At 40.2% G+C, this 144,179-nt stretch overlaps 1 protein-coding gene across 1 annotated transcript; it reads left to right on the top strand.

The window, feature by feature from the left end:
• Positions 1 to 53,866: 53,866 nt before the first annotated feature.
• On the top strand, positions 53,867 to 143,291 carry HS3ST3A1 (heparan sulfate-glucosamine 3-sulfotransferase 3A1). The gene is made up of 2 exons (XM_054689383.1): positions 53,867 to 54,956; positions 139,729 to 143,291. Exons 1-2 carry the CDS (start codon positions 54,361 to 54,363, stop codon positions 140,348 to 140,350), a joined length of 1,218 nt encoding a protein of 405 aa, XP_054545358.1. The 5' UTR covers positions 53,867 to 54,360; the 3' UTR covers positions 140,351 to 143,291.
• Positions 143,292 to 144,179: the final 888 nt, after the last annotated feature.

The following is a 144,179-nucleotide window of genomic DNA, read 5'->3' as shown; positions in this document are numbered from 1 at the left end:
GTTAAGCACCACACTGTGAAACTATCAGCAACCTCTGCAACATGAGTTTGATCCCGTGTCGGCCAGGGAGCTACCCACATGGTACAGCAGACCTCTCCTGTCTAGCCCGCTGTTCCCCGCAGCAGTGTATTTCAGTCAATCTGCCTGTTCTGTTCCCCACTCTGTCTCTGGTGAATCTTCTCACCCCCCACACCTCAGGCCTGTGCCCCAGGCCTTGCATGCATAAATAAATAAATCTTTAAAAAGAAAGAGATATTATATTGAGTGAAAGAAAACAGACACAAAGGAGTACATATTTTATGATTCCATTTACATGAAGTTCACAAACAGACATCAGTATCTGTTGGTTTCTCACAAAGAGGAAAAGGGAAGAGGCATGAAGTTCTCTCAGAGGTGATGGAGATGTCCTGTATCTTGATTTCTATGATGCTAAGTGGATACGAACCATCAGAATTCATTGAACTACACTCAAAGTATTTTATTGTATGTAAAACAATACCCCTAATAGGGTAATTAATAAACAAATGATTCTTTATTCTTGGTCTAAATACCTTTTGTAATACTGAAGTGAACCAGCTCAGTGAGGTGAACAGGGATTTCTCAATAAGGACAGAGAGGACAGATTAAATATGGGAGACATAGAGTATCCTAGTCTCCAAATCATCCTCTACCCTGGTATTCTTGTGACAGGCAATGAGGTGATTTTTCTTTCAATTCATTCTGAAAGAAACAAACATAAGTGCATTTAACATTGTTAGCACAGAATATTAACATTAATTAAGAACTAGATAAAATAGCAGGAAAGAGGAAATAAATGAGATAATAGAGGAAAGGAATAATCATCTCCCAGATTAATGAGGCACCAAAGAAAGGGAAAGAGGAACATGTTCTCTCCATTCTTAAAGTAATAAGATGCTTCTAAACAACATGAACTCTTTATTTTGTTGTAGCAAGTGGACTTCCACATCTCACTGGCATTAGTAGAAGCTCAGAAATTTTGCTCATTGTATAAATGATTTTGACATATCATTTTGACTCACTGAGTCTCAGTTCCGTAAAACTAGAATAGAAATTGCTAACTCAAGAATGACTACATGGATAACTTATGTGTATGTTATATATTATACAAACCGATATATGTAAACAATCCAAGCCAACCCTTTTCCCCAAGTCTTTGGAATTTGCATCAAATACAGGGAAATAAGTCATCATACTTCCACTTTTATGCTTGCAGAGATAATTGGAGGTGATATTTGGTCTACAAATCTGACTGGATTCAGAAGAAAGAAAACTGTTTTTCAAAGCTTCTTCCTAGCATTTGTTTCTTGCAGGCAGCTAGTTGATATTAATGACCGTGGTTTGAAGAAATGGAAAATAAACACTATTTTGCACACACCCATCTTTTCAGGGTATGATCGAAAGGAGAGCTGAATAATATATAGTAACTTATAAAGAATAACGTAAAACATTGTTCCTGTTGTGGGCCGAGGAATCTCTGTAGATTACATTGCATTTAAAAGCAAAGGTGTTTCATATTTTCCATTTAGAACACGTGTTCTATAAAAAAACACTGTTTGCTTGTGTTTGAGAGATATGTTTAAACCTTTGGTCTTATAGCTAAGAAAGTCATAGGAAGAATGGCAAAGGCATATCTAGACCTCACATGAAAAAGCATTGAATGGGATTTAAATAGGATTGAACCTGAAGTGTCAAAGCTCACTGTGATCTTATCTAGTATATTTCAGAGACTCACAAGTGAATTGATCTGATGAAACAACCTGTGATGTTAACCTTGACTTAGTAACTCAGATTTTTGGAAAATATAACACTATAGTTTGGTGTGGCCTACAATTTGCCCTGGAGAAGGAAGATGATGAAATCTAACCTGAGCTCAACCCTTGTAGATTGCAGACATGGTTTTCTGAAAGATAAGTTGAGATTTGAAATAAGAATGAAAGAATGTACCTCTCTCAGAAGAAGGACGAGAGACCTTGGAGACAGAGAATGAGGGTATGAAAGCTGCTTCCTAAATGGTATGGTAAAGAGCTTTACCTCATCAACAATTCATCCATCTGTGTCCTTTTTATTCATCGCCTTTTATTTTGGGTTCTGGACACAATCATATATCACATCCAGTTTTAAGTTATTATTCCCTCTGTTGCATAGGAAGAGTTTCCCCTGTTACAAATGCAAAGATGAATGTAGTGGGGTTGGAGGAATTAAGAGCTCTAAGGGGGAATCTTGTATCTTTTAATCTCCACATTTTCCTGTCTCTTGATGCCAGCAGGGCAGAAGCTTCAAGGAGGAGCACAATCTCAAAGTCTTAGATAAGGTTTGGCAGCACAGGGAGCTTGGTCCAAGAGGCTGCCAAGAGCAACTGAGAGGAGTTTGCCACCCAGGGAAACCGCGGCGGGTGGGAACAAGACACAGATTTTTTTTTTTTTTTTTTTTTTTTTTTTTTTTTTTTTTTTTTTTTTTTTTTTTTTTTTTTTTTTTTTTATTAAATTTTATTTTTATATTCCCCCATACAATTGCAAACGCCCCATTCTGACCCCAATCCTTCCCCTCCCGCCCCCCACCCCCCAAAAAGTGTCTCTGGTTCATAGTTTTTTGTTGATTTTGATTTTCACTTTCTTATATTCATTTTACTGGTCCCTTATTTAAGTTTTCTAGATTCCTGCTATGAGTGAGACCATCCGGTATTTTTCTTTTTCTTTTTGGCTTATTTCGCTGAGCATGATCCCTTCCAGTGCCATCCATGTTGCTGCAAATTGCATGTGTTTATCTTTTTTGAATGCTGAGTAATATTCCATGGTATATATGTACCACATCTTCTTGATCCAGTCATCTATTTTTGGGCATTTGGGTTGTTTCCAAAGCTTAGCTATTGTAAACAGTGCTGCTATAAACATAGGAGTGCAGGTGCTCTTTGGAATTGATGTTTCTGTGTCCTTTGGGTAAATACCTAGGAGTGGAATTGCTGGATCATATGGAAGCTCTATGTTTAGTAGGTCCAGAAATCTCCACACAGCTCTCCATAGTGGTTGGACCAGTTTGCACTCCCACCAACAGTGCACAAGAGTTCCTTTTTCTCCACATCCTCGCCAACATTTGTTGTTGCTAGTTTTTTTAATATGTGCCATTCTCACTGGTGTGAGATGGTATCTCATGGTAGTTTTGATTTGCATTTCCCTGATGACAAGTGATGTTGAACATTTTTTCATATGTCTGTTGGCCATTTGCATTTCCTCTTCAGAGAAGTTTCTTTTTAGCTCTTCTGCCCATTTTTTGACTGGATTATTTTCTTTGTTGTTGCTGAGTCTCATCAGCTCTTTGCAGATTTTTGTGATCAGTCCTTTATCATTAGTGTTGGGTGCAAAAATGTTCTCCCAGTTGGTGGGGTTTCTCTTTGTTTTTGTTATTGTCTCTTTTGCTGTGCAGAAGCTCTTTAATTTGATGTAGTCCCAGCTGTTTATCTTTCTCTTCACTATCACTGCTTTGGGTGATGTGTCTGTAAAGATGTCTTTGATGTGCAAATCACGTAGTGTTTCGCCTATATTTCCTTCTATGTATTTTATGGTTTCAGGTCTTATGTCTAGTTCTTTAATCCATTTTGAGTTGATTTTTGTGTATGGTGTGAGGTAGTGGTCAAGCTTCATTCTTTTGCATGTAGCGACCCAGTTTTCCCAGCACCATTTATTGAACAAACTTTCTTTGCTCCAATGCATAGTCTTTGCTCCTTTGTCAAAGATTAGTTGACCATAAATCCATGGGTTTATTTCTGGATTTTCTATTCGATTCCATTGGTCTGTATGTCTGTTCTTGTTCCAATACCATGCAGTTTTGATGATTATGGCTTTGTAGTATAGTTTGAAGTCTGGGAGTGTGATGCCTCCATTTCCTTCTTTTTTTTTCAGTAGAGCTTTGGCTATTCGGGGTTTTTGGTGATTCCATATGAATTTCATCAATAATTGTTCTATTTCTTTGAAGAATGCCATTGAGATTTTGATTGGAATAGCATTGAATCTGTATATTGCTTTTGGTAGGATGGCCATTTTAATAATGTTTATTCTTCCAATCCATGAGCAGGGGATGTCTTTCCATTTCTTTGTGTCTTCTTCTATTTCTTTTAACAGTGTTTTATAGTTTTCTTTGTATAGGTCCTTTACCTCTTTTGTTAGATTTATTCCCAAATATTTGATTTTTTTTGTTTCGATAATAAAAGGGGTGGTTTTTTGATTTCTTCTTCTTCAGATTTATTGTTTGTGTATAGGAAGGCTACTGACTTTTGCATGTTGATTTTGTATCCTGCCACTTTACTGAATTGATTGATGAGTTGAATTAGTTTTTCTGTGGAGATTTTGGGGTTCTCTATGTATATTATCATATCATCTGCAAATAGTGATAGTTTGACTTCTTCTTTTCCTATTTGGATTCCTTGGATGTCTTTCTCTTGTCTTATTGCTCTGGCTAGGACTTCCAGTATTATATTGAAAAGCAGTGGTGAGAGTGGACATCCTTGTCTTGTTCCAGATCTTAATGGAATTGCTTTCAGCTTTTCACCATTGAGAATGATACTGGCTGTTGGCTTGTCATAGATGGCCTTTATGATGTTGAGGTATGTTCCTTGTATCCCAAGAATTTCAAGGGCTTTTATCATGAATGGGTGTTGCACTTTGTCGAAAGCTTTCTCAGCATCTATTGATATTATCATATGGTTTTTATATTTCTTTTTGTTGATGTGTTGGATAACGTTGATTGATTTTCGGATGTTAAACCATCCTTGTGCCCCTGGAATGAATCCAACTTGGTCGTGGTGAATTATCTTATGGATACATTGTTGGATTCTGATAGCTAAAATTTTATTGAGGATTTTTGCATCAGTGTTCATTAGGGAGATTGGCCTATAGTTTTCCTTTTTTGTGTTGTCCTTATTCGGTTTTGGTATTAGTGTAATATTGGCTTCATAGAACGTGTTTGGTATTGTCCCTTCCTTCTCAATTTTTTGGAAGAGTTTGTGAAGGATAGGCACTAATTCGTCTCTGAATGTTTGGTAGAATTCATTTGTAAATCCATCAGGTCCTGGGCTTTTGTTTTTGGGGAGGTTTTTAATTACCATTTCAATTTCGCTGCTTGTAATTGGTCTGTTTAGGTGTTCTATTTCTTCTTTATCTAGCTTTGGGTGATTGTAGAGTTGTAGGAATTTGTCCATCTCCTCTAGATTGTTGAACTTGTTTCCATATAACTGTTCATAGTAGTTACTGATTATTCTTTTGATTTCTGCTGTGTCCGTTGTGATTTCTCCTCTTTCATTTATGATTCTGTGTATTTGTGCTTTCTCCCTTTTTTCCTTTGTGAGCCTGGCTAGGGGTTTGTCTATTTTATTTATTTTTTCAAAGAACCAGCTCTTGGTTTCATTGATCTTTTGGATTGTTTTTTTAGTTTCAATTTCATTTATTTCTGCTTTGGTTTTTATTATTTCTTTTCTTCTACTGGTTCTGGGGTTTTTTTGTTGTTCTTTTTCTAGATCTTTGAGCTTCGAGATTAGGTTGTTTCTTTGAGTTCTTTCTTGTTTTTTGATGTGAGCTTCTATTGCTATATATTTTCCTCTTATTACTGCTTTTGCTGCATCCCATACATTTAGGATATTGGTGTCCTCCTTGTCATTCAATTCAAAGAATTTTTTAATTTCTTCTTTGATCTCCTCGTTAGTCCAGTGGTCTTCCAGTAGTGTGGCTTTTAATCTCCATGAGGTAGGATAGTTCCTTGCCTTCTTTTTATGATTTATTTCTAGTTTGATGCCTTCGTGGTCAGAAAAGATGGTTGGTATGATTTCAATCTTGGTGTATCTGTTGATGTTTGTCTTGTGTCCCAGTATGTGATCGATCCTGGAGAATGATCCGTGTGCGCTTGAGAAAAATGTGTACTCCGTTTTTTTGGGGTTTAGTGTTCTATAGATGTCTGTTAAGCCCAAATGCTCTAGGTCCTTATTTAGAGCTTTAGTTTCTTTACTTATTTTTTGTCTTGTTGATCTATCCATTGTTGATAGTGGTGTGTTGAAGTCTCCCACTACATATGTGTTTTCTCTGATGTCTGTTTTCAGAGAGGACAACAGTTGTCTGATATATTTTGGTGCTCTTTCGTTTGGTGAGTATATGTTAATGAGTGTTATTTCTTCTTGAAGTATTGTCCCCTTAATCATAATGTAGTGACCACTGGGGTCTCTTTTTATTTTTTTGAGTTTGAAGTCTGTTTTATCTGATATAAGTATAGCTGTTCCTGCTTTCTTTTTTGGCCCATTTGCTTGTAGGATTGTTTTCCATCCTTTGACTTTGAGCCTATTTTTATCTTTTGTAGCTAAATGTGTTTCCTGGAGACAGCAAAAGGTTGGGTTTTGTTTCTTAATCCAGGCTGCAACTCTGTGTCTTTTTATTGAAGAGTTTAGTCCATTTACATTTAGAGTTAATATTGATATGTTAGCATCTGTATTTGCCATTATGTTTGTCTTTCCTTTGATTTTATTTATTTATTCTTTTAATAACTTTTTTTTTTTTTTGGTCTTCTTTCGTTGTTATTCGTCCCTCTGAGGTTCTGGCTTTAGGATTCCTTGTAGTATTTTTTGGAGTGGGGGTTTAGTCGCAATGAAATTCCGGAGTTTCTCTTTGTCTGGGAAGGTCCATATTCTTTCTTCATGGAGGAAAGAGAGCTTTGCGGGATAGAGTATTCTTGGTTGGCATCTGTTTTCTTGGAGTCTGTTGACTATGTCCCTCCACTCTCTCCTTGCCCGTAGTGTTTCTTCGGAGAAGTCTGATGTCAGCCTGATTGGTTTTCCTTTGAATGTTATCTGTTTCTTCCCTCTTGTCAGCTTCATTATTTTTTCCTTGTCCTGGATTCTTGGGAGCTTTACTATTATGTGTCTTGCTGTGTTTTTCCTTTCGTCGTGGAAGTTTGGTGTTCTTCTTGCTTCTTGTATATCAATTTTCAGCTCCTTCTTCTCATTTGGGAAGTTCTCTTCAATTATATCCATGAATATTTTCTCTGTTCCTACATCTCTCTCCTCTCCTTCTGGAATTCCTATAACTCTTATATTTCCTTTCCTCATGGAGTCAGATAGTTCCCGAAGTCTTTCTTCATTCTTTTTCCTTCGTACTTCTCTTTCCTTTTCTGTTTTGGTTCTTTTTATTTCTGTGTCTTCAAGATTACTTATTCGTTCTTCCATTTCATCTATTCTGCTTTCATTGCTTTTCCCAGAGTTCTTTAGTTCCTCCATTAATTCTTTGATCTCCTGCATTTCTCTTACTTCCCTCTTTAGGGACTCAATTTCCTTCTTCTGATCTATCACTTTTTTAATCATGGCAATTTTAAATTCTCTTTCTGGAAGGCTCAGAAGTTCTTCCAAGTTGCTGTCGTTGCAATCTGGGGAGTGGTTTTCTTTTTGTGGTGTGCTTCTTTCCTGAGGAGTTTTTAGGTTGCGTGTGGTTCTTCTACTCCCTACTGTCTGTTTTCTAATTTGTCGTATGCGTTGGGACACTGTGTTGCTCGGACTGACTGACATCTTGGGTGAACTTCTCCGCTCCCCTCTGGCTCTTCCAGGAGCCATCTCTGTCTTCTGGGGGAGCTTTCTGCTGGTTTTAGGCAGTTTTTACTGAAGAAATGTCCCTGTTCTCAAATGGCGAAGCGGGATGCAGTCCCTGCGCCTCCGGTTTCAGGCACACTCTTCTGCGCCCCCGGTCTGCCCCGGACGTGGGTGCCTGCTCCCTCTGTGGGCTCAGACTGCTGGTCGGAAGGGGCCTGGCGTGGAATAACTTCCCGGCTGGCCACTGGGTCCTCCAGAAACCTTCTGCCCTTTTCAAGCAGTCTTAAGAAATGTCCTGTTTTATAGGGTGTTAGTGACTTTTTTTTTCCTGGTCGCTAGGTGGCGCCAGAGATCTCTCCTATTGTCCTTGGGGGGCTGTTTTTCGCCTCCCCCCACCCCGTGGGACAGAGAACAGAGCGGGAATGGTAGGGTACACCTCAACAGCTTTGGGGTGCTGTGTCTGCCTTGTGCCCCACCGTCGTGGAGAACCCACGCCCCGAATTTTCATGCCCCGGGTCTCAGTTCAAAGCCCTCAGTTCCAGGACACGGGCTGTAGCCCAGTTCAGTGGCGCGGGAATGGCGCCTTTTGAATCCCGCTCCCCTGCCTGGGCGCCTGGTTCCTGCTCACTCAGGGAGGGACCTTCACCTCAGTGAGGACCTCCGTGCGTCTCCCCGCAAGCCTAGGTCGTCTCCCCGCAAGCCTAGGTCGCAGGCGCGGGGACCTGGGCAGCCACGATCCAGGTCTGCACTTGCTTTTCAAGCTCCCCTAGCGCGCCAGCTTACCGGCAGCCCGGGCTGTGTGCGCGTCTCCCGGGGTCTTTGTTCTTCTCTATTGGCGCCCGGAGCCGTTCGCTCACCGCCACGGCGGATCCTGCAGGGTTCGCCTCAACTCCCGTTCACGGGGTGTGGTGGCTGCAATAGTTCCTTTCCACTCACAGTCCCGCTTGCTGCGTCGTTTGTTCTTGTGGGCCGTTTTGGTTTGTTGTTTCCTCCTCTCTGCCGGTGGGAGAGTGCCGCCTCTGTGGGCGGGGGAGGGGAGCAGGGTTCTGCGCTTCCCTCCCTTCTAGTCCTCTTTTATGGCCACTTTCTTCTTCGGGCAGTTCGCTGGCGTCACCCGTTTATCTTCCGTGTCCCACTTCTCACTGGGACCTGCCGCTTTTCCTCCCTATTAACTTTTTTTAATGGGAGATCTTACTCGCAGCGTCTCCTCGCTGCCATGTTGCTCCGCCCCCCCCCACAAGACACAGATTTAAGACAAACTTCCCTTTCCCAAAATATGGAGGAAGGTAAGCCTAGTGTTTGGGCTACATATGGATTATGTCAGATAATATATATTCTGCACATAGTAAGCACTGGTTATATGGTAGCTATTAGAATAATAATAAATCTAAACAAATTCCACCTGGAACTATTTATCTGTGGAGGAATATGGGAGAGGTATGGCAGATCAGGGCCCCTACGGGGATGAAGTAATATTATTTAAAACATCAACAAATATTGAAAACATAGAAGCATTGAATGCTAGAGCTGGGAAATCTCAAGAGTTATTTTAGTTCAACACTCTCATTTTACAAATGGATAGACTGTGTCCCCAAGAGGTGAAATGACTGGCTCAAAACTCACCCCACACGTGTAGAAGCTGAATACACTGAGTTCCCTTTTCTAAGAAAGCCACCCTAGCTGCTACCCATACAGGAGTGTAAGAAAGTTTAAATAATGCTTGTCACAAAATATCCTAGCGAGGAAGTTATTTGCAGACTTTTTCCCAGATAAATGGGACAATTTGGGGGAAAGAAATGGTGTTAGGTTTTCAGTAACAGCCTCAGTTCTTAAGGGAGTGAAAATTCTTTCACAAAGAATATTGTAAAGGATGTTAGATTTTATGAGTGACCTGAAATCTTGCCTTTCTGTTTTTCATGTTTGAGGTAACAATGATCTCTAAACCTCCACCCTTAAAGGTGGAGCCCTGGGTGTTAATGCAAAGGGCTTGCAACCATGGATGAGGTGGGAGCTCAAATCAAGTGCATTCTGACAGAGGTGGGAGCTCAAATCAAGTGCATTCTGATATCAACTTGGTGCAGAGAAGCTGACTTGCAGTGCTAATCACACTCCTTTATGTGGAATCTTTCAGCCATGACTGTTTTTTGTCAATATATGCTCATCCTTGAGCACGTAATTCTCTCCTGGTAGAGAAATCCTGTGGCTGTGGGGAAGTGATTGACTTCAATTTTTAGAACCAGGCCTAGAACCTAAGATTTTACTCCTGGACGTTTTCTGGAACATCGAGATGTTATTCAGCTGTTTCAACTACCAGTTAATAAGGTGTGCAATGCTCCAGGTGATTGTTATTTGGGAGTCCCATGGCTTTGCCCTCAGGTCTGATTCACTAAATGGATTCTCCCTATTGTGGCAGAGCTGTTTTAACATCTGTTGCCTTACTAGTCCAAATCCTGGTCAACTTATTGAAGGATTGACCCAAACTGACTTATCTCCTAAAGCTTAGCATCCTGATCTACATGGTTCCTTTGAGATTGTATATTTTTGAGTTTATCCAGCCCTTCCTCCCCCAGAGCTTCCCGAAGATCCTCCACATGCAAGTCTTATCTCCGCTGATCTCCTAGGTTTTCTCTCTGTCAACCATCTTCCCAGGTTAGACCTTTACAGGAATCCTTACTTCAGAGGCTTCCCAGAGACAACTTTAAAGTGCCCTGCGTTTTATCCTCAAGACATGGAAAGTCCATATTCCAGCTACAAATGAAAAAGTTAAAAACAAAATATGACTAAAAAGTTGATGTTAAAATGGCAATAAGACTAGAGAAGAAGGAAAAAATTTGACAATTAAACACTTCTTTTTGCCAATACTGGGAGAATTTAACTATAAGCAACTTAAAAACATGTATATATATGTATACAAATACACAAACATGACATTTATGCATATAAACGTGTGCCTATATTGTACATCATGCAACTCAAATAGATCAGATTCAGAATCCTCATTCAGTAGTTTACGTGGCCTACAATTCCTGTCAGAGAGCAGAGAGACTTGTTCTGGTCTGCAAGGCAAAGCAAGGCATTCTGAGAACTCTACCACTTGTCCCTAGATGAGTAACTGCATCAGACCTGGCCCTCCTGTCTTTACACATAGTTCAAACAAAATAATTTCCAAGGTTTTTGACTTCCCAAGTCATTATCACTGCCTTTGCTTCCCTCCTAGAGTTTATTGTCTCCATCAGAATTTTCCAGAGTTCAGAGAAATCCCCAAAGCTTTGTCTGTTACTCTTTACCTTCTTAAGTCATAATTCTAGAACTGTTCACTGTGCCATCAAAGGGCCGGCCATCTCATGAGTATACTGCTATATATCTCCTCCTCCCTCAACTTCCCCAGCCAGCTGCTCTTACAGTGTCAGAATTTGGATTATATCAATTCTTTTGACATTGCCTCTTTGGATCCTTGTATCCCCAAGGGAAGCCTAGTTTAATTGAGTGTGGATATTAGTATTGTGTTATCAGCAGCCAGATGGTCCAGAGACTGGAAGAGGTTGATACATGTGGTCTCTGTCCTTCAGAAGGAAATGATTACCGCTCATGTGCCCTGATGTGCCATAGATATTGGCAATGTTAACAGCAGCTTCATAGTACAGCAGTGACATGACACGCAATGGAGAATGGTCTCATTCTGAGATGTATGCCAGAAGAGCTATGAGAAAAGAGTTCTGGAGCTACAATGGGTCATCTGGTCCTAGTTCAAATCCCTTTGGGTTGCAGATGAGTAAACTGAGGCCTAGATAAGAACCTTTTCCAAGAACATAAGTTACAGTAGCCCCCTTATATGTGGGAGATGTACCCTAAGACTCCCTGTAGATGCATGAAACTGCAGCTAGTACCAAATCCTATATGTGCAATGTTTTTTTTCCTGCAAGTTTAATGTTACAAATTAGACACAATAAAAGATTAGCTACAATAAGTAATAATACAAAAGAACAGTTATAACATCATGCTATCATAAAAGTATGTATGCAAATATGCTCTCTCTCTGTCTCTCTCTCTCACAATATTATATATAATATTTTTGTACCAGAGTTGATGGTGAGTAACTGAAATGGCAGATGGTGAAACAATGGATGAAGGGGAACTTCTGGAATGGCAGACACAGAATTAGGACATTCATCTGAAGGGTATGTTCTATATCTCCACCTCTTACACATTGTTGTAAATCAATGTTACATAAAATAATGATAATAATAATAATAATAAAAGATAGAGAACCAAACTAAGTGTCTAACAACAGATGAGTGGATAAAGGAGATTTGGTATGCATAAATGGAATACTCAGTTATTAAAAAAAAGATGAAAACTTGCCATTATGACAATATGAATGGAACCGGAGGGGATTATGCTAAGCAAAATAAGTGAGAAGGACAGAGATAAATACCATATGATTTCACTCCTATGTAGACTGTAAAAAAAAAAAAGAACAGACAAAACTAAATCAAAACAATTCCTAGAAATTTGATGATAGAATTGAGATTAGCAGGAGGGGAGAGTGAGGGAGGAGGTCCAGTGGGCTATGGTGGATGACTATGGGTGATTTCATGGTGGGTGCTGGGTGGTAACACAGTGAAGAGGTGTGATTTTATAACTCTAAATCATACACAATGTTGTAAACTAATGTTACCTCAATAAAAAAATAAAATAAAGTATATATAAATAAGTAAATAATGCTGAGAAAAGTGTACAATCACATATGCAAGAATAAAACTAGACCGCTATTTATACCATATACAACAACTAACTCAAAAGCGATTAAAGATTTGAATGTAAGAGCTGAAATTATAAAAGTTCTAGAAGAAAATATAGGCAGTAAGCTCCTTGACATCAGCTTTGGTGATGATTTTTTTTTGGATCTGACTCCAAAGAGCAACAAAGTCAAAAACAAACAAGTGAAACTTAGAAAATTAAAAAGCTTCTTCGCAGCAAAGGAAATCAACAAAATGAAAAGGCAACCCACTAAATGGGAGAAAATATTTGCAAATCATGTATCAGACAAGGGATTAATATTCAAAATATGTAAAGAATTCATGCAATACAATAGCAAAAAACACAACGAAAAAGACCCAAATAGTACAATTTGGGACAGAAGGTCAGAACAGATAATTTTCTTTTTTTTTTTTTTTTTTTTGTTTAAAGATTTACTTATTCATGCATACAAGAACCGGGGTACAGGCTAGATGTGTGGGAAGGTGAGAGGATTTACCAGAGACAGCGGGGAACAAAACAGGCAGACTGACGGAAACACACTGCTGAGGGGAGCAGTGGGCGAAACAGGAGAGATCTGCTGCACCATGTGGGTATCTCTCTGGCCGGCTGGGGATCTAACTCATGCGGCAGAGGCTGAAGATAGCTTCATAGTGTTTTGCTTAACCCCTTGCACCATGAGGGAGGCCCAGAACAGATAACTTTACAAGGGAAATATACAAATACAAACAGGTACATGAAATGATGTTCAACATCGCAAATTATCAGGGAAATTAAAATAAACACATGAGTTATGTATCACATCTGTTAGAATGTTATCAAAAAGATAAATAAGTATTGGCAAAGGTGTAGAGAAAAGGAAATGTAAATTGGTGTAACTACTATGGAAAACATTAGGCAGTTCCTCAGAAAATTAAAAATAGAACTACCATATGATCCACATTTCTACTTCTGGGTATTTTTCCAAAGAAAATAAAAATACAAACTTGAAAAGATATATACACACCCATGTTCATTTCAGCATTATTTATAGTAGCCAAGATACAAAAACTACTTAAGTGGCCATCAATAGATGAATGGATGAAGATGTGATAGGTACATATGTATGTGTGTGATGTATATAGCATATTTACTTTATTCATCTGTTGATGGTCCTTTAGGTTGTTTCCTAATATATATGACACACATATAATGCTTATATTATAATGTACACATGATGTGTGTATATATGGATATGACATATTATGCATAGTATCTATACAGACAGATTTCTATATGTAGGTATGGTATATGTGCACAAATTGTATAAATATAAGTCAGCCACAAAAAAATGAAATCTTGCCATGTGTAACAACATGGATGGCCTTGAGGGCATTATGCTAAGTGAAATAAGTCAGATAGAAAGGCAAATATTGTATGATCTCACTTATCTGTGAGATCTAAAAACCAAACAAATAATACAAAACAAAACATGTTCATGGACAGGAAAAATTGGTGGTTGCCAGAGCTGGGGTGTAGGAATAAAATGGGTGAGGATGGTCAAAAGGTAAAAAACCTTCAGGTACAAAATGAATAAATCATGAGGATGTAATATACATAGTGACTATAATTAATAATGCTGTAGTGCATATTTGAAAGTTGCTAGAGATAATAGATCTTAATAGCTCTAATCAGAAGAAAAACATGTATAACTATGGTAATAGGATATTATTAAGCTTTTATTTATATTATGGTTTTATTCTATTTTATTGTTTATGTGGTTCTTTTTATTAAGGCAATGTTGATTTACAGCACTGAATGATTTAGGAGTATAGGTTCACACCTCTTCAAATGTATGTTACCACATCCACAACCATCCACAATTCTCCACCACAGTCCATTAGGCTTCTATCCCTCTTTGCTCCCCATGCCCCACTTACCCTTCAGTCTTCAATTTTCAGGTTTCTTTTGGTTTTAATTAGACTACTCTGAATATATGCAAACATCAAATCATATGGACTACTCAAAGTATTTATGAAGAAGGATCTAGACTAATGAAATATTTTGTGAGAAGATTTATGTTACAGAACTAAAGAGTTTGGTTCCAATTACATGTGTAGATATTCAGTATTGTGTAACCTTTTAGTGCTTTTTCCACACTTAACTATGGAGAATTGAGTTCATATTGTTGGTGATGGACAGAATATATGGTGAAGGGATTTTCACATTTTCTGTCAGTTTTCTTTCTTTTTGTTCTTCAAATTGGATAAGTTCACTCATTTCTATGAATGTTAAGCCTATTCAATAAAAATTTTTATGGATATTAAATTTTTAATTCTATAATTTCCACTTATTTTTAATATATGAGATTTCCTATTTTTAAAATTCACTATGAGTAAATTTGTCCCCGAGCACAGTTAAAACTCTGACTTTTAAAGGTTTTTTTTTTTAAGGATTTATTTATTTATTTATTTTATACAAGAACTGGGGTACAGGTCAGAAGTGTGGGAGGGTGAGAGCATTCACCAGAGCCAGATCCCGGAGCAGAATAGGCAGCCAGAGCGAAGATACTGTTGAGGGGAGCAGCAGGTGAGGCAGGAGAGTCTGCCACACCATGTGGGGTTTGCCCTGGCCAGCGGGGAATTGAACTGGCGCTGCAGAGGCTGCAGACAGCTTCACAGCACTCAACTGCTGCGCCACCGGGGAGGCCCTTTTAAAGGTTTTTTTTAATTGAAGTAATATTGATAAGATTACATGTTTCAGGTGTACAGCATTATATCAACACCAAAAGTTCAAATTATTGTGTGATAACCTTGACATCCAGCTGTCTGAGAGTCATTCTCTGTTGATTTTCTTTTGAAAATGGATTGTATTTCTTGTTTATTCATATGTTTAGTAATTTTGGGTTATATATTGAACATTTTGAATGGTATGGTATAGGGTCTCTGGATCCTGTTATATTCCTTTGAAGAGTTTTGATTTCATTTTAAATCAAGCAATTAATTTGGCTAAATTTAAACCGCAAACTCTCTCTCCCCTATAATGGTCAGCTGTTGAAATGATTCCATTCTTTCCATCTTAGCTGAGCTTCTTGGACTCTAGTCTGTATATATCTGGTTTTCAGTAGTCAGTCTAAGATTGGTGCGTGCACTTGGAATCTGGGGATTTCTCTCTCCAGTACTTTCATTTCCCACATTTCCACCCTACTTTCTAGTGACTGTATTATTTTGTATATGAAACTTCTACCCTCTAATTACTACTATTAACGTTTTGCTTTATTTTCTTCTGGCCTTCCTGCATGTATCCTTCCCTCTACAAATGAAGTGATGTATTTTCATTAAAGTTGGATTCATATTACAGATATGTGCTTTGTGTCTTCTTTCAATTAATATTGTATTTTGAACATTTTCTCATATCATTTTATTTCAATGTAGAGATTTAAATAATTTGAGTTCAGTTGTTTAAAATTACACTAATACAAATGCAGCATAATCAATTTCATACACTTGAAAATCTGTTCCCATATGTGGCTATTACACTAGTTCATATTCCTAGAGGTGGAATTACCCAATATTGGATTAACTAGTTTACCCCACGTTCTGGGTGACTTCCTTATATGGAAACTTCTGTATTCACTGTCCTCAAGAAGAGGAATTGCTAATATGAATGGTCAAATTGTAGGACATTTATTGGGCCATGATTGCTAGGAGGTAGGTCCCAGAGTGTTAAAATATTGCATATAAATCTCAGTTCTCTCTTTAGAAGTTTTTCATATCCTGTAAATAGATTTATTCCTGTCCCACAATTTTATTCAGTTCTCCTCTCTCCTTTGCATGCATTCCTAATTTTACTTGTCTTTGCTTGGAATTCCTGAACCATATGGATTGCCTGAGGGTGGTAAGATCTTAATATCTGTAAATATAGACTTAAGGGACTAAGAGGTTTCTATTAAGCATTGAATCTGAGCTATAAGCACTAATCCAGCATTTGGAGGGTTTCATAGGTGGTTCCAGCCTCCCTCCTAATAATAAAATGATCTACAACATATTTGACCAAGGAACTTTGAACTTGTGAACTTTCAGGAATAGCAGCACAACCACATTCCAGGGGAAATGTATCAACTTGCCTTTCACCAACAGATCACAGTGTCTTGTCATGAACTTGTTGTCTCAATTGTACCCATGGAACTTTACTTTGTAGAGGTGACTACTGACAACACGAAGAAGCTAATGCCACTGGAAGAATTTATTACTTACATTTTCATGCCACACCAGGCCACAGGAGAAGCACCAGGTTAAGAGGCAGAAAGGAGTGAGGGGAAGCCCAGGTCAGAAACTTACCACTGTAACATGGAGAAGTTGTTAGTAGGGTCATCCTGTATTATAAATAGATTCCAAATAGGTGTGTACAGGACATAAGAAAACACAGAACATTTGTTACTAACAAAAAGAAAACAGCTCAAAGAGACTTATAGACTTGTATGTCCTAATATCACACATGTAATTCAATCCCACTTAATATAGGAGATAAGAAAAATTTTAATGTTGATTAAAAATCTGTACACTAATGTTTATTCGCAGATAGCCAAAATGTGGAAACAACCCAAATGAGCAAAGAAACGATAAACAAAATATGGCATAAAATTATAATGGAATACTATTTAGTCAAAAAAAGGAAGGCAATGCTGACATATGCTACAATACAGATGAACTTTGAAAATATTATTAAGTGAAATGAGTGAATCACAAAAGGATACACTGTGTGACTTCATGTTCATGAAATACCTAGAATAGTCAAATTTATAGAAATAACTTAATAAAAATTCTCAGGTACTGTGAGAGAGAATAGGGACTTATTGTTTAATGTCTACTTTGTAATGTTTCTGTCTGGGATGATCAAAAACGTTCTGGGAATGGATAATGGTAATAGTTGAACAATATGAAATGTCACTGAATTGTACACTTACAATGTACTAAAATGGTACACTTGATATTATGTAAATTTTATCACAATAAAAAAATGACTGACACAATTCAGTACCTGGCTCCTAGATATTTTACCCCTTTGCCTTCTTCCAGTCATAAGAAAAATCTGAAAAGAACTAAAGAGACAGGGCGATGATTGTTGCACAGAATAAGTTGCAAATGCATAACCCCTGCAACAGTCCCTGCTATCACCTCATCTCACTGCATTACTTTCCCTTCCATTTTACTGAAGGAAACTTTCTCTTTCTCTAGCTATGCTTTTAAATTTTCCTTTATTGTATTTGTTTACCAGAAGAAGTATTGATGACACAAACTTCAATCTTGTGCTGTTTTAAATAAAGTATTATTTACAGAGTCTCAAAAACTTATTTACCATCAGTTGGGAACAAAACCCTCAATAGCCAGTTCCTTAAGATGTCATATCTATAGACACAAAAACACTTTTAAATAACTCTAGAATATTCCTTTCCATCTGCCTCAGTGCATTTGTTTATATCATATTTAATTTGATTTAAAATGACATTAATTTGATGGAAGTAAGAATAATTTCATTCAAAAATGCAATTTTAAGAAAAAATATATCATTGTTCATATTTTTGAATAACCATCATGCAAACATTCACCATGGAGCAGAGATTGCTACAGAATGCCTGCAGATTAGTCCTTTATAAACTTTTCATACTCAGGGCCTCCCTGGTGGGGCAAGTGGTTAAGCATCAGCACTATGAAACTATGTGCAACTACAGCAGCACGAGTTCTATCCCCGGCCAGGGAGCAACCCACATGGCACAGCAGACCTCTCCTGTCTTGCCTGCTGCTCCCCTCAGCAGTGCATTTCAGTCAACCCACCTGTTTTGCTCCCCACTCTGTCTCTGGTGAATCCTCTCACACCTTCCCCCACCCTCGCACCTCTGGTCTGTACTCCAGCGCTTGTATGCATAAATAAATAAATCTTTAAAAAAATAAACTTTTCATACTCAGCTCATTTATTATTACAAAACACTATGGACAGCACTGCCTCCTTCCACCCAAAATCATATGTGGAAGTCTACCTTCCAATGTAACTATATTTGGAGATAGGGCCTTTTGGGGAACTAATTAATATGAAATAAAATCACATGAGTAGGATTCCAATCCGATAAGTTTTGAGTCTTTTTAAGAAGTGATTCCAGAACTCTCCACAAACACCCACACACCAAGTCCAAACCAGAACATACCAGGGCACAACATGAAGATGGTGTCTGTAAAACAAGAAGGAAGTTCTCTCCAGACACTGAATCATGCTGGCACGTTGACCTCGGACTTCCAGCCTCCAGAACTGTGAGAAAAAACTTCTGCTGTTTATGCCATGTGGTCTCCAGTACTTTGTTACAGCAGCCCGAGCTGACTAAGACAGATGGCATTTCAATAAATAAGAATTTCCAGTTTAAGAATAGCCAAAATAGTCATAATGATTCTGAAAACTATGCCTGCTGCATAGGGCCTGTAAGTCCCAGTATATCTATTTCCTTTCACATTCTTTTTTATGAATGGAGCATAAGAAAATAGTCTTTCACATGTAGGAAATATGGAACCTTTTTTTAAAAATAAGGAATCATTTGTATAACTAAGTAATCAGGTTCCATAGGTTGATCTTGGAATCATGGTTCTTTTTGGGAAAATCCTTTCATTTTGTGGTTTCTGCATCACTTATCGGACCAAATCTCTTGAGTGCCATCTTAAGAGCTCTCTGTAATATAAATCATGCCAAATGGGCAGTAAAAAATGATGGAAGGTAATAGGCTGATTTGCACCATTCTTCTTTCTGACATTTCACTGTGATGTCTGGACGGTGATAGTCATAAGTCACAAGCCCTGGTCTACGTCAGTGCTCTTTGCAGACCCCTCCAGATGAACTAAAGGCAGATCAAGATGTACAGAAAGTAGAGGAACCACAAGATGGAGGGGACTATGGTTGGGGTGTGATGCATGAATAGAGCTCAGTTCCTCTCCACATGAGTCCCTCCGCAAAACTGTTTGAGCATCTTCAAGACTCAGCAACTAGTTTCCCACAGAGAGAACACTTCAGGAGAGCCGAGCAGAGGTTGCAATGCTTTTTATGGAATACTTTGGTAGTTACGTTGTCACTGCCACTACCTCTGCTACTTATCCTATTGGAGATTTGTGGCATCTCTGATTCAGAGTAGGAGGCTTTATGCGAGAGTATGAATGCCAGGAAGCTTGGGTCATTAAGCACCAGCTAGGATCCTGGCTCCCACTCATGGAGCAACCTCTCACCAGGTCCTCTCTGGACTGTTGCCTGAGCTGTCCTCTGCTTCTCCCCTTCTCATGCCTCCTGTGTGGTGGACTCTCCATTTAGGCTCCTGCAGAGCATGTAGGGAAGGCCTACGTTTCCTTTTTGTAACCAACACAAATATCCACTGTCCTTGAATTCTTTCTCTTACTTACTCATAACTACTTTAAATCCCCATAAGGCATTGGTTTTCAACACTAGCTCTTAATTAGAGTTACCTGAGGAGAGGGTGTATGTATGTATATGTAAACATACATTCCAACAGCATTTCTACTTTATCAGAAATTAGTGCTACAATCCCAGTCCATTTTCCATAGGTTCTGATTAAATTGATTTAGAGAGGATCCAGCCAACATTTTTAAGAGTGTCCCTGAATAATTCTAATGTGTGGGTTAAAGACCACTTCTTATGCTTTTCAAACACAAAAGCCAGAGAGGCTAACCAGGTGAAGCACCAAATATTAATTATAGAGCTAAATGAATTTTTACATATGTCTGCAACCATATAGTCCCCATTTGGATAATATAGTGCATTGACAGTACCTGAGAAGGCCCTGGTACCTCTCATAGTTAATAACCGCTCTCAAAGGTTGCCACTCTTCTGAGACCCGTGAATATAGATTGACTTGTTCTTGGACATCATTTTTCTTTTTTTAGTCCGGTTTAAGTAACATTGCATTATAGCATATAAGTATCAGGTGTGAATAATTAAAAAATCAGTATGTGTTTATACTGTAGTAATTTTACCAGTATCCTTCACCATATAATTGGCCGATTATCTGAGATTTGCCCAAACCCACCCATTCCTTGATCATCATTTAAGTGGAATGATATAGTATGAACTCTTGGCTTTTTCTTTCACATTCATGGTTTGTAAGATTCATCCATGTGTGGCTGCTTATACTGCTAGTAGCTTTTCTTTTTCAGTGCTCTATTGAATAAGCTACAATTTAGCCACTAAATTATTTCCTTTGGCTAATGAGTAAAGTTGCCATGATCAGCTTTGTGCTTGTCTTCATGTGGCCATAGGTTCTCACTTGTACGTAATGTAGTAAGATTACATTAGGGATAGAACTATAGGAATAAAACTTCTGAGTGGTAGATTTGATGTGTTCCTTTTCAGAAGGCCAAAGTCTTTTCCAGGGTGGTTGTACCAAATTATACTCTTACCCATAATGTGTCAGAGTTGTGATTGCTACACAGTTTGTCAACACTTGGTGGTTTTGATCTTCTTAATTATCTCCCTTCAGGTGGGCAGGTAGTAATATCTCAATGTGATTTTAATTGCATCTCCCTAATGACCATGATGTTGAACACATTTTTTAAACAGTTACTCACCATTTGGCCATTTGGACAGTTTCTTTTGTGAAGTGCACATTCAAAGCACCTGTTCACTTTTTTTTTTTTTAAGATTGACTTTTTATTTATATAAGAACTGGGATATAGGCCAGAGGCGTGGGATGGTGAGAGGATTCACCAGAGACAGAGCAGGGAGCAGAACAGGCAGACGGACCAAAGACACTGCTGAGGGGAGCAGTGGGAGAGACAGGAGAGGTTTGCTGAGCCATGTGGGAATCTCCCTGGCCAGCCGGGAATCGAGCTCACACTGCAGAGGTTGTGGACAGCTTCATACCACTGTGTTCAACCCGCTGCACCACCGGGGAGGCCTCCTGTTCACTTTTTAACTGGATTTTCTTCTTCTTTTTTTTTTAACTGTGTTTTTAGGAACTGCTCATGTATTATGGATCCCAGTCCTTGGTTATTTATGTGTATTGCAAATATTTTCTCCCACTCTGTGACTTCTCTTTTATTCTCTTTATAATATATTTTTATGAATAGAGACACTTCAATATAATTGAGTTCAATTGATCAATATCTTTTTTTGACTAGTGTTTTTTTCATAATTTATTTAAAAAGACTGCTGTGAGGATATTTTTATAGATTCTTTTTCTGCAGTGCCCTTTTGAATCCTTTTCTCTTTCTTTAGTAATAATAAAGACAGGACAAGCTCCTTACTTCATTTGAAGGCAGGAAAAAAAGAAAGGAAAGAAGAATGTGTGAGAACAAGGAATAACACCTCAAATCATGTATCACTATGTTATTTGTTAGCATGTGGGCTTTCACTTAGCTTTATCTTACTCATGTTTGCAACTACTACAATGCCAAGTTCACTGCCTAGTGCATGCCATACATATCTTTAAAAAGTTGTATTTATTTGCTACTCAAGTTCATCTTCTGCCCTCTAGCCAAAGAAGAGAAAAGAGAAGCAGAGTAAATATCACAGATGACCACAACTGGCAGAAGCCTTCGACATCATAGCCCGAGCTAAGTATTCATATCAGACTTACCTGGATCACACATGTTGTTAGCAGCTGGGCCAAGATTTGAGCCCAGGACTCCTGCTTTCCTGTCCATGAATCTTTCCCACATCTCAAATTCTCCTGAAAAACCCAAGGGCTATTTTTAAGGAATCCACATGAGTTTCAGCTGTTAAGTTGCTTCAGTGATGATTCAACATGTAAACAAAAGAGTTCTGCAGTTATTATTTCTCTGTGTTGAATTACTAAGAGCCAACCAGCAAGAAATTAAAATATCATAAACTTGCTGGGAGGGTTGGAGAACAAAGAGGAATAGAAAAAAATGTTGACCTTGCATAACATTGTCTTCACTTAAAGATTTGCATGTTTAAAATCAATTTTGAAAATGATTTTTGATTTCTTCCGGCAACTCATATTAGTTCACACTTGTTTCCTCTGCTTCTACTTATTTCAGACATAGATATTCTATGAATATCAGTGATTATTGAAGCAATTGCTTTATCTTTTCTTAAGGCAAAAGTATTTATTTAAACCAGAGGTTTCAAATGGAAAGCCACTGGTCTGAATAAAACCCATAAAGGCGGTCATATGAATATGTAACAAGTAAGCCATTTTTTAAAGGTTCATATTTAAAATAAAAACACAAAACTTCTAGATACTCTTGAAGAATCAACATAAATGACAAAACTGAATTAGCATGTTGACTTGGCCACAACATACTCTGAGATGAGTTTGACCTCTCCCATCCACAGCTTTGCTCGATCACGTCACTGAAGTCACTTGTGTGAGCAATTGATTCAGGTGTCCTTTCCAGACAATGGTATAATAGATAATATTATTTTATGCTTACAAGCACAACATGTCCTGAAATTAAAAAAAAAACCTTTATGTGATAGATAGATAGATGATAGATAGATAGATAGATAGATAGATAGATTTGCATCTATAGAGCATACACATAAGCAACTGCAGATGCACACATATGCTCACACTACTGCAAGATCCTTGAAGTGCACTTGGATGTCACTGCCCCTGGTGCTCTTCAGCTTCTATTTGGTTGCTGGTTGGAATATAGGATTTAAATACTTCATTGCCATCTTCCTGCAACTTGTTTTGAAGACTGGAAACCTTCAAAGAGATTTAAATATGTTGGCATAACCATGTCTGTAATGGAGCCAGTGACTTCTTGAGTGCAACTCCCAGCATCTATTTGAATCCAGATTTTAGCTTTGACTTTCACTACCAATTCCCCAAAGTGACTAAAAAGACTCCTACAGGGGAAATGTGTGACAGCGCATCTCCACTTCAGTTGTCATCAATTCCCTCTCTGTGCTGTGACCTTCACACATTGCTTTATAGTATTTTATTAGAAAGCTTCTGAAACGCCATTATTTAAAAACTAACAAAAACATTTTTATTTTAAGAGAAAACAGCAGTCATCTGATGGTTTTATATTCATTCTCACCCTGGAGGGAAATATATTATTTGAAAGTTTTTACTTTTTTGAGCTCTTTCCAGGGATGCCACGAACAAGGCTCAATTTTGCAGCTATATTTCATGACGTGTCATTATCCTTCTGCCAGAGCAAACTAATGGATGGCTGGGAGGAAGGATACAATTTGGAGGCAATTAATTCTGCTTCAAGTCCCAATTCACCGATGCTAAATAGCACTTGAATCTCGATTCAAGATTTAGAGTCCAAGGGCTGTGGAAGTCGGCCTGGGCTGCTCTTCTTCTTGGCTCCATTCTTCAAGGGGTCTGCCTTTTGTCCCACTTCCTCTTGACGCTGTGCTTATGGGCAATTAGATCAGATGGGGCTGCCCCACGTTCAGCTTACTGGGGCCTCAGGCTGCTTTATGCCCTGATTTACGGCGTGAAGGGAGCCTCTAGTAAGCTGCTGCTCAGTACTTGCTCAATTTGTCCCAACCGCAGCAGGACACATGCTGCCATCTGCTTGCCAAGCTGTAACAAAAATGCACAAGGAAAGAGCCTGTGCTCGCCTCCCTCAGCGATGCTGCTTGGAATACTCGGGGCTGGAAAAATCAGCCAAAGAGGCTGCATGCTCACTAGACTCCTTCTAAGCAGAAGGCGGAGCCAGCAGATGTCACTGCCGGGATTACAAGAACATTTGAACTACAAGGGAAAATGGTTGTTAAGCAATGGATGTTGAGAGATCAGTCTGAAGTCCACCACATTCCCTTCTCTGGAGGCGGCTGCAACAACCTCTGGGAGTCACAGAGTTCGAAGGCTAAGAAATCAAGTCTACTTCGATTCCATCAGTCCTTCAGTGGCTTCCAAACAACAAACCCCTGCTTGTTTTATCTTCCTGGTCTCACACCAGCCTTGAGCACTTACTTGCCACCAGAGGGGATTTAACATTTCTGTGCCTCTCTTTTCTCAGCCTCATTCTACGGCTATTGTGTTAAATGCAATGATTTCAAGCAGCACCTGGCACATAGCTAAATCTATTCAAATCGGTAAAGAGATAAAATCCATTCCGATATGCAAGGAGCCCTAAGTACAGGCTATCAATTTCCATGTCTAGATCACAATTCTATGAGATTGTTACTACTTTTATCATTCTCCTCATTTCACATATAAATTGACTAAGCTACATAGACATTAACTCCCCAAGTCACAGCTATTCTTCTGATGCTGAAGACTAATTCTGAGTGCTCTTAACAATGCCACCATCTGCCACTCAGAAGTATGAAAAAATTCTGTCCTAGGACTAGAGAGAGTCTGCTCTTTAATTTACTTTCTAGAGCTCCTACATGGTACTCCATCATATTGCAGAGGAGGGAACTGAGGATGAAGTGAAGTTTTGGATGAGGCAGTGGAGTAGGACAGCCTGAAATCAAAGAGAATTTACTGGGGGTCCTAACAGTGCCCCACACCAGGTAAGTGACCCACACAGCCCAGTTAGCTTTTCTAAGTTGCCTCTTAGCATGATCCCACAGTCCAGAGTCCCACAGAGGCCTCTCAAGGCAGCCAGGAGGATCACCTGGGATGATAAGCTCAGCATAGCACGTTCTTGGCACATCCAGAGTGGCAGCCATTCTTATACAATTTTCTGCAACTAAGTGATAGAACCTGGAGGTTCTACCTGGCTCAAAGACACTCTTCAATTCTAGGATTCATTGCATTCCGCCTGCTTTCTGAACTGCAGAAACACAGAAAAGCAAAACCAGAGGACTGCTGAAGTCTAAACTTGACTCTGTCCTTCACAAAATCACACACAGGTGGTACCGCTGTGGTATGTTGAGCAGACTAGACTGAGAGTCAGCCAGGGGGATCTAAACCTATCTCCTCTTCTGTTAGGCTGACCAACTTGCCCCAGTTCACCCTGGGGTGAAACTTCAGAAAGTCCAGAAATGCCTACACCCTGGGAATCACCCCCTTCACCCCCGTCTTGGATAAATGAGGATAGTTAGTTACTCTCTCATTGGGATGAGAATTAAAAAAAAAAAAAAGATATGGAAGCAAAATCAGTAAAATCACTTTAAAACTGAAAAAGCACTCATTGGGAGGTGGAATCTAAGTCCAAGCCCCACCCCATCGAATCTGGACTCTGAGGACTGAGAAATCAGTGGACTTGGAGGCTTTCAAAGACCACCTTTTCCAGATCCAGCACTCAGGCTAAATGGGTCCTGTAATTACCAGATGTCCACTAAATCTCTGTTCATCTCAGTTCATTGCCCGATGATGTGCTAGAGGAACACAGATGAATGCAGGGAACTCAGAGTCTGGGAAGCCCAGGAGCACACAATAGTCATACCGCAGACGGAGGGAGAAGTTCAAACGCAGTGGTATGGGGTTCAGAGAAGGGTGTGGTTAACACAGTTTGGGGAAGGGGAATGACATCCAGTAAATTGTTGAGCACTTCATGTATGTAATCTCCTTTAATCCTTAAACTATTCTCAAAAACATAAGTACAGTTAAACAAATTTCACAGATGGACTTTAAATGATCAAAAGCATATATCTAAAGGGTCAGAGTTAGAAGGGGAACCTGAGAATGTATTGAAGCAAAAATCCAAACCCTTGCCACTCTACGACATTGCTTCCCAGCGCTTATGGCATACCTACCATGTGCAAGTACACTGCCAGCATCGTGAATACATGATCTTATTTATTCCTAAATCTCTCTTTTGAAATAGATGGGACTAGTCCTGATTTCTGTGAAAGGAGGCTTATGTAACTTCCCCAAGGACATATTATAATAAAGAGGCAAAATTTGAACCCAACTTTGTCTATACTCTTTTTGCTTCACCTTAATTTTCCCTTTCTCTTTTTTCTAAAACGTTTAAAATAAAACATCCTCTAATTTCATCAGGCGATTAATAGTAGATTGCCATCTATGCAAAAAAAATTGCATATTCCTCATGATCAAAGCTTTTCTTCTTATCTTAAAGACCAAATACTACCTCTCTAACCCTGCAAAGCTGGCAGACAAGTCACTTCCTGTGATATAAGTTTTCTCGATCAAATAACTTGGGCTATGCTGTGCCTTTTGTATACCTTTTCCCATAAATAAAACTCCAGTCCAAAATGAAACCAAGACTCCCACCACCTATTGATCTGCATCTGTTGTAGATCCACTTTGCTTCCAGATACCTGACATTCAAAGGCAACACTTCCCTTACCACATATATTCCAAGAACTCCCCCAAAACTCTCTCTCTGGCTAAAATCTTCCTTTTAAACTCAGGACCCATTATGACATAACTTCCTACAGAGAAGCAGAGGAGATAAATCATACAAAATAGTAAAGCAGCCTAACTGCAATAGGTAGAATGCATAGTCACAGGATAAAGAATTAAAATGTTCTAATGATTTTCTTCTGAGAGATTATAGAAGTCACCAAAGAATGTCCTTCTCATTTTGAGTCTAGAAAACAGTTTCCGAGTCTTTTCACTAAAGGCAGTATAAAATACCTGGAGGTGCTTTTCATTTAAAATCCATAGTTTTTTTTTTTTTTTCCAGTTTGTTATTTAAGTTTATTAATAAAATTTCTGTGATTAAAATTCTCACCTTCGACAATCTCTTTAATCTCTTTGCCTTTCTGCTCTCAACTCATAGTTGGGGAAGGTATGAGATCCTCAGCCCAGGAGGACCTAAACCCGTCCTGCTCCTCTGTTAGGGTGACCAACTTGTCCCAGGTCACCCTGGGGAATTTTTCAGAAAATTTTCCAGAAACTCCTGCATCCTGGGAAACCCTACAATCAGACAAATGAGGATTGTTGGTCACTCACTGGGATGAAAATAAAGTATCTGGAAGTTAAATCAGTTACAAAACTAAAAAGCATTTACATTTTCTTTGGAATCAGAAAACCACCTATAGGCCAGAACCTCCTGGAGGCTATGTTACACACAGATCCCTGGGGGCACTTTAGAGTTCCTGAATCAGGGGTCAGGGTGGAGCGAAGAGATTGATTGCATTTGTAAACAAGTTCCCAGATGCTGCTGCTGCTGCTGTTGCTGCAGGAACCAGCATTGAGAACCACTTCCGTACGATTTATGGACCTTCCCTGTGGAAAGCGCAGAATTCCTCTGACCAGGGCTCCATCGGAACCATCTTGCCACTAAGCCTGACCTTGTGCATGCCCATTGAGCCATTTTATCCTCTCTAAAGTCTTTATTGTTCAGAAAGAGAGTGAATGCTAGACCAGCAACGTGGCCACCATTGATTAATGAGCCCCCTGCTGCCCTTGTGCCTTTGGGAGACTCTAGCATGCAGCTTTTGCCCTCGGAGCCCTGCACTGGGAGGAAAGAAATGAGAGGTCTCTTTTGAAAGCCTCGAAGGACGAAGGCTGGAGGGGTTGGGCAAGGCTACAGATCACTGGAGAAATACCAACCTGACCCTCTCCAAACCCACAACAAAACCTTTTCTTGAGTGATTAGCCCCGGAGAAAGGTGATTTGTTAAAGCCCTGGGTTCACTGCTTTTGTGTCCTGGGCCTAGGACATCTGGCAGGAGCCAGAGAGCTCTCTGATACTGGGCCTGAGCCCCCATTCTCATCCACTGGACTGTGCATCATTGAAACACTGGCTACTCATTCTCATGCTAATCTGTGAACTCAGAGAGCAGATGTGAAACATTTGGTTCTGTTCTTGCTCACTTGTAAAGAACTAATGCAACTTTTTTAAAGGGAAGGGCAGAGTTGGGCTGAGAGAGGGTGAAGGTGAAGGGGGAGAGAGAAATGGAGGGGAGCAGGGTGAATTCCAGAAAGAAATAAAAGGACACTTGAATGACTTCCCTTCTTGGTGGGCAAAGCGCTACAGTTTATGTGAACTTCAGCCAAATCAATACAAGACAGAAACACCAATTAATATTAGGATGGTGGGATACCTCCTACTTGCAATGCAGGTGACATTTATAGAATGTGGAGGCAGAAAGGCCAAGAACTGCAGTGAGCAACCATGTGTCTCTTTCCCTCTACCTTACGGAAAAATGCCTCATCTTCTGGGGAACTTTATACCAGTTCCCAAAGATTTGCTGGGCAAGCTTATGGCCCACTTTAATTATTTTATATTTAGAATGTCATTAGAAATTTGAGATAAGTTTAAGGGGAAGCTGGTTATTGGAATATATCTATAATTCTATATGTATTTCCTTTTTTCTATTGATAGAAACATATAGATATAGATTTATAGAGAGAGGAACAGATAAATAAATTCTAAAACTGCCAGGCATTTAATATTCTTACTCCTATGTGGTTCATTTGACTAAAGTGCCTATATTATTGATTAAATTATAAATCTGTTAATGGCAACATTGATTCAGTGGAATATCTAGATTTGTTTCCTACACTGTCATCAGGAAAATTCTTAGGGAGAAAGACTTATGATACATTTGCTGATGGCAGACTGTCCCTCTTGCTCAGGATTTGTGGCCTATTTAATGCCTGCCACAGATACAGGCTGACATCTGCAAAACATGCCAACTCAAAATTGTTTACAACTCTCACCCAAATGTCCTCTGTGTTCCAGCAGCCAGCATCACTCACTCTAACAGTTCTGCTGTGTCAATAGCTCCTACATGCTAAGTGACCAAACCTCAAACTTCCACACTTGCCGCTTTCTAGAGGTCTCTTAATCAGGGCTGCCCAGCTGCCCCAGTGTTGGAAAGAACCTGGAGTGCTAGAGAGTCTATGGTGACACCCAGGCTCAGTGAAAATTCTAGCTCACTCCAGCAATCGCCTTCCCCTTTCTTTCTGGGGATCACATTCCCCAGATACTCACCACCTGCCTTGTCTCAATTTGGGTTATTTGTATAGATTACATTTCCAACATAATTTTGCTTAGAAAAGACCATGTTGCATTTCTTTCTGAGCTGCCAACGTTTCAAAAATGTATTTCAATTTTCTGTTTTAAAAATTTGCTAACACACATCAATTTCTCTCTCTCTCTCTCTCTCTCTCTCTCTTTCTTTCCCTCAGAACTCCATGGCTTTACTAGATTTCCCAGATACATGACTTCTCTAGTACATGAATTTGCTCTTTTGTTAAGTGGCCTTTGTATTAATAAGAAATATCTTTTTCGTCCAAACAAATATGAAAATGTTAAACAACAGAAAGATGTTTAAATTTCAAACTCATTTATTAAAACAAAGAACTTGTCCAGTCTGGCAACGTTATCATTTCTTCCCATCTTTCCCCTTTCTCCTTTGAGGAAGGACTCACACAAGTAAATCGAAGGACAATACCAGGAAGGAGGAAAGACAGAGAAAAGAGAACTTGCTCACCAGCCTAAGTCACATCAACATTAATGGTTATTTCCACTCTGCAGACTTCTGGATGGGAGAACAATCTCATGTAGCGTTTAGGGTCATGAACACCAGAGCCAGTTTTGGGATTCAAATCCTGACTACCCCCTATACCTCTTAATCTTCAGTTTCCTAATCTTAAAATGAGAATGGTCATTTATTTCATAGAGTGTGTAAGGACTCTAAAACAGTACTATATAAATGTTCACTACTCTTTCAACCCTCACCTCCTCAACTGTCAAGTAGGAATGTTAGATTCTGATATTTCCCACTTTGTTTCCACAATGCACATTGATCAGAAATTAATCTGTGTCTCCATTTCAAGATTTTTTAAATGATAACTTCACTCAGTTAAGAGTGTCTGCACTTGTGGTTGAGTAGATATTACTCACACATGATTCAAATGTACACAAAGGTATAAGTTACATCTATTTTCCTTCTGTCAGCAACCCTTCATCGTTTCTGTTTGGTGATGTAAATTTAATGGAGTTAAACTTCAGCAGCTTGAAATTGATATTGCACTTAGATTATAATTGCTACCTGATTCTACTATGCTAGAGTCACACCTGGCAAAGGTAGTTCTCCAACAGGGGTGGCAGATTAGTAACAAATGCTGACTGCCCTGTGAAATCACATCTACTAGCCAACTTGATAAACATTTGATTAAAAAAAAAAATTTGAGCATCCCTTCAGCACTCAGACCACTGTTAAGTACAATAGAGTAGAAAGAGGAAAGACATCACAATGCACCCAAACTTACACCTTCTAGCTTTCTGAATCTAGTCCACTATTTCTAAGATCCCAGGGGAGAACTGTAAGGTTTAGCATTGATGAGATAAAACATCTAGCATAAAGCTAAATACCAGCTCCACATTCGGTAAAAAATAAACAATTTGTGTTAAAACTAATGTGCAATAGTGAATAATAATAACAACAAAAATCAGGCCTCATGCTGTCTTGAGATTTAAGGTATCCAGCTGTCCCATTTTCTAGGTGGGGGATTTGGACAAGTTACTTTAAATATATACTCTAGGTTTAGAGTAATGTGCCTGGATCTCACAGGTGCTGGATAGTAGTGCTCAGATTTGAACACTGGTGAGTCCATAGGTATATGTGTTTCTGCAGTGGTTCGCAAACTGCGGTCTTTAACCAGCAGCCCTAGATAAAACTGGTTAGGGATGAACATTCTCCTACTCAGCTTAAGCCTACTGAATTAGAAACTCAGGCTGAGACCAGCAATCGATATTTTAACAAGTCTTCCATGTGATTCTAAACCAGACTGATGTTTGAGAACCACATTTTTATTTTCTTCTCTTTTGAATCTATATAATAAAAATTTGTCTTTGCTATTTATCCACCAATATGGCTTGAATTTGTTTACTATCTTCCCAAATCTGTGTCCATCTTTGGATAAAACCTAATCCAGCTTATGTAAATCACTGAGATAATCATGCTAAAAATAAAGCATTCCAATATCCATTGCAAAAATATTCATATGAAGAAAAGTAATAGTTCCAGGAGTTAGAGGTAGTTGGGCTTTCAAAAAAAGAATTCTTAGAAAGCTTTTGGAGTTGGAAATACATGGGTTTAAATTGTAGACTTCAGGCAATTTAACTGTCATAGTAGAAGGCAGGTCTTTAAACCTTCATTTAAGTTTGCCAACAGACAAAGATGCAATCAAACAGATTTCAAATTTGACTTACATAGTCTAAGCAGAAGAGCAGCTTATTTGTGTTATTTGTGTTATAATATTTTCACGGGGAGAAAAGGATGTTGACATCTGTTTAAAATAGAAAATAAATGAATGTGATGATTAATTTTATATGTCCACTTGACTGGTCAAACATTTTAGATATTTCTGTGAGAGTGGCTTTGGATGAAATTAGCATTTAAATCTGTGCACTTTGAGTAAAACAAATTATCTTCCTTAATGTGGGTGGACCGCATCCTATCAGTTAATGGCCTGAATGGAACAAAAAACTGACCTTCTTTGAACAAGAGGGAATTCCACCAGCACATGGATCTTTAGTCTTGAATTGCAACATTGGCCTTCCCCTGGGTCTTTTGCTTGCTGACCTACTGCATATTTTGGATTGTCACACAGTCCTGTGAGCCAATTCCAGAAAATAAATTTCTCTCTCTCTCTCTCTCCCTCTTTCTGTCTCTATACACACACACAAACACACATGTGTGTATATAGCTAGATATAAATATATACAAATAGATAATATAAAAACAAATATATATAATATATAGACATATATATATATCTGGAGAAAACTGACTAATACAATGAATAAACCAGAAATCACTGTATTAATCCACAATTTACTCCCAGATACTTACCTAGAGAAACAAAATCATGTGTCTACAGGAAGTCATGCATTTGAATGCTCATTTCAATTTTTTTTATAGCAACCCAAATCTGTAAACAACCTAAATGTCCATAGTAGGTGAATGGATAAGCAGATTGTGTTGTATTCATGCCATGGATTCATATTCAGCAATAAAAAGAAACAACTGAAACAACAGCATAGGTGAATCTACAATAATGCTGAAAGAGCAGATGCCTGTGGACATGGTTGCTAGTGGGGTGGAGAAGTGTGGGAAGCGGGTAATGGATATGTTCATTATCTTGATTGCAATGATGGTGCCATGGACGCGTGTGTGTGTGTGTGTGCGTGTGTGTGTGTCTGAAGCTATCAAATTGTACACTTAAAGCAAGTGTAGTTTATTGTATGTCAATTATACTTCAATAAAGCCTGTAAATCTTTTCATTTAAAGAGCCACATGTGAGGACTCCCTGATGGCACAGGGGTTAAAGTCTCAGTGCTAGCAAGCTATCACCAGCCACTGCTGCATGGGTTCAATCCCCAGCCAGGGAGCAAAGCCACATGGCACAGCAGACCTCTCCTGTCTCTTACCCGCTGTTCCCCTCAGCAGTGTATTTCAGTATATCCACCTGTTCTTCTCCCTACTCTGTCTCTGCTGAATCTTCTTAGGCCCTGCTTCTTTGACCTACACTCCATTTCTTGTATACATAAAATAATCTTTAAAAAAATTAAAAACAGAGTTACATGTGGATAGTGGCTACTGACCTAGATAGAAAAATGATAGCTCATCTTCATTTGTTTTGGTTTCAGTATCATGTAGGCAACCATCTCAAACCTAGATTCTCCCTTCGTTTTGACTCCTCATTCCTATGAACTCTTTCATTCATCTCACCTCCGCCACTCGTACCTACAGTCAGACCTTAAACTGATGTTTTACAAACTATAAGCCATAACCCATTAATAAACCTTGCATTTATTTTAGTAGGTTGCAGCCTGCAATTTTTAATAAAATAGAACAGACTAGAAGATACCAGCCTATCCCTGGTATCTTCATCCATGTCATTAGTATGGAGCAGCACTATTTTTGTCAATTCTCATGTACAGAGACACAGGTAAGCTTATGTGTGTTAAGTTGCAATATAAGATATATTTTTTGCTCTAGGTCATGGTGAGAAAAGTTTTAAAAGTACTACTCAGATCATTACCAATAATTGAGCCATCTCCAAAAGCCCTCTAACCAAGACATCCTAATTTTCTAATTACTCATCTTCATCTCAAATCCATTGATGCACCGTTGACACTGTTTTATACCCTCTCATTCCTTGTTTTTTCTTCCGCTCAGCTTTGGTTCCATGGCTTTTCATCCCATTCCCCATCCTCATCTATCCCCTATTAACTCCTTTTTCTTTGACTTCACAGTAGTTGTTTAACAAATTCCACTTTGGTTGGTCCAAAACTTGGTCCATGTCAGCCTGCACCCAGGAAACTGAATGTGGCTCAAGAAAATGCAACTGTGCCAATTCATTATATTTTAAGTTTATGAACACAAAAGCCAAGTGGCCATCTGTACGATGTGCCCCAGTGAGCTTACTCTTCTGCTCTTAAAGAACACAACTTCATAGCTTCTCTCCTGTCTTCAAGTTTCTGCCATCAACCCCTCATTCTACCATGAGAAAATAGAAATAAGCAGTGAAAATTGATAAAAGAACAATGCATTGGTGATTTTGATGAGAAAAGAGAAGGACTGAAATGAAATTACTTGAGTATGAACTACAGAAAGTGTTGGTGGAGGCCTCCCCTGGTGGCGCAGTGGTTGAGCGCTGGACTGTGAAGCTGCCCACAGCCTCTGCAGCACTGGTTCAACCCCTGGCATACCTCTTCTGCCGCACCCGCTGCTCCCCTCAGCAGTGTATTTCGTCAGTCTGCCTGTTCTGTTCCCCGCTCTGGCTCTGGTGAATTCTCTCTCCCTCCTGCCCTTCTGACTGTACCCAGTGCTTGTATAAATAAATAAATAAATCCTTAAAAAAAAAGAAAGTGTTGGTGATCGAAATATGAGATACTTGGAAGAGTGTTCTGCTTCACTCTTTCACCACTGAATAATTGATCCACCTGAGCTGTACCCATACACTTTGCCTTAACTTCTGCTTCTGTCCAAGGTTACTTCTTCTAATTGGGAATCAAATCCTCTCACTTCTCATTCAGGACTTAGTATCAATAATTACCTCACTTTCCAAAGGCCTAAGTAACATAAAATGTATCTCTCCAAAAATTTTCCCCACATTTCTCTTAGTTCACAGACCATTTCTCTGGTCCGCTTTGTCTGTCAAGCCACTTTCAAAGATTATCTGTGTCTCTCCTCTGTATAGATGAAATTCATCAAGAAATATACTTTATAAAATTTCCCACCTAAAAAAGGTGAACCCATACCATACCTAGAGCTCCAGCAATCTAATGAAATCAATCTTGTCAAGCTCACGAATAAATTATATTTTGTCAAACTCAGGACAATTCCTACTCCTAATTCTAGTTGATCAATAGGAAGAGTCCATCCAGTTGACACAATGTATCTTTAAACAAATTCTTCCTTCACTTCATCAGGTTAAATTCCTCTAATTGGCTATTGCTTCTTACATTTCTTTTCTGACTCCTTTACTCCTTTCTCTTTTCTTTTTTTTTTTTTTTTTAAAGATTTATTTATTTATTTATACAAGTACTGGGTATGGTCAGAAGCATGGGAGGGTGAGTGAATTCATCAGAGACAGAGCAGGGAGCAGAACAGGCAGACTGATGAAGCACACTGCTGAGGGGAGCAGCGGGCGGCAGGAGAGGTCTGCACACCATGTGGGACCCTCGCCCGGGGCCGGGGATCAAACCTCGCTGCAGAGGCTACGGGCAGCTTCGCAACCCAGCGCTCAACCGCTGCGCCACCGGGGAGGCCCTCCTTTCTCTTTTGTTAGTCTTTGCATGTAGAACAATGCAGGTCTGAGCTTGGTATTTTTCATTTTTCTGTTTATGCTCTTTCCTTGGGCTGTGATCTAATCTATTTTCATGATTTTAAATACATTCAAAAGATGGCAGCTCCTATATAGACATCTTTAGCCCAATGTCTTCACAGGGTTCCAGATTTGTATCTATTAAATACAAATGTGCCCCCCCCCCTTTCCCCGTGGCGCAGCAGGTTGAGCACAGTGGTGTGAAGCTGTCTGCAGCCTCTGCAGCGCCAGGGAGATTCACACATGGCACGGCAGACCTCTCCTGTCGCTCCCGCTGTTCTCCTCAGCAGTGTATTTCGGTTCATCTGTCTGTTCTGCTCCCCACTCTGTCTCTGGTGAGTCATCTCACCCTCCCACGCCTCTGACCTGTACCCCAGCTCTTGTATAAAAAGAAATAAATCTTTAAAAATAAATGAATAAATACAAATGTATCTATTAATATCCATCTCCACTTGGATGTCTAATATGCACCCCAAATCCAACAACCAAAACTGTACTTGTGATTCCTGTTTCTGGGTCATAATCTAATCTGTGATTTCCCTAAACATCATCCATTTATGTATCAATAGATGACATATTTATTCTCCATCAGCAAGCAGCAATTCTTGATTCCTCTTTCCCTTATAGCACACATTGAGTCTAGCAGCAGATACCATTGACTCAACCTCAAAAATACATTTCAAATATCCTTTGTTATTATTATCTTCATAAATAACATTCTACTTCAAGAGAGTATGCTTTCTTTACTGAAAAACTTCAATGGTCTCCTCATTTGCATGCCTGCTCCTTCTCTGGCCCACCTCGGTCATTGTCCATGCATCACTAGATCTTTTAAATATGTATATCATATCACTTATCTTTTTTCAATGTTCTTCAGTGGTTTCTCTCTCACAACTAGAAAAATCTCTATATTCCTTTCTCTCTTTAAAAGACTAAATTATCTAGCCCAAATCTCTTCAATGTCATGTGTGTTCAATGAATAAATGCATGAATAAATAACAGCAAGAGTTTGTGGTTATGAGCAGGCACTCTGGTATTAGATTACCTGTGGTTATATTTTGGATTCAATGAGTAATACTTATTGGATCTGGGGGATTTAACTCTCTAAGGACTGTTTTGATTCTAAGTGATACAAAGTCATCTCAAGTAACAAAAATCAAAATTCCTTGACTCATTTAACCAGGAAATTCATTGGGGTGATTTGGGCCTCAGATATAGTTGACTGTAAATGTTCAGATGATATTATTAGGAATTTGTTTCATTTCCTTCACAAATCATCAGAATATCCTAGGGTTTGTCTCCAACTTCAGACAAACTCTCCGCAATGGGGAAAAGAGATCTGTGTTGTTTTTTTTTAACTTTTTTTTTAAAGATTTATTCATTTATTTATATAAGCATTGGGTACAGTCAGAAGCGCTGAAGGGTGAGAGAATTCACCAGAGCCAGAGTGGGGAGCAGAACAGGCAGAAGGACCGAAGTACACTGCTGAGGGGAGCAGTGGACACGGCAGGAGAGGTCTGCGCATCATGTGGGACCCTGCCGGGGATGGAACCCGCACTGCAGAGGCTGTGGGCAGCTTCACAGCCCAGCGCTCAACCGCTGCGCTACCAGGGGAGACCCGAAAAGAGATCTGTTTTAATTGTGTTATATAACTAAAGATTTCATGGAAGAGATTATTTTTTGAGAATTTTAGCAAAAGTCTGAGAAGAACACTAATTGGGCTTGGGTCATTTGCCTGAAACCAAGCACAGTAGCCAAGTCCTGGCTCATGTGCCCACCCTTCTAAGTTAGACTGGATCCATGCTTCCCAAACCACATGGACTAAGAATGGGGAAATGCCAGTTCCCCAAAGAGATATGTTGGGACCCTCCATGTAAAATAAGACAACACATAGTTAAAACAAACAACACATAGAAAACCTTTAGGATGTGGACAAAATTCTACTCAGATAAAAATTTATAATGCTAAAAACATCATTACCATACAAGAAAAAATGAAAATGAAGAAAAACTGAAAATAAAATGACCTCTGTTCTTTCTCAAGATTCTATAACAGCACAATAAAATGCAGCCAAGGAAAGAAAGAAGGAAATAATAAACTTATAAACAAAAACCAATGAATCAGAAAATAGAAAATGGTAGTTTTACTTATCCATTGCTTTTTCAAGCAAAATAAGTAAATGCACACAACTGCGAAACGCTTAATAAAAAAGGTGGGCTGAATCTCAGGTATTATAAATAAGAATTAGAACTATGATGTAAAGGTATAATATTGTTTAATTGCAATTGAAGCCAAGCAAGTTGAATGACTTGATGAGTAGCAGGATTTTAGCACATTTTTGATGTGTATTAAGCAAATATAACACAAATGAAACATGACTGTATTTTTAAAAAGAAATCAATAATTAAGTAGAGCAAAACAGAACACTCTCATACTTGTATCCATTTTCTTGCACTGTCCTTTTCTTCTTAGAAACAACCACTGACAGGAGTTAGGGAATTACTTCGTTTTCCTCATTGACACATTTGTGTGTGTGTGTGTGTGTGTGTACTATGTCGTGGGAAAATCTACCTTAGAGATAATATTATCTATCCTGCTCTAGGGTTTTTTTGCTTAAGCAAATGAGTTAATTATAAATCATGTTGACATATAGATCTAGCTCATCCAATTTTAAAGTCTCAGAGTGCTCCTTAGGAAGTTTGCCTCTTTAATTATTTAGCCGCTTCTCTATTGATGGACATTTAGAATTTTAGCAATTTCGCTATTACAAAATTATGCAAATCAAACATATCTTTAACTATATCTTTGGGCAAGTATTTTTGCATAATAAATTCCTAGAAGTATTTATCACTTCTATTTTGGTAATGACAATTTGTCTTCCTAAAAGTCAACACCAAAATACTTTGCACATTAATTCTTTTAGATTCTTGTTCCTTTTTGTGTGCGTGTGCGCATTTAAAAAACAAAACAAAAACATTTTTGGCAACATTGTTTTTATTCTGCCAATTTGATAAGGACATTGCCATCCAGTAATTCATTTCATGCATTTCACAACTCCCCAGCAGTAATCTCTATCACTAATTGATCAGAATAGTCAAAAGATAAAGGTACTCCCTCTGGAGAGAGTTTTCATATCTCCAGACTTGAGTACAGTAAAATCTCTCAAGATTATGTCCATTTCCCAAAATGGTTTCTGGGAATTGAAGGCAGATATGAAGGCAGACTTGAGGTTTATCCCCTAACTCTGCTCTGATGGAGTTAGGTTCCCTTTTATAAATTGGAATTCCTTTTATAAATTGGAATTTTGGAATAGGACCAAGGTTAATTGTTTCTTCATTTCTTTAAATATTGGAAACAAGATTCTCGTGGAAAAAAAATAAAAAAACAAGAGTCTAGTGGATTGTTTTCTATGAATGAAATAGTCTCTTGATGCTCACAGATGATATTGAAAATTGTTCTTATTGTTGCTATTTTTTTCTTTTAACCATTTTATCTATATGTTATTGCTTCTTGTAACCAGTTAAGTGTCAATCTTTTCTTGTGATTCACATCAGGTTGAGCCAAATGTCATACTGATGTTGGACTATTTTGTAGCCTATAAAATATTTGGCATGTCTTGTAAGAATCTGTTTCTCTGTCTATGTTTTTTAATGTACTTTGGTCCTAATAAGGTTTAGGAGCTGTTACCTGGCTCTTTGTAAACCGGAACCTCTAAGGGTTTGTTATTGCTGGGCAATGGAGTAGGCAGTGTGAGTGAAAAGGGCGGTAGGCAGGTGGAAGAAATTGGTTAAGCCTCACTCCCCATTTATGCATCCAGATGAAATGTCTATTCACTTTTGAACCTACCTGTTGATTATGGCTTTGAAACTAAGTGGGGCCACTCTCATCTTGATGATTGTTTTCTCCTGCAGTGTTTTGGGAAGCATTGGGTATAGAAAGCTTTGGGGTGGCTTTCTTTGAAGATCTTCATCTCCCTTAGTAAAAATGCAGCAAAGGAGAAATCAGTAAATGAGGGAGTGCCTGAAAATAACCCTGTAAACATCCAGGTAAATATCTCACCTGGAATAGAAACTCCAAAAGGACAGAAAAAAATACAAAAAAACTCCTCTTGGTCCTCACACCACACACAAAAACCAACTCAAAATAGATTAAAGAACTAGACATAAGACCTGAAACCATAAAATACATAGAAGGAAATATAGGCGAAACACTGTGTGATATGCACATCAAAGACATCTTTACAGACACATCACCCAAAGCAGTGATAGTGAAGGCGAAGATAAACAGCTGGGACTACATCAAATTAAAGAGCTTCTGCACAGCAAAAGAGACAATAACAAAAACAAAGAGAAACCCTACCGACTGGGAGAACATTTTTGCATACAACACTAATGATAAAGGACTGATCACAAAACTCTGCAAAGAGCTGATGAGACTCAACAACAAAGAAAATAATCCTGTCAAACTATGGGCAGAAGAGCTAAAAAGAAACTTCTCTGAAGAGGAAATGCAAATGGCCAACAGGCATATGAAAAAATGTTCAACATCACTTGTAATCAGGGAAATGCAAATCAAAACTACCATGAGATACCATCTTACACCAGTGAGAATGGCACATATTAAAAAAACTGGCAACAACAAATGTTGGCGAGGTTGTGGAGAAAAAGGAACTCCCCTGCACTGTTGGTGGGAATGCAAACTGGTCCAACCACTATGGAGAGCTGTGTGGAGATTTCTGGACCTACTAAACATAGAGCTTCCATATGATCCAGCAATTCCACTCCTAGGTATTTACCCAAAGGACACAGAAACATCAATTCCAAAGAGCACCTGCATGCCTATGTTTACAGCAGCACTGTTTACAAGCTTTGGAAACAACCCCAATGACCAAAAATAGATGACAGGATCAAGAAGATGTGGTACATATACACCATGGAATATTACTCAGCATTCAAAAAAGATAAACACATGCAATTTTCAGCAACATGGATGGCGCTGGAAGGGATCATGCTCAACGAAATAAGCCAGAAAGAAAAAGAAAAATACCGGATGGTCTCACTCATAGCAGGAATCTAGAAAACTTAAATAAGGGACCAGGAAAAAAAATAACTATAAGAAAGTAAAAATCAAAATCAACAAACAACTATGAACCAGAGACACTCTATGGGGAGTGGGGTGCGGGAAGGGGAGGGATTGGGGTCAAAATAAGGGGGTTGCAATTGTATGGGGAATATAAAAATAAAATTTATAAATAAAAAAAATAGTAAAACAGTTTAAAAAAAAAAAACTCCTCTTGGTAACCACTGTCTGTTTCCTTTTCAATTACCCAACTGTGTATTATATTTTCTGTGTGTGATTTTTAAGGTAATGGATTATTTTCCATCATCTATGTTTTATTGGTTTTCCACCATCTCTCTGTGAGTTCTATTGGCTTTATGAACTAACTTGCTGAAGGCAAGCTTTATTTCAGTGGAATATTGCATAATCTGGAGAACATCTACAATGATTATTCTAATTTCAGTTATCCACCCTGCTCATCTGTATTAGTCTCTTTTTTTCTATATTAGAAAAAGTTGCTAGCAGGGGGAATAGGATAGGTCTCAAAAGGACAGTCACTTCAAACCTCTTGCCCTCTTGCGAGAAATATGAAGTTATATGTGTTCATGTCTATATGTTTATATATGATATGCACATGCCTTAGCCAGGTATTTCAAAGACTAATGAGGAAGTCATTTTGGAAAACACAGTAGAAGAAATCTCTTATTTTGAATTGAAAATATAAAATTTTAAAAATTTTGTTAGCATTATTTAATAACTTGATCGACTTGGAGCTAGTTCAACTAAGCTAATGGTCCAAATTTTAAACCTGTGAATATTCAACTTTAAGTCAATGTGCAATTAAAAAAATTAGTAGCAATTAATCTTGCATGCTTAGTTGCTTAATAATGACAAGAAAACTATATTATGTAGAAAATTGTAATCACAATTGTGAGAAAAATAAAGACCATTTATTGAAAGGTGGTATCCATAGATAATTCAAGCATGTCTTATATGTTTCCATGAGTAAACTAAGTGAAGGGATTCATACGTAATTCAATTAGCGTTACAGTTGCAAAATTTCGAGCTGGGAAATTTCTGTTTTGAGTGCCCCATTTTTTAAGTGGCAGAAGTATAATCTCAATCAATTTTGGGTAACCTCGGGGTCTCCCCACCTCCCAATATTCTTATCAATTCTTCCCCTCCCACCCTTGTTTGATTTTTTTATTTTTTTTTTATTTAAGATTTATTTATTTATACAAACACAGGGTACAGTCAGAAGCCCGGGAGGGTGAGAGAATTCACCAGAGCCAGAGTAGGGAGCAGAATGGCAGAAGGACCGAAGGAGCATCGAATGGCAGGAGAGGTCTTCGCGCCACGTGGGTCCTTCACCCGGTGGCCGTGGATGGAACCAGCGCCACAGAGGCTGCAGGCAGCTTTGCAACCCAGCCCTCAACCGCTGCACCACTGGGGAGGCCCTCCCACCCTTGTTTTAGAGACTACTAAGACATCATAGAGGACTGGGGTTTGACCACTACTGTTCATCCACAGGGCATGGGATAAGCTTGAGTTTGTCCTACCTATCTTCAGTCACCAGCCCTTGCTTGTCACAACTGTGTCATACCTTGTCAAGACCATAAGTTTTTTCAGTCTCTATTTTCTCCTCCAGAGCCTATTTCTTCTCAGTTGGCCCTAGATCTTGTTCCCTTACCTCTGGAGTTTTGAGGAACCCCTAGGAGGTTGTTGTCACTGTTTTTTGCTAAAGAACACCAAGTCCCTGTTCTTCCATTCATGGTGCTGTGAGGTAGGGGATCTCTTTGAGGCTTGCCCCTTCCATGGATCCTCCCTGGGGACTGAAACTCAAGTCTTGGCTAGCAGATCCCATCGCAGGCTCATTTAGGGGTCTGTGTCTCTCCTCTACCTCTGACTCCAGGGTGGGAGTGACAGGATGTTGACTTCAGCATGTCATTCTTTCCCTCAGATTTGTCTCCCTCTCCTACAAAATGGGAAAGTCTCTCTGACTCCCTTTATTTGTGCCTCTCATCCTTCTAAAGTTCATCTAAAAGATTAACCTATTTTTTATATACTATAAAAAGTATATTATATCTTTAAAATGAAAGTACCAATGTTATCATAGAGCAAAGAAAATTGTGCACTCAGTGTCCTCTACCTTCAAAAAAGAAACTGAGAAAAGAAAAAAAATCAAATAACCATAAAATCTTTTGGAATCAACATTTCACTCTGTTACATATTTAAATAGGTTCCATTACTCAACTAACTGTTCTTATTTCTTCTAATGCTTTATGTTTATTGTAGCCAGGAGATTTTGAAAACATGTATGGTCTACTGAAAAATAAATATTGATACTAATTCATTTCATGATAAAACCTTCACCATTTCTTTCATATGTCACAGAATCTTAAAGAAGTAACCCAGTACTGAAGCAAAAAGCAAGAGAAAATCTCTATGTAATTATCAACCTTTCCAATTATTTTTGGTCAAATCAATAATTCATGAAAATTACCATTTGTCAAGACCTTAGTTAAAACCCTACCCCTTGGGGGAGGTGGGCCCCTGGAGAAATAATAGAACAAAGAAAATCCCAGATACTTGGTGAAATGTCCCCCACCTGGTCTCAAAGTAAACCAAGTCCTCCCTACATGCAGCTGAGGCCCCAGTATGTTCAGAAAACATTTGTTCTCTGAGGTTCCCGACAATAGCCAGCCCCGTAAAGCTTAGGATTATATTTCTTGACACGTGTTCCTTAGAACAATGAATGATACTGGATAGGGCCTGGGTAAAATGTGTCCATAGTCCAAAAAGCTTGGAAAACATCAGATTAAACAAAATTTAACTGGTTTCTTTACTGAAAAGTCATCTCAAACCCTATAATATGCAGGAATGCTCAAAGGAGACTATGTTTTCCCAAATTTTTTAATCACAGAATACATGATTGTGGAACATTTCCCAGAAGTCGGTTTATATTTGGAGGAAATTCACTTTCTTCCAACATTGAACACAACAAGAAAAAAACCCAAGCATCCCCGAGAATAAGACCTGGCTAGGAAAAGCCCTCAGTGCCCATCACAGTGCCTGACCTTCAATGAACCATCGACATTTATTTAGTCTCCCTCTCTCTCTCTCATCATTTTGAAAACTAATATCATGCTCACTGATATTAGTAAGAACTCTTCTAAAAACTGTCACATGGTGGTTTCGGTTTTTTTGTTTTGTTCCTCAGTCTGGAACAATCACTTTGCTCATTTCCATCTGCAGAAAATCCTTACTCTTTCTTCAACAAGAGCCTCCTTAAGTTTTACTTACTTTGAAAATTCTATTTTATTTGAATTCTTTATAACTCACAGCCTAGCAAGTTTTTTTAAATTATCTCATTTGAGATTAAGAGAACAATTTTCCCCTAATATGAGATGAGCAAGAATCATGTGTGATCTGGATAGCTATCAAAATACTCACTGGATATTTATGTAAAGCTGCTTCATCCTTTGGTGAGAACTGGCTGTGACCAAAGCTATCTCTTCCATTCTAGGGTAACTTCATCGAGTCTCCATTCCTGCTTGGGCACTTGACTGCTATTCTCTCAACTCCATCTCTCCATTCTATGGAGACAGCTCCAAGTCATTTTAGAACAACAATTTATCCAAAGATAGATGGAAGAAAACCAATTAGCAAACAAACACCAGAGCCACTGTGAAGGAACAACTCAAGGGCAATATTTGGAGTGCTTTTCACTTTCCTTCATCTGCTACATTTATTCTATCAGAAAGTCTTATGTTTCTTTCTTTGTGAGATATTTTAGATTTTCTCTTTCCATTTGTACCCTCTACCAACACTGCAGATTGGGATGATAAGATTTCATGGCTGGCATCTGTCTATAGCCTTTTCCCTGGGTCGTCTACTTAGAGCTTTCCCAACCTATCAACATTCAGATCTGAAAGTAATTTTCTAAAATGCTACTTTCATTATTCTCAGAGGGCTAAGAATAGGAAATCAGACACTTGAATTTGAAATCTCAAGATCCTAGACCTCTTTGTATTGTCTCTGTCTTTCTTTACTTTGATTATAAAGAAACCTGAACAAGGTAGTTTTAAATGCCACTCAGGGGGGACTCAACATTCTATTCTCCTAAGATTATTGTGATTGAAATAAGTTCAAAGAAGCAAATGGGTTCCCTTCATGATAATAAAGCTTTAAAACAAACCATATTGGAATGATATGCTCATGTAATCCAAAACAATAGGTGTATCTATTGTATAAAGCAAACATCCCTGCTTTATGTAAATATTTTAGTAACATTTTAAACCTGTCATTGGATAAATAAAAATACAGTTTAAAATGTCAAAATTAGCTTATAACATTTGAATTAGGCTCTCTGAAGTGAGGCCAGTTAGCACAGGTTGGGTTTGGCTGGTGTCCTGGGGGCAGGTATGATCAGACAGGTGACAGCAGGAGCTCCTGTAGCACTTAGCTGGTGAATATGAGCAGTGCAGGCTGGAGTCATTGATAAGATCATCAGTGGAATTGTCTGCACAGGTGGCAAGAAAGCCTGTTTGTTGGAGCAGCAAACCAGGTCAGATAAAATCCAGGCAGTCTGCTCTAAAATCCCATTGAACATTGAAAATAACAACAATAGAATTTATTTCAGGGTGAAGATGAATCTGGGTCTCAAACCAAGTTTCCCGGTATCTCCCTCTCTCTCTCCTTCACCTCTGCATTCCTGTGTTGGCCTTATCCTCAGGCAGGTCCTTCACAGAGGAAAGTGCAGTCACTGGGAGCTCAGTCCACCTGGCACACCTCTGGCAAAGGGCATGCTTTTCCCAGTAAAGCAAGAAAACTCCTACAATCGAATCTCTGCACCTAACTTAATTTACTTGTATTTTCTAATCCATACCTATGGACTGGAAGAAGGATGACTTGACACTTAAGAAAATGGTTGAGTTTAACTTGATCAACAATTTATGGTGTGAGTATAAAAATAAATGTTTGCACAGAGGAAAATCCAGATGCTGTTGATAGAAGACTCCAGATGCTGTTGATAGAAGAAGGGCAGACAAAGAAGTATAGAAAATTGTGGCAGTAACTTCCCATCTTGAGTCTGGCTTCTCAACACTGTGATAGAAAGTGCCTCTTTCCTGGGCCTCTCTTGTGTCCAAGTCAAACTTGATTCTAGAGAATTTTAGCCTTATGTGAGACTGCATGACATACATAAAGTGTTTCTTTGAAATGCTGTACCTCCATCTGAAAGAAAATGGTCATAAGTTTCTCATCTGCAGTGGCTGCCAGGTGACAGGGTCCCTGGGATTAACCAACAGAGTGTGTCCTTAGGGTAGATCTTCCCCTGGTCCTCTCATTCCTTTTTAAGAAGAACAAGGGCATTTTTGCCAAGCACCTTGGTCATTTCTTGGATGTAATTTATTCTTTTGGATCCTCAAGATAGTTCCTGGTAGCAAAATGTCTGATACAAATGTTTAGCGCCTCCCTGGTGTCGCAGGTGGTTGAGCACCTCACTGTGAAGCTGTCCTCAGCCTCTGAAGTGCGGGTTCGATCCTGTCCAGTCGGCAAAAATCTCACCTGGTGCAGCAGACCTCTCCTGTCTCACCCACTGCTCCCCTCAGCAGTGTATTTTTTCAGTCTGCCTGTTCTGTTCTCCACTCTGTCTCTGGTGAATTCTCTCACCCTCTGGCACATCTGTCCTGTACCCCCATTCTTGTATAAATAAATAAATTTAAAAAACAAAACTAAGTGTTGACAGGGAGAAAACTGATGGAAGCAGAAGTGTTGGTGAGAAAGCTAAGGAAAAAGGTCTATCAGCTGATAACTTCATTCTCTGGAATGGTGGGTAAACTGGAGAAAAGGCCAGGACTTCTTAGGTAAACAGGGGCATTGCAATATAAGGTGAAAACCTGAGATAAACCCTAAAGTTAGTGGGCAGAATGAGGGGAAACCCAGGACCCCAAACCTGCCTGCCCTAATGGTTCTGCCATTTGCCACATAAAGAGAAACATATGCCTAGTGTGTAAAGCCTCTAATAGAAAAGAACTTTAATACAATTAGTGTGCAACAGAGAGAAAAGAAGAGAAAGATCATAGTTAAGATAGTTTCCCCATGAAGCAGCCAAAGTTCCACATACTCTCATGGGTAAATGTCCAGCCAAACAGGGTTGGCTCAAAGCAGGGCCACTGAGGCCTGAAAACTTGCCACAAGTCTAAAGCACCTTCTGGTGGGGAACCATAGGAAAGGAGCAGAAGGGGCCAGGCAAGTCTGGAAGGAAAAGAGCAATATAAAAATACAGGACAAGATGAAGGCTGCCGTTATCAGGCACCCCACAGGTCTCTCACCCATGTCTCTATCTTTTTCAAGTGTGTTCTTCCATGTCCCCCAAGTCCCTGGTACAAACCCAAGGCCAAGAAACATATGTAGCTGCTTCTTCACATGTTCTCTGCTCCACGTGCCTCCACCAGCTCCTCTCTTCATCCCCTTTTTCCACCCTCCTTTCCCCAAGTCCTTCTCCCATTCTGGCTGCTCAGCTTCTCCTGGCTGCCCAGCTCCACCCTCCTGTGGGTGAGGCAGGAAACTTGGAACCTCCCCTTCCTATGGCTATCACACTGTTACACTAAGGGCTGCTAAAATCAAACTTCTGCTTCCGGGAATTTTCCATAAGTCAATAAAGGAATAATAGAAATACTTTCCTAGGGCTAAAATAAGTCTAAATGAAGATTTGGTCAAAGTAATTTATTCAACATTTACTGACTGATGCTTTGTGACTGATTCATTGGTGCTTATTCCCATGACCCAAAATATCATGATGTCACCCCAAGTCAGTTCCTCAAAACCGATTTTCAAATTCACCATTTCTACCAAATATCTCTCCTAAATTCTAGCTAGTTGTTGATTGTCAGCCTGCTCTGTTTTAAAAGGAATTGGTCACTGAGCTGGAATTCCCACCCTCTGTCTTGACATTGCAAGGAAAAAAGCTATATTTAGGGGAAAACTTCCTAAAAAAGCAAACATTGTCAGGTCAGTCTTCACAGAGCTCCAACAAAAGTAGAGACTCACAAGAAAAATCATTCTAGTGATTTTTAAAAATCCAACTCCCCCTTTCTCCTCTATTCTTGGTTTTGTGGGAGTTCAAGCTCCCATCAGTGCCTTCCCCAGCCCAAACCACTCTTCATTCCCACAAACAGCTTACAATCATGGCGTCCTCCTTTGTCTGTAGGCCTTTCCATGTGGTGCTCTCTGGGACTGGAAAGCCCAGCCCCCAAATCTTCTCTAGGTTCATCAGTTCAGCAGCAAATGGTTACCAGGCATCTCCTTGCACCAGTTAATGTGACAGCTGAGCACTTGTCCTGGGCTTCCTGGAGCCCTTAAAGCTTAAGCTACTACATCTTAAAGCTACTACGTCACAGACATAGCTGCACACCTCTAAAGTCTGTGAGGAACACATTTGGGAATTTTGAGACTGTGTCAGAAGACTTGACCAAACCAGGAGCATGGAGTGGACAAGGGAAAGCATCCTTGAAGATGTATTTTGAGTTTGTATATGAAAGGTGAAGGGAACCCACATTCTCTATAGAAATTCCATAGAAAAACCAGGAAAGGACAGGGCACAACTGGGAACTGAAGGCGAACTGGTTGATTGTGGAGCACCAATGTCTGGTAGTTTATTTTTAAAAATTATTTATTTATTTATGTATACAAGAGCTAGGGTACAGGCCAGAGATGCGGCAGGTGAGAGGATCCACCAGAGACAGAGCGGGGAACAGAAACAGGCAGACTGACTGAAGTACACTGCTGAGGGGAGCAGCGGGCGAAACAGGAGAGGTCCACTGTGCCATGTGGGCTTCTCCCTGGCCAGCCGGGGATCGAACTCATCCTGCAGAGGCTGCGGACTGCTTCATAGTGCAGTGTTCAACCCCTTGCGCCACCAGGGAGGCCCTGTCTGGTAGTTTAATGAGACAAAATGCAGTTCTGCAGAGTGTGTTTCTGTTTTATCTCATTAAGACTATAAGCTCCCAGGACCTATGTTTTTCCACACACCAGAGTCTGTTTGCTCTCCCAGAGCCATTTCACCTCTGCTCCTGCCCCAGGATATATTACATCAAATGGCTGCTGTGCTCTCTTGCTTCCATGCTGGTTTGGTCAATAACCTGGAGAAAAGACCAAGACTTTGTAGGTAAACTGAGCCATCACAATGTAATGCCAAAGCCTGAGACCAGTGCTACAGGCCGCCAAAAACAAACTTCTGCCTCCAGGAGCCTTTCTTAAGTTAACAGGGATAACAGAAAACATTTTCTTCGGGCTAAAATAAGGCTAAATTAAGATTTGGTCACAGTGATTTATTCAACATCTATTGACTGACTCTTTGAGACTGCCTCATTAGTGTTTCTCTTTCAGTAAGAACTCGACTACTAAATTATTTGAGCAGAACCATGCCTGAGTCTGTACATATCGATTATACTCATTATCACAGGTGGCCAAAGGATTGCTCCATATTCTCTACACTGCTAGAAAGTCTTAGCTTTTCTTCAAAAGAATCTGTTTATCTATCAATTGATGATATAATTTCATATATGTATAGAATTTTATATAATATACAAAAATTGCATATTATAAATTATTTGTATATAATATTACATGTGATGTATATATTATATATTATAAACACAAATATATTTAATATAATAAATTATATATAAATTTGTTATTTCATATAAAATGATAGTTTATATAATACACCTATTATATTAGTTTTATTTATAAAATTGCATATAAAATATTTGTATAATTATATGATTATAATATATTATATAATGCTATATAATATGTAACAAAATCTTTTATACTATTGCATATTATTTGATATATACATATATCAAATTTTAAAGGGAACTAACCAGTATATTAATCATGGTCATCTTTCAGCAATGAAATTTGAAATTTCAGGTATAATTTATTTTATTTTATTCTTTATACTTTATCATCTATTGAGTTTTAAAATAAGAGTCAACTATTATTTGTAGGACCTGTAAGAGAAAGCCATTTTTTAAAGATTTATTTATTTATGCATATAAGAGCTGGGGTGTAGGCCAGAGGTGCAGGGAGTGAGAAAGAGTAGGGAGACAGAGACAGAGTGGGGAGCAGAACAGGCAGATCACACTGCAGAACACACTGGTGAGGGGAGCAGCAGGCGAGACAGGAGAGGTCTGCTGTGCCATGTGGGTCAGCTACCTGGCAGGGGATGGAACTCGTGCTGCAGTGGCTCCTGATATCTTCATAGTGCTGAGACTATGCACTGCCACGAGGGAGGCCCCAAGTGAAAGCCATTTTAAAAATTATAAATCAGAGACATACTGCAGGGGAGGAGGAGAGAGAGGGATCAGAGGGAGGGAGAGAGAACAGGGCACTTTGGTGATGGTGCACGGGTGCATTAGTGAAGAGGGAAGAAAATATTGTTTAAAAATTGGAGGAAGCAAATATTGTTTAAAAATGAACAATGGGGGTCTCCCTGGTGGCGTAGCAGGTTGAGCACAGCGCTGTGAATCTGTCCACATCCTCTGCAGAGCTGGTTCGATTCCTAGCCGGCCAGTGAGAAACCCACATGGCGCAGCAGACCTCTCCTGTGGCGCCTGCTGCTTCCCTCAGCAGTGCTTTCAGTCCGTCTGCCTGTTCTGCTTCCCACTCTGTCTCTGGTGAATCCTCTCACCCTCCTGTGCCTCTGGCCTGTACCCCAGCTAGTGTATAAATAAAAAACAAATCTTTTAAAAAATGAACAATTGATGTAAAAAATAAAAAATTTTAAAAAATATCTCTTACTTCCAAATGTATGCCCTCTGTGAGTAGGGCATAAGGGAAAACAGGTGACCCTGGTATAGCAGAGTGAATGGGCTTATGAGATCAGGACTAGGAAGGACCCAAGAGCAGAACTTCGGAAGGTCCTGGGTGACATCAGCAGGGGCAGACACCCAGTGAGGCAAGAGAAGGGTAGAGACAAACAAGCTGGAAGTTGCTAGATGCCAACCTCACCTACTCTATCCCTGAGCACATGCCCAGCTTCTGTCACAGCAGGAGTCCCACCTGGCAGGAACTAATCACTTTAAAGAGTGGCTTTCTGCTTTCATAAGGAAGGGAAGAGAGAGGGGGGAAAAAGCAGTAACTACAATAAAATTTACAGTGCTTATTGGTAGTTTGGTAGTCATTTTTCCCTTCAAAGTATCATAATGATGATTAACTATAACAAGTTTTCATTAATAAACACAATGAGTGGAAGGAAACATTTTCTAGAGGACTGTGGACTATGACTGTAACTGATGTTATCAAGAGGCTTATCAGGCTTAATATTTTTCATGATTAGACATAATGTCACATCCCTATCCCCTCTTGCTTTGTCAAGATCTTTTTCCCCTGCCTCTTTCCCTAAGAGTTAGCACAGGTTGTATTGTGTCCCATCAATAAAACTTGCCAATTCTCTCAAGATACCCCTTTAGATGATTTTTTCTTTCTAGATTTTTGAGATCCTCTCCTTCACCTCAATCCTTTACACATAAGGGTGGTAACAACCCGATGCTGCTATCCCAGGGTTTTTTTTTTTTTTTTAAGATTTTTTTATTTATGCATACAAGAACTGGGGTACAGCCCAGATGTGCGGGAGGGTGAGAAGATTCACCAGAGACAGAGTGGGGAACAGAACAGGCAGACAGACTGAAATACACTGAGGGGAGCAGCGGGTGAGACAGGAGAGGTCTGCTGCGCCATGTGGGTATCTCCCTGGCCAGCTGGGATCGAACCTGTGCTGCAGAGGATGCGGACAGCCCCACACCGTGCTCAGCTGCCTGTACCACCAGGGGAGCTTATCCCAGGGTGATTGCACTACACTTTCCCCAGGTCCTTTCCCCCTCTTCTGTAACAGATACAACCCTCTCCCCAAAGACAATCTTCCCATATGTATTGCCTGTTTCAGTAGCCTCTAGCTGCACGTGGGTATTGAGCATTTGAGTGTTAGCATGTGCCTATAAAGAGTTGCTGAAGTGTAAAATACTCACTGTATTTTGAAGACTTGGGATGAAAAGAAAGAACACCGAAGACCTCAATGATGTTTATACTAACAACATGTTAAAATCACATTTTTAGCTATAAGAGATCTATTACTAAAATGAATTTCATCCATTTCTCTTTACATTTTAAAGGTGGCATTTAGAAATTTTAAGTGACTTTGAGGCTTGCATTTGTGGTTTACATTTTATTTTTACCATACAGAGTACCTCTAGATGTTGTGTGAATGTTCCACTATGCATGGGTCTTTAACATTCACTTAAAGGAAATGACTTACTGTTAGTGACAGCATAAATGCAGAATATCCTAGTTTTGTCCCCTGGAAGGGAACCTGGAGATCATTTTCCAGATGAGGAAACCAAAGTATTTATGGGATTGTATATGATTTCAAAATAACTTCAAAATGGCTGTTGTCTTTTTTACTGCAAATCAGACTGGAATACCTAGAGAAAAGTTTTAGAATATCTTAAAGTTCAAGTTAGTATTAAACCTCAATTGGTTTGTCAATATCCTAATGAATTTTGGGACACAAAGAGGCATTAAAAGTTGGCAGGACCTGCTGTCCATCCTCGTAAAAGCCCAGTTTTATGGCATCAAAATCTAATTAGGTCTTTTCTCTGGTTTGGAGAGTAGATTGGGACTGATACTTCCTAAAATCACTCCCAGCAAGCAGTGTGTATTCATCAGGGTATTAATACGCCAGTTTGTCCAACACAGAGTTAGCACCACTAGGTCCCTTTTGAAAATTTAACAAGGCCTTCCCTAACTTTTAAGTCCATAGGTAAATAGAGTGCAGGAAGGCAGGAGAGAGAGGAATGTTGCCTAGTCTCAACACCTGACAGCAAGAATTCTTGAGTTTCTTGCTCAACATGGATACTGTCTGTTGCAAGCCCTGAGTAGCACCAAGAATGAGCCCAGATAGTTACCTCCGCACTTACAGGGGTTGTCGACAACCCACCAGGCTACTGCCCACAGTGGAGGGCATCCTGCTGGGACAAGGAAGCCAAGAAATGAGGAACAAATCGCTTTGGGGAAAGAGTAAAAAAAAACACCACACCACCTCCCACAGGTTCCACGGGCCACCTCCCTCCATTAAACAGCAAGGCGAATTGTATCCCCTCCTAATCTACTCTCCAGGGAAGCACATGAAAAGGATATAGGGTCAGGGGAGGCAAGAGCATTAGGAAATTACTGTTTAAGAAAAGATTCTGACTCTCTCTCTCTCTCTCTCTCTCTCTCTCTCTCTCTCTCTCTCTCTCTCTCTCACACACACACACACACACACACACACACACACACACACTCAGTACAAACATCAAACACTCCTGGGCATGGGTCTCCCTGGTGGCGCAAGGGGTTAAGCATGGCACTATGAAGCAAACCGCCTCTGCAGCACTAATTCGACCCCCGGCCAGCCAGGGAGCAACCCACATGGCCCAGCAGACCTCTCCTGACTCCCCCGCTGCTGCTCCCCTCAGCAGTGTATTTCGGTCAGTCTGCCTGTTCTGTTCCCCACTCTGTCTCTGGTGAGTCCTCTCACACACACCCCCCACCCATCTCTGACCTGTAACCTAGCTCTTGCATGCATAAACAAATAAATCTTAAAAAAAGAATTCCTGGGCAAATGAATTTGGAATCAGAGTTGACAATTACATATTGCTATATATTAAATCTATGTAATCCTAACTTTCTCCCCTTGATCCTTGATTTATGCGTTGGCTGGTTTCCTAAAAAGTTGGTCCTTTCTGATTCTGCGCATCTCCTGAGCACCCTAAACTAATACAAGGCGAAAGAGTCAAAAGTGGAAAACCGTCGCGGGAGCAAGGCCGGGCTCCAGGACCCGCGGAGGGCCGCGGCCGCCCGGCTGCAGCGGAGGAATTCCGCGCGCCCCGGGAGAATGGGGGCGTGGCGTCCCGCGCGGTGCGGGGAACTGCGGCGAACAAAACTTCCTCAGGTTCCGGGAGGTGGCGCGGGCCGGGGCCGGGGCCGGGGGTGGGGGAGCGTGAGCGAGAGAGGCGCGTGGGGAGCAGAGCACCCGGACTTGGAGGGTCTGGGTTGCTCAGGGCTGAGCCGAGTCGGAGGGCCCTGGAGGTCCCCACAGGAGCGAGGTCTGGCTGGCTGGGAGCCGCGCCCCCGGGGATCCCGCTGGCCCTCGCCGTCAGCCAGACGACCCAGGAGTCGCCGCAGCCCCCAGCTCCGCTCCGAGGGGGGCGAGGCTGGCCACGCGGGGGGCGGGGAGTAGGGGACAGGGGCGCGGGGTGGAGTGGGGAAGGGGCGTAGACCAGCCCCTCCCCGCCCTCTCGGATGTCATTGGGCCGCCTCTGCGGGTCGGCACCACCTTTTCTCCACCCCCCGCGCCCGGGGTGCTGGCCCTGCCCCTGCGCCGCGGTCCGCGTCCGGGGGCTGGTCCGGCCGGGCCGCTGACGTCACCGCCAAGTTTGCTGCCCTCGGCGCCCCACGTGTGGCGGCGGCCACGGCCGGGGAGGCGGCGGGGGAGCGTCTGCGAGCACAGTGGCGGCAGAGCTGACAGGTCCCGCCAGCCCGACCTCGCCACGCCGCTCGCAGGTGGGGCGCGAGAGCAGTTTGAGGCAGCCCCGTGCGCACCTGGAGGGGTGAGCCGCTCGGCGCGGGTCTTCTGGCTCCCGCTCGGGCAGGGCCACTCGGGGGAACCCCGCTCCGGGGCGGCACGGACCTGAGCGCGGGCGGAGAGGGCGCGCGCGGGCGGGCCAGGGCGCCCGAGAAGCAGGGGCTGGGCGACGCGGTCGCTCCCGCTGCCTGCGGGCCGGCCGTCCCCGAGCCAGAGCCGCACGACCCCTTCATCCGATCCGAGCGAGGGATGCACGACCGCTGAGCGGAGACCTGCGCGCCGAGGACAGCCCGGCCCGACTGGGAGGCACGCTTGCGCCACCGCCGCCAAGACCCCCCATTCCGGCCATTCTCGGGGAACTGGGGCGCCGAATGCTGCCCCGAGGCTCAAGACTTGGGCGAGTCTAAGACGATGGTTTCTTAAGCACGGCACCACGTTCCCCTCCCCGTTCCTCGACCGGAGGCAGGGATCCCGCGCGCGCGGGGCTCCCGGGGATCGGTCTCCCCGAGGAGCCCGGCTGCCGTCTCTCGAGGCAGTTCGCACGGCGGCGGGGACGCACAGGCGATGTAGCCTCCGTCCAGCGCTCAGGCCTCCTGGAGGATGTCATGGCACCTGGCGGGGTCCCGGCCTAGCATGGCCCGCGCGCTGCCAGACGTCGCCTCCGGCTAGGATGACCCCTCCGGGCCCCGCCGGCGCCCACCCCACCTCGGCAGAGCCGCTGTCCCGCAGCATCTTCCGGAGGTTCTTGCTGATGCTCTGCTCCCTGCTCACGTCCCTTTACGTCTTCTACTGCCTCGCCGAGCGCTGCCAGACCCTATCGAGCCCCGTCGTGGGGCTGTCAGGCGGCAGCGAGGAGGCGGGGGCCCGGGGTCGCGGCGTCCTGGCCGGAGGCCCGAGGGAGCTGGCGTTGTGGCCGGCGGCACAGAGAAAGCGCCTCCTGCAAGTGCAGCATTGGCGGAGGCGCAGACCGTCCGCGCCGCGCGGCGAGGGTGAGGAGGCGGCCTGGGAAGAGGAGACCCCTGGCCTGGCCGGGAGTCCCGGTGGCTCCGGGGCGGGGAGCAGTGTGACCGAGGCCCCGCCGGGGACCCTGGCCTTGCTGCTGGACGAGGGCAGTAAGCAGCTGCCGCAGGCCATCATCATCGGCGTGAAGAAGGGCGGCACGCGGGCGCTGCTCGAGTTCCTGCGCGTGCACCCCGACGTGCGCGCCGTGGGCGCGGAACCCCACTTCTTCGACCGCAGCTACCACAAAGGCCTCGCCTGGTACCGGTGAGCTGGTGCGGGGCACAGCCCGGGTCAGCTAGAGCTCGGGTGGGGGTGGGGAGTCTAGGTGGAGGGGAAGCTGGAGAGAGTCGCCTCCCTCCCCATTTTATGCAGAAGGCCACGGGTCATCAACTGACCTTACTTTGAGGACTGTTTTATCCACCATGCTTTCTCTTCCCAGGCAAGTGGGTGTTGAAGCAGAGGGTGGGAGGGAAATATTGGCCTTAAAGCTTTTTTCCTTAGTCCTTGGGATTCCCCCTACGCCCCATGTAACCAATCTCCATTTTCCTCCTGCTCTCTGGAAGTATTCAAGTTGTTGGCTAAAGGAAAAATCCCTCCTAAGTTCAAAACCTGTTCATCAATTACTGGATAGGTAACCTAGTCAGTCCTTTCCCCCAGGAAGCCTGTTTTTATTTCTTTTTTATCTTCTGGGCAATCCCCTGTGGTTACCGCAGGCTTTGCCCTCCGGTATTTATTTACCTTGACCCTTTGCCAGATCACTGCAGTAGGTAATACCGATATTTAGTAAAAGTGCAAGAAACAGAAACTAGGTAGTTGGGAAATATATGTCCAGACAAGTATCAGCAACCAGTCACCCTGTTTTAAACAGTGCTTCCCTGGCAATAACTTTTGTTTGGGACCAAGAATGAATTTTGTCAAGTGCTTTCTCTGTTTATAGGAAAGAGTGCCATTTGTCTCTGGGTTGGCAGAAACTTTTCTAAAGATCTTCATACAATTGTCTTTACAAATGATGTAGCCAATATTTTTTTTTTAAAAAAGGAAGAAAAGTGGTTTTACTTTGTGAAAACCCTCCTAAATGCAGTTTTAGATCTTAATCTTAAATCTGCCAGTCTTCTCAAATTCAGACCACCTTAAATAATAGAATAGAACCAGCCAAAGTCTAATAAATCCTAGTGTCACCTGGATTTTGTTGGCCATAAAAAAAATTGGCCTTTTTTCTTGCCTCTGAATACAATGTTGCCGGAATTTTCATTTTTATAAAGTTTTACCTGCTTCATTAAATATGTATTCTCCTGGTTATTTTAACTGTGGCAATGTTACAAAGGTTACAACACAATTTATACAAATTTCAAAAACCCACTAAATTAGCCATTCATCCCCCAATGGAAATGGACTTGATCTGACCAGTTTATTTACTCCAGAGGTCAAGCACACCCGCAGATTGAGTTCAGGAACCAAATTTACAGTAATCCAACTCAGGAGAAAACATTTGGAAAAGTCAAATTCAAACATAAAACACTTAAAACAGCAACTTTCCATTTGTTGGAAAGAAAAACAAACACCCTTTCCTTAATATATAATATATATCATTTAAAATCATGAGCCACTTAAAAATCCCCTTGTGTTTCTGTCATTTATGTTGTATCCTCTGGGAAGTTCTTACAAAAATGACCTGTTGAATCTGGAAACAACAGGTCCTTCTTTTTAGCACAAAGGCAGCTCTGTTTTTTCCATCAAGGACACAAGAACCGAGTGATTAAAGACCCCTAAAAGTCTTATCTATAGCAGTTTGCATTGAATTTGCTCTCGTACAGTGTTATAAGTGAACGCATTTCAAGCCGACTGCCTGAAATATTTCAGACAATGTTTGACTCTGAGGTACTATTAAAATATGGTGAAATATTTAGTATTAAGTCCTTTATTTTCATTTTGCGATTAGACTTTATTTCCACAAAGTAGGATTGTTTCTTCATAATCCAGAAATGAGTATTTGAGAGCACAGTCTATCTACAAACCCGGCTCGCTCTTTTCTATGGACCTTTCTGAGCTCGTATAAGGGAAGGAAGCTTTCAAGGTAACTAGAAACACAAGTATTTTTTTTAAAAAAGAGAAAGAGTCATAAATGTTTAGGCCACTCTCTTGCTTGGAAAGTGGGTGCATGCTGTAAAGTAAATCTCTCTGTGGATTGTTTACTTCAGCAGAGGAGTTCTATAAAGCAATTTATGGTGGTTACAAAAATAACTGCAGAGTAGACTTCATGGTTTGGTGAATTTAATTTTCTAAGTGTTGGAGCAATGTCTTTGTTTTACCATTTGCAATGATTTTTATTGGATACGTAAATTTAAGTTTAACTCAATTACAAAAAAAAAATCCAACCTATGGAGCCTGGATTATGTGATTATTTAATGAAATTTTAGCACTGTCTTTCATCTTGGTTCTGAACTTGGAGTTTGATGTTTGGAAGAAAGGCTGAAGACTTAACTATGAAAAAGAAATCCTACACAGAATGTCATATGATTATAAGTGTGTTTTAGCTGATTGTTTTTAGCCAGTATTTTAGGATGGGGGATTCAGGTAGAACTTCCTTAATCAGTCCCAAACTTGCAATATAGGATTTCTGTCTCTCTCTCTCTCTCTCACACACACACACACACACACACACACACTCAGAAAGACATTTCCGGTATTTGCACCCAAAGTGATTTATGAAAGAAGAAAATCTGTATATTTGCATGACAGAATCATAACTGCCTAGGCTTGTTTTTTTAGCTCAGTTTGCCATAATAGTTTATAGTGGCAGTGCCCCCTACTGTCCTGCTATTAGGAAGTTTGAAGAAAATCCCTTGGAGGATGAGTTTGAGAATTAAAAATGACTACTGCTAGGATGTTTCCATAACTTTCTCCCACTGGAAAAAAATAAGTACTTAAAAAAGCTGCTTTTCAAGAATAGTATAATCATCAGTCTCTTCATTTGAGCAAATTTACAGTAAATGCTAAGAAAGAGAATTTATTCAAGATCTCTAAAAAGGAAATCATTCTTATTGATTTAAAAGGTCCTAACATTACTCTAAAATAAATGAAACAGAGAGTATACCAGCAAATTTATTATCGATAATTTAGAACAATTCAGTGGAGTTCTCTGAATATGGAACTCCACCCTGTTGGGGTTTAAAAACATTCCACATTACTTAATTTAGCAGACATGATATCAGTACAACAAATGTCTGTGGCTTACATGTCATGGGAAAGCAATCCTTTGCAATGAATAGTCTCCATTTTCATTGAATGTGTGGTGGGTTCATAAAGGAAAACAGCTTCGAAACATTGAGATCTTTTCTGGAAGTCAAAACCAAATGCCTATCTGGTAATTCAAGGGGACATGAGCTTAGAATTTAATATGAAGACCTCCTCTCCGCCTGTGTATTCTGTACCAACTCAAAGTGTGTTTATTTTTCTTAAAACAAAATATACCTACTATAAAATATTTAAAGCTATGAATGAATGTGTGTATACCCACATAAACACATGTACACATCATATATACATAAATAAGTGTTTGGCTTCTGTAACACTTTATTTTTTTGTAAAAGTTAGTAAATGGTCATTATCTAATCTTTTATTACTACTTCTATTTCCTTTATTTAGTAGAACTGGACAATTTCAGCAGGGGAAAATATTGCTAAAATTATTTTACCCTGTAGCTTCTAGAAAAATGAAAGATTACACAACTTGGAGTTTAGAAGTTAGTTTTCTCCTGACTTCATCAAGATGGAAGTTTTGTGGCCTCTAGTGATCATTGCCTTGTATTTTGAGGACATGGGAGAGACGAACTCACAGAGGAACTTTCGGGAGAAATCGGCATTTCATAGCAGCTGGGAGCAGCTGCAAAGTACCTCCATGTGCAGTTTCCCACCCTCCTGAGCCACAAGTCCATTTTGCATGAAGGGTTGGAAATGAAATTTGAGCCAAGGGAGCTGCAGAGTCTGGCCACCCATGCAAGGTCATATGGACTGAAGTCCAAAGAACTGCCTGTCATTAGAGCAGAGTTAATAATGTTGGGAAGCGATGAAGGCTAGGAGGAAAGAGGAAAGAAGTTGTTTTGGACCCTGAGTCTATGTTACATGTGTACAGAGGGAGAGGGTATAATTTCTTTCATGCATATAGTTCCCAAGAGGTCCCAGGAGTGACTGGACACTTCCCATCTAGTGAGAGGTTGCAAGCAGCCCCTTAGGAGAAGCCACAGGGCTGTCATTTTGTTTGCAGAATGTTTGGTCCCCGGGCTCATCTTCCCAGTGGACGACTCCAGCAGTACAAGTCACACAGCCTGGTTCTTGTGTATGGAGCAGACGTGAAGTAGGTGGGGAAAGTAATGGATTGATAAGAGGAATTATTAAGTGGTTGGGAGACTTCTGAGCATTCTCAGACACCCAGGGTAGGAACAGACTTTGGGACTATTGAGTCCAGGCATTCATTACAAACAACCGTTAACAACAAAAAACACATTATTATTCCAGGTATAGCCTGAACTTGGAATGCCTTTATGTGAGTAAATATTCCTTTATAGTAATGAGACTTATACTGTGCTCATAGACTTCATCTGAAATGCACAGCCATCTCTAAGTGAAAACCTTTGACAATATTCTAATCTCCTGCCCTCCCCTTACAAAGGAAATGCTCTGGCCAAAATATTTGTCTCCTATAAATAAGTTGATTGGCCAGAAAGGAATAAGTGCCAAATCTGCATCTTGAAGGGGTCGTGGGAATGAAATAAGCCTGTGCAATTAATGAAGACAGGAGGTAACCTTACATAGACCAGATGCTCACATCAGAAGAAGAGGGTCACAGAACAAACAAATCTACTTGATGTAAACAACAAAAAGGCTCGTATCTCTAAGGGACACATTTGAACAATTGGAAATTATAATTACCATTAGTCAAATGGCTACGCCCAGTCGGGGGACTTTACATACTCAGCGATGATTTTCCTTAGGGGAACATCTTCCTCCACCAAGTAATAGCAACTTGACTGATAAAGAGCATCATTTCTTGATATGTATCCCAATGATATTAGAAAGCTTCCAGAAAATTTGTTTCTGCTTAAGTGGTGTGTTACAATTATTAAACTGTGGTTTCTTATTAAATACAGGCCTTTAATATGTAATCAGAGGAAATTGCATCGAAGTATTATTTTAGCTCCCTAGTATTTGCATCTATGAGAATGTCCTAAAAATGCTTGCCAGCACTTTAAAATGTTTACTAATTTGTTATCATTTAAAACTCTCTGTGGGGGATGTTGGTACAGTTAATAAATAAACTTATGTGAAATCAGATTTTAGAAAATGAGGAAGTGCTGAGTTCAGTGAATTGAAGCAACTCTGCAGTTGCTTGCCTCCAGTGATGCAACTTTGTTATTTTTTGCATTACTTAGGAGGTCAAGACTGCAGCACAGCTAATATTTGCATTTATCTTACCATCACTGGAGGACTAATTCCAGAAGCTCAGTTTTGGCCTATTTCAGAAGCTGTCAGATGACAGTAAATGTAAAAAGAGGGTGGGCGGTATGTTTATTGAGAATGAAGTATAGTCCTTGCCAGCACACATGGGATATTCTTGCAAAGGTTAAAAAATCCTCTTCATAAATTTTCGACACCAGTCAGCTCTGAATGTGATGTGTAGCGCCACCTAGTGGGAGGGAGCGTCAGCAGGGAACCCAAAAGATGGTTTTGAAAACCTTGTCATTATCAAGTATATTTACCTTTCTCAGTGAAAAAAGGGGGAGTGCGAAATCATGTTAGGTAGCGCTTACAGCAAGTATGATCTGCTTAGCATGTCTGACCTGTACTTTGCCTCTCTGCCTGAGCTCTCTTCTTTTAGGCAGGGAATTTATTCTTTGGAGAGAAATAAAAGAGACTTGCCTTCACAATAAACCTGAAAAACAAGATATAAATGATTAGGAGATTTATATTAGAAATGTGCATGACTGAAAGGAATGCCATATGCCCCAGATTAGTTTTGTTGGTGTGTTTTGCCTCTGTTTCTGAAAGCCAGCTTCAAATGAAAATACTTCCAGATGATTCTTTTCAACATCAGTAATGCAGCCTTGTTCCTTCTCCTGTGTTGCACAGGCTCCGGAGGAGCGTTCCCTGATCCTTAACAGGCAGCACACAGAAGCCTGTTTAACCCTTACCACACCCAAGTTATACTGTTGAATATCCTGCCCAGGATGGAAAGATTCACAGGAAGGTGCTGCCTGAGCTCCTGCAGGAGAGAGGGCCTGTGTTGCAAGCCAGTGCCTGCATTAGGAGTGCAGGCTGAGGGGGACGGCAGGTGGTCAGGTTAATAGTAAGGCAGGAGGAAAGGGGAAAATGGGATTGCTATCATGGAGCAACCAGACAGATGTCAGATTAACCTAATGCTAAAGGTGAATGTTGTCTGCGTTCGTGGTTCATGTACCCACTGGTATAATGCAGGGAGAGCCTTTCCTCTATGGGGTGTTCTCCCCCTAAATCCACAGTCCCCATCTAATCATGAGAAAACATTAAACCAGTCTGAATAGAAGGGCATCTGCAAAATACCTGATCCATACTCTGAAAGAATGTCAAGATCATGAAACAAAGGAAGACTGGTAAATTGTCACAAGTGGAAGAGACAAAAGAGACGAATTACTATTAAGTAAGTACCCTTGATTGACTCAGAGCAGAAAAGAGTATTTGGTAAAATTGAGGAAATTTGAATAATGTGTGTGGTTTAGTTAATAGTATTAGACCAAGGCAAATTTCTTGGTTTTTGATGACGGTACATAAGATGATAATCTTAGGGAAATCTGCATGGAGGGGTATATGAGAACTCTCTGTAGTCTTTTTTTTTTTTCCCCTTAACAATTTTAATATCTAAAATTATTCTAACATAAAAAGAAAAAACAGCACCATCCACAAAGAAGGCAGGTGATGCCTAATGGGCATCAAGGATGGGAACTCACGCCGAAATACTCCATGTTGCTTCTTTCCTTCCTTCTGAAGGCTCCAGGCACAGGCCTGCCAGCTTCCCCTCACTGCCAGCACCTGTTGCTTCCAGACATGCTGATCTTTCCCTCAGCTTATTTCATAATAAAATTGGCTCATTGCTCCCCTCCTACTCTCTTGTCCCCCGAAATAATCACAGAGACAGTTTTGTTTTTCTTTCTCTTTGTTATGGCTGGAAAATGTAAAGAAGGTATAAAAAGTCACCCACCCCTGACTGAACCCTTCTTGTGCTGGGGATCAAAAAACATTGATGTAAATGACAGACTTTTGAGAATACAAAGAACTAAAGCAGGGATCAGAGGAAAATCTGACTTGAGAATCTGGCTTTTATTGCGACAAACACAGGAGGAGCAGTTGTCGGGTCAGGAAGCTAGTTATGGGGTGAAGAGATGGGATCAGGGCTCTGGACGTGCCATCTGGCTAAGTTGAAGAGTATAGTCTGGATTTTATGGGCCAGTTTAAATAGTCTAACTGTTTACTGGACTTGGCCCTTTAACCTTTGGCTTTGAGACCATGACTTACGAGACCAGTCATAGGAGTAACATAGGCCTGAAACAATGGTAGATTTCAAGGTCAAAGAAAGAAGAGGAAAAAATCCAAGCTCCCAGAGCACTGGAGTACCAGAACCTGGGCATCATAGGTGGCTTGTCCTGCTGGGACTGCTAGATCTGGCACCTAGCAGCACAACTGCCAGGGTTATCAGACTTAACATTCCTATAAAGGTGACTTGCTGACATCTTCTGCTTGTTTTAAGTACACAGTTGTGCATCTGAGATTTTGGTTTAATAAAGTAATGAAAACCTCCCACGAACATTTTCTTTAATGTTTTTAACAACTATAAAAATAGTGTCTGTCCACAACACATTTTTACTTAAGTAAAACAAAACAATACTGACTGCATCTCGAGACTAAAAGAAGCTAATGGTATTTCTTCTTAACCATTGACTCACTTGTCTTTGTTGGATCCATTTTATAAACCTGTTTCATGTAAAAGGCAAACTACTAATGCTTAGATAGAGAAAAATAATTTCTGTGATTTAATACCATTCCATATTTATCATTGGGTATTTTTCCATATTCATTGGTATACACTTTCTTCAACAATTTTGAGTATTGAAATACAGCAAAATATTTGAACCCTACAATGTACATTTCATGAAATTTATCATTTTAGTCTCTGTTTCATTTATTACTGTTCCCATCTCTGTTATTTTTCCCCCTATGTTATTTTTGGATTTAGTTTTTTCTTCTATTCTAGTTCCTTTCAGATATAAAGTTAGGGATTTTATTTGACATCTTTCTTTTTTTCTTAATGTAGGCATTTGTCTGCCTACATAAACTTTCCTCTTAGGACTGGCTGCTTTTATGCATCTCATATGTTTTGATATGTTGTGGCTCCATTTTTCTTCATCAGAAGTAATTTTTTGATCTCTCCTTTGACCCATTGTTTGTTCAATGTATTATTGATGAATTATTCCTTTTGTTACTGATTTCTAGTTTCATGCCACTGTGGGTGGAAAAGATATTTAATGTAATTTCAATCTTCTTAAGTTTGTTAAGTCTTGTTTTGAGACTTAACATATGCTATGTCCCAGGAATTGTTCTGTGAACACTTGAGAAGAATGTGTATTCTGCTGCTCTTGGTGGAATGTTCTGTGCATGTGTTTAACTTCATCTGGTCTATAGTTCAAGTCCAGTGTTTCCTTGTTGATTTTCTGTTTGGATGATCTAACTATCACTTTAAATGTAGGGCAATAATAGCTATATTTGTTGACCCCTCACTATGTGCTGGTTGATACTGAATGGTCTGCTGCCTGTAAGCTGGATGTTTTATTAATATGATTAATATTAGGTAGGTTCTGTCACTTTCTGCCTTCTGTAGGTCATGACAGAGCCTCATAAAGTTGAAGTAATTTCCCCAAGGTCATATAGCCAAGTAAATGTTAAAACTGGTACTGTACCAGACTCATTCACCTCCAACGTGTCATTGTTTCACTTTATGACATTATATCATGTTCTCAGACAGAATTGCCCATGTGTGGTTCCTGCCTAATCAGCAAGCCCTTAGTAGCTCAGAGATTGTGGGCATTGAAAACCTTTCTTATTTGATTTGATATATTTGATTCTGGTCATAAACCAGAATTAGTTAGAAAACTGGGCAGCATATCAACATATTATTGAAAAATTGAATTTTAATAAGTATTTAAATATCCTTGTGAGTCTTTTGGCTTATATGAAATAACTAAAACCACTTATTTTTTGTCAATCTCTTTTTTTAGAAGTAATCTGATCACAGAATTCATCCTATTGAGCATATCTGAAATCCTGAGTCATACAGTTGATGTTTTCCCCTGTCCACTAAAAAGTAAAACCATGAAAAAATTGTTACACAGTGCAAATGAGCATGTTTCCTCTTTTAAATTGCTGCTCAGGGAATCCAAAATATTGTCCAAATGTAATCAGAAGCCTGATTATTGCTCTTGGAGTTGGGGCCAGTGAGTTGTTGACTGTGCCCAGTTGCTGATAACACCACACAACCTCATGTTCTCTTTTAACCTGGTTCTCCCCAAGCAAGCACTTCCCCTGAATATGGCTGAGTCACTGACAAAGTCCAACGTTCTTGTTCTTTTCTGTATTTGCATATTTTGATTGACACCTCCTTTTTTTTTATATATACTTTATGTATGTTAATATATTCCCAGTCAGGGTCCAATCCAGTTGTTACCCCAAGGACTATTTGGCTATTGTTGTTATTAATAATGTTCATCTAATTGATTTCCTGCCAACTGGTCAGTATTAGTGCCACGCCCCTTACTGTAGCAGTCAGCTCATTGCCACATAAGATATGTTTCTTGATTAGAATGTCCTTTCATTCCAGCCAGATAGAATCACAAATTGGAAAGGATATTGGAGTATGAGGGTATGTTAGACATGAAGTTTATCTTTTGCATGTGAAGAAACAGAGGTGTCTTTACCAAGATTAAGCTAAAGGACTTGGCCAACTAATTCCTCAGGTACAATTCTGGAGAATACATTGGACACAATTGCATGCTCTGAATTATATAAATTCAGTTTTGGAGGGTTTCCAACAAAACAGGGTTTGCAACAAAACAAAACAAAACAAAACAAAATTCCAGTGACTGGATTATATTATAGAATTATTTTTTTCCCCCTCCTAGAATGGATGAATTAAAGCATTGAATTGAATTGAGTGAGTGGCCCATTCATCTTTAAATTTCTGTTTTTCATCTCAGATGTTTTCCCCAATGTTTTGATGCACATAGATCTTAAACCAGTATGATTGGCCTGTGGATCCTTGTCAGTAATTTGTGTTTTATGGTTGTTGCCTGCTTGTAAAAGATTAGTAGCAGAAATCTGAGTACAGACAGGAAAAATTTGCCTTTTCTCTCTTGAGTGTTCAGAGTAGGAAGTAATCAATCAAATTATGGGAATAAAACTTCTTTTCCCTTTTTCAGAGTTCTTTCTTGGATTGGATCTCTCCTCTCAGTAGGAAATATCAAAGTTGTGGGGATTGGTTTGAATGACAGAGTCAGAAATGATGTGTTTGTCATGGTCATAAATCTTTGCAGATTCTCATTAAATTCAGGTATTTAAAAAGGGAACTGGATTAAGCTGCAACTAAAGTTACATCCCAGAACTAACTGCTCCCCTCATCACCTTTCTTAGCGGAACCCATGTTTTCTCTAACTAGATATTTGCTCTGGCAGTAGGAAAATACTGCAACAATAAAGTGATTTCATTTCGCAAACAAAGCTTTAAAAGTAAACAAAAATTGGCAATTTTTTTTTTAATTTCCTGGTAGACTAACTATTCTTGTAGTTTCTTTCATCAAATGTGGTGGGTTTTTTTTTTTTTTTTTTAAGAAATAAAAGCCACTTGTTTTTCTTTCTAATGAGGTTGTACTCTTTCTTCTTGCTGTAGGAGGAGTTGGGATCACAACAGTATCTGTTAAAAAGGCTTTCACAAATCCAGAGGGGCTACTAGAATGCCCTGCTAGGCTTTAATGATGGAAAGAAAACAAATTGGATCTGTTTTATATTTGTATGGGGGGAGGTCATGGGGAGCTAATGCTTGTGATGAAAATTCTTGGAATTTTCAGGTGCATTTGCCCTGTGGCAAAGGGTGGCAAGTTGAAAATAAGCACTGGAGAAACTTCTCAGCTCCAGCTGATTATTATAAGTAAGAAAATGGTCTCATTATTGCCATACCCTCAGACTTTTCAAAAGGATCTTGGAATACTGAATTTTTTTAAAAAACACAATGGGAAATAATTCACATATTCAAAACCAAAACTCAAAACAAAGCAAAATTCGGTATAGATGGAGCAAATCAATCTCATCTGAAGGTGAATGGCTGTTAGTGTTCGACCTATGGCTTATGGTGAAGACCAGAGTAAGACAATAAAAAACTGGTGTATACCAAAAGTTTTTCATACTGTCAATCACGAGATATTAATATGTAATCATACCACTCATTTTTTTTTTTAGTGAAAGGGAAGGACTAGAATAGGATGAAATAAGAAAGTGTAACCCATGTAGTAAACTAGACACACATTATCTCTACAAACTTGGTTTGTGTGTAGAAAGGGTTGGATAGGAAGTGTATTTGTTATCACTATAACAAATCTCAACAGTAAAAAAAGTTTAGTGACTAGTGTAAATAAAAGTCCTGTTTGAAAAGACTAAAATGAGACTGAGGAGCCCTGAGAAGCTAAGTATGAAGGGTCTAGGCTATGGATTATAAACCACAGTCTTTGTCAACCCAGTATCTCCAGGGTCTGTAACCTGTCATATAATTGATTCACTATTCATTAAATGAAAAAAAAAAAAAAAATGACCCTTAGGCCAGAGGTTAACATTTTTTTTCCTAGAAAGGAATAAAAAATATTTTAAGCTTTGTGGGCCCATGTTTTCTTTTACAGCAGGAAAGCAGCCTTAAATGATAACAAAATGCATGGTGTGTCTATGTTCCAGTAAAACTGTATTTACCAGAAGAGTCTGACCCACTGGCCATAGTTTACAGACCCTTAGGCCTGGCTGAAGTCTTCCAATATGTCCTTTGATCGTCCCTTCCTCTACTTATCTTGTTACTTTCAGGCAAGTCCCCACCCCTGACATTCTTCTGCAATGTTGTGAATGCATGCTGAGGGTGATTAACCTCCCAGTGGAGATACAACTCAGAAGATAACAGACCCCCCTGCGACTGTGTGAGAATAGAATAGCACATCCGGGAGCTGCATGTCTATGACCTTGGTGCAAGGGAATTTTGTGAAATATGCAGAATTATTTGGGGTGGTGATATTTCATTGTAAAGCTGATTATATACTCAACTACAAACATTCTCTCTTGGCAAAGACATCATCTAAACACAAATTGAAGTAGTCTTTGGCCATTTTTTGAAACTCATAATGCATTTTGATGTTTCCTTGACTTTGTACTTCAGTGTATGTTAAATGTATACATATTCCCCTGCTTCTCTGTTTTCCCTCCTGCCTTTTGGATGCCAGAGAATGCTGTGAGGCACGGAGGGAGTCATGGGGGACACAGCAAAGGAATACTTTAGCACCCGCCCTCTGTTCTGAGAAACAATTCCACCATGTCATTTAATTCAACATTCTGTGTTTCTGGGTAGTGAGACATCAGTTGGGAGCAAAGGATTGGGAAAGAAAAATGCTTGAAGATGTTTGGAGGAGGTTGGACTTTATTTAGATTATCTCTGTCCAATAGTAATGTGTTGAAAACCTCGTATGTCATTTTAAAAAGTAAGAATGAAGAGGTGAAACTAATTTCAAAAACATTTTGATGTAAGCCAGTATGTCTGAAATATTATAATTTCAACATGCAATCAAAAATAAAACTAATTAATGCAGCATTTTCATATGAAATCTTCCAAATTTAGTATGCATTTTATGCTTGCAGCACAGCTTGATTCCAATGAGCCACATTTCCGTAGTCTTAGGACGCCAGTGGCTACCGTCTTGGACAGCATGGCCCTGAAGCAGGGGCAGGGGAGTAGATAGTGAAGGCTTTTAATAGAGGACTGATTGTGCAAGCCTGCTGTGCTGGTTCTGCTGTGGAAACCTAATCCTGGTGGCCTATGAAAGATAGGGGATGCACACTGAGTGAGGTGGCTGATGAAGAATCTAGAGGATTCCTCAGATGATGGAGGTCTGAAGCAGAGCCACAGGGTGGACGTGGAAAGTGGGTGAAGGATTTGCTAGGTGTTTTTAATGTTAGGAATTTTAAAACTTAGCATGGAATTCTAGCAATGACGAAAGCAGGTAAAGTTGGCTGATACTGTAGTCACCCTCCCCTTTTTTATGGTTTCAGCTACCCCAGGTCAGCTGGAGCCTGATACTATTACATGCAATAAATATTTTGAGGGAAAGACTACATTTGCATAGCTTTTATTACTGTATATCATTCTAATCGTTCTAATTTGAGTTATTGTTCCTAATATCTGACAGTGCCTAATTTCTAAGTTAAAGTGTATCATAGGTGTGTATGTATAGGGGAAAAAAAAAAACATTATATAGGGAGGGCTTGGTATTATCCTTGGCTTTAGGCTTCCTCCAGGGGTCTGGGGATGTATCCCCCATGGATAAGGAGGGACTACTGTATTTAAAGATTTCTAGGTAAAGCATACTTATTGGCAACTCTGTGATAAGGAAAACAGAAGCAACAGCTTTCCAGGAAAACAAGCAAGTTTGACTCAGACATGTGAGTTGGAAAGTGTTTCTGGGTAAGCTGGAGCTCTTGTGTAAAGCAGACTTGGGAGCCATTGTCAGGGAAGGTTGTTGAGATGGTGCCAGCTGTCAGCAGAACAGAAAGGTAAATAAAGTGTGTCACACACCACAAGCGGAAGGGGGAAAGAGAGCAGGACGCGGAAAAGACATTTGTATTCTTGTTTAGATATGTTTCTATCTATAAGGAGGTCGTTGCTGTACCTTCAGAGGAACTGAAGTGATGACTATAATTTACTTTGAAATGCATTAAAAATGATACTTTAAGTTGATGGATGGATATGGGATAATGAAACTATGGAAAATATATTTTTAGAATTTAGTTAATGGGTAAATGAGTATTTGTCATGCAATTCTTTCAAGTTTTTGCCACATGTAATATTTCAGAATGAAATGATGGTAGCACAGGGGAGGAGACAGTTTCAAGGTTGGTGGTATCAAATGCTCTTGAAAAGGTGAATAGAAGTTCAAAAAAAAGGTGTCTCATCAGTTAGGAAGAACTTGAGACTATGTGGGCAGTTACGCTGTGACTGAAGCCAGTCAGCAATGAGTTGATGAGTAAATGGAAAAACCTCAAAGAGACAGTAATGAACTTCACCCATGTATCCAATCTGCCATCTTCCTTTCTTTCCTGGGCTTGACCAGTGGAATCCTCACGCTTGGCTTACAGCCAGTGTGGCTAACCATCTATGTAAATAAACCATATTCCTTTATGAAAGGAGGGTTTAAATGGGTCACTTGTGCTTTTGTCTTAGTTGCTTATTCTGTATCTCCTGCTTTCTGCACTGACCTAGTGGTTTATGTGTGGTGACATGATCAACAGATTTTTATCAGAGGGTTTTACCTGGGTCTGTTTTTTTATTTGTATTTTAAAGATATATTTATTTATGCATACAAGAATTGGGGTACAGGCCAGAGGTGTGGAGGCAAGAGGATTCACCAGAGATAGAGTGGGGAACATAACAGGCAGTTCAACTGAAATACACTGCTGAGGGGAGCAGTGGGCGAGACAAGAGAGGTCTGCTGTGCCACGTGAGTCACCTCCCTGGCTGGGGATCGAACTTGTGCTGCAGTGGCTGTGGATTGCTTCATAGCGCTGTGTTTAACCACTTGTGCCACCAGGGCGCAAACCCTTGGTCTGTTTTTTTAAATTGTAGATTTTTCTCTTTAGATCTAACTGCTAAACTCAAGTGGCATCTGCTATGCCTGTGTCCTTGAATTTTCTGGTAAGAGCATACTGGCTATTTTTCAAGGCAGTGCTCCATCAGTCTATTGCAAACTCCATTGCAAGTGTAGGAAGGAAAACAAACTGCTTTAAGAATCTCCATCTTTTTGGACACTTGCTTGAACGGTCCATGAAAGAATGAAGAAATGTAAATGCTTGGTGTTTCCTCTCACCAACATTGAAATTTTGCTGAAAAGTTCCAGCCATCAGATTTTCTTTCATCTGTGACTTATTCTTGTTTCTCCACTATTAATACCAAGAATAAGACATTCTTTGTTATACTCCCAATACTTTCTCCTCTCTGGAAATCTGGGTGATGATGACAAGACATAAAAAAAGAAAAACCAGAGAAAATGAAACCAATTTATTGCTTTACTGTCTGAGACACAAATTTGTTTTGCTCATGGCAAAAAAAAAAAAAGTTTCATTTCTTAATTAATTGATGGCAACTATTTTCCTGCAACTCATAGACATTCATAGAGAAAGAACTTTGGGGACATTGCAAGCTGAAAATTGCTGAAAATAAGGGACCTTTCTGTATCTAAACTTCAGAGGCTGAATTTTGTGCCTGCTTCAGCAGCACATATACTAAAATTCAGAAACTATTTTCATGGCATCCAACTAGATTTGCTGTTGGAATATTATAAATAACATGTCACTGTGAACATATATGCAGAAATCTAAAGATTGTCCTTTAGCAACCTGGTAATAAAGGGTAGTTATATAGAGAGGATGAAGGAGGAGGGAAGAGAGAAGAGGGTGGGGAGTCCAGAAGACTGAAGAATTAACAAGACAGTGAGCTCAAATCTAAACAAATAACTTCATAAAATCTTTACTCATCCAAAATCCTAATTAAGATAAAGCTGGACACCATGTCTCCCTACATGGGACAGACAATACTGGCCAGAGCTGCCCTAAATCAATAGAACTTTTAAGACTTTTCATTGCCTGACCAGAAACTCTGTGTAACTGCAGCAGAAGAGAAGAGAAAGTGAAAGCACTCTGGCACACGTATTTCAGGGGCCACCAATGAAGGGGCAAAGTGACAGATTTGGGAATGGGATTTATTTATTTTTTTAAGTCAGAATTGAATTTTATTTCACAGTGTTGGAAACCATGAAATGATTTACATATTCCCACATTAGAGAGCAACATTTCAACAGAATTATTTCTTTCCATCGATTAGATCTTGGTGATTTGTATAACTGAAACAACAGTTTATATCTTCAAGGTAGAGAAAATGACTTTGTAAATGACTGTTTACAAATTTTAAATCCAGACAAAAATATATGGATTCATTGTTGGTGTTTTTGGAAACCTAGCATTTAATTATTTCCATTATCAATTAGCAGTCATCTATAAAGTTGCATTCCTAACATTGGCCTAGTCAGTTGGAATAAAGCAGAAAAATTAACAACAGTTCAGGAATATCAAGTGTACATTTTGCTACATGTTAACTGTGATAACTACACTGTTTTGAGTTCTGACTAAATTTATTACCTGTAAATTTGTTTTCAAGTATTTTTTACCTGTGGTCTGAAAACTTTTGTTTTTTAGAATCAAATAATTGCTATTTTCATGTTTGCACAAAAACTAATATTAAAATCACAACTAAAGGGAAAATTAAACATGAAAGTAAATAAAGTTTTTCTAGTAGATTGTTCATTTTCTACAGTAGTTGGTTTTGAACACAATGTACAAAATAGACTCTATAAGGAGAATCACCTTAGAGCAAACATCTTAGAAATTGTAATTTTTAAGATCAACCTTAAATATCCTGGAACATGCTAGATTATGACTTAAGTAAATGTTCACTGGATTACAGAAAAATAAAATCATAATTACTCATTATCTGGACTGAAGTTTCTAGTAGATAAATAGGTCTAATTTGGGATTTAAAAGCAGTTTCAGATCTTGTGGTGGTCAACCTGGATATTTTTGTGAAGGCCTCTGGAGACCTGTGAGTTCTGAAGTTGCCAGATGTGGAAATGCTGAGACTGCTCATCCTCATCTGTCTCTATGGTCACATGCTTCTCTGTGGTCCTGGGCTTCCAGTAAGTTTCCTTAGCCCCTAAGTGTACTGCCTTTTCAGTCTCCACCATAATTTCATTCATTTGACCTTCCCCTCCATTTCTGAATACTTCCTTCCATTTCTGGAGGTGAATACCATCAACCCAGGAATTCAAATCATCTGCCTCTACACAATTAACAAATGACTGAATCCCATGACCTATGCACTCTACTTACACATCATCAAAGAGTGTGTGTGGGTTACTGTCTATGACAATGCTAGTTCAATAATAAGGCATTTGGAAAGCCAGGACAGTATTTCAAATATGGTTTCTTATAATAGGTTTTTGATTTCTTGGGAAGAGAAAGCACTGAAACCATCAACCAAATGACATGCTGTAAGGGCAGTGCTATGCAAATATAAAAGGTGATTATTACGAAATGCTCAGAAATACATTAGACACTCAATGTTTCATTCTATGTGCAACCCCTTGGTCATTTGCAAACTACGTCAATAGATAGATTATATTTTGGCTGTGTTCCTGCAGCTATGTTTTCTCTCCATTTATTAAAAAACCAAATTAACAGTTCATTCAAACCTCTCTATTAGTATATTGCCTTGGACATATGACCTATGTATACCTATTACCATCATACGGCAGCACAATTTTAAAGATTTGGGCAAAATCATTGCCCTTTGAGACAGAAAGTTCTTACAAATCGAATAATAATTAAATGTGGAAGCTTTTTAATATATTGATTTGCACATCTGATTTATGTGTGCCTGATATCAGAAGTTTATAGAATATGCTAGCTCGGTTTTGAATGCTTGGGCAAAATCATTTTCATTGAAAACAGAAAGTTCTTTTTTCTTTCTCCCCAAGGCCTCTAAAATTCTGAACTATTGAACTCGTATTTGAGTAATGATGTCCTATACTTTGCCAAATGAGTTGTTTCCCCTTTTATAACATCCATCAGAGAAGAGGAAGTGCTTAGTTGGAAAAACTGCTTCCCAGGACAGGCCTTTTGTGTGTGTTTGTTTGCTTAAGTTAAGGTAATTTTAAAGTCAGAGGAAAACTTCATATTGTTCTCAGGTGACATCTAGGAAATGAAAAGTTTTGAGCGAATTGGCACAGATATGCTAAGATGGTAGTTAAAGGAAGTAAGTATCATCCACTATCAGAGGATAAACAGCGTATGTTCACATAAAAAAATGACAGAAATAAAAGGGTTTTTTTACCTACTTGCAGATTTTTAATAACAAAAACACCTGTATTTTAAACATTTTTGGGCAAAATTTGAAATACACCAGCTCGGAATGATTTAATTGTTTTACTTTTATTCAATTTTGTTTGAAATTCATGGAATTTATACTGAATTTTAACCCTCCATGAACTGAATTTGTTTATTCTTCTCTGAAAATGAAAGACCTTATTATTAAGAGAGAGGTGCACAATCATAAAATCTCATTTGGGGCCATGTCGCTCAATGCTTAGCTGATAGGCCAGGCTTATTTAAAAAATTCCCGAGCTTTTTCAGTTATCTAATAATGCGTCTGTATTATGTCTTCAAAGTACTAATATAACATTTTTGAAGACAAAAATATTTAATCAGTTCATTGCTTTCATTTGCTTACTTGCTGCTGAACAGATTCATCACATCTATTAAGTCTTTATTTATGTGACTAATTTTGAGAAAATGTATAGTGTGTAAACAACTTTAGGAACATGGTTCTAGGAGTAACTAACTAATTCTTAGGATGACCCTTCAGCTCATATGCTGGGGAGGTCTTAATTCAAATAGGGTGCTTCAGCTACTATGGACATTAAATGTTTGTGGACACCCCTAATACTGCTCTAGTGGGTTAGAAGATAGGTTCTCAAATTCTTTAATACCCTTTAGTTTCAGAGGTGGCGCTTCATCCTTCTCCTGTTCAGTGTGGGCTGAACTTAGCTACTCACTTATAACAAGTAGAACACAGCAGAAGCGACAGAACGCTACTTCTGGGGGTCAGTCCTCAGGAGATTGTGTTCCCCATTTGGGTGTAGTTCTTGTCTCAGGTGACACGATTTGGGAAAATTAGCATCATGCTTTGCTTTGTCCAGAGGCCCACACAGCAGGGGACTGAAGTGTCCTGCCACATTAGGCCATTTACAACGGATCTTCCAGCCTAAATGAGCCCCCGGTGACTGCAGCCTCAGTTGACAACTTGACTGTAATCTCAAGAGAAACCCTGAGCCAGGACCACCCATATAATCTACCCCAGGTTTCCCCACCCTTAGAAACTGTGTGAGATACACAGATCTGGAGTCATTTGTTAGGCGGCAGTCGCTAACACAAGCACCAGCTCCAGTGGCTGTGGCAGTGCTTCTCAAACCTACGTGGGTACCAGGACCACCTGGAGAGCTGGTTAAAATACAGATTCCTGGGCCTGTCAGACCTGTGAATGTGCATTTCTAACAAGTTCTTTAGTGATGCTAATGTCATTTGGGGACCAGCCTTCAAGTGCTTGGGCATTTGTCTGCTGCCTGGAAAACCTGGCTGTGGATCAGCCATCCACAGCCGGGAGAGCTTTCCCATGGCACTATCCTAGGAAATTCTTCTAGTCTTCCCAGTCCAACTAGAGTCTCCATCTACTGTCCCTATTGAAGGGAATGAAGCTCAATAATCATGATGAAGGCTTTTGAGGTTTCTGCACTTGCTGATCTGTTGGTATCCATTCTAGAAAATTTTCTGTTTTTCTGCTCACTCCTTCCTTTTTCCTCCTTTCCGTACAATTTTCCTCCTGTCTTAGCTTCTATTGCTAGACTTCTTACTAAGCCATGGCATGATCTGGTGCTGTCTGGAAATCTCTTAGACAAATGGGGAAAGGATCTAACATCACTGCATGACCCTTAGAATAAGCTGTACGTTGAAATAGTGGGAGTTGAAGGTTAAGAATGGTTTTTCCCCTCTCACACAAATCACTATAATTAGAAGAGAGAAAGCAAAAACTCCCTGGTTGGGACTAGAAGCTCACTCATGCTGACTCATGCTTGTATCTCTCGTTCTACCTTCAAAGCTCAACTCTGCCTTTATCTAACCAATGTATTTTTATTTATGATATCTTATGAATTTATGACATCAAAATGGAGGCTATACATTTTAGTACTTTCTGGTATCAAGCATCATTATCCAACTTTTTTGAGTCTCTAGAAGAAACTTTCCCCCCTTAGTGCAGAAGCTCACAAACTTGGTGGGGGAATAGGGAAGATTCCCAGAGTAGAGTAAGTAGCATGTGCTATGTCAGGTAGGGGTGCAGGTGATCAGTGCAAGAGAATTTCAGAGGTAAAAGAGCAGGAGAAACTGTTGTATGCTGGGGTATTGAGAGAAAGCTTCCCGAAGGAGATGGGATCATATAATGTGGAGAGGATTTAGATAAGCAGAGAGATGGGGAAGAGATCCCAGGACAGACAACTGCAAAGTGAAAGAGGGAAGTATATTTGGTGCTATTGCAGGGCAGAAGTAAGAAGACTAATTTAACTAGAGTGGATTTTTTGCTTATGAAGGATTTCAAGATAATATGAGAAAGAAAAAGTGTGGCAGATCATTGTGGAGGATCCTGAAAATCAGTTTAAACATTTTGATATTTTTTCTATGATTACCAAAGGGGAAGGAGTTGGGGGTAGAAGGAGTGCGTTTGGGGGCTGATTGGATTGTTGTAGATGATAACTAGACCTTAGGTGATGGGCTTGGTGTGTATCATACATTTGTAAAGGTGTGAAGCTGAGCTCCTAAAACTTACACAGTGTTGAAAACCAACGTTACCTCAATAAACAAAAATGACCATTCCTACATTTTCATCATAGTAGAATGAAAATGGGGGAAACTGAATGAATATAGCCAAAGGACTCTGGTTCTAGAGACAGAGAAGTCAAGAGTGGGACTTTGCATCCCAGAGAGAACCTTCCATCAGAAAGAAGTGTAACGCTAAAAATATAAACTTGGAACGATATGTTTAGAAGTGAGAGGAGAAACCATGGATGAACGAAACTTGTAAAAGACAGTGTAGTTAGCCTTAGAAAAGCCTTTCTAGGGATAGTGGGTTATGGAAGGATATTTTTGTAATGCCTTAGAGAGGTAGAATGAGACACAGGACCACGTAAGGTCATGGAGGCCCAGTGTCAGCTTAAATGCAGACAGGAAGGAAGACAGGGAAAACCAAGAACACAAAAGAGCAAATGAATTTGCCAATTAGGAGGTCAGGATGAGCAATGTCATGGACATTCAATATTTTGATTGAAATTGAGATATGATGGGACACTTTAATGGAGTTGGTCCCACTATTTCTCCAAGATGTCCTGAAGTCCAGGACTACACACACACACACTCTCTCTCTCTCTCTCTCTCTCTCTCTCTCTCTCTCACCCCTTTCTGTCCACTGGGATCAGGCTGTTAAATTAGCAGGGTATTAAGGTGGACAAGGGTGACTGCTCTTCTGCCATTCAATACATAAACTTTTAACTTATTCTCCCCCCTACCTTTTAGATCTGTAATAGGATGGGCAGGCTCCTTGAGTCTTTTTTGCTCCATTTTTAATTTTCCTGTGGTTTCTGGTCCACAGCTCATAACTCAGAAAATAACTGTTGAATTCTCCATCTCCTTGATCCTGTAAAGTAAGAGATGGGTCCATAGCTCAGGTAGGTGGAATGATCTTGGCAGATTAAAACATAGCAGGGCCTCTGCTCCAGGGAGAAGGAGGACTGCTAACCTCCGAGAAAAGAAGCCAGAGTTCGGTATTACCCAATTCATTCATGGGCCCTGTATCAACTGCAGAATCAAATCATTCCAGCAGCCCCCATTCCCTCTGCAGCTCCTGTGTTGTCCTAGCAGCCATAAAAATTTCCAAATATACTGGTTTCTTTCCCCTCCAGATAAAAAGTCCCACAAGAAGGAGTTCAACTGCTTACCCCCTAGGGAGGAACGTGTAGGGGTAGGGGGCAGGCAGTGTGGTCAGGGAGACCAGGCTGCCTTCTGTGCTGCGAGATAACTTGAATGGGGGCAAGTTCAATGTTCTCTTTATTTTTTTTTTTAAAGATTTATTTATTTATTTATACAATCACTGGGTACAGTCAGAAGCACAGGAGGGTGAGAGAATTCACCAGAGCCGGAGTGGGAAGCAGAGCAGGCAGACTGATGAAATACACTGCTGAAGGGAGCAGCGGGTGCGGCAGGAGAGGTCTGCGCGCCATGTGGGACCCTCCCCAGCGGCCGAGGATCCAACTGGCGCTGCAGAGGCTGCGGGCAGCTTTACAGCCCAGCGCTCAACTGCTGCACCACCAGGGGAGGCCCCAATGTCCTCTTTAGGACTCAGTTTGACCCAATTCTTTATGACCATATTTGCTCTCTTTAGAGAAATGTTCCCAAGTAATCCCTAGAGGCAAAAGGGACAGTGCGAGGGGGGCAAGTAAAAAGATGAAAAAACATTGATCCAGCCCATTTTTCCTTAGGAGAGCATCTGTGGTGTCTTTCTCATTTGTTTTGTTTCCAATTTTTTAACAACATTTTATGAAAAATTTCAGTAGACAGCACAGCTCAAAGGATTTGACAGTGAGCACTTATCTCCTCACCGGCTAGATGCTGCTCTTAACATTTCACCCCTCTTATCACATTCTTTCCCATCTGTTTACCCTCCATCCACTGTGAATTTGCTTTTGTTTTCATGATCCCTCAGGGCACAATGACTCCTCACACACCACAGGGCTGTGGGAAAGTTAGAGGAAGTTGCCAGTTAATGATGGAGACAAACTGAAGTTGGCAAATTAGTCTAATGCCATCTTAAATGGCCGCTGAGAGAGACTTACTTCCTGCATTTGCAGGGGGTAGAACATTTGCTAAAATAATGCATGAACTGCACAATATAAAATATGAGAATAGGAAGACAAATTTTTTTAGACACGGAACTTGTAGCTCCACATGAGTGAAGTTTACCAAGGCCGTCTCCAGCAGAGCCTATATACCTATCACAATATATCAATCACAGGGTATTTTGGGGAAATTTTTCTTTTGGAATTCCCCTCAGAACTAAGCATCTCACCAGAAAACTGGTTTTTGGTTTTTGCTGCTGAAAAAGCCCCATAATTAGATGTGTAAGCCTACTTCTCGATGATGGCCTCCCTTTAATCCCATCTCTGGCTCCTGATCTCACTACACAGGCTTTTGTGGACTGGAGTAGCACACAGGACTTCTTGAGGGTAGCAGGTGTCCAGGAAAAGAGCTATGGTAACGGCTTCTCTGTCTCTCTGTGATGTGAGAAGCTCCATCAAAGGCCTGAGTCTCAAGTCCCCTCTCTATAAAATATAACTAAGAATTGCTAAGGTTGTTGTGATGAAGGGGAAAAAACCAGAAATGATATGTTTGGAAACCTAAAACTTCTGTAAAACATGGAAGATTATGATTCTAACTCTATTATGTTTAAAGTCTTATGGGGGGTGGGGAAGACCAAATGGAAAATGCACCAAGACCATGCATCCAACTTACTGCAGCTGTGGATGAGGCATTATTTCTTCTTGCTTCCAAGATTGTTTAAACTGTGATATTACCTTTATCATGAAAAAGTGTTTCAGGAGGAAGTGTCTATCATTCTTATAATTTTAGGATGAAACGAGGAACGATTTTTGTTACAGATAGTTGAAGGAGGAGGAAATGAGCAGTCACATGGGAGAGAGTGAAATGTAGAGGTGAACTTTCTTCTCCCGAGGGTAACACTGATATGTCTGTCCTAAGAGCATTTCTTTATTTCTCACCCCTGGGTAATGGCTAGAATCTCTCAGGTCTGCTGAGAATATCTGAATGTCAATAACTGTAGAAGCCTTTACATTTTTGAGTTATGTATTTGGGGAGGTTAGATTAACAGTTAGTTAACCTGCTACCTCCTGTCTTCTGTACTGTGCCACTTTCAAGCCAGATTAGTGGCAATTCCCAAAATAGAACTTGCATTCTACCCATCTAGGACACAGTTATACGAGCAGGAAGGTGGGAGGAGTATGGAATGGCTAAAGGCCCACTTTAGAATTTTAGAACAGAGAATGTGAAAGTGAGGGAGGTTGCCAGGGGAAGTGGCATTGAGATTCTTCGGGTGTGCTAGTCCCAGTTCTAGTTTATCTTTTATTTTTCCTACTATCTTTCCTAAGGCATTGAATTTTCATCAGAATTATACATCTACACTAGTTGCCTGCATTAAAGTTTTGGAAGTTGATTAACTGTGAAAATGAGCACCTTAAAAATCATAACTGGTTGGATAGAAAGGTGGAAGTGGAAGGAGCTGACAGAGCATACTCTACAAATCCTGCTTCACTCAGAACAGTGGATCCTGTGGCTCATTCTCATATCATCTGGAATGTCAGGTTCTGTGTGCCCACAGTGGTCTGCAGCAGTCTTCACTGGAGGGCTCACCCTATGTGCCCCTGCCGTGTGTCATAGCGCTGCGTGTAGATGTTGCATGCTTTGCCTCTCTGCTCATGAGATATAGTACCAATATAGTCTCACAATTAAAACATTTATCTCAGGGGCCTCCTTGGTGGAGAAAGGGGTTAAGTCTCAGCACTATGAAGCTATCCACAGCCATTGCAGCACAAGTTCGATCCCCAGCCAGGGAGCTGACCCACATGGCGCAGCAGACCTCTCCTGGCTCACCCACTGCTCCCCTCAGCAGTGTATTTCAGTCAGCCTGCCTGTTCTGTTCCCAACTCTGTCTCTGGTGAATCCTCTCACCTCTGCCTATACCCAGCCCCTGCACCTCTGCCTATACTCAGCTTTTGTGTGCACAAACAAATCTTAAAAAAATAAAATAAAATAAACCATTTATCTCAGGAACACCTCCAGCAATGAGATGGACTGAGCTGAGCAAAGATGGGATCTATTTCCTTCAACCCACTAATGATAAACACATAGGAATGCTGCATAAAATATAACAACCCCAACAAAAACAAAAGTGCCCAGCCAGAGTTCAAAGGAAGGAAATTCTGCCAGAATAGTAAGTGGGGGCTGAGGCTGCAGTCACCAAGAGGGTGAACAGGACAGAGGACTTGCAGATGAAAGGTCAGTTCTGGACTTGGCTGCGTTTGCCGGGAGGGGTGAGACAGTGTCCTTATGTCATGCTCTCTGCTCTGACCAACCCTGTGTCTTGACCTCCTGGATTAGAATACCTCACTGCAGTTTCAGCAAACAGTGGTGAGGAAGCTTACCCTCTGAAGGGGACAAAGGTAAAAAGCCACCCACAAGAAAGGAAAACCACAGCTCCACACTGTGTGTTTGCATGTGGTCTGAGTTTATACTTCCTGGGAAATATGAGGCCCCCAAGCCAAGAAATCAGCATAAGGACTGGTCTCAGGACCATTAAAACCTTTGGTATCTTTGGCTGAAGAAAAACTGAAACTTCTCACAATGACTTTCCATAACTTGGTTCCCAAGAGGCTCCCCCAGAATGAATAACCACCGTTGAGGACTAGTGCAATGAGCAATTTCAGTCACTTGCCAAAAGAGGTAGGACACCCAACAAACCCTAAGACCTATTTCAGAAATAGAATACTCTGAAAGATACATACGTATTTGCTTCAAATTATTAAATAGATAATAAAATTTAAATATAATGAAAAAATATGCCGGCATAAAAAATAGTTTAAAAATAGCCAAATAGAATATGAAATAAAAAAGACTTGAAAATGAAAATTCAATGGATAGGATAAAACTGCAGATTAAAATAGCAGAAAAACATAGTGACAACTAAAAGATCTGTCTGATAAATGCATTTATGGTGAGAAATTTACAGCAGAACAAAAATGGCTGAAAAATATTCATAATTAAAAGACTTGATTAAATTGCCAAGAGGCAAAGAGATGGCAGATTTAAAAAAAAAGAATGGTTTAGAGACATGGAGAACAGACTAAATAGGCCCAATACATTTAATTGGACTTCCAGAGGGTGTGACATGGAAGTCACTAAAAGAGAATTAGCTATATGCAGACTTACATGTCATGTCAATAAAACCACTACTAAATGACATCCTTTAGCAAGGCTGAGTCCACATGGAAAAATGATGTAATAAAAGCAAATTTGACCCAAGAAATTGGTAAACATCCTAACACATCTAAATAATCAACTATAATGATTTAGTAAAAGTAGTAAATTGGTTGGATTATTAATGAGAATGAGAAAAATGTGAAGTGGAGTCACAATTAACATATTTTGAAGTCTTGGAGTAGATAGAAAAAATATAGCAGTGATAACTTTACGTTTTCTTAAGTTAATCATCATGCAGACCATTTTAATGTTACCACTAAAACAATTAAAATAACATCACACTGGAGAGGTGATAAAGGCAAAATGAAAATAAACTTAATCAATAGAAATCAAGAGTAACAAAATAAACATGGTAAATAGAGTGTATCAAATAATACAATAGAAAGCAAGTCCAAATTTATGTCATCAAAATTAATGTAAATGAATTAAAGTCAAACATGAACAGATTCTCAGATTGAAAAATTTCCCAAGAAAAAGAAGTCTCTGTCAAAAAGAGGCTGAATCTTTGGAAAACTCCCTTCAGACTGCCTCAATTTACTTCACTTCTAGTATTTTCTACACCAATGGGATAAAAGTATCCACAGCATGGGCAGAATAAAGATCAGTGCCTATACAAAAACATCATTAACACAGGACCTAAGGTGCTGCTGATGGATGCTTTGCTTTTCTTGAATGATCATTGAAAAGTTCCTAAAACCAATCCTAAATTCCTTAGCTTCCTAGAGAGAAATGGTAATGCAACTTTTGGGTCAATGGGCCGAGTCCCTATGTCTCTCTGTGGATTGGGGCATTCATTCAACAATAATTAAAAAAAAAAAAACAAAAAACTAGACTGTGGTGAAGTTAATGTCATATATATATGTATAAAATGATTTATAATGATACACACCTGAAACTTATGTAATGTTATAATGCAATATTACCTCAATGATTTTTTTTTTTAAAAGGAAAAGAAACACTATATGCCTGGTACCAGTGCTAATGGTCATAATTTTGTCAGCTTAAGTTGCCCTTTCACTATTCATTAAAAGCATGCAAGGAGCTCAGAAACTTATATTCAGGAAAGGAAGGCGCTCCAGCTGTGTTCTCTGGGCACAAATTTCCACAGTCAGAAAGAGCGAGAACAGCAGTCCAGACTCCAGCACCCAGGACCAGTGTCTTGAGGGAAGCCTGCTTCCAGGGCTTCACTGGGCTAAAGTCTCCTAGACTGTTAGTGATTCCTAGGGGCAGAGCTTTTCTGACCTGGAAAAACTTTCCTAATTCCCTTGCCTCCCTGGTGGCGCAAGGAGTTAAGATGCAACCTATGAAGCTATCTGCAGCCACTGCAGCAAGAGTGCGATCCCTGGCCAGGGAGCTACCCACATGGTGCAGCAGACCTGTCTCACTTGCTGCTCCCCTCAGCAGTGTATTTCAGTCAATCCGCCAGTTCTGTTCCCCACTCTGTCTCTGGTGAATCCTCTCACCCCCCACACCTCTGGCCTGTACCCCAGTTCTTGTATGCATAAATAAATAAATATTTTAAAAAAAGAACCTTCCAAATTTCCACCCATCAAACTGTTCTAGAGATGAAGACAACTGAAAGCTCCTCCCAGCCCCCACTGGGGTCAGTAGTACACTGGGGACATTTCTGACATTTGTTTTTAGTTTGCTTAGATCCTTAAGATTGCCTACAAAAATCCTAGTCTGGTTGCCCTGGCTCCGGTTGACTTAGTGTCCTTGTGCATGAAGATTTGAGTGCCAGGTAACAGTGACTATGACCTGCACACCACCCCTTGGGTGATGGAGGGAACATCCATCTCTCCCTTCTGCAGCACTTGGGGTGCCCTTCCTATACCACTGCTCACCTCCTCTCCGACTCATTTCTTCCAAAGCCATTGCCAGCCTGAAGAGGGGACATGTGAATCTCACCTTCTGCAGGGGTCTGGTGGCACATTAGACACATCAGCCTTTGTTCTAGAACCCTAGGGGCTCTAGGCATCCCTGCTGGAAAACAGGGTCTAGGGGATTGGGGAAATGGGTTTCCTTCACTCTCCCATCTGTCTGAGACCTACCCAGCCTAAAAGGGAAGCATTCTTTCCCCTTTCAGGGCACCCTGAGAATCAGGGATCTTGTTGAGGGCCCATTAGTCAGAGGCGACTCCTTTATTCAACAAAGTGAACGCACGACAGCTGGCAGACTTGGCTTTGCAGGCCCTGCATCGGCTCCTGATACCCAATCCCCTTGTAAAGGAAGCTTGGGCCTTCCAGACAACTACAGTTAGACAAAAATCATCTTTTTTATGAACTCGAATGCTGTCCTGCCATAGTGAATATAAGATGCTTTACGGTCTCAGGCACGTTGTTTGGCTTCCTAATTCCTGACTCTTGGAGCTCAGCTGGGTGCCTTGATATTTGACTCTTTGGAGGGAGCTTGGCCCAGAAATGTTTGCCAGTGATTTCCATCAATGTAGAAAAACAGGACTTACAGCCCATAAATTCTCTGCCTGGTCGGGGAGGGGGGGGGGTGTCGGTGGGGGGGGGGTGGGGAGGCCTGGGGGCAGGGCCTCGAGACAGAGCATGGAGGATGTTAAAGAACTTCCATCAGGATAATGTTTCTTTGCTTTTTGAGTCTGTCTTTCATGCTGGACATTTTTATAGGGCCATTCAATCCCAGGATGTAAGGGAGATCAGAGGGGGCGGGAGGGGGCTGCAATGTCAGGAATCGGATAGGGTTACTGTCCCTGACCCGCTGTTTCTCTGCGTGTGCCCTGGCTGCCACACTGGTGACAGCATGTGAAGTCTTCACGGACTGACCGGGCTGCCTGTCCAGAGCAGACAAGTCTATCCCCGCCTCTGCAGACTGAGTCACAGGGACTCCTCTGGGCCCTCCTGTGTCTGATTCATCTCCTGGCACGTGGAAGGAGCCAGGTCAACTTGCAGGCTGTGAACCCCCCTTTCCTAGAGACAGAGCTGGTTACTACCTGCCTCTTCCCAAAAAGACAGGGTGGTAATGGCCATGGCCAACAGAAAAAAAAGGGGTGGAGTCAGACCTGTGGCTTGCTCCCATTTGTAGGGAGACAACACAACACAAACATTGGCTTTTGGTTGAGAATCCAACTGTCTATAAGGGACATTTGCAGCACGATTTGTCAGCTCTGGATTTCTGTAGCTGAGCTCTCTGGCCCGTGACTGTCCCATCACCGCCAAAAACTTAGGCAGAAGCTGCCTTTAGCGCTGTGCAGCCCTGCATAACACACTCTCATGCTCTCAGTTCCTCCTCTCCTTGCCCCTGTGATCTGGACATTGTGCTGGCAGAATGGAGAGCTTGGACTTTGTGATGCTCCTGGGAGCAAAAGGGCTGCCCTTTGCTGCTGTGTCTGCTCCTGCTGGAATTCCCCAGTGTCCCCAGCCTGGTGGGAAGTCTGTGGCCAGAACATTTAGAAATCGGGAGAACGTTTACAAGAAAATCAACAGCAGGGAGAGAAAAAGGCCGTTTGTCATTACTTCCCAGCCCAAAACACTCACCACTTGTTGGAGGTGGACACAAATACACAGCTGCTGCCAGTGTTTGCCCTTCCAGTCCTGCGGGGCCACTGGGTCCTGGTGCTGCCTGCTTATTATAGTCACCTGGGGAGGCTGGAAATACTGATGCCCTAGTTCTGTCCCCAGAGACTCGTATTTAATTGGCCTGAGTGGGCTCCATGACATCTGCTTTGTTTAAAAGATCCCGAGATGATTCTAATGTGCATGAGGCATGGGGACTGCTGCTTGGATCTGAACAGAAATGAGGGGCAGAAGCAGTTCATTTCTGGCCTCTTAGTGATTTTTAACCCGTATCCTCTCTAGGCTAAGCATTTTAAGATTTTGTGTTTTTCTACACACTCTTGCTGGAACTGAAGTCTAAATTTAACTAGCCTTTCCTCAGTCCATTAACTTGAGTAATGCCACTTAAATTTCTCAAACTTTACTATCTTTATCATTTAAAACAGCACATTTAAAAAGGTTTGCTTGAAGTACATTTTAGTTCCAAATCAGGTTCTTCATTAGGCACCTGAATTGCAGTTATGCTTAAGGTTTTATTCAAGTCTTTAATTTGCTCAAAAAATAGGGTGCATGATTCACCTTTGATAAACAGGAGGTTCAGTTAATGAAAAATCCATCCTAATTATGTGATTCAGCACTATAAGGAGGGGAAAAGAGGGTACATCTTACTGTGCCCACAGGGAGCCATTTCTGGCTGTCCCCTGACCTCTGCTAGTTTTTATGAACCTGCTGGGTTGGTGACTGCTATCTATGTGGGCTTTTGTTTGTTGGCAGTGGTTTTCTTTGTTTAAATTTGGTTCTTGGGGTCCTCTCTCTGTATATGACTGTGTCCCATCTGCTTCTAGGCTGTGAGGAGGAAAGCTTTTTGGAGGAAAGCTTGGCTGTCCAAATGTTTCTCCACTTCTATGATTTCTCCCTGTTTTCTAATGTTCCCTAAGTCTACCAAGATGCCAGAAGCCCTTCTCGAGTCACCCCATTTACTGCTCATGGCAACACATACTACTGCTTTGGAAAAGGCACCAGCACCACCCCTTAACTTGATTCCACAAATACCAGGAAGTGGGAGCGGGGCTCACCCTCTCTAGTTTCAGTTCTGAAGGAGGGTTTCTCACACATTTTATCTTCCTTTGGTCATTTTGCCTATGACTGCACAAAGGACATGATAAGGAGGGATTTAAATGATGTCAAAGTTATCTTTTATCTTTATGATTTGTTCCTTGCTGTCATGCTTAGAAGTCACTTCTCCAAGAGTGATCAACTGCATATTCATCTGTTTTCAGAATCTTTTATATCGTCTGTTCATATGCACATTGAACTCAATATATCTGGAATTTCTTAACGTAGTTCCAGTTGCAGAAAGAACCTTATTTCTTACCTCAAAGAGATAAATAGTTGTCCCAGGGCCTCCCCAGTGGCGCAGTGGTTGAGCACTGGGCTGCGAATCTGCCCGCAGCCTCTGCAGCACCAGTTCGATTCCTGGCCACCTGCGAGGGTCCCACATGGCACACAGACCTCTTCTGCCGCGCCTGCTGCTCCCCTCAGCAGTGTACTTCGGTCCTTCTGCCTGTTCTGTTCCCCGCTCTGGCTCTGGTGAATTCTCTCACCTTCCCGCGCTTCGGACTGTACCCAGTGCTTGTATAAATAAATAAATAAAATCTTTTTTTAAAAAATAGTTGTCCCAGCAACATCTGCTGAATATAAAACCTTTTCAATTTTTATTATTTTATTTAAAAGTACTACATCTATGTCACAGGGGAATCAAGTCTTGTTTGGACGTTAGGTCTTGCCCCCACATGGAGTAAGTTCTTTTAGTCATGTACCTAAGAAACCCTTTAATTGAGCACAGAGGGCTGCAAGGTGAGAGGTCTGGGGGAGCGTGATCCGCCAAGGAGGCCTGGGGAGTCTCCACACCCCATCCTTACTCTCTAGGTCATATGCCCTAAGCCCATCACCATGTCCAAGACCCTATGCTAGTTGAGCTGAGTTCTCCGCATTTCCAAGATGAATCCAGGTGAGTGCAGTGGGTATTTAATATGAAACCCCTTTATGTACATAGGGTGGGTCCTGCTTCTCCGTGTCTGCCTGTTCTCCTCCCCATACTGCAAGAACTGTGTGGCAGGTTTATAAGTGCAAAGGTTTGGGGGAGGCCTCCCAGAGCAGACAGGCAAAAAGGTGAGCTCTGGGCAGACAGGGGGCTCAGCAGAAGTGTGAAGGTTCCACATGTGCAGGGGGAGCCATCATTGTTTCCCCTCAGCAAACATGTGGTCACAGACTGGGGGGAGAGCGTGGTGATGTTACAAAGGTAGGTTGTCTGGGACTCCTTAGGAACAACTGGGAATTCCAGACTAAAATGTCATTCATTATTTGCTAATCAGCCGAGTGCCACCCAATGATTGATTTTTAGTAACACCATCCTCGGGGGGGTAAAGGATTAGTCATCTGGCAGCACCAGGGTGCAGGATGGACTAGAAAGATGGGCAGCCTGCCTGAAGGAAGATAAATTCTGAGGATATTGCCATAGGTTCATTTCAGGATAATAAAATCTTGTGGAGTTGGGGGTGGGTGGATGGAGGAAGAAAGTGGCATCTGTTACAACCTCAGGGGTGGCATCTGATTCCACCTGGCAGGTTTTAAAATTCTGGATGAACTTTCCTCTTCCAACTTGAAAGACAAAACCTTTGCCTTTCATTGAAGGAAGGCTGACCCAACTTCTAACTAGACTCCCTCTGAATTTTTGCAATGTGACAGTTCCTAAGTCACCAGAGCTCAGGAGAAGGCTGTGTGGGTCAAAGTCCTGTCTGGGTGCTCAGTGGGGCACCACATCTGGGACACAGCCCCACACGGGGCTCCTGCTGTCAGAAGCCAGCTCTGGTCACGGAGTGTCTGGGAAAACTTCATGGAATTGCCATTCCCCTTGTGAGCACTTTCATTTCTCATTTTTATTTTTTAATAAGCTTGATACATTATACATTGCTCATTTGCTACTAAAATTGGAACCAGTAGAGCAATAACTGGCAATTACCTCTGTGAATGCTGCGAATTTCTCTGCTACTTTTCTGCAATCAGTGAAAGCTCAGGGCTCCTCAAGCCTCTGGACTTCAGTGTGGGCTCTGCATCAGACCGATACAGGCACCGAATTGCAGTCCTGTCTGCAACAGAGACTAACTCCCCAGCAGAGTTCACCAAGAAACTCCTTTTTTTGTAACTCTGATTTTCCTGGGACTCTCCAGCCTTCATACTTGCTGGGGAACATATCGATGACACTGTTCCTTTATCATGGCATCTGGTTTCTCTTGCCGATTCCTGCCCAGAGTTTTTGATAGGGAAATGAGCAGACTATCCATCACTCTAAAGTCCGTATCTGAAAAGAGTGTCCAAGGAATAAAATGCCTTTGATAAATATGTGAATAGTGAGGCCATGAGCGTACTTTTTTTTTTATAAGATTTATTTATTTATGTATACAAGAACTAGGGTGTAAGCCAGAGGGGTGTGTGGGGGTGGGGTGAGAACATTCACCAGAGACAGAGTGGGGAGCAGAACAGGCAGACTGACTGAAATCCACTGCTGAGGGGAGCAGTGGGTGAGACAAGAGAGGTCTACTGCACCATGTGGGTTGCTCCTTGGCTGGCCAGGGATCAAACTCATGCCGCAGTGGCTAGTGATAGCTTGACAGCACAGTCTTTAACCCCTGCACCACCAAGGAGGCCCAATACTTAGGTTTCAAAGGAAGTATCTGAAAGGATAAAAATGGGGTTTAGGAATGATGAACTTGAAATAAATTAAGTACATCAACTATTTCAAATATGGTAATGTTATATTGATATAATAGAATATATTAATATATCATGCTGATTATATTGCATATATATTGTATCATATATGTATGATTCCACGTGTCTAGGGGCTTTAAGAAAGGAGCTTGTTAGCAAGGTAGGGGCAGCACATAAGAAAAGTCTTTAAAGCAGGAAGTGTTGTGGTTGGGAACTTTATTGATGAGCCCACATTACACAGATGTTAAGAGAGATCTGAAATGCAGTTAAGAATTTTGGTACAAGGATGTTTCTTTAAAAATCTGATCTACACAGGTCGTAGGGACTCTGAAGGAACTACAGGTAGAGATCTTAGTTTTTTCAACTAAGAGACAGCACAATGTCATCATCAAGAAGTCCCTCTCCGTGCTGCTGTGAATTCTCTTCCATGACCTACAAGGCTTTGGCATGGGTGGGTGAGCACGGGGGTGCTTCTTTCTTCACGCAGCTTGTCCCCCATGGAGATCGTGGGAGTACCTCCCTGACATCCCTGCGCTGCACCTGCAAGGTGGGGCAGGCTCCCTGTGCACTTACAGTACCCTCCCCCCACAACTGCCCCCCCCCACGCCCCCACCCCTGCTCTCCCAGCCCTGCACCCTGTGCTAACAGGAAGCTGAAGGAGGAACTAATTGGCTCCAGCTCACCAATCCCCCTTAAGGACACAATCCAACCTCTTGTTACCAGGGCTCTGGATTTTGTACATGCCTTTAGACCACAGGAATTCTTGCTTATTGTGTCAATGTGCCCCATGAAAACTGAAAGGGAATTTAAGTTAACTTGATTGTGGAAAACCCAGGAAACCTTAGATCCAGGGAACTAGAACCCAATGACTCGAAAAGGCCACTTTTCTGGGCAATCAATTGCAATTCTCCTTGGTAAAGGTGAAGGATTATGTATGAATCAGTAAGCAAATAGGTAAGACTTCCTGACTGCATTTTCTCAAGGTTCAGATTATTTGCTTGCTGTGGAAAAGGTAAGGAGTGGTTAGACCTTATCTCCAGACTACTGCTCCGGTCCCCCTACCCAGGCACAGGACTGCAGAGGAGGAAGAGTTTTAGCTGTACCTTTCTTTGTCTTAATTTATATTTGAAAAAGATCCCCAAATCTACCTGAACTGTTAATAACTAATGCAGTGCTGAATGTTCATGCAGGTAGATTTGAGGAGTCCCACAATCCAGTAAGCAGAGTTCGGAAGAAAAACAATTTCAGTACAGATTGGGGACTGCTTTTATAAATAAATTTACAAATAAGGTGACAGAGCCAAGCCAACCACCTATGACAAGACAACAAGAGTAGCCCCCTTTTCTCCCCACCTTCTTTCAAGCATCCTCATTGACATTACCCTTGAGAATACTTTCCTGGGGAGCTGTATTGATCAATGCAGCAATCGTATTTTGCCCTGACATACCTGGCACTCAAATCATAAGTACTGTGGTCAGCCAAGGGAAAATTAAAGTGTTCAAGAACCAAACACCACAATTGCCAGTCAGACAGCAATAAAGTCAGCTCTAAATCAAATCAGTAGGTGCCCATCAGTTTGCTCCTCTGCATGTGGGGATAAAAAGAAGATTGAGCAGGAGTTTTACTTTCATAAAGCAGGAAGCTGATTTGGATAGAATAGAGCAAGACTGTAAATGTTAAACAATCATTCCCAAGTTAAATAATATATGAAAAGCATAAAAAGCCAAAGGAAATGCCAAAGGAAAATGGATCATGATGGTAAAGTTGCATGAAGGGGATCACTGGAGCTTAGCTGAGACAGGCTTAGTATGAGAAGAAGGTAAAGAATGAAATTCTAGGAATGAGAATCACAAGTATAAAGAAAGAAGAAAATATAATTTATTCAGAAGAAAGTTTTTTTTAAGATTTATTTATTTATGCATACAAGAACTGGGGTACAGGCCAGAGGTGCGGGGGGTGGTGAGAGGATTCACAAGAGACAGAATAGGGAAAAGAACAGGCAGACTGACTGAAATACACTGCTGAGGGGAGCAGCAGGCAAGACAGGAGAGGTCTGCTGTGCCATATGGGTTGCCCTGTGGCCGGCCAGGGATCGAACTCTGTGCTGCAGAGGCTGTGCTTAATCCCTTCCGTCACCAGGGAGGCCCCTCAGAAGAAAGTTTAATTTTTTTTTTTTTTTCAGAGAATCAGGTCCATTTAAGCTGGGAAAATAGTTTGGAGCCTGAAAGTGGCTAAACAGCTTGGAGTTATCAAGTATCCTTCAAACAGGACAGAGATATTTTCAAAGTGGTACTATGTGTGTGTGGTGGAAGCTTTTATCAATTAGGGAAATATGGCTGCTGAAACAAATAAATGGTGATCCTGTATTTATTTAAAATGTTGATAGTTTGTTCATGAGGTTTTTTTCTATTAATGTGAAGTTTTTTAGATTATTGCACTAAATTCTTATTTATCTTGATTACTGAAATTTTTGGTGCCCCCTTAAACTGAACACCTGGATAAAGAATCACTTATCTCATCCTAGTCTTGATCTGAACAAATTCCCAAATTTGAATGTCTGCATAAACCAAAGTTTATTTTTCACTCAGATAACCTGTGATGCAGATGTTTATGGTCAAATTTGCTCCAAGTGATGATTCAGGGACCCAGGGTTCTAATACACACATGCCCTCAAGCTTGCTCTGGGGATCATCTGGGGCAGGAAGACATGGAAAAGACCATGGAGGGTTGTGGAAGGGAGGCTTTTTCAGTCTGTTGACTAGAACTGTCATACTTACACCAGACTGGAAATGAGGTTGGCAAATGAAATGTAGCTTTGTTCTCAAGAAGGAAAGGAATAGACTGGGTGAACAGCTAATAGGCCCCTCTGTCACAAACTTGAAAATTAATTTAAGCTGAAGCTATTCCAATTTGGGTCTATGTGTTCTTAAAATTTTGTTTTAAATATTCTACTCACCATAAATAGGTTGAGTTATCACATGAATTTGTAAATGTCTCATGCTGTTGTACCCTCTAGCAGATTCACAATTCTTGGTGACATTTTAAGGCTCTGAGAAACTACCTTAGGAAGGGAAGTTTTAAGACAATCAATAAGAAATGAATAAGAGGTCCTCTGAGTACCATTCACCATTAACAGTTCAATTATATTCGTTGGCAACAATTTATGGTGAACTAAGATAGCTAGTTTTATCACTTTTCTCAATAATTTTCCTAGAGGCTAGAGTGGAAAAAGCACATGAGTTGTATTTCCAAGTGTGACAACTGGTACAACAAATTGTTGGGTTTGTGTGATAGTTGAGGGGATTTGCATAAGGTAGTGAAGAGTTCAAGTATAGAAACCAACAGAATGAGGAGCAACTACTATGAGAGGGGACAAATTGTTGGCTTATAGGGATTGTTCAGGAAATTATCCTGAAGTCAGAATTGTGGAATAGTGGTGAGCGAAAGGAATGTAGCAGGAGGAAATGTTCACATAAAAGGCAGGAAGGATTTGAGAGCCCAGAGGCTGAGTGGAGCTAAGTGATAATTAAGTTTCTGCTTTGTTCCTGGGTGACAGATGTGGAATGAAGACTATCTCTGAAGTCTTGGCACATGACAGACCCAAGGTCATAGAAAGTCATTAACTTGAATATTATCTGGAATGTTATAAAACTTGGTGGATCTATGCTATCACTGAATGTCTGTGTCCCCTCAAAATTCTTATGTGATGGAGGTGGGGCTTTGGGAGGTGATCAGGTTTAAATGAGGACAGTAGGGGGGGCACCATGATGGAATGTGTGTCCCAGTGGGAAGAGAGAGACTAAAGCCTTTCCTCCCTCCCTCTGCCATGTAAGGATGCAGTGTCCAGTGGATATCTGCAAACAAGGAAGCGAGCTTTCAACAAACACTTTATCTGCAAGCACCTGGATTTCGAACCTCCTCCAGGACTGTGAGATTAAAATGTTGTTTAAGCCTCTCTGCTTGTGATATTTTGTTATAGCAGCATGAACTGATTAAGACATTACAGAAAAGCAATATAGTTACAGAGTCATTAAAGCCGATGGAAATGGCTATTGGAAAGCATTGGAGTATGAAAGTAAGACTTAGACTTGTTAGTATAATTAAATAATGAGCATTTGAAGGGCAAGATATAGTGTTACATACTGAAGAGAGGGATCTAGTTGACGATTCCTTTTCTTCCCATGAGATAAATGGGAGTGGAGGGTGGGTCTTTTTTATAAGAGATATGGTCATAGAATTTAATGTCATAGAATACTTAATAGAATGGGAAAAATTTGGTAATCATTGAATCAATGTGTTTCTGTGAGGGGTTCCTAGGCAACCTGTAAAACATGAATTCCACACTTCAATATGTTTACTAAACGTTGCATACCGTATGATTTTGGAGTTCAATACTGCTTATTAGCACATTAAAGGGTCTGAAATATCCTAGAGTAAAAATTAAACACATTTGTCTTAACTCTCCCCACACTCATTTGTCTATGAAATCCATTTCCCAATGGTATATTTATTTTTGTTCAATCAACAAACATTTATTGAACTGTACTTTGGCACTGTGTTATAAAAAAATTGATGTTCTAGAGAACACAGTTTGAGAAATGGTGATTTTGTCCAACCTCTTTACTTTTTAGATGTGGGAATGAATCCTATGTATAGTCAGTTTCAGTAAAGGTAGGAGATAGAGAGGGGCTGAGGAAGTGGCGCAATTTCCATGAGGAGGTAACTGGAACAAATCTTGGAAATTGAGAAGAGTGATATGGAGCTGGTAGGAATGAAGTTTGGGAGGCAGATACCTATTTTTCCTGGGGGGTGGCAAATGAAGATGTAGGAGGGATGCGAAATGAAATTGCACATGTGTTGGTGGTTAGGAGATGGTCTTCCTGGAAACTGTCAATTTCACAAAATGGGAGAGGAAGGTCTAGTGGAAATTAAGTAGAGAAATAGACACACATAATCCCAAACTCAAGCAACATGCAATCCAGCAAGGAGTGGGAGAGGAAGATTCAGCTGATATATTTTGAGTTAGTGTGCTGGGTGCTCTGGGTAATGCAGACTGGCGCAAGAGAGGGTGCCTTGCCCAGAGGAGAGGACTCTTCTCTGACCTCATGGAGGGTAGCATGCAGCCTCAGATCCAGGATCAACATCACACATGTCCCAACCACAGCTGGGTTAGCTCAGACGCCACATCTGCCACAACCTCTGGGGCTCAGCCAAGTATCACAGGGAACATAAACACCTCTCCTGTGCCGAGGGACGCTTCGAACCCAAGTCTAGATAGGAAGAGGGGAAAAGGTTGCTCAGATGGTAAAGACAAACCAACAGAAGAGAAGAAAACGCAGCAGTGAATGCCCTGCTGTGATGATAAGAACCCTGGGACAAGTTATTTGCGACATGCTCTCTGTGGAATGAACCGAGCCTGAGGTCTCCATTCATTGTGTGCGTCCCGCTCGCTCAGCTTTCATTACTTGAACACTATCTGGTGTCATTAAGATATCAGTGTTATTTAGGTATATCTGCATTGGTAGTTTAATTACATCTGGGGAAGGCTCGGTCTTTATTCATGGGTGATCTTGGGTAGTTGTCAGACAAGAGCATGGAGATAAAGATGAGGTGCCGGGGGAATGCTAACGCTCCTCGGCTTGCCACTTAACAAACACACATGCCAGTTATTGCCCAACTGATTATTTCGATCATTAACAACACATGCATCAGCCTCCTTCACCCGAGATTGTCACACACATTCATCTTTTTATAAACAGTTATGTGACAAGGGTGCGGAGAATTGATGATGGGAGGGGAATTGCCCAACGTGGGTCAGCCAGGAGGTGCAGCAAGCTGAACACCCTGTTAGCATCATCATTTCATTAATCAGATTAGGACAATACCCCACCGAGTGAGCACTATGTTTGTAAACAATAACCAATCAGGGTGCCTTTGTGTTGGTCCTGGTGGCGACTGCATTTCTTTTCAGGGGATGCTGCTTTGCAGATCCCCTTGGAAAACCTGCATCTCTGTGCATCCTATCACCCATCCATTTATAATAATTACTCTTGTTCCCAAGGAGCAGGGTTCAAGGAGAAACTCTGGGCTGTGGAGGCACCATCTGCTCCTTATTGCTCACCTGAGCCAGGGCCACTTGATGTCACTGCCCCCCAGCCACATGAGCCAAATGGAGCTGATAAAGGGGTACCCAGGGGCTGGGGCTGCCCGGGATGTGCAGGGTCAGAAGTGGTGACCGAAAGCAATGGGAGACAGCTCCAGCTGCAGCCAGGCAGAGCGCCCTTACTTTCAAAGGCTGAATCCCAGAATAAACAATTTTGCCTGAGTTAGAGTCATCCTTGACCCTTATGACGAAGGACTGTTGTTTGTTTCTCTACATTCACAGCTTGTTCTCATCCCATCTCACCTATTTGAGAAGATGAGCCCCATGAACAATTTCACGTAGACATTTTGTTGTTCTTCTAATGTAACCAAACCAGAGTTTGGTTTCTTAATGATCCTAGATGATTACCATCTCAATAAACATTAGTATCTTTTAAACATATTCAGTGCAAGAAATGCGTGTGTGCACATGTGTAATATGCAGCTTCACTGAATGTCACATACAAAATGATGATGAGGATGATGACATGAAATGTTTCACATAAAGTCTTTTGTGACTTTCACTACAATTGGACTTGATTTTTTAAAAAAATCTGAAAATTGAGAGTAAGAGACACTTTGCAGCCTGTTCAAGATCACAGGCTAGATAGTGGTACCCCTTTAGGAGAGGTCCCTTCAACCTGACTCTACCCACCCTAATGGCATCATAAAGTCGTGCTACAATCTCTGAGTCGTGCTACAATCTCTGATGCTTCCAAATCCTTACAAGTGGTTGTTTGAGGGAATCAAACTTTCTGTTGTTACAGTTTTAACACTTAAACATGCTTTAACATTTGAGACAAAATCACTATCATTTCCGGTTGATTCTAGATGTGCTCCTAGGTCTGATTTTCCATATAGTAGCCTCTCAGACACCTACGACATCCATATTGTCTCCCAGAAACTTCTCCTTATTATGCTATTCTAGGTATCAAGTTTATATGATACTGTATTTGTCTTCCAGGACTTCCAAAACAGAGTACTATACATTAGGTGGCTTCAACGAGACGCATGTGTTCTCTCACAGCAAAGGAGCCTGGAAGTCCAAGATCAAGGTGTTGGCAGGGTTGATTTTCCCGATGGCCTTGCCTTGGCCTTCCTCTGTGTGCTCACATGGTCTTGCCTCTGTGCAAGTGCTCCCCTCTCCTTATAGTAGATGATGGATGACCCTGTATGTCATGTAACCTTAATTTCCTTCATAAATACCCTGTTTTCAAATACAGACACACTGGCATTTATATCTTCAACACATGAATTCAGAACACAATTCAATCCATAACAGGTACAATTAAGCCAAGGCCTCTATTACTTCAGCAAACTTGACTTGCACAGGAGACAGAAAACCAGCACCACGCACAGGTGGAGGAGGTGTCTGGAGTGTGGAAAGGATCTGATTTCCAGCTCCTTTCTGTAAGTAGCCTTCAGAATTGTGCCCGCTGAACAAGTGCTGCATGAACCCAACAGATGGCCAATTGGCCACTGTCCCCAAAGAACCTAATCAACATGGAGAGTGATCAAGATTGTGGCAAGGGATGTGCTTCCAGTGAGGAGGAGAGTCCGCCAGGAACATGAGCATTTTGGAAATGGCTGTTCTGTTGCATGGGGTGTAAAACTGGGAGAATCGCCCTTTCACCCTTTTAAATTTCAAAAATCTAGACTCAGGCCTTGTTTTTTTTTTTTTTAAATAATGTGTTTGGGAAGGTGGAGAGGGTAATTATATAAACTGGCCCTTCCATTCCCAACATGTATACCAAGAGTGAGTGAGACAGTGATGAATTACCCAGGATGAGGTTAGAATAATTTAATAAAAAGAGGTGGAAATGGGGTCTTTAATTCCTAACCTTTTGAGCTGTGGCTAAAACCCATTAATAGAACATGGATTACGAAGGCCGAGGTAAGATTACTCAGCATCCCCCACCCGTGAATCACTCTGGCACTTAGGTCAGAATTAACATCTGATAATTCTTTAAAACTTTATGGCCAGATTTTTTCCCCCTGGTTTGACTTCTTTTGTAGTTTTATTCTCTTTATCCAGGGAAATAGGAAATGTTGGCATCCATTCAGAACTCATTCAAACCACAGAGTAGAACTATAAAGGAGGTCTTGGGGAATATGCAAGGTCCGTTTGAATAGTTTATATCATAGCTTTCAGTAAAACAAAAAAATCTTTTAGAGCATCAGTTGGGAGAATTATATCACAATACATAAGTAGATTTTGTGAGATTTACAGGTTCACATATTCCCTTAAGCAATAGTTTTCAAGTATTTGATGACCTTAGAACTCTGGGTTGGAATGTAATTTTACACTGATGTAAAATGGAGTAAAACTGATAGAGGAGAAGTTGTTCTGCTTACATAAGGTGGTGAGGTCTCAGAGGCCCCTGCCTTTCCACTTGGCTTTTTTGGGTAACCCCTAATGAGAACAAATGCCAAGTTCTTCCAAGAAGATAGAGTGAATGCCTTTGCTCCAGGAGATTCTTAACCTACAGTGAATTTCTCCCAATGAACTATACAACATGTGTGAGTGAAAGGTGATCATTAAATAGTAAGTCACATCTATAAGTTTTATTAAAGATGTTTTGAAACCGGTATGTGCTCATCCAATATAACTGCAGAAGCAGATTTTTACCCACAACAGGAACATTTAAAACTCTGCTTAACACAAAATGGCTGAAAAAAAGGGGTATTTTAGCCATTGAGCATGCACTTTTTTAATCTATCACATCATATACTATTAAATATGGAAGGGATCCTAGAAACTGGAATCAAATGAGATAGTTACATAAAAATTTGTTGTAACAAATAAAACTTTTAAGTGTGATGATGGTGATGTTTATCCCCTTCCTTTAACTGAAGTTTTAATATTTCTTTGTTAGTCAACCTGAAAGCTATAGCTAAAGTTCAGAAAAAGGAAACAGCTTGTGAGTGTCCAGCAGCTAGCTGTGACACAGATAAAACCAGAACATTACAGATTGTTGCTAGAGGACATTCCAGTCAGTCATTAAAGCCTAGTAACCAGAGGTCAACCATAAATGGAAATGAATCAATTTACTTCCTCTTGTATTAAAAATGCATTTCATCTATACCTGGGATAGATTCCAAGGAGCTACCATTCATGGGAACCAAAAATATGCCTGTCAGTCTGAATCTGCAAAACTAAAACATGTTCATGGAGGAAATTTAGGCTTATTTACCTAAGCCCAAACTAGGGGGCAGATGGAAGACCCTCTTTATAGCTCAGCAGTAATAATTTTGGAATATGTTATATGGTTAGTGATGAGCTTCTAAAATCTGTGTAGAAGTCAGAGAACCTACAAAATCAAAATTACCTCTGAGAATCCTCTGGACTCTTAGAAACTCAAACACGAACCATACATTATTTTGTCTCTGGAAATTTGGCTGAGATGAGACTTTTCCTGTTATGTTGGAGGCACGGTCACTTATGAGCTGAGCAAGGCAGCATAAGTATGTTATATGTTCTGTTCTACTCTCTTTGAGCTTGCTTGGTTGAATTGCACATAATCTATGCCACTGAACAAGTTTCCTGCCTCACCCACAAATGACTTGTGGTGATGGAACTAACTTGTAACTCAAATAAATTTGAAGTGAGGATATAACAGCAAATACAGTGATATTTAGGAATAAAGCTATTCTTTTGCAATATCTCTAACCAGTGAAGTGAAATTATGGAGGGCGACCACAAACTCCCCCAAATGACCGTTAGTTCACTCTTCTGAGCTAGGACCTGGGTTTGGAAGGCTGTTAGAAGTTGGTAAGGAATTTTCTCCAGTGAAGGCCACCAACAAGTCCTCCCATCCATATCTGTGCATTCCACTTCCCCCACCAAGAGGTGGAACTGAACTGAGCTCTCTTCTCCCCTTGGTTTTGATCTAGCTTTGTGACTTGCAGTAACCAGTAGAATGAGGCAAAAGTGCTAGAGTGCCAGGTCCAGAATTACATGTAGAGAGGCCTTACAACTTCTACCTTTATTCCCTTTACTCCCTTTACTCGGAGCCCCAAGTAACCATATGAGGGGGTCACCCACCCTGCTGAAGAAAGAGGCCAGTCAGCCTGCAGTTTTTGTTTTTTTGTTTTAAGATTTATTTATTTATTTTATTTATACAACCACTGGGTACAGTCAGAAGCGCGGGAGGGTGAGAGAATTCACCAGAGCCAGAGCAGGGAGCAGAGCAGGCAGAAGGACCGAAGTACACTGCTGAGGGGAGCAGCGGGCGGCAGGAGAGGTCTGCGCGCCATGTGGGACCCTCCTCCTGTGATCGAACCAGTGCTGGAGAGGCTGCGGGCAGCTTCACAACCCAGCGCTCAACTGCTGCGCCACCAGGGAGTCCCAGCCTGCAGTTTTTCATCTGCTACAGCTGAGAATCCAACATGTGAGTGGCGCCATCTTGGTCATCCTGGCCCCAGCCGAGTTCTTGAATGAATAAAGCTGAATGAATAAAGCTGAATGAATAAAGCCAAATGAGACCCGCCGAGGTCACATAAAACAAAAGAACCCTTAGCCAATCCTTCCCTAAAATTCAGGGTCATGAGAAAAACTGTATGGCTTTAAGAATTAAGTTTGAGTGCTTTGTTCAATTGTAGATTACTAAAACAGCTGAGAAGGAGACTTCTAGTAGATTTTGTTTCATAGACTATTCCCTGATAGTTTCCCTCCCTCCAGAGAGACTCTTAGAATTTCACGGCCTCTAATTCTGCCCAGACTCTTGGTGAAGAAAAGCAAAATAGAAATAAAACATGAGGGACTTCCTCAGGGGCAGACCCTGCAGGTTTTCCTTTGCACCCAAATATGTGATAGAGCATCTGGCTGCAGTGTCTTGAGGTGGCTTTATAAGAGCGGTCACCCACACAGGTCATGATTCCATAAATTCCACATCCTTATTATTTTACTGGTGCTTGGTTGTAAGTCTCATGGCAAAGGAAAACAGTAACAGGCAGTGCTCAGTTACTTTCTAAAGTGATAAGGACTAGAAGTGGGAAATTAGACAATTTTAGGGCTAGGGAAGTGGATTTCTAGGAAAAGAAAGGGCTACCAAGGACATATTAAGAAGCTACCTTAATGACTTGAAAAATAACGAGTCTGTTAGTCCTGGTTACTCCATCTGGGTGGCTGGGAGTCAGTGAGAAACATGGAGTGTGTCTTAGTCAAGTGTAAAAGAAATGTGTCTGAAAAGAAGCTGGGATCACCATCTGCAAGCATGAAGGGTGACTGATCCATGAAATAAGACGTGTCACTCCTGTTGGATCCAAAAAACACTATAAAATTCAGATGTCTCTTAAAATACACAGAAGTAGTACTTATAGCCCAAGCAGATATTTCTTGACAGAAATATCAGCTTTGGCAGGTGAAGCAGCTGCTAAAGAATGTTTATTATATACAGTGAAAACTCCCTTAAATTCAGCAACACTGTCATCTAAGAAAACACTCAAATACAGCTTTGAACCTTACAGAAATTTCGATGACATCAAGAGGCTGTCAAAATAAAGGTGTCTCATTACTTTCAATACCATGGAAAAACCTTTTACCTGTGAGGGACAGAAAATTTTGTTTCGGTGATCGTCTCCCCTCCCCCACTCTACCTTCAGTTGACAAGTGTCTGGTGGAAATTTTATAAGCAGTGAGGCATCAGTTGTCTTTAATAGCTGGAAAAAAATTGAAGGGAAGGGTTCAATTACCCCTGTGAAAAATGAACCTTCCACCCAAGGTTTGGCCACTGTTGGTGTGTTTGTTTTGAAACTGAATTATAGATGCAATACATTTGCCAGAGACATGGGCATGAATTTTTCTCAACCCATTCAAGATTGGGAGGGCAGAATAGGAAGAAGCATAGAAATAATAAGATAATAACTTTCAGGTTGATTTATTCACCTTTGTGCAAACTAATGCATTCGGGGGAGAGACCCCTCCAGGAACCTGCAGGAGAGATGGAAGAGCATGGAGAAAGGGTTGCAGGGCAGCCTGCCAAGTCGAAACTCAGGTTGTTGTTCTTAGATGATATAAGATCACTTTATTTCTCTGTTTCACGAAAATACACATGCATAAAACAGGACACCTGATGCAGCCTGAGAGAGGGCGTGTCTCACTGGTTATCCAAGAAGCGACTGTATTCCTAACCTGCCTGTCTGTTAGCTCATTGCTTTAAAAAAGATAAACTGGGTCTGTGTGTTGCAGGGCTGAGACACTGAATCCAGTGTGTTTGAGTATGGTATCATGAGAGAGATTGACTCATAGCCAATTCCTTGGCAGATGGATAGGTTCTTGAGACCCAAAGTGGATGTCACACATAAGTCTATGTGGCTGTCTCTCAGACTTAATGTCTGTCACTGAGCATAAATGGGAGCAGCACTGGGTTGGGAGTCTGTGGAGTCCTCCCATGTTACTAATTACCTCCATGTGGAACCAGGTTCCTAACTTGTAAGGTCAGGTTTAAAATGAAACTGTAGGACTTCTTGTTTAAGAAGACAAAACTTGCAACTGACCATAGAGCTGAGGCATACAGCAGGGGTGAGGGAGGGAGAGGGGATCAAAACAGGGGAGGGAAGAGCACAAGGGACCATAGTGAAGGTTCACGGGTGCTATGGTGGCAGGGGAACTACAGGGACTACACCTGAGGGGAGAAATCAAATACTGTCCAAAAAATGAACAATGATGTAAGAAAACAAACAAACAAATAAATAGCATTGAGAACTTTTGGATTGTGACCTCAAAGCACTGAACACTGGACAGAGCCCTTCCAAAGGGGGCTTGCGAGGTTGCTCAGGTTCATACCAGTAAACTCATCCAGGCTCCATGACTTTGTCAGGAGAGGCTTCCCGTCTCGCGTTGTCAGTTGCATGTGTGAAAATAAACCGATGGGTCTTGAACAGCAGCTTTCCCCTTGGGGATGTGAAACAGTGGTTGGATCAGTTAGCAACAGCATTAAGTTAGATCTTCTCTCTAAATGGAATTCAAGTTCAATTCCAGAGAAACTCTCCCCATTTTGTTTCTTAAAGTGGGTGTCTATGCAGAGAGGTCTGTGGACCTTCTTTTGTACCCAGGAGGTCGGGAGCAAAAGAGATGTATGTTAAAAAAAAAATAAAGAGAATATTGTCGTGTATCTATAAAGTGAACTTGGCTATTCAGTTGCATTAAAAATCCTTGCCTTTCTTCTACAACAACTTAAGCCTCTGTTTGTCCTCAGACATCTTTTTTTTTTTTTTTTCATTCAATCTTTTTTTTTTTTTTAAATATTAAATTTTATTTTTATATTCCCCCATACAATTGCAAACGCCCCATTCTGACCCCAATCCTTCCCCTCCCGCCCCCCACCCCCCAAAAAGTGTCTCTGGTTCATAGTTTTTTGTTGATTTTGATTTTCACTTTCTTATATTCATTTTCCTGGTCCCTTATTTAAGTTTTCTAGATTCCTGCTATGAGTGAGACCATCCGGTATTTTTCTTTTTCTTTTTGGCTTATTTCGCTGAGCATGATCCCTTCCAGTGCCATCCATGTTGCTGCAAATTGCATGTGTTTATCTTTTTTGAATGCTGAGTAATATTCCATGGTATATATGTACCACATCTTCTTGATCCAGTCATCTATTTTTGGGCATTTGGGTTGTTTCCAAAGCTTAGCTATTGTAAACAGTGCTGCTATAAACATAGGAGTGCAGGTGCTCTTTGGAATTGATGTTTCTGTGTCCTTTGGGTAAATACCTAGGAGTGGAATTGCTGGATCATATGGAAGCTCTATGTTTAGTAGGTCCAGAAATCTCCACACAGCTCTCCATAGTGGTTGGACCAGTTTGCACTCCCACCAACAGTGCACAAGAGTTCCTTTTTCTCCACATCCTCGCCAACATTTGTTGTTGCTAGTTTTTTTAATATGTGCCATTCTCACTGGTGTGAGATGGTATCTCATGGTAGTTTTGATTTGCATTTCCCTGATTACAAGTGATGTTGAACATTTTTTCATATGTCTGTTGGCCATTTGCATTTCCTCTTCAGAGAAGTTTCTTTTTAGCTCTTCTGCCCATTTTTTGACTGGATTATTTTCTTTGTTGTTGCTGAGTCTCATCAGCTCTTTGCAGATTTTTGTGATCAGTCCTTTATCATTAATGTCCTCAGACATCTTAAAGACTCGCATAAGCTCATTTATCTTGAAACTGACTTTTCAGGCAACAGCGGCTGGTTTATCTATTTGAAAAGAGACCTTGAAGCCAAGTGCCTTCTTTAAAGCGTGGGCTCTGAGGTTGAACTTCTGGGAGATGATGAATGAGATTGAGATGAAGTATAACTTTTTTTTTTATTTAACTATAAAAGGATTACTAGACCTGAGCATACAAATTTGGCTTTGAGTTCTAAGAAATTTCACATTGTGTCCAGCAGCTGCAGAATGAGTAATTCAGGGATACCCCATTTCCGGAAGGTTCAGAAGTAGCCAGAAAAACATGTTGGTATTTTAGTTTTTGATCATGATGAAAGAATCTAATATAATTTTACAGATCTGTTCTTTATCACCTTTTCATGCCCCAGAGAGTAGACAATGGGTCAGAAAGCCATTCATTAACATAGAAAAAACAATTTGACATTAACTTGCCAGTTTGTATGAACAGGCATCTCTCTAAGCTATAGTTCCTTTGCTTTATTTGGTCAAAGGGGGAACCTGATTTGGAAGAGAAAAAGACCTGTGGTATGATTTGCCTACCTTTATAGGCCTGTAAGTTTGTAAATCCAAATTAGAAGATCAAGTCAATTTTCCTTTTTTATTTTTTATTCATCTACTGAACAAGTGGTTGGTTTTTGCCATTCACATATTTGTGTTTGCCAATTCACCTATCTACTGAAAATTATTTATAATCCCCAAAGCAATATGTGCCTGGCCATTTGCAGACATGCACAGAGCAACAAAAAATTTAATTCCCATGGCACACTTGTTCCCTTGAGGTCAAACAAGGTGCCACTCTGCCTGCCTGTTTCAGTTCTCATTCTGTTACAGTGTCCTTGATGAGGCCTATTTAGTACCAGGCTTTTCATATTGTTGTGCTTCTGTTGGTGACTTCATTGTTCCCAGTGTATGCTGAAGTCCACTACGTGAAGGGAAGCTTTGACATGCCCTCTGGGAAAATGTGTGGTAGATAAGCTTAGTTCAGGTATGAGTTATGTTGCTGAAGGCCATGGGTTCAATGTTAATGCATCAATGATATATATAAATTAAGTGTCTTGAAACATGAAATAAGCCTACATGTTGATTAGTTGATGAAAATGTTGTGAGGAAGCTTCCTGGGTCCTGAGCCTATGTTTCCCCAGGAACAACAGTTCAGTATTGGCTAAGTCAGTGCTCAGAAGGACTTTATCAGACATAATTACACTGAGTACCAAAACCAGATTGCACTGTTGAGAGCCTGTCCTGTTCAAGTGGCCTGAAAGATGCAAAGTGCAACAGAATGTGTTCTTTCTCCTAGTGTTTGATGATTATGGTGACCATTTTTGACTGTACCAAACACTTTGAGCACAGCATCTTCTTAAATTCTGTCAGTAGTACTACAAGTTGGGCTTTGAACCATTCAAAGGAACAAAGACTCAGCTGTGCCAATGAGTTGGCACAGCTTCTAATCGGCACAGCCAGGATTTGGACCCAATTCATTGACTCCCCAAATTACACATCCATCTTTCCACACTCTTCTATGTATCTATCTAGTCAAAAAGAAAACTTGTATGCTGTTACTATTGGATGGGGGGAAAAAGAAGGATATTTCTCAAAAACTTCAAGTTCATTTTAAAATCCCCCTCCAACTTGCTTTGAGATATCTATAAAAATGTTCTCAGAGAAGCTCATCCAGAATTTAGTCCTTAATGCAAGTTGTTTTTCTTCAAATGTGTTGCATTAAATTTAAGCCAAGAATTTTAAATAAGCAAGAGGAGAACTTTACACTCTATGACCCTCTATAATAAGCGTCATTTAGTGCTTTTGATTATTGTATGTTTGATCAACTTAGAGACTGTATATGAAATCTTAGGAAGTTGTTCCCATTAAAGTAGCATTTTTTTAAATGCCAACTTAACTTTTTTGCAACAGATGTAACCAATCTCAAACAACAGATACATACAGAGTGTTTTCTTCTTTATAAAATGTTTAATAATGGTCAAATTATGAGAGCTTTTTTACTATTTTTGTCTTATCTCCTTGTTAAATGTCTAGGGATTCTTTAAAAGCAAGGTCTGTTTCCCAAACATTTCCCTTCCAAACAGGACTTAAGACAATAAATTTATTCCTGTTCCTACAAGCTAGCTGTCATGATAAAGTGAGATGACTTACAAAAATCACTTTAAGTAGTACCTGAGTTTTAGTAGAACTCATCAAATATTAGTTCCTTTCCTAACCCACTTATTAAACAGTTCAATTTAGGGCCATTTACAATGCTAGTTTGTCAATGAGGCCATTTATAAGTCTAGTGTGTCAATGAGAATGCCTAACTTATTCAGGCATTAATATGCACAATAACTTTACATGTGTAGAATTCTCTACAGTTTACAGAGCCCCCCTTTGCCTGTACATATTATATTCTGCATAATCCTACGACAATTCTGTGAAAAGGATGGTACAGTTGCCATTATATATTATATATATTATGTATAATATAATATAATATAATATAATATAATATAATATAATATAATATAATATAATATAATATAATATATATATGTAAGAAGATGAGACTGGGGTCTACAACAAATGAGCTTATTCAGGGTAAGATCACAGATGTCACTGAAATTAACCTGCAGTATTTCTTCGATTTTCATCATGAGACAAGCTATGTCACCACCTGGCTCAATAGCTGCACATATTTCTTAGAAATATTCAAAACCACCAAAATCATCAAACCACCAGAACCTGCCTGCAATATGCTGCTTTTTGATGCTCTTATCTTTGGTTGCCCAGACATCCCTAATTTCAAATTTTTGTCTAAGAATAGTGGAGAGTGGCTGTCCTCCCCTCTCTTGGCTATCCATCAACAGATACCAGAAGAATTTCTTCATTCTCTCTCAAATTCCGAGTATCCAACTTCCTTCCCTATGTGGATTTCTATCTTGCTCCACTTTCATTCTCACCCCCAGTGGCTTTGGATTCTCCTGGAAAACTCACTTCCCACTATTTTGCCTCCATCTCCTTGATGTCCAGTCTTCAGGTTGCTCTGAAAATGTTAGCCTTGGTTTTTTAAATTTCTAAACAACAGATTTTCTTCTGCAACTTCTGACAGACTTCCACCACTTGCTTGCCAGATTGGAGTCAGCTGGTGCTCATTTCTTGGTCATCTCCTTGTTCTACTACATCCGCGAACCCCATGTTATGTGACAGTCTAGTCTTTGGCCAATGCAGATGCAAATAAACTCAGGTGCAGGGAGCTCTGGTGAGTGCCCAGGAGATCTCCTTGTGGTGAGATCACCAGAGCCCACAGCCTGGTGCAGCTGCCCCCACACCATTCTTCACAGCCATTGCCAGAAAAGTCACTCACTGGTAAGCTGTGTCTGAGGCTTCTCCCCTCAGAGTGGGCTGTTTCAACGCCTCTGGTTGATTGTGCTTGCAAAGAGGCTTGATTTTCAACTCTAATTACAGCCACTAATTCAGGCCTGGCCTTCTGATCATTCATCTTTTAAGTGTTCAGCTTCTGAATCCCATTTGGTTCCCTGGGCCCTCCCTTTCCTACCACCTCCCCTTGATGTGGCCAGAATAGTTAACTCAGACAATTAGTAAATGCTGAATCATTGAGTCAGTGAATGAAGCAAGTGTCTGTGTGAGGTATACAACTTCCTGAGTGGGTTTAATGGAAGCCTAAAGAGATTTTTCACAGATTCATGGGTTTTCAAAGGAGAAATTTGCATATTAATAAGAAGCTGTTCAGACTGATTCGCTTAATGTGTTTGGAGTAAGTATAATTAAATGTCAAGGGAGATATATCATGAAGTAATGAAGCTGAAGCCAATTTATCAAAAATAAGGTCTAGAGAGAGACATTTCAAATAATAAACAGTTCTCTAACCTTCCTTTCTAAGGTGATTTGCTTAGTCTGGGTCAAGATTTACATGTTTTTTGAGACTAGTTTCAAACAAAGATGCTGGGAACAGAGTGGGGGTGGGGAAGGAGAATGGATATTTTTCCTATTCAAGTTTATAACATTCAAGGAGGGCTCTCCTTTCTGAAACATTCTTAAAGGGGACAAAACCTATTTTGCTTTTTGCTCTCAGATATGGGGTGTGGTAAGATCAGGGCTGCTCACCCCTCACACAGGCACATGCTTCCATTTGCAAACTCCTTGAGAGGGAATGTCAAGTGTGATGGTAGCTAGTGACTCAAGAATTTTACCTGTCACAGAAACTGATGAAAATCCACCCAGGTTCTGTATTTAAAAGAGTAAGTTATTTACTTACAAGTATGTCTAAGGAGTTGGCCATTCTTTGAAAAATTTAACCCATGCTTTGCTTTGAATGCACTTAGGAATCATGATAAAAATTACACAGCCACCTTTTTATGCTTTATTCCCAGAGCTTCTGATGGAATTAACCAGGAATTTCAGTCTCAGGCTCATGTAATAAATGGATTCTCAGGAATTCTTGATGACACTGAAGTGACCTTAGGAATAGTTGGTTGTTGACCAGATCCAATGGAAACACTTAATTGCATCTTTTTTTTAAAGAATTATTTTATTTATTTTTGCATACAAGAACTAGGATGCAGGCCAGACGTGCAGGGGGTGAGGATTCACCAGAGACAGAGTGGGGAGCAGAACAGGCGGATCTACTGAAATACACTGCTGAGAGTTGCAGCGAGCAAGATAGGAGAGGTCTGCTGAGCCATGTGGGTTATCTCCCCAGCCGGGGATCGAACTCATGCTGCAGTGGCTGGTGTTAGCTTGATAACACAGAGACTTTAACCCCTGTGCCACAAAAGAAGCCCTCAATAGCATCTTGATTCTGCTTATGAGAATGTGAACACCACTGGCTCATAGGGGCAGACTGGCATAGCAGGTCACTGGCTTAGCTCAAAGAGGTCTCAGGAAGACATAGGGACTTGAGTCAATGCTATAAAACCACTGGGTGGAAGAGAGAAAATGCGTACCTCATACTTGCTTATCACACTACAAAATGAGAAATTACATGTCCAAAACAGAGATTGAGGTGTTTCCACATTCAGTGATTACATTGTACTGCCTGTAACCATTGGGAAGATTAGCAAAGAAAGACCATGATTCAGCACCATTTAAATTTTGGGTGGTGGCGTTACCCCCCCTCCCACCCCCGTCTACTCAGTGAGCTAAACTTGAGAAGCGATGAGAATAATCTATGTTACCCATATCCAAATAGACTGTTACAGAGGGTTTTATTTTTTTTTATTAGATAATAAATTTTATTGTTATATTCCCCATACAATTGCAGCGCCCCCATTCTGACCCCAATCCCTCCCCTCCCGCCCCTGCCCCCCTAAAAGTGTCTCTGGTTCATAGTTTTTTGTTGATTTTGATTTTCACTTTCTTATAGTTATTCATTTTCCTGGTCCCTTATTTAAGTTTTCTAGATTCCTGCTATGAGTGAGACCATCCGGTATTTTTCTTTTTCTTTTTGGCTTATTTCGCTGAGCATGATCCCTTCCAGCGCCATCCATGTTGCTGCAAATTGCATGTGTTTATCTTTTTTGAATGCTGAGTAATATTCCATGGTATATATGTACCACATCTTCTTGATCCAGTCATCTATTTTTGGGCATTTGGGTTGTTTCCAAAGCTTAGCTATTGTAAACAGTGCTGCTATAAACATAGGGGTGCAGGTGTTCTTTGGAATTGATGTTTCTGTGTCCTTTGGGTAAATACCTAGGAGTGGAATTGCTGGATCATATGGAAGCTCTATGTTTAGTAGGTCCAGAAATCTCCACACAGCTTTCCACAGTGGTTGGACCAGTTTGCACTCCCACCAACAGTGCAGAAGAGTTCCTTTTTCTCCACACCCTCGCCAACATTTGTTGTTGCTAGTTTTTTTAATATGTGCCATTCTCACTGGTGTAAGATGGTATCTCATGGTAGTTTTGATTTGCATTTCCCTGATGACAAGTGATGTTGAACATTTTTTCATATGCCTGTTGGCCATTTGCATTTCCTCTTCAGAGAAGTTTCTTTTTAGCTCTTCTGCCCATTTTTTGACTGGATTATTTTCTTTGTTGTTGTTGAGTCTCATCAGCTCTTTGCAGAGTTTTGTGATCAGTCCTTTATCATTAGTGTTGGGTGCAAAAATGTTCTCCCAGTTGGTGGGGTTTCTCTTTGTTTTTGTTATTGTCTCTTTTGCTGTGCAGAAGCTCTTTAATTTGATGTAGTCCCAGCTGTTTATCTTCGCCTTCACTATCACTGCTTTGGGTGATGTGTCTGTAAAGATGTCTTTGATGTGCAAATCACGTAGTGTTTCGCCTATATTTCCTTCTATATATTTTATGGTTTCAGGTCTTATGTCTAATTCTTTAATCCATTTTGAGTTGATTTTTGTGTATGGTGTGAGGTAGTGGTCAAGCTTCATTCTTTTGCATGTAGCGACCCAGTTTTCCCAGCACCATTTATTGAACAAACTTTCTTTGCTCCAATGCATAGTCTTTGCTCCTTTGTCAAAGATTAGTTGACCATAAATCTGTGGGTTTATTTCTGGATTTTCTATTCGATTCCATTGGTCTGTATGTCTGTTCTTGTTCCAATACCATGCAGTTTTGATGATTATGGCTTTGTAGTATAGTTTGAAGTCTGGGAGTGTGATGCCTCCATTCCCTTCTTTTTTTTTCAGGAGAGCTTTGGCTATTTGGGGTTTTTTGTGATTCCATATGAATTTCATCAATAATTGTTCTATTTCTTTGAAGAATGACATTGAAATTTTGATTGGAATAGCATTGAATCCGTTACAGAGGGTTTTTAAAGTGTAGTTAATGCCTTTGAAATCTGACAATTCTTGGTTCAAATCCCAGCACTTCTCCTTATCTCCTGGGTGATCTTGGACAAGTTGCTTAACCTCTCTCTGCACTTTAGTTTTGTCATTTAGAAAAACGGAAATCATGTTTCCCTTATTTTTTTTTTTGTGAGGAGTGGAAATGGTGCATGTGAATTATCTTGTTATTATTGTGATTTTTATCATTTGTCCCATGATTTCATGAAGCCATATTTTTGGACCCCAAATTTGTGGGACACGAAATGATTGAAAATGATTAAAGACATTGGACCCTGCAATTTCCGCTTCACTTTCAAAACTAAAAATAAGAACTGTATTTTAGGCGGGACCCAGTAAAAGCCCTTGGGAACATAGTGTTGCGTCTATTAAGAGCAATGAAAAGGAAGCATTTAATTCCCTGCATTCAAGCTCCTGGCCCTTTCTTAAAGTGCTTGTGAGTATACATGTGTATGGATGGTTTCAAATGTTTATACCACTGAGACTCATTCTTTTTTATTACTATTATTCAATTTTTTTTTTATTAAGGTACAACACTGTATGTGATTTAGACCTGCAGATGTATGTTACCACAACACACCCACAATCCTCCACCACAGTCCTTTTCTCCCTCCTCACAGTCCAGTTTTCCCCCTTTGCTAACCTCAGTTCTACAGTCGGATTCTAGGGTTTGTTACTGGCTTGGTTTTATCTTACCCTTTGTTTTGTTTCTCTATATTCCACAGGTATGTGACATCACCTGGTATTTGTCTTTCTCCTCTCACTTATTTAACTTAGCATTCCATCTATTTTTAATATTTTGAGGAGCTTCCATGCTGTTTTGGGGGGTGGATGAGTCTACATTCCCACCAACAAGATACGAGGGGTCCTTTTCCCCCATGACTTCTCCAGCACTTGTTGTTTTTGTTCTTTTTTGTATCAGCCATTCTCGCAGGTATGAGGTGGTATCACTGTGGTTTTTCTTTGCCTTTCCATAATCCATAATGGTAAGTGCTGGGCATGTTCTCATGTGCTTGTTGGCCTTAGGACTTGTTTTTTTTTTTTTTTTTAATTAAAAACATCCTGTTGCCAACTCTTACTGTATAATAGAACCTGGGCTAATTGAATAAGAAGAGAGATGCCAAGAACCCACCTGCTTAGTCCACCCTCTCAGATCATAAAGCATTTGCAAGGAACTCTAGAATTTCATTTAGCCTGATCTGAAGGCACAGCTCATGACTTTGCATTTTCTCTAGCTGTGATGGGCAGGTTTGCATCATTGTTTCAGTAATGTACAATTTTGATCACATCACTGAAACTTAAAATGAACACAAGACTATTGCACTGTGGTCATAAACGCTAACATAGCCTCATACAAATGTTCTTAATTTTGCCGAATAGGAAGATCTTTCCTTAGACGATTGGCAACTCAGCAAGCCACAGTCCTTTAACTTCTCATTTATACCTTCAAAGTATGTTTCTAGCTGTGAGCTTTTCTCTTTCTATCACAGAAACAGTAAAATGAATATTCCCCAATCACACTATTAACTGGACTCTCCACAGCACGACTAGCTGGAAGGACCATCCACATGCCTGGCTGGCAATAAATCCCCTTCTTTAACATTATTCTTGAGTCTAGAGGCAGCAAATTCAAGAATAAGAGACAAAACTTTGCAAAATTAGAAGGCATTTCTTTCATTCACTACTAATAAACTTTCATATGAAATGTTTTTTTAATTTCTCAGAGTCAGCCCATAAAATGTATTCCCGATAAAGTTACTTCTATAATGTTTGGAAAGTAAGAGGTTTTTTTTTTTTTTTTTTTTTGGGGGGGGGGTCAAATATGAATAGCAAATAAATTAAACAAGCTTAAATGGGTTTTTTTTTTCACAGTGGACTTTTAAGAGTTATCTTTCTAAGGTTCATTATGACTGTCCCATGAGATTTGTCATATGTCCTGTTTCCCACATGACAATGACCTTGGAAACATATGTCATGAAATAAGATTATGTGCTCCTTGGAAGAGAGCTTGGGAGATTTTTTTTCCACATTAAAGAAGATTGTGATTTATATAATCAAAGCTTCGTTAGGGCAGATGTAGCTCATTTTCAGAATTTGATAATTGGCAGGACTTTTTCCTTCTTCTGAATAAGTTCCTGGTGATCAAAATATTAGCTGCCAGCTTCTCTCCTGAAAAGATGGGCCTGGAGACTGAATTTTACATGATAGATTGGTATTATGATATGATTGATTTTACTGTACCATGGGACAAGCAATTCATTTTCTCTCTAACAAATAGCAGGTGCTACTTGTTCAAGGAAACCACCTACATAGAAGTAAAATATCTTCTTTTTAGGGCTGTCAAAAGTGCGATGTTACAGAGTTTTCTATATTTTATTGCTTTGGGGAGCTCATTGTTCTCCCAGCATTAACATTTTCTATATCAGAGTCTACAAACTAACAGAGATGTATCTCTAGGGTATGTGACACTATATATCTTGGATCTGGTATTTTCCAGCCTACCTCTCTTGTCTATGCTCCTATGCTCCCCCCTCCACCATCAACACCTGCACCCCAATCCCATGCACCTCCCCTGCATCTAGACACCAATGTGCATCTTTATGTCATTGTGCCTTCACACGTCTATCTATTCCTCTTCTTGAAATGTCTATTTTCCTCTTTTATGCCCACTCAGCCCCGATTCATCCTTCAAAAATGAACCAAATGGGACTTTCTTCATAACTGTTTTCCCCTGTGGTTCCAGTGGTTGGATTCACCACACCTTTTTGAATTGCCTGCTATTTTCTTTACAATTCATTCATTTTCTGTCACCATTTGGGTGCTCTAGAAAGCAGATCCTGAGGAGTTGGGCATATAAAGTTGTCTTGGTGAGGACCATTTGTAAAGAAAAAGGGCAGGAAGTTGGATTCGGCAGAAGCCATGCAGTCCCACTGGACATCTGGAGCAAAGACAACTCATCAAAAGAGTCCCAACATGGGGGATTGGGCCAAACCCCTGTGCCACCTCCTTGTTTAGTAATTGACCAAGAGTTGCCTGAAACATGTGTGTGCTGGATAGCTGAGATGAACCCTAAGTACCCTAGCTGCTGGAACCTGTCTGCTGACAATACTGTACACACGCTGGCTGCAAGTCCTTTCATGAAGGGTATCAGAGTAGCTCATCTCTGCTTCTTCCACTATTTTTCTGCCTACTGGAGTTTTTATACCTTGACTCACCACAAATATTAGGATTAGAAGTTACATTAGAGATCATGCATCACAGCCTCCACATTTTACAGACAACGAAAGGAAGACATTGCTCGCCACACTGGATTATAGCTTTCTTCATTGTCTGATCCATACTGAATTGAATACCAAATCAGAATCAAGTAGCTCAAGTCAACCATTTCCATATGTACTCCCTCATTCCAGTGATATCCAAGTATCCATTTATCTGGCCACCCCAGGAGACACTTCCTTTTCCCAGGGCCAAGAGGAATGAATGTTGATGGATGTCAGGTAAGAAAAGGAAAACTTATTAGCAATCTGCACTAGGCCATATTAGTTCAATCATAAATTTTCTTAAAAAAAAAAAAAACCACCATATTGACACTTTAAATAATAGACTTTTGTGGCTTGAAGTCCCCAAACAATTAGAAATAATTAAGGGGAGTTGAAACTCACAAAGCCAGATCAACAGCAGCGAGAGTTGGCATCTGGAAGCAAATTTTTGTTTGTAGAAGCAAGAAAATCAATGAGTAGAGTAGGAGTAAATTGCAACAGAATGTTTGTTTTCCTTTCTGTTTATCAATTGCTCTTCCTAGAAGAATCCAAGACTGTCTTAGATGCACTTCCCAAAACTCTGCTTTCAGACTCTGTGCTGGGGATGGGTTTCCCACCCTCCCATAGGGGTCTGCTCTACTCTAATGGTGACTGATGATGTCTTAATTACCAAACCCTAAGCAGGTGATGTCTGTCTTCTCGGTCCTGAGGGCTCTTGATTACTCAACTCCCTAAAAGGAAACACTTTCCACATCAATAATTAAACAGAGCAATTAGAGGGATTTAAAAAGTATAATTAGACAGAATCAACTCTGTGTCCCCAGAGCATTCTCTCTCTTCTTCCTTTTCATGCTCCATTGCCTCCCTGTCCTTCCCTAAAGTGTCATTTTGTGGATGGAGGAAGCCTCTTTCCATATTTTGAAAACCCAGGCAGAAAAGGGGGGAAAAATTAATTGAAAAGGATGAAGGTGATGAGAGGAAGGTAACTGGAGACCCAGACTGCCCAGTTTCAGTTCTTGGGACTTGCCATTTCCTTTTTATGATCAATCTCAACTCTTAGGGCTTGAGAGTTAGAAAGGGGTGTGTAATGGCAGGAAGGGCACAGTGCAGGTTCTCGTGACCCGAGCAGACGGGGTAAAGGAGGAGAGAGTCCTGGAGCCCTTGGTGGCTTTTGTAGGCTTTTATTGGGATTTACCAGGCACATGGCAGGCAGGGGTCTTCACTCTTTCTGGACTCTCCGGCATTCTCTGGTGGTCTCTCTCTGCTCTTCTTGTGGGTCTGCTTCTGCTTCTTCCTCATGGTTCTTCTTCTGCTGGCGTCCCCAGGACGCTGCCCTTATAAGCACAGTATGAGCCCAGGTGAATCCCGTCTACATATGCCCATACCCTATTCCAGGTGCCCGCCATCAGGCATGCGTTCAGGACTGCAAGGATCCATCATCAATCCTGATGGCGGGAGGGCAGGAAAGCCTGATATCATTTACTTACCTTACAGGGTGGGCGCTTATGGGCTGTCCAGGCAGCAGTGCAGAAGGTCTCTGGGAGTAGGGTCTCAGTGATTAGGAGAGTGAGTGTGTAGCAAGAAGCATCGTGTGCAGTGGTCCCAAAGGGGGACCCATATATGGGAAATTATCTCTACTAGTGACTGGTAAGTTCTTATCACTTCACTCTGTTTCATCCTGTGTCCTGTGGTGAAGAGAATCCATTTTTTCCTACTTTGAGGAAATGAAAATCAACCAGAGGCCAGATAATATGGAAAATATAAAAATCAAAGATGCATCCTAGTTGAATAGAGTAACATGAACCTACGTATCTAAGTCTCCTCTCTCCCAAATCCCCAGCAAAATGACCAGAGAAATATCAATAGAGCAGAAGGAAAAACTCGTATCAGTAATGGAAAAAGAGCAAGTCACCATCCACATACCAACACTTTCTTGAAGAGATAATGCAGGGAAATCTAGATGGAAGATGGGGCAGTCCCACCAGGAGCCAGTGGAGGAGAGAAGTCCCAGTCTGGGAAGGAAGTAGAAGGGACCTAAGGTGGACACCAGGGCCTTAGGGCAGGTGGTTGCCATGGGGTGACTGAGGGCAGACCCCATTCTATGTGGTGACACCACATGCCAGGATGGACAAGCAGCCTCCAAACCTTCAGATGTGAGATGGGACCTGGAACACCAATACCCCCAGGCACAGCCCTGTGGGTAGAGGCAGGTGGGCACTCAGCATAACTCATTTCAGGTCTCATCCTTGGCATAGCTGCGCCAGTATTTGCTCACTACCTCTCCCCTTCCCCCAACATGGGTACTTGACCTTTAATTTGACAAAGTAAATCCCAGAAAATAGGTAACATTTCTCCTTTCCTCTGACCCTGATAGATTTCATCAGGAACTCAGAAAAACAGAAGCTATGTCAGTCCTAAATATGGACAAATAGCCTCACCTCTGGGGTCCTGTAAGGTCAACAGGCAGAAACAGATCAAACATAAGACCCAGTCGTCTAAAAGAACATAACCTATCAGTGGAATCAGAGTGGATATCCTCCCTTCCTGTGCCTCCATGATATAGAGTTTCAGGATGAAACAGGAGAAAACTTGAGAAAAATCTCTCATTTGTTTTCTCAACAAGAGTTGAGTCTTCAATTGAAAAGGTTAACCGAACACCATGCAAAAGTAATGATAATGGTCTAAAAGTATCCTAATTCCAAAGAGAAAAGTTAATCAAAGGGTAGGGAGGGAGGACAAAACAAAATTCTAGTTTTACAGATGACAAAGGCAGCTTCCCTCAAAAGAAGAAATATGAAGTTGGCATTATATGTCTTGCTCAAAATTTCAGAAAGTATTAGCCTAGTATCAGGGAGTTTTAAGGGAAAAAATATTGAGACTTAAAAAAATTTTTGATGATCCAAATTATTTCAAACAGTTAAGGTGAGGAAAGTTAAAACTTCATAATAAAATGAGTGAACTGAAATTGTATAGTAAAAAGAAGCATATACTTTTTGTGATGATAACTCATTACTTACAAAAGGTGTACTAAAACAATATGAAATAATACTTACAAAAGCAGAAATGATTAAAGCTGACTTATCAGATGTGTGGCCACGTGTACACACACACTCACACACACATTCACACATATTCATATAGACACACTCAAGGAGAAAAAAAGGAGGAAATAAAGTAAGCTGGGGTGACAAAATTGGCATCAGAAAATATAAAATTCAAGATAAGACTTTAAAATGAAACAGACTTTTTTTTAATAATCAAGAGTAAATCCTATAGCTTAGTATTCATACTCTTATGTTCCCATGACAATCATTTAGCATCAAAATACATTAAGTAAAAGTTCCAAAAAATGCAGAAGATTTAAAGACTTTTTACTTTTTATTTTGAAATAATTATAGATTTACAGGATTTCAAATAAATGTACAGAAAATTGCTGTGTGCCTTTTACTCAACTTCCTTCGATATGAACATCTTGTATAAATAGTGTTTTATCAAAACCAGAAAATGTATTGATATGATCCGCAGAACAAGCAGAGACTTCATAAAATATCATAACACAAGTGGAATATTCTATCACACCCATTTGAATCCTTCCCAGAACAATTGGAAAAATATGAACAAACATACAGAACTCTTTGAAAATATATGTAATTCTGATTAAAAATTAGGCATCAGAAGTTGCTTAAACTTATAACGGTACAGTTTTTTTTCAAGGGCCAATGAAATATTTGTAAAATGTTTATATACTTGGCCACAAAAAGCATTAAATTTTCTGAAATTTAAATAATATTAAACTCACCTTTAATTACAAGTGAAATGTAATAATAAATGGAAAATAAAATTAATAAACCTACCATAAGATTAAAAACTATTTTCTGAAAGATCCTTGAATTAAGGAAGAAAAAAAAATCTACAGTTAATAGCCATCTAGATAAGACCCAAAGGATGTCATTACATACCTGTCACACCTGTGCAGTCAGTGATGGAAGCAGAAGGAATTTTATGTCCTTCTATAACTTAATATCAAGCTACAAAGAACCAAGTGATTATGGTGAACATTCAAATCTAAGAACTAGAAAAAAAGCAAAAAACAGTGAAACAATGAACACATCTATAACCAAATATGTCAAAGAAATTAAAAAAACACATCTATACTTAATTGTGAACTTAAAATATACTTGACATAAATGATTATCTACCAAGAGGCATAAGTCATGGAAACAAAAGGGACCTCAGTATTGAAAGCAATCCAATTAAACTGAAAGAAAAAAGAAAGAAAGAAAAGAAAAAGCAGACCAGAACTGACTGAGAGGAAATCATGGGGAGGGAGCTCAGTGGTCTGGACCTTGGGTGCTTGGGTTGGGGTTGAGTTTCAGCAGCAATGCCTGAAAGGGGGTACTTCTAAAACAAACAATGCTTTAAACCAGTGTTACCTCAATAAAAAGAAAAAATTGAAACAGGTATAATGTGAGGAAAAACAAAATAAGAAGATGGAGAGAAAGAGAAACCTCCATCTTTAAACTAATTCGCATCTAGAGCTCTGAAAAATCCTGCCTCAGCACAGAGGGCATAAATTCTAGAGAAACTGTTCTTTCCAAGGGTAATGACTATGTTGCCCAGTCTACCAAACCCCCCACCCCATCTTTACTTGTGTCTTTGCAGCTTTATTTCATCCACTTGCCACACAACTACAGGGTCAGATCTTGAGATCAGTCTTTTCCTAGGAAGGAATGATATAAGAAGAAAATGGACAAAACTCAGCTAGATCTTTTGCTTGATTCTAGGGTGGCAGCTGCTAGAGCCTTGAGGCTCTCTCTCTATTGGGAACCTCCTAGCTTGCATCACTTTTCTCTTCTAACCATATCCTCTAACTCTGATTCCTCTCTGGACCCCTTTCTGTTTCATTTCCAAACACTCAGCATTTCTAGCTCACTCCAGATGTCTATTTCAGCCTGCAAGCCTTCCCGCCATTCAGTACCAGACTTCGCCTCTGTGCTCCATGGTGACATGGCCAAAATGAAGCATCATTTTCTATACTCATCTTTTTTTCCCCTATGAAGCTTGACTTGAAACAACTTTGGTACTCTAGGACATTATTTTACCATTCTACATTTATTTCAGTTGTTGTGTATTAATGTCATATGTTCCTAACTAAGCAGGTACTGTTTCCTGTCTGCTTGGCTTGACATTCACCAACTAAGTCTTTAGTGATCTGTCTACAAAGAGAGACTTAAATAGATGTTGTTTAATGGATTATGTCCTGAGGTAGATGAAGAGATGACAAGCCTTTAAATAGAGGAATTTAGCTTCAATTTGCTTTAGCACATAATGAAGACTGACTAAGCTTCAGGATAACCCATAATGTTCTGTTTTGATAATTTGTATATCTAAGCTAAAGATAAATCGCTACAATTGTCTTTATAAGGTAGAAGACAAAGTGCCCATTAGCTATTAAGAAATGGAAAAAAAAACTATATTAAATTAAAAACAACCAAACAAAAGCACGCAATAAATATTGAGGAAAAAGAGATTTCTAAATGGGAGACTAATACCCATCTCTTAGCAATAACACATATGAATAATTGGTTTTTTTCAAAGTCAAGATACTCTATCAGTATTTTTCAAACTATTTTTTACTCTAACCCATGTTATTTATGTGTGTATACATACAGACAGATCAGTATGAAATATGCGTTCATGGTATGGGAGAATGTTTTATTTCTCTTTAGTGATGCTATCTGGTTATTTGAATTCTATCCTCTGTTTTTCCTGTTCTTTCCTTCAATGCAGATTGCAATCTTCTAAAGCAGTGGTTCTCTAGGGGGGGGGTGATTTTGCCCCCACAGGACATTGGGAAATGTTTGGAGATACTTTTAGTTGTCACACCCTGAAGGTAGGAGGGCTATGCTGCTGACATCTAGTAAGCAGAGGCCAGGGATGCAGCTCAAAGTCCACAATACTTTGGATACCCAGGGCATTCCCCTAACAAGGGATTATCCTGAAATGCTAATAGTGTTAATGTTGATAAACCCTAATCTAAAGCTTATCCATAGATCTCTAAAAAACAAAACAAAAACGAAAACACACTTCTATGCTGCAGTTCCCAAAAGAAAAGAACATTGCTCATAATGATACTCTAAAGTTCTTCCAAGAGAACTACGGAGAGCAGTTTTTGTCTTTAGGGACCCCTCACGAATGGTGTACTCTTTCTTCAACTTGACGTCAGCTTGTGAGACTTAGGACTTTGAGGCCATCCAGGCCACTGTGAGGTTAAAACATTAATGACTGCCTCTCTAAGTGTCCATGAAAGCTGATTCAGCACTCGCGGCGATTAGCAGTGTTGGGTTAGAACTAATGAGCTTCGGGTGCCAGTAGTTGGTATTTGAGCTTAGTGGGGCATTAAGACCCAACAGCACTCAACTTCTTTCTGACCTGCTTGGGCCTCTATTATTTCAAAACCCAGTAGTGAGAAAACTGCTGAAATGGCAGTTTATTCCCCATCAGGCTAATTACTTCTTTTCCCAAGATCAAGACTATATTTTTGAAGGGCTGAGGCATCTGAAAGCAGAGAACATCCTGCCTACAAGGGCAGAGAAGCAAAGGCAGTTTTTGTGTCCCTCCAAAGAAACAGGCGATTAGCAAAGAATCTAAAAGCAGAGCACAAAGTGGATGGACTTCTAATGGCATCTGTAGGCCAAAGTGCAAAGAAACAGGTTGTTGTGACTAAGACTCAGCAGCATGGGCTTGGGAGGTGTTCCCTGCAGACAGTTGCTACTGTGTGGAACAAAATGGTGGCAGTGGAAACTCAGTAAAATATGTGTGAATGACAGGGAATTTGGAGGAAGCAGATGAAGTTGCTTTGGGTCTGGAAGGTTTAAGGTTCTCTCAGCAAGCTCTCATCAAATTCAGATATAGGGATGTTGTTCTGCTTTTCTTATGAATAAGCAGTACATTTCATTTATCTAAATGAAATTATTTTACTTATTCTTCAACATTCTTACATGCAATTACTATGGATTGTTTCTGTAACATACACTAGCTGGAAAATGTTTTTGAGGTCATGTTGACCTGGAGGTTGTTCTAGATTTTTCTTTCCATCGCATCAGTAATAATATTGGGTATTTTGCTTTCAGTCTCCTGACCAGGCTTCATTTAAATGAGTGGTTGGACTGGTCTGATATTTAAAAGCCTATTTTCCCTTGAACTAAAGATTTATGAGGGCAGGGTAATAATGAGACTATCATAAGTAAAGTACAGCAGATCCTGTTTTATATCTCCACTCAAGCAGACATTAGAAAATAAAAGCATACGGGAAAAAGAGAAGTTAATAATGAGTGTAAATGTTTTGATTATTAGAGATATGGAGAGCGCCAATAGCAATCAGTTCTACATTGATCCTTTGCCAGGCTTCTTACTAATTTGAAGGGAGCAGTAAGGAGGGGGTAGCAAATGACTGGATTGAATTTTTATAGCAAGGGCAACTTTGTTATTTTCATTAAATCAATGAAGAAACCAAGACAGAAATCAAGATGGTTACTGGTTACATAGTTATTAGGAAATGGATCCAGACACTTTCTCATCCATTTCATGACATTTTCCTATCCAACTCCAAGTTCTGTACTCCACACCAAGAGATAGTCCTCTGATATTTTGGATTTCTCTTTTACATGCCTTTCACACATCTGAAAGTTCACACTGCGTCAACCTGGTGGTGCTTAAGAGAGCATGTGGCAGCTGGCTGTTATCGTGACAAAAAATAAATACACCACCACCACCACACTATGCACCTACAGTTTAATTGCACAAATACCAAAATTTGTGCAGTATTTTGGTAGCTTCAACAGTATCTGATCTTGGCTTTCCTATTCACAGTTAAACACAATCGTTACCTTGCAGGAACCACTTACATTTTTACGAAAGAAAAATGGACTAATGTAGATGTCTTATGGCTCTTTCACTGACCTTCAAACTATTAGCATGGCAGACAGGAAGAAAAGCTGCTGGCCCATCTAGAACTTTTGACAAAGTCAGTTCTGTAACCGGTTAGACTTAATGTGAGGACCTTAGGCAGAGGCTGGGATTGGAAACTATTTTCTTATCTAATCTATTTTTGGCATTTTAAAAACAAGCTATAAAAGAAAACAGATCAAATCAGAAACAGTAATTCATTTCTTAGAGGGTACAGCAATGCTTTTAGTTCAGTTCTTTCACTGTTGACCAACAATTGCGTTCCCTAGAGGTAACCAATATTAATAGTTTGGTATGTATCTGTCCTTATTTTTAAAATTCTGTATCATATACAAACTGAATGTGTTTTCTTCCAAATTTCATAGAATTCAAATCCCAGATGTTAATTTTACTATGAATATGTTAATTTTAATATAGAATCCTTACTGAGGAAAGTGAAAGTTTTTATAATGAAAGCCATATTGTCTTTCTAGACTAACAGAATCAATATAAGCTTGGTATGTATCTGTCCTTATTTTCACAAGTCTGTATCATATACAGCATATTATCTATCGATGACTGAAATAATGTTTTGTAACATTACCACAAAACCTCAGAAACATTCAGTAATATTTATTTGACAAGTCTGCGGGGTCAACCTGATCCGGGCTGGTTTGAGATCTCGATGGGCCTTGCTCATGTGTCTGTGGCCAGCTGTGAGTCAGCCAGCTGGTTCCTCGACCTTGGGGCTGCTGCGTCTGACCACATGTCTGGGGAATCAACTGGCTGTAGGCGGATCTAGAGGGGCCTTTGCTGGAAGAATTTGGATGACTCGGCTTTGCTCCATCTGTCTTTCATCTCAAGAAGGCTTGTCTAGACTTGTCCTCACAGTGGTGACCAGGCACCAAGCATGAACAATATATTTACAGGAGGCTGTCAAGACTCTTCTATCATAACTGCTAACACCCCATTGGCCAAAGCAAGTCACGTGGCTGAAATCAGAATTAAAGAATGAGAAAGAGCCACTCATCAAGAAAAAGCTGCAAAATGGGCCTCCCTGGTGGTGCAAGGGGTTAAGCACAGCACTGTGAAGCAATCCGCAGCCTCTGCAGCAAGAGTTTGATCCCCAGCCGGCCAGGTAGCAACCCACACAGCGCAGCAGATCTCTCCTGTCTTGCCCGCTGCTCCCTTCAGCTGTGTATTTCGGTCAGTCTGCCTGTTCTGTTCCCCACTCTGTCTCTGGTGAATCCTCTCATCCCCTGCACCTCTGGCCTGTACCCCAGCTGTGTATGCATAAAAATAAGTAAATCTTTAAAAAAAAAAAAAAAGAAAAAGAAAAAAAGAAAAAGAAAAGCTGCAAAGTCCATGGCAAAGGGGGATAAAGAGGGGCTGAAAAATTGGAACCATCAACACACTCGCCCTAACACTCACTGAAGTGTATTACAATGCATAAGCATTGTTTTTGTATTGCTGTTTTTACAAATAAGAGATTACATGCTATCATTTTATGATTTATTTTGTAATCTAATGCTGTTTTGAAGAATTCTCTATGTCTTCTGAAACAAACATAGCTCAATTTTTAACCTTGAAGAATGTTCCATTATGTGGCTACCACAAGTTTTTTATCCATTTCCCTGATGATGGACAAGTTAGCTGGGTTGGAGACTTTTATTAACAGTGGAGTGTGTGGTTGAGGTCATGTGATATGATTTTACAAATCTATATGCATATTAAATTTCATAAAATTCTATTCCAAAATGTTAATTTTACTACGTATATGTTAACTTTAATATAAAATCTTTACTGAAAAAAGTGAAAGAAAGTTTGTATAATGAAAGCCATATTATCTTCCTAGAGTAGCAAACTCAATATAGAAAAATGTCATTTATTCCTAAACAACACCCAACATTTCATAAAATCTCAATTCCAATGGCAATGAGGAGGGGAAGGGGAATTGAAATAAATATTTCACAATTTTTTAGTCCATTTGGAAGAAAACACATTCAATTAAAAAAAATCAAGTATAGAATAGACAATTTTGTATTAGATATGAGACATAACTTTATAATAACTAAATAACTGTCATTCTTGAAAAAGAAAAGGATTTAGAGTTCAAACTCAGCAATAATTTAGAGTAAATTCTAAAATGAGTAAAATTAAACTCAGGATTATTTATTTAATATTAAAGTAAGATAGACCTTACTTAGAAAGCATGAGGGAAAAACAAAGGTCATGGAGAAAAAGATCCACATATTGAAAATTAAAAAATATTGAAAGAACCAAAACCAAAAGGGAAATGAGAAATGATAAACCCGAATGTTTGCTACAGAAAGGAAAAGGAATAAATACAACTAATATAAAAAATACTGAAAAATTTAAAAAGGACATCCCAGTAAAAAATACATAACAAAGAAATGACTTTAAAATCATATACCTAATAAAAATCTGTGGGAATGTTTACTAACTTAAAGCATAAATAATAAAATATTGAAAAATCATTTCCCTGCATTTATCGGCAGTCATTGTGCAATATCATAATACACAATATTAATGAGTGCATAAGAAAACATAGCTTACTGTACTAAAAAGAAATAAAATATTTAAAATGAAGTATTAAAATTCAAAAACAAAATATAAATACCTTTACAGAAAGCAAGTTTGCAATATAGTCAAAAACCTTTAAAATTTGCACGCCTTCATTTCTACTTCAAGGAAATAAACATGTGAATAAAGTCATTTAATTTCAGAAACAACCTAAGTATCCAACAGCAAGGGATTCACTGAACATTTTATGACAATTCATATGATGGGATACTGCATAATCATTTAAAATGAAGTAGATGTGTGTTTAACATCCAGAATAGGCTCTCCTATTTATTCTTAAGTGCAAAAAGCAATTTAGAATGGTGTCTGCACAATATGATCTCATTTTATAAATAAATTATAAAGATCTGCATAGAATAGTACCAATGGGTATATTTTAAAATGCTCCATCTAAGCAATGAGTGGATGATTTTCCTTTTTAGAATTTTGTGCTTCTCTAAATTATCTAATTTTTCTTTAATGGACCCCTTTTGACTTGTGCAACTTTGAAATTTTTGAAAAATATAACAGGAAAAAATATCCATTTGAAAAGTAGGTCTTTTCCACATGGTCTCATCCTGGAGCCCCTGATGTTTTGTTTCCCTGTGTAGAGAGAAGAGAAACTCCTGTCTCATCCCATTAATGTAGCGGAGCACCTCTGTGACATCTCTGTGATGGGAGGAGCAGTAGGTGCATGAGAACCACTTCATCTGGAAAGCCCAGTTTTGGGGTCCCACTTGCTGGTGTGTGTCCGAGCCCCGTCTGTCTGCCTCTTCCTTTCTAATGACATCCTTGAGCCTGGTCCCTCCCTCCCTCCCATTGTCAGAGCCCTGCACACTAGTACAAATGGTTGCCCCACATCCGATTTGTCTAAACATTTAAAATGTTATAAATCAAGTTAATAAACTGCTAAGTGAATGCATATTCTTTCTCCTGTTTGGACAGATAGTCCTTCACAACAAAACAGAAAAAATGTTTGAACCCATTGTTTTTACATGTCTGGAAGTTGGCAAAATACCAAAGATGACTCAGTTTAATGACTACTGCTCAGCTGGGTATTCTACTGATGAGCCAGCGATGTTTGGATGAGTAATAAAATAAAGACATTTGCAAATCATGAGTTATTGTAGATTTATGCTGTCTAATCCACTTTTTATGCTTAATTTCAGCAAAATACAAATTATGTTATAGTCCAGATTTTTATATTAATTTTGTTCTATTGACAATAATTATCTAAAGTGGGGGGTGGCAAACATTTCCTGAAAATAGATAATATTTTAGACTGTGGGCCTTATGGTCTGAGTCACAACAGTTTAAGTCTGGCACTGACGTTCAAAAGCACAAGGACAATGTGTAAGTAAACAGGAAGACTATGTCTCAATCAAACCTTACTTTTAAAAATAGTTGGACTTGACCCGTGACCCTAGTTTAGTGGCCTGTGATCAAAAGTGTACAAATTTGGATATATCTTGATCCAAAATGTAAATGAAAGCAAATATAAAAATTGAAATCATATTCCTGTTTTGAAGTTATTTTTCTTCTAATGTATTCTAAATTATCTACCAAAATCGAAAGATACAACATAAATCATAGTTGATAGCAATTTTTTTTTCTGCTTTTTAAAAGGTTTCTTAGGAAAAGGAGACAATGAGAGGCACCTGCATAGTCACAGGTGGGCAGAGCTGCACATATCAAAATTTAAATTGACTGTTTTTTAATTTGTAAGTAAGTGCTTTTTAATTTGTAAGTAATTTTTTTAAGTTGTAAGTAAATCTTTAATTTTTTTTAAAGATTTATTTATTTATGCATACAAGAACTAGGGTGTAAGCCAGAGGTGTGGGGGGTTAAAAGATTCACCAGAGACAGAGTCGGGAGCAGAACAGGCAGATCTACTGAAATGCACTGCTAAGGGGAGCAGCAGGCGAGTCAGGAGAGGTCTGCTGTGCCATGTGGGTTGCTCCCTGGCTGGGGATAGAACTTGTGTTACAGTGGCTGGTAATATTGCTGTTTTTAACCCCTGTGCCACCAGGGAGGCCCCTGTAAGTAAATCTTATTGAACAGTTTTATGAAATTGGAGCTATTCTCAGTTATAGCTTTCAGTGTCCATCTGGTTGTCAATGGAAAGATTGAGTCTCATTCTTCACCTAGATCTACAAATTTGTCAGTATCTGAGTAACATCATTTGCTTAATAAGACAAAGTGTCCCTCCACTTACAAGTGCAACTTTTGTGAATAGCTCACTAATACCCAGCAGCTCCAGGACAATGGATGGGAACAGGAGAAGAAGCCAAGAAATAAGTATTTAGTAATACCAGCAAATGATCATTTTTTAAAATTTATTTTATTTATATATATTTCACATCTTTATTTTTGTATACAATGTGTGTTTCTCCTTTTAGATGTAGTCCCCATAACATTCCCACCACAAATTCACCTGTGCACCATCACCATAGTCCCTTGTGCTCTTCCCTCCCCTTTTTTTGATCCCTCTCCCTCCCCTGCATAATGTCTCTGATTTATAGTTGCCTGTTAATTTTGTTTTTATTTATTATAATTATTATTTTTTTCCTGATCCCTTATTTGGTTTCCCTATATTCCTCCTACAAGTGAATCCATTCAGTATTTTTCTTTTTCCTTCTGGCTTATTTCACTAAGCATAATCCTTTCCAGCTTGATCCATGTTGCTGCAAATGGCATGAGTTTATCATTTTTGATTGATGAGTAATATTCCACTGTGTGTATATATACTACATTTTCTTGATCTGGTAATCTATTTTGGGGCATTTGGATTGTTTCCATATCTTATCTATTGCAAATAGCGCTGCAGTAAACATAGGGATGCGGGTATTTTTTTGGATTAATGTTGGTGTCCTTTAGGTAGATTCCTAAGAGTGGAATTGCTGGGTCATATGGTAGTTCCATTTTTAGTACTTTGATGAACCTCCACACAGCTTTCCATAAGCTTTCCCAACTTATACCAATTTGCATTCCCACCAGCAGTGTAGGACAGTTCCTTTTTCTCCACATCCTTATTAACATTTGTTGTTGCTAGTTCTTTTTAATACACGTCATTCTCTCTTGTGTAAGGTGGTATCTGATTATGGTTTTGATTTGCATTTCCCTGATGATTAATGATGTTGAACATTTTTTCATATACCTGTTGGACATTTGCATTTCCTCTTTGGAGAACTGTCTCCCTAATGAACACCGATACAAAAATCCTCAATAATATCCTCACCAACAGAATCCAACAATGCATGAAAGGATAATACACCACAACCTGTGGGATTTATTCCAGGGCACAAGGATGGTTCAACATCCAAAAATCAATTAATATAATCCAACACATCAACAAAAAGAAAAATAAAAACCATATGATCATATCACTAAATGCTGAGAAAGCATTTGACAAAGTTTAACACCCATTTATGATAAAGGCCCTCAGAATTCTTGGGATAGAAGGAAAATACCTTAAAATAATAAAAGCCATCTACGACAAACCCACAGCCAGTATTATTCTCAATGGTGAAAAGCTTCCCATTAAGATCAGGAACAAGACAAGGATGTCCATTCACGCCACTGCTTTTCAATATAATATTGGAATTCCTAGCCAGAGCAATAAGACAAGAGAAAGACATATAAGGAATCCAAATAGGGAAAGAAATAAAATTATTTGCAGATGATATGATAATATACATAGAGAACCCTAAAAAATTCACAGAAAAACTAATTAAAATAATAAACCAGTTTAGTAAAGTAGCAGCATACAAAATCAACACACAAAAAGCAACAAGTGCTCATTTTATCTGAAGAAGCTGTTTCATAAGTTCTCAGCTGGCTTTTTCCCTTGCTCACTCCTTCCTCAAATCAGAAGCCGTGCCCATCTTTGGGGCTGACAGCAACACGAATCCATGCATGTTCAGCATGCAGATCTTTTGTTTTGAAGAAACAGGGCCAGAGGCTAGAGAAGCCTCTATCTGGGGCCTGAGCAACAGTAGGCATGGAAGTGTATGTTTAGGGCTCTGGATTGCACTGTTGACATTTTCTGGAGTGATGGTTTCTTTAATAAATCTGAGTGTGACCATGACCATGTGCTATGTGGGACTTAGCACTGAGACTCGTCCTGCTGGTGCTTTCCACCTTGTCCCGGCTGGAGCAATAGTTTTCTCCTTCAGAGTGGGGAATGGTCCAGCTTTGTGCGAGCTGTGTCTGGGGGATGCTCATTAATTGACTTCATGGAGTTTCTTTTGTCTGCATCCCTCATTTCACGATGTCATTATTTTGGAGGTTTGTTTTATGCCATTTGAGTGAGAATATGCTGGAAGTTCTGTTTGGATGTTAGCGAGACAATGTATATACTATTTAAAATCAGGGAAGCTCATGGCAGGATACTGCTAGTGAATTTGAGAAAGCATACCCTAGCAGTTCAAGATCCCAGATCATGCAAAATCATAGCTTCTCCTTAATATTCCTATTTCAAGTTTAAATTTAGTATCTACTCTGTGTCCAGAAGCTAATAGAAAAAAAAAAATCAAGGAAACAAAACAAACAAAAAAACTATCATGTGATAAAGAACCGTTCTAAAATTTCAGATTTTTCCTGATGGTGCTCTCAGCATGTTTCCCACTCAGCTTCCACATGCTCCTTGGATTGCTGATTTCCAGGCAAGGAAAGGATCTCTTCCCTTATCTCCTGCAGCCCATATGCAAAGACCTGATAATTCCAGGCTGATGAGAGCTCTGTTTGGAAGCAGCTGTCCACAGTAGCACAAACGCTGATAGTACAGCTCTCAAACTAATCATTTATAAAACTGTCAGGAGCCAAAAGGAGCCGAGATGGGGGGTTTGCGGTGGCAGCTGCCACCAAGCCAGGAAGGTGCCTGCCCGTGGCCCGTGCTCTGCTCCCTTTAAGTAGGATTTCCATATTCCCCTTCTCGACTGCTGGTATTAAAAGTTCCAGGGAGGCCAAAGAGAAACCAATTCCCCCTTCAATCAGGACGGGGATTTAATGTAACTTTCCTGCTTGAGAAGCACAAGGGACTTTCCCCTCCACGGAGGAACATTATTTTTCAGGAATTTGAGACTTCAAGGTGGTCAACCCCTGTGCATATTATATTTCAAGAATTAAGGTAGAATGATTTATCATGGAAAGAACAGTGAACCAAGGGTCAGGAGACACAGAATGTAAGACACTTCGGGTCCATTTGGCTACATGACAAAGCACAAGGATAAATCACTCTGAGACCTTTCCAGATCTGAAAGATGAAGGAGGCTGGTTACTGGATTTCTAAAATTCCTCCCTGTTTCAACTTTCAGGGGTGCTACTCTTAGGAGAACATAGTCCTCTTACTTTGTTTTCTCCAGCACATTCTTCTCATGTTTTCTCCCATCTTTTTGGTCTCCTCTTCTTCCCTGTAATCTCTCTCTCATCTCCCCCCTCCCACCATGCCCCACAAACACACACACACACACATCCCTAAGACCGTGTAATTTTTTTTTAAAGATTTATACTAGCACTGGGCACAGTCAGAAGCACGGGAGGGTGAGAGAATTCACCAGAGCCAGAGCGGGGAGCAGAGCAGGCAGAAGGACCGAAGTACACTGCTGAGGGGAGCAGCGGGCAGCAGGAGAGGTCTGCGCGCCATGTGGGACCCTCCTCCGGTGGCCGGGGAGCAGCCGGGGATCGAACCAGTGCTGCAGAGGCTGCGGGCAGCCCTGCAACCCAGCGTTCAACCGCTGCACCACCGGGGAGGCCCCCTTGTAAATATTTTTGTAAATATTTATCAGGTTTTAGACCCCGATAAATTTAACTAAATTTCATGTCTGCTATTTACAGTCACTTTTTAGATTTAGAATCATTATTAACATTTATTTCTATACCAGAAGGGAAAAAAGGGGGGTGGAGGCAAAGGGTTCGAGGACTCTAGTGGAAGATGGTTGGTGTTTTGGTGCTGGGCATCCTATGAACATGAACATACATTTGTAGAGAGTGACTGCAGACCCCTGAAAGATAGACAGTGTTGTAAATTGTTATCTCGATAAACATAATTAAAAAAAAATAACGAAAAGACAAATTCAGTAAGCATAACTTAAACAAACTTCTAACTGGTCTTTGTCATAAAGCATGGTGAGAACAAGAACCACCTCTTTCTCCTTTCCCTGACTGCCCAGAGTTCTAGAAGGACCCTGCTATCAACGGCATCAGGCAGTGCACCAATTGCTAATTCTGCTGTTTGACTTATCTTGATGACAGTTTGATTATGAGAGTTTCACGTCTAGATCGGTCAGCAGGAGCCAGTTCAAACACATAAGTCTTCCGCTCCTACAGAAGCCAATTCAAACAACTACGAAAGGGAATTTTCTTTCCAGCCTTACAAGTCACGTTTTGAGTGAGGCTCCACATAACAGCAGGAAACGAAATATTGATGTGATGGGGCTTGACCTGGGGGTGGGCGGCTGACAGCACTGAGCCTGCAGCAGCTACCCTGCCGCTGCTCAGCCTGGGGCCCACAGGCACCACCTCCACACCAAGGCCACGGCCAGAGTGTATTTTTCCTAGAATTTTCTGCTGCCAGAGGCTTTCAAGACCAGACACGTGGTTCTGTTTGGTTGTATAGACTAAGAAGATATATGCATATGGGCCAGATTTATTTATTCCTCAAGGTAAATTACCTTCCCATTGCAACTCTGGGAGTTTCCCTGCAGCATGTCTTCCCTTGTGGAAGAAGGCTGATGAAAAACATGTCATGCATTTACCTGTTTGCAACATTCCATGAACGATGATTTGCACTCTGAGATGAATAAGGAAGCAGCACATTTAATACTCATGTTTTGACAAAGATGGCCAATAACAGGATGCAGGAAATAATACATCAGATCTTGGATGTGGTGCTGCTTAGTAAGTGTTCGTGTGCTTCTATTTTGTTCATGTTCTTCCTAAGACACCGGAACTCGAGTTCTTGTATGCCCTGCATCTGTTATTTTTAATGCAGCCCTCTCTGAACCTCACCTGCTTGCTGTGACATTGTATTGTGATGTTTCAGGCACAGCAGAAGCATGGGTAGTAGCAGGGCTTCCACGCCATTGCTTAGCCAGTGCAAGGAAACCCCCAACTCACTGACTTGACTTTCTGTCTTTTGTGCCTCCAGGAGCTAGGGAAATGCCAACTGAGCTTTCATTTGAACTAACTTCAGCACTTTCTCTTGGCATCAATTATTTGAACTGCATTCATTCAAACTTCATTGATTTGGAAATCAATTCTGTTGATGCAGAATTGCCTGCCTGATGATTTACACAAATCTCTTCATTTGATTGGTGGGGTCACACTTCAGAACTTAGCAGTTTTAGGTTGTGCGAAACTTTGAACGGCTTAAAGTTCATGGGCTCTCTGTGGAGAAAAGACCTTAGAGACGTGGAGGGCAATCGTCTCATTTTGCTTAAGAAGAAACCAAAAACTAAAGAGATCACAGAACTAAAGTGATCTGGTTTAGATCTCACAGCTTTTTGATAGCAGAATTAAGATCCATTCCGCAGTGCTGGTCCATTTTGAGTTTCCTATAAAACTATGTTGTCTTCCGGAAGATAGGTGTTCTTTCGTTACCCTACTTTAGAATAAAACCTAGACTATTTTTGTCTCCATTAGATTTCTTAGGCAGAAATCTTACCTTTCTAAAATGAGCCTCAACTCTCCTAAAAGAGAAACTTACAATTTTTTTTTTTCCATAGGGAGAGGGATCTACTTTGTTCTTCAAAATAACTTTTTTTAAAGTAAATTTTCTGTCATTTTTCACTGTTAAAACTTGGGGATCTTCTCTGAAAACTCTTCTTTGTTCCCTTCATAAATCAGCTGTGCAGCCCCCTCAGTTCTCTCTTCAGTGTTTCTGCAGTTGCCCCCCACCTTTCCCCCATGGTCAGCAGTCTCAGCTAGGTCTTCAGCTCCTCAAGCTTGTATTATATTGGAAGGACCCCCTAAGCACTGGACTGCCTGCGTTCTTTTCTTGCCCTATTGTAATGTGTGAACTGCCTCAGATTTAATTTATCGCTGACATTAATCATACCATCGACTTTTCAGTCTAATTTCATACAATTCCCTTGTTCAAGCAGACAAATTTCTTCATCTGTATTCAATTCAGAGTTTGAGTCTTTCAGGATCATCATGACTATTGTCCAAATAACTTTCTTATGTTCTCATGTTCTCCATCTGTCAAATTGGTTTCATCCAAGCCATCTTCCATGTATTTTCCTATCCACCTTGTCTGCTGACTTTCTCTTATTGATGCAAGAGATGTAATGTGGCACTAGGTTACCCTTCACCGTCTGCATCCTGACGGTGGGGGTTTGTATGTACTGCATAGCCTCTTGGAGCCTCAGCTTCCTCATCAGAGGAATTATGGATTGAAATGCCTACTTCATCTACCCTATGGGTGTGTAAAGATTATAGGTAAAAGCAGCTGCTGGACTCACATGCACACTCTGAACACACCCTCTGTGACCGCGCAAGCACACAGCCTGTGTCCATGGCACCTTGGGAGTCGGTGACCCATGGGTGGGAAGAGGCCAGGCAGATCCTGGCCTGACACCTTACCTGGAATGAAGAAGTGGTCACTGAGGGTCCACAGTTTCCTCACTATAAGAACTCAACTCCTTTTTCTCTCTCTCTTTTTTTAAAAGATTTGTTTATTTATACAAGCACTGGGTACAGTCAGAAGCGCGGGAGGGTGAGAGAATTCACCAGAGCCAGAGGGGAGAGCAGAGCAGGCAGAAGGACCGAAGTACACTGCTGAGGGGAGCAGCGGGCGGCAGGAGAGGTCTGCACACCATGTGGGACCCTCGCTGGCAGCTGGGGATGGAACTGGCACTGCAGAGGCTGCGGGCAGCTTCACAGCCCAGCGCTCAACCACTGTGCCACCAGGGGAGGCCCTCCTTTTTCTTAAGATCTGAATTTCCACACAATTGGACTCACAGTGGGTTTAAGCAAATGTCAGTCCTTTGAAAGGCATGTTTTCTGTGGAGAATTATGGAAAATGGGTCCACTTGTTTTATTTTTTTAATCACCATGGTAAACATTTTGTTGAAGTCCGATGGAAATTCAAGGACACGGATCCATTCAAGAACACAGATCCTGGGATACAGCTGAATGACTTTCACAAAGACCATACACTCATGTACCCAGCACCCTGGTCACACACTGGGATGTTTTTGTCCAGGAGCCCCTAGAACTCCCTTCATTCACTGCTAATTTCCCGAAGGGCAACCACTGTCTGAACATCTAACAATCTAGGTATTGGCTTTGCTTATTTCTGAAGTTTTTATAAGGGAATCATAGAATCATATAGCACATACATTTTTGGTAATGGGTATATTTATTAACATTGTATTTATGAAATTCATCTCATATTTTCAGTCATTCATGTCAATTCCGCCTAGTATTTCATATACATACAAACATATTTTTGAACATAGATATGCATTTTTATATATGTATAGAACAGCAAAAATAGAAGGCTAGGTGGGTCTAGGTAGCTTGCATTTCAGCAGTCATGATAACTATGAATGTCGGTGAACATTTACCTGATTTCTATTGAGTATAGTCCTCAGAGTGAAATTTCTAGATTATAGTCTCTGTACATGTTGAGCTTGGGTAGGCAGTACCAGACAGTTTTCCAAAGTCATTATTTCAATTTATACTCACACCAACAGAGAGCAAGTTTCCCCCCCGCTTGCCCACACTCAGAATTCTTTGTGGTAAATTTTAACCATTCAGGTGTGTAACTTTAATTTGTATTTCTATTTGATGAAGAAACTTTGGCAACTTCTCATACATTTACTTATTATTTGGATACTGTATTTTCAAGTCCATTTTTCTTTTTTTTTTAAAGATTTATTCATTTATGCATACAAGAGCTGGGGTACAGGCCAGAGATGCAGGGGGTGAGAGGACTCGCCAGAGACGGAATGGGGAACAGAACAGGCAAAATGACTGAAATACATTGCTGCATTTTTCTTTTATGCTATAGTTTTTTTGAACTCATCTATTTATAGGAGCCCCTATAGTATATATTAAATATGAATCTTTTATCAGACATAGGTATTTTAAATATTTTCTCTCACTCTGAAACTTGCCTTTTTACTGTTTTAATGATAGAATTTGGTGACAATAAAGTTCCTATTCTTTTAATTCAGTCCAATTCATTATTTTCTTTATGATTACTCCTTTAAGAAATGTTTGCCTCCCTCAAAATCATTAATATGTTCTCTTAGGTTTTCTTCCAGAAGTTAGTATTCTTATTCATATTTATATCTGCAGGCTACCTGGAATTGCTTTTTGTACATGGTAAGAGATCAAGATTTCTGTTTTCCACATGGATAACCAACTGCCCAAAACCATTTATTAAAAATAATATAGGGGGGCCTCCCCGGTAGCACAGCAGTTGAGCGCTGGGTTGCGAAGCTGCCCCCAGCCTCTGCAGCACCGGTTTGATCCCCGACTGCTCCCCAGCCACCGGAGGAGGGTCCCACATGGTGCGCAGACCTCTCCTGCCGCCCGCTGCTCCCCTCAGCAGTGTACTTCGGTCCCTGTGCCTGCTCTGCTTCCCGCTCTGGCTCTGGTGAATTCTCTCACCCTCCCACGCTTCTGACTGTACCCAGTGCCTTGTATAAATAAATAAATAAATCTTTAAAAAAAAAAAAAAAGAAACACACACAAAACAGTAATTAAAAAAAATAATATGGGGAAGGGTACTGTTTTTAGGAGAAAGTACCTCTAGGGGGGATCAGTAGTAGTTCCAGTGGGAGGACAGGGGAGTAGGAAGACAGCAGCTGGACAGAAGGAATTCTGGGAAGATGGTCTGAATGGGTAAGAAGGGTAAAACACATGAGGTGGAATCCCTTTTTCATACTTTCTTGAGTTACTTGTATGCACAATGGCTGCTGAGTGTTGTGAGGACTACTACTGGGTGCCCCTGACCATGAGGTTGTGGGGTGCAGACAGTGCTGGAGTGGTGAGCATTTTATTCCAGGGAAGACCGTGCCTCAGGGGCTGTCAATGAGGACCAGCCTGGAGGAGGCCTGTCCTTTCAGAAGCGCAGCATTAAGAGAACCTTCTGGGTCATTTTAGTATCCCTCCCACAGACTGCTCACTTGACTCAAGGCTTGAGGAGAGAAAAGCAAACTATGTAGCAGGTCTATCATGGCTTCCACTTAGCCATAACATTTCCCACAGCATAAACAACCACTCAAATAATCCTAGGTCCATAAGGACTTATCCCAGTATGACTCAGCAGACCCCAAATGAAGCCCTAAATACTGAGTGGCCAGGGCATCGTGAATCAATGGAAGTATGACCAGTTTTCCTCTTGGTTCAACCGTACCATTTAGCATGGCAGGAAATTGATTCCCTTTAAAACTGAGCCCCTCTCTCTCACACCATTAACTCGCCAATCTCTGCCCTTCCAAGGAATTTGACTTTGCCATCTCGGCACCTCCAACTTCCCAAAGGTTCTATGTAGGATGACTCTAGTGGACCTGTTTGCTGATGTCCCAGGGACATGCCAGAAGGTCTCTAATCGCCTCTGGACCCTGGTTACTGCACTAGATTAAGTTCTCCTGGCAGGTGGAAATTCCCAACATGAGGTGTCTTTTTTTTTTTTTTTAAGATTTATTTATTTATTTATACAAGCACTGGGTACAGTAAGAAGTGCGGGAGGGTAAGAGAACTCACCAGAGCCAGGGCGGGGAGCAGAACAGGCAGAGTGACAAAGTACACTGCTGAGGGGAGCAGTGAGCGTGGCAGGAGAGGTCTGCACACCATGTGGGACCCTCGCCAGCGGCTGGGGATTGAACCGTCACTGCAGAGGCTGTGGGCAGCTTCTCAGCCCAGCGCTCAACCGCTGTGCCACCAGGGAGGCCCACATGGGGTGTCTTAACAACAGTAGTTAGTGTGTCCCCGGTAGCCATGGTCATGCCACCACCCCATTTACAGATTTCCCAGATGCTGGCCTGATTTTTCTGGTGAGGTGAAGAAACTGAGATTAAGAGATTAAATGGCCATCTCATGGTCATGTCACTGAAAGTGGGCAGAGACTGGCCACTTTTCTGTTTTCAGATATTTCCACAAAATCTCATCCATCATTATATTCCCCTTTGGTCTAGCAAGAGGAAAGCAAAGCCACAACCTCCTTGTCAAACATTAGTATTTGTTCTAATGTTTAATGATATGCAAAGCCAAAAAGGCTCCTTTGTCTAATTAAATTCTATTGATGAAACTGAAGTCATTGTCCTCTTGGTGATTTTTTGAAATAAATTATGGTAAAATAGACAAAAATAAAACTTACCATCTTAATTGTTAGAGTACAGTTCGCAAGAGTTAAGTACATTTACACTGTTGAGCAATTACTCTCTGGAACTAAAATCTTGCTAAACTAAAACTATACCCAATAAACAACTCTCCAATCCCCTTCTCCAGCTCCTGGAAATTACCATTCTAGTTTCTCTATGAATTTGACTCCTTGGTATCTCTTATAAGTGTAACCATACAGATTTCTTCTTCTGTGACTGAAGTATTTCATTTAGCATAATGTTCTCTGCTCACCTTTTTTTTTTTAAGTATTTATTTATGCATTCAACAGCTGGGGTACAGGCCAGAGATGTGGGGGGTGAGAGGATTCACCAGAGACAGAGAGGGGAACAGAACAGGCAGACTGACTGAAGTACAATGCTGAGGGGAGCAGCGGGTGAGCCAGGAGAGGTCTGCCTTGCCATGTGGGTTGCTCCCTGGCTGGCCGGGGATCAAACTCATGCTGCAGAGGCTGCGAATAGCTTCACAGTGCGGCGCTTAACCCCTTGTGCCACCAGGGAGTCCCACTGTTCACCTTTTTATTAACTTATTTATCAATGCACACTTGGGATTGCTTCTCTCTTTGGCTATTGTGAATTCTTACTGCATCCTTTGAGAGAAAAGTGCAAATGTGTGCAACCCACCTTGAGATAATCCTTAATTTGTCTGAGAAGCCCATTCTTATCCTGGTTTTCAGGAGAAAACATAATTTTTTATGTTATCCTATTTTCCCTTGCAATTTAGAGTACTACCCATTTCCCCATCCCATACCTACTGTACATATCTCCAAATCCTTTTTACTATTTAGAGAGGAAGGTGGAGTAGCTACACTGTTAGCCTGGGAATCAGTGCCTCCCAGGACCGCTCTCGCCCACTGGCCAGTTGAATGCCTCACTCCTCATCCCAGCTTCTCCCATCTTCAGGCAAACCTCATATATCTTTTCATTGCACACAGCCTTCTGCTCCCATAGCCTGACTGGTATTTCTCCAAGCTTCTAGGATACTTGGATGCTCTTTCCTGGCCCATCCCAGGCCCTAGCCCTTGCACACAACATAGTCACAGCACATATCTCCCTCAGGTAAGGAAGGACAACGTCTAAGCTCTCCTAAGCAGTTTGAACAATGATATTCTGAATTACATGAGACTTTATGTGATAGGCGAGATCGTTTTTGAACATTAAAATTCAGATTTAAATAAAACAGCGAATAAGGAAATTTTAAAAGGAGACTACTTTTTATAAAGAATCCCGTTGTGAGTTCTTCAACAGAGCATCTATTCTTTACAATGGAAGCTTGTTTATTTAGACTCTTCTTCGTTTCATAAAAAGTAGTTTGCAGGCAACTAATAGTTAACCCTGCTCCCCCCACCTTTCCCCATGCTAAGCCAGTGTTCCTCATCCTATAGATGACAGTTATTAGTGTGTTTTGCTTCTGAAATTCTATTTTAGCCATTTCCTCTTCAAACTCCTCCTACTTGGATAGCTCTTTCCCTTACTCTGCTGAGATAATTTAAAATATGGTTTCTTTCCGCAGAGATATTAGCAGTATTTCTTCTGGCCCAGCACAATCTACAACTTTCATCTCTGCTGAAAGGCAGCTGGGGCCCTGTGCATTCCCCCAGAGACAAGAAAATAGAAAGGCTGAGATTACCAGCCAGTAGCTCCCGAGCGAAGTATGTTATCTCTATTTTACTGACCAAAATATTAGCTAGAGTAGCTAAAACTCATAGATTATAAGAATGCAGGCAAGATTATTTTATGCTGGCTTCATTTTAATCAACAAATAACCCCTTATCACTTCAGTGATATTTAATATTTGCTTTTACAGTAAAAAACCTTTTCACACATTTGATCAAATTTCTTTCATTGACTTATTCCAAAAACTTCTGGAGAGATTTCCTGGCTCATCTAAAAGCATAAGCTAAGTTACCAAAGTAGGTTGGCCTAGCTAATATCTCAATTCTATGAAGGGAGTTACACAGGGACAAAACCTTAGTTCCTGTCACATAGCACTGGATAGGTGGTGACGACAATCTGTGTCTCTTCTGTCAACATCTAACTCTTTGGCCTTTGCTTAACCTTATCCAGTCTTTAAGGTATGCTTAAAGAGTGACGAATGGAGCACAAAAAAGTTCTTTTGAAAAAAGAATCAAAATTTTCTTTTTAAAAAATCAACACCAATCAGACATCTAATTAGCATTTTCTGCTTTCAAAGAAAAGTAAAGCTAATCTTACTGAAACATTAAGAAAGCAAAAGCAATCATTAAACCAAGGCAGGATGGGTAACCCAGTGGTTTAACGTTACAGATGTTGAAGAATTTATATCAGATATAATGCAGATAAGTATCTGAATGTCTATGAGCCAACTGATAGGATGTCTGAGAAAGACTTCAAAATGATCCATTTCAGGTAGTGGGGGAGTAGAAACGGAGGTACTGAATAAAATGAAATCAGCCACCAAGTATTAATTTTCAAAGCTGGACATCAGGTACATGGAATTATGTTACAATTCTTTCTGGGTTCTTTCTATGTGCATATTTGAAATTGTTTATAATATACAGTTAGCAAATAATGAAGGTGGGACAAAATTATAGGACATCAAGAAAGGCAAACTCACATAACACAAAGTGCTTTTATTATTACAAAGTCAAAATAGAAATTGATAACCAGATTACCCCCAAAACTGCAATTACTAAATAATTATGAAGTAGGAAAATGACAAAAGTATACATCAAAGCTTCTGGAATTTGACTTAAAGGACAAGAGATTAGCCTCAAAATGTTTTTATTACTCAAAAGATTGAAAATAAATGAACTAAGAATTAAGTTAAATAAATTGGAAGAACAACAAAGCATAACTAGAAGAAATAAGGGGGCGTTAAAAATAAAATGTAAACCAGTGAATTTAAAAAGATAATCTAACCTATAAAACAGAAAAGGGGCAGAAAACCACAGAATTATGGTTGAGATTGGGGCTAACATTTCAACTACTCAACTGGGTGATTTTTAAAAAATTGTAAATTGCCAAAATTGACAGACCCCCCAAAGCAAAGGATTTCAAAATACTTTTCACTACAAAAGAAACTAAAAAGATATATGATGATTTTACCTTTTTTCTACTCTTACCCCCAAAAGCACCAGTGTTAATGATGGCGTCCATCAAATTTTGAAGAAATGAAAAATTATGTTACTTAAATTTCACTAGGATATAAAATAATATATAATGTCTCAATTCATTTACTTGTGTAATAATTCATATTTTAACAATCAATTAAGCTCTTGAGCAAAAGGCAAACCATAGGAACATCTCATTAATGAGTATGAATATGTAGAACAAAATAATTATGCTCAAAATCTAGAATTATACTAAAAGAGTAGTGTACCATGATCAAAGGCAGTTCATTCTAAGAATAAAAGTGAACTCAATATAAGGACAGTTATAAATTTGATTCTTTTTATCTGTGGATCAAAATATATTTAGTCATTGCAATAAAGCCCCCAAAGACATGTATGCTAATACCACCTATTTCTTATAAAACTTGAAATTAGACAGTGAATAAATAGTGGGTTTAATGGCCATACACTTATGTTGGAAGAATAAGTTGGTTTTATCTCTCTGTCTCATACTTTGTGACTGGCTGAGACCATCAGTTCTCAGAAGATCACATGCTTGATCTAGTAACAGTATCTGCTCCATCCAGACTCCAAGGAGATTGTTTTTCAAGATGACAAAGTGATTCTAACATTCATCAGGAAAAATAAACAGAAAAGAATCATCAAGAACATTTTGAACAAGAGTCAAAATTTACTTTGGCATCCATGAAAATATGCTATAACATGATAACACAAGATATTTAGATGTAGAGAGATCCAAGATATTTAGACGACTGTAAAGATGACATTTCAAATTATCAGATAAAATATACATTATTTAATAAGTAGTGTGATACAGGAAAATTCAGTAAGTGTTTTGTGTAATATGCTATGATATTATTTTAAATATAATAGTTTGTTATAAAATCTATAGAAAGGACTCTGGGTATCTTAATATCTTATAGCAGTATAATTGTTTATTATAGTTTTCTAATTCATCTAAAGAATTTTATGAAGTTTATTTCTTACCGTAATTCAAAAAAATACAAACTACTTAGCATTTATTCTGTGCCAGGCACTGTTCAAGGCTATGGAGGTATACTAACTCGTTTAATCATTACCATAACCATATGCGATCGACATGATTTTTACTTCCAGTTGAGCAGATGAAGAACCAGAGGCGCAGAGTGTTCACACAACTTGTGGCAGTTACACATCTAGTATGTAGGGGGGTGTAGGCCATGTGGGTCCTCCCCTCTCCATGCACTCCCCCTTGATGTCAATCAGGGGAATTCGCTCCTTTTCCAGGCTCTAACAAGTCCTTTTGCTCTTCTCAGGGACCTGATGCCCAGAACCCTGGACGGCCAGATCACCATGGAGAAGACGCCCAGTTACTTTGTGACCCGGGAAGCGCCCGCGCGCATCTCGGCCATGTCCAAGGACACCAAGCTCATCGTGGTGGTGCGCGACCCGGTGACCAGGGCCATCTCGGACTACACGCAGACGCTCTCCAAGCGGCCCGACATCCCCACCTTCGAGAGCTTGACGTTCAAAAACCGAACTACGGGCCTCATCGACACGTCGTGGAGCGCCATCCAGATCGGCATCTACGCCAAGCACCTGGAGCACTGGCTGCGGCACTTCCCGCTCGGCCAGATGCTCTTCGTCAGCGGGGAGCGGCTCATCAGCGACCCCGCCGGCGAGCTGGGCCGCGTGCAGGACTTCCTGGGCCTCAAGCGCATCATCACCGACAAGCACTTCTACTTCAACAAGACCAAGGGCTTCCCCTGCCTGAAGAAGGCCGAGGGCAGCAGCAAACCCCACTGCCTGGGCAAAACCAAGGGCAGGACCCACCCCGAGATCGACCGCGAGGTGGTGCAGAGACTGCGGGAGTTCTACCGGCCCTTCAACCTGAAGTTCTACCAGATGACCGGGCACGACTTTGGCTGGGATGGATAATCATATAATTTAAAAAGAAAAAAAAAATATGAAAATATAATATATTTTTTTATCAGTCGGTAGAGAAAAAGCAGTTTAATATTTGTGCTGAAAATATTTGTTTCAGTATTTTTTTTAATGAATGTTAAGCGATTATTCTCACCTTCACCTCCGTCTTCATGTGTAACCAACACCAAACGAAAAAGAAAATTTCACTCATCTAAATATTTCAGTTTTTCTTTTATGATTTATATATACACAATTGCACAGTATGAGCATCTGTTGCCATTAAAACAACGAAAATTCTAGGGGTAAATCAACCAATCTCCATCTCAAGGCACAGATAAAATTGATACTCAGACTTATGTTTTTCTCCCTGTAATTTTCTCCTGTGCCATTTTTCTTAAATTTCCCCAATAATAATAATAGTAATAATAATAATAATGTCTCTTTATTATTAAATTACCACTTCAGAGTTATGACAAAGTATCTTTTTTTATCCTTACACTATGTGGTGTAAGAACATAGTACATAGAATTTATGTTCCCCATTTTCCAGGTAAGGAAACTGAGTCTCAGGGAGGTTAAATGGCTTAGCATTAGGCCAGATGGTGGACCCTGGACAAAACCCCATCTTCCATTTGTTCCCTCTGTCATGTGACTTTTTCACAGAGAAAGAGAAATAGAATGTTTTAGAAACAATTAGCTAGTTTGGGGATGATATAGATGGACAGAGAGGGTCTTCTATTGATATCTAGGCTCCCGGTGATCCTTATGGCATTCCACCACAGGAGTTACATGGGATCCTGGAAACCACTCAGATCTGGACAAAACATCACTTGAGACTCAGTCTTGGCTTGGGATATACTCTGAGATAGGGAAATCAACTTGACTGAGGTTGAGAGGAATTATTGGATTCTTGTATTGATCACATGGACTGTCAGCTTAGAACAGGACAGATGTGGCTGGAGCATAACTCAGCTAGGCGTTCTTTAACTTCTTTTGTTAAAAGAAAAATCCACTTCAGAATGAGTTTCCAAGTATTAAGCTCATTTTTCTTTACCTCTTTTTAGCAAAGAAAATCTGCTGCTCATTGTAATATCTCATTTCTAACCTTGGAGCTAGTACTAAAAAAAAAAAAAAAGTCAATCAGCAACTCATTTATAATGCCTTTATTTTTCATGGGTGGAAGACTTACTTTTTCACTTTATTTTTCCCCCCACTTCCTATTTATTTATACCTATGAATAACCTAATATTCATTCATATTGGAGAAATATTCTGAGAAATGCAGATGTGGATAAAATGGTAGCTTTTCCTCTTCTCCCTTCTGTAACTGCCCATCTCCCATCTAAATAGCTCAGATAAATCTATAGTTTATTAAGAGTATCCCTTTACTCTCTGAGAGGGTATTAACAAGATTAGCATTAATGGGAATTAAATTGGTTTAGAGAGGAGCACATATGCAGGAAATATATAAAACACTTATAATTAGTCTGTCAGCAACATTTTATTACAGGTTTAAACCCAAGAGGAAAATGTCCCCTATCACACGGAAGTTTTCTCTATCTGCTAAAATTTAAAGTCCCAGACAGTCTCAGATTCTAAAGCAATATCCTTTTTCTTCTCCAATATTGTCGATCAAAAAAAAAAAAAAAACCACTACAGTTGTTTTAAAATATACAGTACAACTGCACATTTGCTATAGAAGCTACATCAGGTGAAGTAAGTATTTCTTGAGAAGCATAATGGATTTAAATGAGGAGGAAAAAAAATCATTTCAGTTTAGATATTCCACCACTGCTCCAAATTTATGGATTTGTATATTTTAAACTCCTATTATGGGAACTAAATAAACCCCAAATCCAGGTCCCCATTTCTGGTGATTGTCTTTACTTCTGTGCCCTCAGTTTTCCAGTGTTACCTCATGTTTTTGGTCTATTTGAGTTGTCACTACCAGTAACAAGATACTCATACTCTTTTCATCTTTTTAAAATTCATTTTGTTTGTGCTTCTGATTCTTTTATAAGCATTTGCTTGGCATTATGCAACCGTGGCTTGCACAAGGAGACAGATGCACCTAACAGTTGTATTCAGCAGCCTTCTTTTTGTGTTAGAAAATAAAAAAGAATTATGTGCAAAGGACCTCTTCTTGCATGATTTTTTTGGGGGGTCACATTATTTAAAAAAATGAAGGAATAAAGAGTACACCAGGAAGACCTTCTAGCTGTTAAGATCTCATGAGCATGTTAGGAGTTCTAGATCCCAGCAAAATACATAAAAATCAGGATACTCTAGGTTTCCTTCAGAAATTTTCCATTCCTGCCTCTGTGTCATACTTGCTCCTGCTATGCATGGACTTGACCTGAGATTCCTTTTGTCCTTTCAACAATACCAAATAGATTTTGCTCTTGATTTGAACACCTTAGCCATCCTTCCCTCTAGGCTCTTTGCTCTACAGCCATGTCTTCTGACCTCCTTAACTCTTTTTAGAGGTGGAAAATTCTACCAGAAGACCTACCAGAGGTCTACAGCTTCATTCTGAGCAGCATGCTTTTGAGGTCTTGCCTACTGTGTCTGAAATTTCCAGCAACTTAACAAACATGAAGGGAAATTAATTAATCAATAACTGGAAATTAATAAGCTTCTAGGAAATGGATATTTATGATTCTAGGAGTATTAATCCCATTACAATGTCCTTATTGTCAAAGATCTTCAAATTAGAATAACCCTCAATGGAAATTTATATCAAATCCCCATTTGGCACTTGAAACTGTTTAGCTGGTTATGCTGATGTTCAAAACACTGATGTGCCTATAAATACTAACTCCTGATTCTGCAGTTGTAAAGAATTTCTCCTGAACACATCCATCCTATTCTGTCCACTGTGACCTGCCAAAGTTGTTACATAGGAAGATCTCTAAATTTTAATGTGTGAATAAATAAATATGTCTACAAAAGAACAATAGTTTGTATTCATGTAGCCTATTAGCATTTCAAATGAATCATTTCACCTTAAGCCAACAGCAGGTCTCCACTCTCCTTAGTTCTGCTGTACAGATGAGGAAGCTAACACTTAGGAAGACAGTGCTTAACAAAAGATGATTTTGCTTCCCGGGGCTGTCTGGAGGGCATTTTGACTGTCCCAAGGATGGTGGAACAAGGGATGCTTCAAATGGGTAGATGCCAGGGCTGCTGTGAAATGTAAGGCACAGGAGAGTCTACTTACAAAGAATCATCTCACCCAAAATGTCAGTAAATGCTGAAGCTCCTGGTTTAAAAAAAGCAAACCATTCATAGCCAGTGTGTGTCTGCACCAGTCCTAAAAGCCAGATGCTTATGAATGCTTCACTGGTGTTTCTTTCACTTACCACTAAGTTTTTCTCTAGAAAACCTTTCTTTCTCTCTTTAACTCTGTGAAGTGACTCTATTATAGTAAGATCAATGTTTAATGCTGCGCTTTACCAAGAGGAGACTAAAGGGAAACATCGCCCAACTGAGTTTTTACTATTGAGACACGGGAGCAGCTTGTAACAAATGGATAATTGCACTTGGGAAGTGAAATCAATCAGCTTCAGGTGGAAAAATAACCTTTCAATAAAACATTTCTAAAGGCTTTTTCAAGTTCAAGCCTACAGTTTCAATTTGCCTCCACGACAGTGCTGTGATAGTATTTCTTGCCACCTGTCACAACCAAAGTGTCAAGAGAGAGCAGTAAATGGCTCCTCTTTTGTTCAACAGCTAAATTCAGATGGATGTGCCACGGTTTACAAATGTCCCCAAGTTGCTGACTAATAGCAAAGAAAGATAAATTCTTGCAGCTAGATTATCTAGAAATCCCAGAACTTTGTA

Source organism: Talpa occidentalis, unplaced genomic scaffold (assembly GCF_014898055.3).
Source record: "Talpa occidentalis isolate TD23 unplaced genomic scaffold, MPIMG_talOcc4v2.1 talOcc4.7, whole genome shotgun sequence".
Lineage (NCBI taxonomy): Eukaryota > Metazoa > Chordata > Mammalia > Eulipotyphla > Talpidae > Talpa > Talpa occidentalis.
The sequence above is the reverse complement of the archived record's forward strand: the minus strand, read 5'-3'. Positions and strand labels throughout refer to the sequence as shown.

What these genes read in the sequence shown, in the direction of transcription:
- HS3ST3A1 (XM_054689383.1), top strand. Translation starts at nt 54,361, where the DNA reads ATGACCCCTCCGGGCCCCGCCGGCGCCCACCCCACCTCGGCAGAGCCG. An exon ending in AAAGGCCTCGCCTGGTACCG is followed by an intron (nt 54,957 to 139,728) that starts GTGAGCTGGTGC and finishes TGCTCTTCTCAG; the next exon opens with GGACCTGATGCCCAGAACCC.